Source organism: Carettochelys insculpta, chromosome 9 (assembly GCF_033958435.1).
Source record: "Carettochelys insculpta isolate YL-2023 chromosome 9, ASM3395843v1, whole genome shotgun sequence".
In the NCBI taxonomy this organism is placed as follows: domain Eukaryota; kingdom Metazoa; phylum Chordata; order Testudines; family Carettochelyidae; genus Carettochelys; species Carettochelys insculpta.
Window position 1 is genome coordinate 25,334,007 of NC_134145.1, and position 144,179 is coordinate 25,478,185.

At 43.0% G+C, this 144,179-nt stretch overlaps 1 protein-coding gene and 1 long non-coding RNA gene across 6 annotated transcripts in view; both read left to right on the forward strand.

Moving 5' to 3' along the window:
• The first annotated feature begins 376 nt into the window (after positions 1-376).
• Positions 377-62,088, forward strand: LOC142017985 (uncharacterized). The gene is made up of 3 exons (XR_012646641.1): positions 377-424; positions 4,634-4,677; positions 61,462-62,088. It is a non-coding gene; the product is annotated as an uncharacterized LOC142017985 (long non-coding RNA).
• Positions 62,089-109,916: 47,828 nt separating this feature from the next.
• PTGFR (prostaglandin F receptor) overlaps positions 109,917-144,179 on the forward strand; it is a 42,677-nt gene continuing 8,414 nt past the window's right edge. Inside the window, exons 1-3 of one of the 5 annotated variants that reach the window (XM_075003332.1) lie at positions 109,917-110,038; positions 112,427-113,274; positions 129,549-129,569. In XM_075003332.1, the coding sequence (XP_074859433.1) occupies positions 112,486-113,274; positions 129,549-129,563 (804 nt within the window). In that variant the 5' untranslated portion in view covers positions 109,917-110,038; positions 112,427-112,485 and the 3' untranslated portion in view covers positions 129,564-129,569. Of the gene's footprint in view, positions 110,039-110,309; positions 110,369-111,561; positions 111,663-112,426; positions 113,275-129,548; positions 129,570-144,179 lie in introns of those variants that run through there. The other 4 variants (XM_075003328.1, XM_075003333.1, XM_075003329.1 and 1 more) reach the window with 4 other exon arrangements.

Consider the following 144,179-nt stretch of genomic DNA (forward strand, 5'->3'; position numbering starts at 1 on the left):
GTAAACTTTTATTTGCAGGAGCACAGGTTCTTTTATTGTTTTAATATTTCTCTGTCATGATTTCACCCTAGGAATAAAAAATCTTGTATAGGGAAACCTGGGTGGTAAGTGTGGGGAATTGTGCTGTTTGTAGCCTCTGAGGAGAAAAGCAAAGCAGGCCTGTGTAGAGTCTGGCATGCTGGAAGTTCCACAATGTAGGCAGGGAACAATGCTGTCAGATCAGGAGGGAGAGCAATGTGTGTCTCTACTCCAGCCAAGAGAGGTGACAGTTTTGGAAGCCTGAGAGTCTGTGCCCTTGCTTGCATCATGAAGGAGAAATACAGATGCAGTTGTGCTGAACTGTGACAGCAACTTAAAGGGGCATTAGTCCACTGGACTTTCTCACCACAAGGTGGGAAACTTAGGCAGAGAGTTACTGGTCAAGGTACTGTGGGGCAAGGGTTTACTTGTGGTTTTGCAAACGTCTTAATCATTGCTGTGTTTTTTTTTTCGAATTAATGCTCTTTTTCCTTTTCCTTTTCCTTTTAATGAACTTCTTTTATTATGGAATAGTAACAGATAGGTAGCCGTGTTAGTCTGTACTCCAACAAAACAAAGCAGCAGAAATGTAGCACTTTAAAGATGAAAAAAATGATTTATTTGGTGATGAGCTTTCATGGAACAGACCCACTTCATCAGATCAATCTCATTTCCAATACAGACTGATATTTACAAGTACAGAGTACCAAAATAAGAAAAAATTGCAATAAAAACTGACAAATCAAATAGGATTGAAGGAGGGGGGTGAGAGGTGTGGGGATGTTAATTGTTCTGTCTGAGACAATTACAAGCATCTAAGGAAGGGAAGCAGTCCCTGTAATGCATGAGGTAATTGATGTCTCTGATCATACCACGTGTTAATATGTTGAATTTGAATATGAACTCTAACTCACAAATTTCTCGCTTTAATGTGTTTTTAAATTCTTTATGCTCTAGGACATAAATTCTCAGGACTTTAACAGAATGGCCCACTCCACTGAAGTGTTCACTGACCGGCTCATGAGTATGGAGTTTTTTGATGTCTGCTCTTTGCCCATTTGTTCTTTGACAAAGGTTTTGCCCAGTCTGTCCAATGTACATAGTATCAGGGCATTGCTGGCACATAATGACATATATAATTTTCCTGGAAGTGCATGAGAATGTGCCTTTGATCTTGTAACTAATATTATTAGGTCCAGTGATGGTATCCCCAGAATAAATATGTGGACAAAGTTGGCAGCGGGGTTTGTTGCAAGGAAAAGTTCCAGGACTAGTATTACTGTGGTGTAGCCTGTGATTGCTGGTGAGAATCTTTCTCAGGTTAGGAGGTTGCCTATAGGAAAGGATAGGCCTGTCATCTAGAGCCTTCTGGAGTGTAGCATCCTGATCCAGAATAGGTTGTAGGTTTTTAATGATGCATTGCAGGGGTTTGAGTTGGAGTTCATATTCAAATTTGACACATTAACATATGTTATGAGCAGAGGCATCAATTACCTCATGCATTACAAGGACTGCTTCCCTTCCTTTGATGCTCATAATTGTTTCAGATAGGACAATTAACATCCCTCAGTCTCACCTCTCTCCTTCAATCCTATTTGCTTTGTCAATTTTTATTGCAATTTTTTTCTTATTTTGATCTGATGAAGTGGGTCTGTCCCACGAAAGCTCATCACTGAGTAAATCATTTTGTTCATCTTCAAAGTGCTACATTTCTGCTGCTTTCTTTTATTATTATACTGATGCCCAGTACTTGTGAGTTGTAGATATTTGCTGCTTTAACTACTGCTGATAGGTACACTAATCAGCTTTCATAGCGTTTGCCACTTGTTTGCCTTCATGTGGAAATACAACACGGCTACGTCTACACGTGCCCCAAACTTCGAAATGGCCATGCAAATGGCCATTTCGAAGTTTACTAATGAAGCGCTGAAATGCATATTCAGCGCTTCATTAGCATGCGGGCGGCAGCGGCGCTTCGAAATTGACGAGCCTTGCCGCCGCGCGGCGCGTCCAGACGGGGCTCCTTTTCGAAAGGACGCCACCTTCTTCGAAGTCCCCTTATTGGGACTTATTGGGAATAAGGGGACTTCGAAGAAGGTGGCGTCCTTTCGAAAAGGAGCCCCGTCTGGACGCGCCGCGCGGCGGCAAGGCTCGTCAATTTCGAAGCGCCGCTGCCGCCCGCATGCTAATGAAGCGCTGAATATGCATTTCAGCGCTTCATTAGTAAACTTCGAAATGGCCATTTGCATGGCCATTTCGAAGTTTGGGGCACGTGTAGACACAGTATGGTTGTTTTCCTATACTGTGCATTTGTGAAAGCTGAAAAAACTGGCCCTGTTTCTACTTTTGGTGTTACATGCTATTAAAAGGTCACGTTATATAACACAACCACATCAAAGATGCCAAAAATGTGGATTTGCTGCATGCAGCTGTTAAGACTAATGGAATGATAAATAATCCAAAGTGACAGTAAAAGAACACGAAGGGAATTTCTTTTCCAAACTCTGAAAACAGGATATAGGAGTTATTAAAAGCTCAGGATATTTTAATATAAGCAGAAAGTGCCTCCGGTAATACATTTCATGATTTGTGGTGTCTGTAATGAAAGATTTCATTAGCTTGAACTTGAAACTGAACGGAAAATAGCTCTTCAAATGTTGGGCCAGAGCCTCAGTTGGTAGTTGGAGATAAAAGGCTGCTCATGAGTGAGTGGGGCAGAGGGATTCACTCAGCATGCAGTAGGGAGGGATAGATCAGTGGGTTGAGCATTAGCTTGCTTAAACTCAGGGTTCTGAGACCAATCCTTAAGGCGGCCATTTAGGGATGGGGAAAATACCTCAAAACAAAAAATCCATTAGGGATAGATCCTGATGTGAGTGCAGGGGACTGTACTCAATAACTTCTGAAGGTCCCTTCCAGTTCTATAAGTTAGGTATATCATTGTTATCAGATGAGAGTTTGGGTTGTTATCATGAGGGATGTACAAATGGGATAGTTGTGTTATATAGAGCTAGTACTTAATTATTTTAAATAAGAGCAATTGTACATAAGTGATTTTTCACAGACTTTATAAAAGTTTTTCCTCTACCCCAATGTAGTATAAAAAAATCTGAAGTGTAAATAAGAGAAGAAAAATAGATTTTCATTGCTAGAAAGAATAAACAGGGAGTGCGAAGCCCTACCCCTGTTGAAATTAATAGGAATTTTGCTACTGCCTTCAATGGGAACCAGGATTTTACTAGAGATATTTACATGTCAAGAGACCAGAATGGGGTAAGTATAACGCACACCTAGGCATGGTTCACATTCCCATGTAGTGGAACCTAGACCACTTATACAGAGAAAAAAAAGGCACCTGAGCTCAAACTGTAGCAGCTTATGCCATAAGCTTAAGAGGTCCCAGGTTCAACTCTGCCTGTGGACAGTTAGATAAGCTCTGTGGCCTAAAGCAACAGAGCTGAAAGAGCTCTCTGCTCCTGCTATTGATGAAAGGTGCTGGCATAGGTAGTTTCATTTGCATAGCCTGTCTACCCACCATTCCTCTAGTACAGATAGGGAGTCACCAGAACTATAGATGAACTTGGATTTGGGGGTTAATAGAAACACAGAGAGGTTTCAGAAGAAGAAGAAAGCTGGCTTATTTGTGGCATAACAAAAGAAAAAAAAGATTTCTCTTCAAGGACTAAGGTTTCTTCTGTTCAAGAATCATAAGTGTGCTTGGTTCCCCTTTTGTGGCAGGAGTTAATGAATGCAACAGCCGCTAAGCTAAATGGACTCAGGTGACACTCTGCATACCTTACACTTCAATATCTTTATGCGCTTTATCTGAATCATTAAGTTAGGGTAAAGTGGCAGCATTTCCACACTTTTGGGATGGAGACAGAGCTGCTCAGTGCAACTTGCGGATCCTAACTGTGAGTGGGGTTTGGTGAGGGTGGGTGAGAGAGTGTAGCGCAGGGGCTGTTGTCTGTGGGACATGGTGAGTGGGAGGGGAGTTAGATGGACTAGTGTTAAAGTTGATGGGGGGGTGGCATTTGACTGTTTATTTGTATTATATTTTTGTTACTATGTTTCTTAAGTTTTTGACTGTGTCTCCTTTCCAATAATAAGGATTTCATTATTCATGCACAATCTTGGAGTGAGTGCAAGGGGGGAAAGTTTCTCCCTGTGACAGGCACCTAATGAGGCTGTGTTTAGTTTCTCCAAGTTTCTAGACAGGGCTTAAGCTAGTTTAGTTATTTGCCAAGGAGTCCAGATACAGTAAACACTTTCAAATCTGGCATTCTATTATCCAGAACTCTCAATCAAGTGACATTTTAATCATAAGCGCATTTTAGTTACGTTTTGCAGAAGTACAGTAGAGTGAACGTAATTACAAATAAATAGAGCAAATGCAGTATGTTTACAGTGCACAATAAAGTTGTTCTTAAATAAAGTACTCTGCATACATTTGTTTGTTTGTTAATATCTGTTCTTTTAGTGTTATGCATTGCTAGGCATACCTCTCTATTATGCAGAATATTTGAATATCCAGCAACCTCCCAGTCTCAGGGCTGCTGGATATGAAAGCATTTACTGCATATTGAGCCAGGCTTTTTTTTTTTTCTGTCCTTAGCCATCTGCATTGACTACTGTGATATCGGGGAATGTCTTTAAGGAGTGAGTATCCCAGCCAGAGAGTCTGAGCAGAACAATGTGTGCTGTGCAGGGCTCTGCTGGGGATTTTAAAATGTCCGGGGTACCTGCCCTTTTTGTCCCTATTGGTGACCCTGAAGGTACGTCTGCAGCTAATAAACTGGATGTGTGTAGCCAGCATTTCTGGAAATTAAACCCAAGTTGCTTCAAGTTGAGCACCCAAAAACTGAGGCACCTAGAATTTGTAGTAGTGTTGTGTCTCTGGCTAGACTGGAAGCAAGAAGTACCAAAATTACTGATATTTCTATTGATTCAACTAAATTTTGCAGGTTCGTGTTACAAAGGTTTAAAAAACATCCCTACTCTTGCATCCTTAATTGACCTGAATCTCTCTCTATTCTGAAGATTGTGAAGTTGAAACACACAAACCAGCAAAACCAATAACTCCAGAGAGAGGGCCGAAGGTGCCTATTTGGGAAACTTCTGGAACTAGATTCTTTCTTTATTACGCTTTTTGCAAATGAATACAATGTTTTCAAAGTGGTTTTCTTTGTCATTTGAGCAGAGAAGAACTGGCAAAGGAAATTCAGAAGGATTAATTTAGAGCAGAATCAAAAGCAGTTATCTAACTGCTCCAAATACTATCACATGAAAGGGTAAAAGGAAAAAGAAAGTGGGCTTTCTGGCTTACAGCCATAAACTGCCAATCAAAGCCCCAAATTATGCATTAAGTATTAAAATGGAGAGATGGCAACTGAGTTTATAAAAATGGCAGCTGACATAGAATTCTGGCCCCCCTCTGATCACTTGACAGTAGTGAATGTCTTATTATCAGTACAACCGCTTGCCACTTGGGCATAAGACTTGGTTTCAGGTTGTCTCCAAGGCTGGTATTATAGCCAATTGCTCCAACCAATTTTTTTATATTTAAAGTCATCAGAGATAAACTTCAGCAGCTGTGCCAACAGCCACAAAATGGTCATCCTTGTAGATAGTCCGTTGTGTCCGACGATGACGTCTTGAGCTTGCACAGGCTCACTGGTTGTGGACTTGCATGTGGCTGAGGAATCCATGCTTTGAATGGCATGGGTGTTCACAGTGGGGGCAAGGGAATTGTCCTGGCTCTGTTGGTGGGGCTGCTGCTGTTGGTGATGAGAATGTGCAAAGAACCTGTGCGGGAGAATGTTTAAAGTGGAAAAGCCATTGCACAGGGGCAGTTCCACTTTCTCGACCTCAGAAGCCTGGTTCCAGTGGTACGAAAAGTTGCCACGGCTGGGACTGCCTCAGCTGAAGTGGATGGCCATGCCATCTTAAGTGCTTTGTCATGCCCTTCGCTCTCCACAGAGTGTTGCAGAACCACCTTCCTGGTCATTGGATCTTGCTGTTGATCTCATCCACCCAGTCTGCCGGGGCCGACTTTGCATGCTGAGATAGGCAATTCCCTATCTCACCACAGGTTTAAGACCTGCTGGCTACCCTCATCTGGTTTAGCCCGCCCGTTGAAGAGGTTTATTGGGGTGTAGCCACTGCATGCTACAGCTTCTTGGAGCCACAGGTGAGAGCTGGGTGCCAGATGGGGACAAAAGGTGTGCGAACTGCCCTGAAAAGACATGACAAGTCTCCACACCAGAGGTGCTACCCCTCCCTGGAGACCACACACACCCCAGGTAGTCCTTACAATTATGCTAAACTATCCAACACGGTCTATAGACTGCAGTGTGATGTTCTGCTTCTCAGTATGTAGCCTCCTTTATACTGAATTTTAAACTCTGTATGGCTAACAGATGCAACAGTGATTTACAGTAAATAAATTATAGTTTTGTTCACAATGACGATGACTCAAGATTCTAGTTAGGTGATTCATAGCCAGACCTTTAGAACCCCATGAGTTGTAAACTATTTTGCTTGTCCTCAGGAATTTAGGGGTGGGATAAAATAATAAAGCTTTTTGCTGTTTTTGTTTTAGTTAAATTTCTAGTGCAATCTAGCTGACTATTGCTTTAGTGGTGTAAATCGTTCCTTATTGCTACCCATGCAACCTGAAGCAATAAACCCCTGATATTTTGGCAGGTACTTAGCTTTCCTTTGGGTGATTTTGTAATTAATTTTTGCTTTGACAGACAGTGCAGGTGGCGGTACTAACAAGTGCATTAGTTCTTTTTATTGGGAGAGCTTTAAAAGAGTGATGGCACAATGCAGTCTGCCATTACCATTTGTTTAAAAAACTATATTATTTTTATTGTGCATGTATTGTGTAGCTATTATATAAGGATGAAGAAGCAAAGAATGATTACATAATGTGCAGTTTACTGCTGCACATTGCACTTTAGTGCTCGCTTGTACTGCATAGTTGTCTGATACGTGCCTCTTCTACAGTGCACGGGCTTGATCCTGTCAATGCTAGCCCATGTGAGTATTCCCATTGAAGTTAACTGTGCTAGTCAGAAGACCATCTGTCTATCTAGATTTTATGTTGTCATCATAGCTAAGCACTTGTACCTTAAAGAGACAGAGAAGTAAAAGTCGTTTGCCTCAGGTCACACAGTCAGTTTATTGCCAGAGAGTTTACTGGATTAGGTTCTATGTAATAAAATACAGTTTTAAAGTAATTGTACTTTATCATTTGATACCTTTTTGTTTCTCTCCACTTATTGCAGGCTGACAGCAGTAAATAGAAGCAAATGTCATTACAGGGCAGATTCAGAAATCAAATCACTTTGGGTTCTGTGATGTGCCATGGAAATTCAACTTCAGTCTTGCATGACATGGGACCCAAATGGGTATTTTTGCTGAATCTGGGCTTTTGCTTATAAATGTTATCATTTACTAGAAATGAAACCAATGAACTTGCTCACATGCAGTTAGTTATAAGGGAATTACTTCACTAGAGCAAGGGTCCTTCAACATCATACTTTGCAGAATGACTTAATGGTGTGATTCTTAGCTTTTCTATGGAAGTATAAGGCCATTTTTTCTTCCGCTTTCAATAGTCCTTTGAAATATGGATTTTGCCTTTGCAGCCTGAATTAATTTTTGTCCTTGGTGGGAAAAAAAATCCTTATCCTCCCTGATGTTTTTGTCTAACTCATTTTATACTGAAACAGTGCAAAATGATTACATTTGTTAAACAAAATGACAATGTAACAAAACTGCAGAGATTGTTTCAGAGCACCAACAGTTCCTCTGCATATCAATGACAACAAATTTGCAGCCAAAGTGCCTTTAGAATTTTACTAACTTTCTTCTGGGTATTGGATATTGTAACAATAATATTTTGAACTTCTGTAATGCCTTCCATTCCAAGTGCTTTACGAACATCAAAGAATTCATCCCCAAAACTATCCTGTGTGGTGGTTACAAATACTGATATGCTGAATTTACAGACAGGGAAATCAAAACTCTCTATATCCTAAATGTTCATATTTAAGTGGATGGCGAAATTCTCATTGATCTTAGTGGGTGGGGGATTGAATTCGGAAGCATCAAATAGAATCACTCATCCACTGAGATAATAAGGATCTTTCATTTCCTTATGGGATTGAGCGAGTGCCCACTGAAGTCAATGGCAGTACTGCTGCTGACACCCGTGGGCATTTGGTCAGTCCTCAGGTGACTTTCTTAATGACACATAGGAAGACTCTGGGCCCTGGAATGGTTTTCACACTGCCATTGTGTTGGTGGGGCAGTGTGGGGGATTGTCCAACATGCCTGAGGTGAGCTTGCTCACTTAACCTGGTAACATAAAACATGCCTTTGATTAAAATTTAGAGGTGAGCAATGGTTGCCTTGAGATTGCCGCTTAAGAAGAAGGAGTCACCTAGTTCCTGGCTAATATCGGTGTTTTCTTATGGAGAAAAAATTATCTCTAACGGTGGATATAGAATTTTTGCCAGTGAATTCTCTCTTACCAGGTAGCCCCATAAGTTTCCTTCAGAGTTTTACTCTTTGAAAGCATGCTTGGTTTGGAATGTTACTTAAAAGACTGAATCCATGGGCTGCTGCCAGGGATGCCAGCAGAAGAAGAGTTAATCTTGAAGTATAAAGTTCTTATTAGCTTGTGCAAACTATTATAATCAATCTACTTTTCATTGAGGTGTTTCAAAAAAACAAGATAAAACTACTGTTGTAGGATATTAGCTCATTGCAGCTAGCAGATATATTGTTACTTAAATGCACTCGTGCCATCATAAAGGCACAGTGGACATACTATTATTATAGGTTCTTCCCTCATGTGTGACACATTACCACTGCAGTCACTCTGTTATATTTGAGTACTTTGGCAAGACAGGAGAACCCTGTTTTCTCTTTCTGAATTCACTCCCCAATGCTACTACTGAGATGGCTTAGGTTCTTTCCACAGCAGTTCTATTCTCATTCACTATTTGAAGTTTTTAAGACACAAACTAGGTCTGTTCTCCTTTCTTGCTGTTCTTATTACTGTATGATTTACTCTTTATTTGGTTTAAAAAAATAGGTGGATGCATTGAGGAAAAAATGTTCCTGTTGAGAGAATGTATAGCAGACAATGTCTGCAAGGTGATTTGTAAGTATTTGCATCTCTTTGATTAGCTTCTAGCTCCTCCCAGTTTTTTAACTCAGGAAGACAGTGTGGCAATTTTTTTATTCTTCATTTTAACTTTCAGGCCATGGACCAGCACTTTCAGTGTGTTTGAAAGTCCCTAACCACACTGTGGGCAGCACTGCAATCTAAATAATAAATTATAAGAGCTTCTCAGCTGAAACTTAAGCCTAATAGGAGTGGAAATGAATAGTGGTTATCATAAAAATGCTCTTATGTACTCAGAATTGCTTCCCTCCCTCAAAATAATTTCTCTTCTCTGGGCTCAATCCTGTATCCCTCACATACTCAAAACTCTCAGTGAAGTTTGTGGGAATGCTGTGACAGAAGAGGCCTTCTGACAAAACTAGAGAGTGCCCACACTACAAATGTGTTCTGTCTAGGATCTGTTGACAGAACACAACCTTTTTCCCGGCAGAGTTCTGTCTTGAAAGTTTGAGGCATAGCGCCTCTGTAGACAGAAAAATAGTATTAAAATAGAAGAGAAGATTGGTAGCTCAGCAGATTCAATTTGATGTTTGAATGTCCACTGAGCTTGGCAATTTGATTGCATTTAAAAAAAACCAAAATGTTTCATTACCAATCGAGGTAACATCATGAGTGCACAATAGGTTTTTAATAAAAGTCCTCCCAGACTGGTCTTTATATAGTCTTTTGAATGACCCTAACCAATAGTTAATTTTAATTTGTTGCTTATGGCTGAACAATCATCGTTAACCGTGTTTTCATTAGGTGTTCTTTTTCTGTTATCCCTTAGACTCATAGGTTCAAACACCTTTGCAATTTTCAATTAAATTCCCGAGCTTGGTGAACATTCGAACATCAGAAAGAAAAATAGTATAGACATTCGGGGGTGGGGGGACCCACTGTCGACAGTTCACCTGGCAGCGCTGTTTGTAGAGCTTTCGGTTGGCTGTTCTGTCGACAGAAGGCTGGGCGGTCTGACTGCTCTCTGCCAACAGAGGGTGTTGACAGGGGGAGTCCCGTTAGGTGTGGATGTGTTCTGTAGATAGAGGTTCTGTTGGCAAAACTCTGTTGACAGTGACTTCTGTAGACAGAACTTTGTAGTGTAGACCCAGCTTGAGTGTGCAAAGAATATAAAGATTGGGCCCTATGTGTAGTCCCCATGAGGGTAGGGAGGACGGACACACACACACACACACATTCATGTTTCAGTGAGATCTGAGGAACATGTACTCTGAACAGTAATTGCCTTTCTTTGAAAAACTCAGTTTAGAGGTTTGCTTGTAACCCAAATTGTAAAATATTGGAATCCACTACAGAACAGAAATTCAGTTTTTCATTTAGCTCTACTTACAACAAAGTGGTATGTGAACCATGAAGTTTGGGGAATTCAAATATACACCACATGTTTTAAATGGTGGGCTTTTTGTTGTTGTTGGGGTTTTTTTTGTGGTGAACCTTATTTGAACGATCCACAAATTTGGAAACTGGAGTGGGAATGTTGTAGTAACAGATTTTCCTAGTGACCGTACTGTCCCTTACTGACATCTGGTAGCCAGCAATGCCATGCAAATGACCTTTCTTGTGGGATTTTGGTATGTAGGTCTGGGCTGGAACCAGGAATTTTGGGCAGTCATTGGGATTGCTTCTTACTTTATTTAACTCCATACTTACCTGCATTCAGAGAGTAAGTGTTGTCTTCACAGTCCTTTAGATAGACCCCAAAGGATCTGTCGACATTTACTACCATGTTTTGAAACATCACTTTGCTAAAGAGAATGGTCATAAATCCTGTTACCTCAGAGTGTGAGAATATCTCCCAGCACCTACAGCAGATTTTTTTTAAACAAACCTAGAGCAAAACAAAATTCTATAACAAAATGGCAAAACTCACCTGGCTTGTAGTTTTGTTGCGCACACTATCTGATCTTAATCAGAGGTTTCCCAGAAAGCTATCTGGACACATGATTATTTCCAACTGGTACATTGCACTAATAGTTAAAAATACATTAAAGGACAGTTGGAGAGGTGGAGGAAGAAGGGGAGGACAAACACAAACGGAGAAGAGAGAGATACACGCATTGTGGGGGTAAAGATCAGAGGACTTATGAGCTACTGGAGGGCAACTATAATGGCTGGTCAGGGAGACTTAAAGGTTGAACGAAACATGAGTGGAGTGTTACTCATGAGATAGGATGAGACTGTGACAACCTCACAATGTAGGTGCCTAAATAACTTTGAGGATTTTGGCCTTCATATTTTCAGTTGTGAACCTTAGATGTAGCTGGCACAAGGAAGTTAAGAGATTCTGTACGGAAGGGGAGGTGTCCACAAGGCAATCTCTTTTAATTCCGAGTGCTACATAACTTGACAAAGGTAGATTAGGTTCAGGAATCTTCAGACTTTGTGTGAGCCTGGATCACCCTCTTGCTGTGTGCAGATCTCTGTTTTGAGCAACCCATAGTGTTTTGTGGTTTCGGGTAGAATCAATCTGTGAGTGAGTGGGCAGGTCCATATGATGTTGATAGAAAACCAACTCAATTGCTTCAGTTGAGTTTTGCTTTGAGTTTTAAGTTTGGTGTGACCTAAAATTCAATCTGAAATTTCTGGGGAGTAAGACAGTGCAAACTGCAATAAGATATGCACAGATATCAGTGGTGGAAATGTGCTTAGTTGTGCATGGCTTTGTTTTTAACTTACTCAGAAAAATACCCACATGATGGTAGCTGTAATTTTTTCTTGGTCAGTTGACCATTTAAAAATACAATCAGTATCTTTAAAAGGGATGCTTTTTAAGTACCTTTGCTTTTACTGTGGGTCGAAAGGAAGCATGTTTTACCCTGATCAACCAATTCAGGTTGTATTAGTTCAGGTATCCTCAACATTTTTCCATGGTGTGGCTGCAGATGGATTGTCTCATGGCCCAGCCTTCCCATTTATGATTGCAGGGATCACTTTTTTACCCTTCAGAATCACAGTATATACGCATAGATCTGTAAAATCAGTGCATGAGCCCTAAAATCTGCCTGTTAATTAAACTAGAATTGTTTTGTTAATAATAAAAATCACTGACAGTGCATGATGAATTTACACACCATTACAAACTTGAAGTTTGATCCTCACTTTGTGTAAATCTGACTTCAGTGGAATTACATGGATTGACACCAGCTGAGGATTTAGCCTGAGTACAAGGTACATTTAGTTTCTGTAGAGCATTCAGTCTTAATGTCTGATCACACAAGAGCCGCATCTACATGAGCCGGCTACTTCGAAGTAGCCGTGCCAACTTCGAAATAGCGCCCGCCACGTCTACATGTGGCGAGCTCTATTTCGAAGTTGAAATCGACATAAGGTGGCGAGACGTCGAAGTCGCTATCCCCAACAGGAGATGGGAATAGCGCCCTACTTCGACATTGAACGTCAAAGTAGGGCACGTGTAGATGATCCGCGTCCCGCAACATCGAAATAGCGGGGTCCGCCATGGCTGCCATCAGCTGAGGGGTTGAGAGACGCTCTCTCTCCAGCCCCTGCAGGGCTCTGTGGTCACCGTGTGCAGCAGCCCTTAGCCCAGGGCTTCTGGCTGCTGCTGCTGCAGCTGGGGATCCATGCTGCATGCACAGAGTCTGCAACCAGTTGTCAGCTCTGTGGATCTTGTGCTGTTTAGTGCAAGTGTGTCTGGGAGAGGCCCTTTAAGGGAGCGGCTTGCTGTTGAGTCCACCCTGTGACCCTGTCTGCAGCTGTTCCTGGCACCCTTATTTCGATGTGGGCCGCTTTGGTGTGTAGATGCTCCCCTGCAGCGCCTACTTCGATGTAGTGCTGCCCAGTGTCGACGTTGAACGTCGACGGCACCAGCCCTGGAGGACGTGTAGATGGTATTCATCGAAATAGCTTATTTCGATTTCGCTACATCGAAATAAGCTATTTCGACGTAGCATCCTCGTGTAGATGTAGCTAAGGTGTTGCAAATGCTCATTTCCCTTTTATGACAATGGGAGTTGAGACCACTCATGAAGTGCTCAGCATCTTGCAGGATGTGACCCTAATATAGACAAACTGTATATAGGGCAAAACTATTCCTGGGAGAATTCTCCTTAAAAAAACTTAAAATTCTGGACCAAAAAAAAAGCTTAAATCCTGCTCACAATATTTTAAAATTCTGCCAAATGTTGCATATTTTACTTATCAAAGCAATGCGATATAATCACACCAATTTCAATCATTTTGGTAATTTATTTCAAAATACCTGTCAGCAACTCTGTAACAATACATACAACAACAACAAAAAAATTCAGGAAATGTTTTTTGACAAATAGATTTCTTACTGGGCATAGTAACATAGAACTCTGAGTTATAATTAAACTACAATACAGAACTGCATTTCCCACGCCCCTATGAAGCAGGGGAAATTTGGATAATGGAGTAGCTGAGGGAGAGATAAGTGATTGCAGAGAAGGAGCCTGATTGTGAACCTGGACAATTGTTGGGTGTATGGAACAGTTTTTCTTTTTGGTGTGGACGGATTGTTAGGGAGCTTTCCCCCTGCAGGCACTAGCTGCTTCCTAGCATCCACCATTGAGCCAGGGTCCCCCATCCTTGCACTCCTTCTCAGCCAGCCCATCTCCATTCTTTCCCCATATGGCCCTGCATCTCTGTCCCATTCCTGTGTGTCCCTGCACTCCCTGTGCCCTCACTCAGCCACATCCTTTTCCACCATGTGGCCATGCACCCTGCTGCCCGAGGTGGCCTTTTGCTCCACTCAGCCACCCCCTTCCCCCATGTGGGCCTACACCCCTCCACCTATTCCTGTCTGTCACTGCATCCCCTATTCAGCCAGTCCCTTCCCCCATTCCTATGTGTCCCTGCACCTTACTCACTGTTCCTATGTGAACAGCAAGATATATCTGTTAGTCTATAAGGTGCCACAGGACTTCTTGTTCTCGAAGATACAGACTAATATGGCTACCTCTCTCATACTGTTCCTATGTGTATTCCGGAAACCCCCACTCCCATTCAGCCCTCTCTTACATGTGCTTCTGCCACTAGTCCTTGTTAAGCCCAGTCTGTGACATCCCCACCATAGGCCCACGTGCCTCAGCTCAGTCCCCACATATCCTGTGCTTCCTGACTGGGTCCCAAAGGGTGCTGTGAGGAGCATAGCCTTTTCTCTTCCCTATCTGCAGCTAATGGGGCAGGGAGAGGCATACTGCAGCACTTTTCCGGCAGATATATTTACTGTGGGGAAAGCATTCTGCATGGCACGTGAACTCTGCATGGGTGTAGTGGTGCAGAATTCCCCCAGGAGTAGGTAAGCGACAGGATGACAGTGTGGAAAGCAAGTCAAAGGAGGCATTACTGATGTATGTGGGGAGATTTGGATGAGAAGAGAAAGGAAGGGGGGCTTGGGGGAAGAAAGCGGGATGCTGTTCCATGCAAAAGGCATGGTACGAGGGGAGAAGAAGAAGAGAAACATAAATCTCTTTAGAACACTGAGCCAGATGCACCTCATGTGGTTCTTTCTCTGGGCAGATGACCATGCTAAACTCTTAGGTTAACAGCGGTGAATGGATAGTACATGGTATTGGGGTAGAGGGACATTTATTTTCATTATCTTTCTGAATGGGTACCAAGTGATGAACTGACCATCTGTGTGTGCTAAACTGCTGCTCAACTTGTATCATGCTGTCTTCCAGAAAAAAGCCTTAGGGCAGTATGTGCTTGGAGATACCCCAAATGGGATTTGTTTTGACTAAACATGGAAGGTTTCAGGCCTAGAGTGCAAGTTCATATATGAAATAAATAGTTTGTCTAATGTAATTCTTATGTTGAAATTTTGTTACTGGACATATGGGACAAACTGTTCCTCATGTAAAGTTGAGTCTGGATGAGGTCTGTTTTACTTGATGGTTATGATTATCAGACTTACCACGTCACACTCATTTCCAAGAATGGACACTCACATTGCTTTTAATTTTCAAATTGCATTTGTGATGAAGGATTTTGCATTTATTTTCATTATCTTTCTGAATGGGTACCAAGTGATGAACTGACCATCTGTGTGTGCTAAACTGCTGCTCAACTTGTATCATGCTGTCTTCCAGAAAAAAGCCTTAGGGCAGTATGTGCTTGGAGATACCCCAAATGGGATTTGTTTTGACTAAACATGGAAGGTTTCAGGCCTAGAGTGCAAGTTCATATATGAAATAAATAGTTTGTCTAATGTAATTCTTATGTTGAAATTTTGTTACTGGACATATGGGACAAACTGTTCCTCATGTAAAGTTGAGTCTGGATGAGGTCTGTTTTACTTGATGGTTATGATTATCAGACTTACCACGTCACACTCATTTCCAAGAATGGACACTCACATTGCTTTTAATTTTCAAATTGCATTTGTGATGAAGGATTTTGCATGTGTCCATAGCCAATGTCACTTATTTTCATCATCAACTTACAAGAACAAGTTATTCTTCGTAACTGGTTTTCAGCTATAACTGAGGACTGGCTGTCCATGCAAATGCAATAACCACAACTGTGCACAACAGAGGTTAGCTGTGTAGTACATATGCACTACTACTGGAATGTACTGAGTGCATACTGAGTGTATGAGAGAAACTGCTTCCACCTTGCAAATGTGCAAATCTATTTTTAAACATTTGAAGTTGAATGCCCTTCATGGCACTGGAAGATTTGTGCAAAATGTTTCACTTGAGCCATGTGTATGTGTTCAAAATCAGCCTTTAGAATTTGAATATATTTGTTGAAAAATTTTATGAGACATGTTTTTCCTCAAGATATATTTAACCTTTTAAATTGTCTATTTGCCGTGTACTTAGAAGTCCACGTAAGCAAGTCTCCAGCTGAAAGTACCGGGGTACTCTGGGTGTGTGTGTGTGTGTGTGTGTGTGTGTGTGTGTGTGTGTGTGTGTGTGTGTGAGAGAGAGAGAGAGAGAGACAGAGAGAGAGAGAGAGAGAGAGAGAATTAGCATAAACAAAGGCAAGTACAAGAAAACCAAACCTTGATTATTAATTTACAATGAAATTTTAAAGAAAATCTGTTTGTGTAAATCCAGTCTGTACACATCAGGGTTTATAGACCCATGAAAGCTGTTTATGATGAGTTAAAAATATGAAACTTTTGTAAACTGACTTGAAGTTTTCATATCGCTCTGCCTAACAAGATACTCAGAAGTGTCTTCTAAACTGGTAGTTACTTGGACTGATTCTCCATTCATCAGTCCTGTTAGGCTACGTCTACAAGTGCACGCTACATCGAAATAGTCTATTTCGATGAATAACGTCTACACGTGCTCCAGGACTGGCAACGTCGACGTTCAACTTCGACGTTGGGCAGCACCACATCGAAATAGGCGCTGCGAGGGAACGTCTACACGCCAAAGTAGCACACATCGAAATAAGGGTGCCAGGAACAGCTGCAGACAGGGTCACAGGGCGGACTCAACAGCAAGCCGCTCCCTTAAAGGGCCCCTCCCAGACACAGTTGCACTAAACAACACAAGATCCACAGAGCCGACAACTGGTTGCACACCCTGTGCATGCATCATGGATCCCCAGCTGCCGCAGCAGCAGCCAGAAGCCCTGGGCTAAGGGCTGCTGCACACGATGACCATAGAGCCCCGCAGGGGCTGGAGAGAGAGCGTCTCTCAACCCCTCAGCTGCTGGCTGCCATGGCGGACCCCGCTATTTCGATGTTGCGGGACGCAGATCGTCTACATGTGCCCTACTTCGACATTCAACTTCCAAGTAGGGCGCTATTCCCAACCCCTCATGGGGTTAGCGACTTCGACGTCTTGCCACCTAACGTCGATGTTAACATCGAAATAGCGCCCAACACATGTAGCCGTGACGGGCACTATTTCGAAGTTGGTGCCGCTACTTCGAAGTAGCGTGCACATGTAGACGCAGCCTTAGAGAGTCAGTGACAACAGTGCATAACAGGGGCCAAGAGGGTATAGAATGCTACTCCATCATGCTGTTCATCTTTGCACTCCATTTGCACTAGTGTACCTGACAGCACATTGTGCAGAGCAGAGGGCTTTTATCTGGTCAAATGCGATTCTGCTACCATAAGATGAGGGCCTTGGTAGTGGATCTGAGTCCTGAAATTGAGTTAATATGTGAAAAATTATGACCCCTTTTCATTTCTTACCTTCAAGCAAGTTACGTAAAGCTGGTTAGAAATCACATGCACGGCCACAGAAGTTGCTGAGAGGATGGTTGAAAAGGGCCAGATTCTGCCATCCCTACTTATGTTGAATAGTTTGTGGCTACTGAAAATGTGTAAAAGTGTCAGAATATATCTTTTAAGCAACAGCAGTAGCTTCATTATCTGAGCACCATACTCTTTATAAAACTTCAGTAAAATAAACATAATTATTTTAGCCAATTCTGTCTGACTTACTGTTCTCTAGGAATTACAGTATTATCCAAACCCCGTGCTTAAAATATAAAATTGGCATTTTGTCAATACCACATAAGTGGAATGTTGTTTTGGAAATGCTTATGTCAGAAACATTTTCCCTTCCAGAGCAGAAGTGGTAAAATGAGTCCTCTTAAAAATACTGTGACAAAGGCTCACTGCACTAGTACCAAAAATGTCCTTCAAAGATATGGAGCCACATTCTGAGCTGTGACCCCCATGAGAGAGACTTTATGCTCCCTTTCATCTCCTAGACTGTGGGTTGCTTGAGAAACTGTTGCAGTCTTTACCCTAAATCCAAAGAGTTCAGAGGCTACGCTAATTTAATGCAGCATTACCTAGACACTGGTGGATTGCTTTCCAGCCCAGAATTACCAAAACTCACAGCACTGTAGCTACTCCCCTGTCTATCTATTTCCATTACCCTTCTACGTAAGTCCTGCAATTGGCCCCACCCCAACAGTCTCCCATGGCAGTGACTGGAAGAGCATAAAAAAGCCACAGCAATAGACCATCAGACATTAAGAAAACTAGATTTCTGTAAGTCTATGCCTACACTACAGAGTTTTGTTGACAAAACTGGGGTTTTGTCACCAAAACCTAGGGAGTGTGTAGGTTCCACAGGAGACTGTGGAGACCGAGCCCAGAATCACCTGTCTGACTTAGAGGGAAAGCCATATCGGAACCAACAGCACAATTGTACAAAATGAATTATTTTCCTCCATATTTCTTTGTTACATGGGATCTGAAGTACAGTTTTCTTCCTTTCAGTTTTTGTCAGAGTTTTTTGACAGCATCTTTCAGTTGCCGTGGAGATAACTGAGATCCCAGATTTGTCATTATGGCTTTGTTACAGAATTTGTTTTAGGGGAAAATAACAAGAAAATCCCCAAACACAAAAAGTCCATCCAAAATGGACAGGATTCTGTACCCACAGATGTCATTCATCTCCTGATGGATATTTTTTGTCATAACTCGGGTGAGAGGCAATTAGGTTTCAAAAGTTTCAGGATCAAACAAATGACGTGAGAGGGGCTCTCTGCTGTGTAAATCAGCCCAGAATTCACTTCAGGATTGAAATCCTGCTGTTTATAGTACATAATTTCAGTTGGTGACCTCAGAAACTAAGCTGGGTCACAGCTGATGGATATTTGGATGGAGCAACCCCAGAAAGCATTCACCTGCTACACGACATGTGAATGATGATTCACGAGATGACACACCTACCTCTCAATGAGCACAGAAACCAAGCCCCAGCGTGATATTTGGGGTACTGCAACTGGACAGATTCTATTTCAGGGAGATGTAAAGCAAAGCTGTTGTCCCACTGTATTGAATTCCAATATGCATAATTGTGTTCTGCAAATTACTTTGTTCAGTATTTTCAGATAGATCTTGTCTACACTACTGTGGGCCATCGACCTAAGATAAGCAAATTCAGCTATGTGAATAATGTATCTGAAGTCTAAGTACTAAGTCTACTTACCGCGGTATGTTCACCATTATAAGTCAACAGCTAATGCTCTTCTGTTGACTCCATTTACTCTCTTGTTTTGGTGGAGTATTAGAGTCAATGGGAGAGCACTCAGTGGTCAATTTTTCTGTTTATATTAGATAAACCTGCTGGGTTGATCTCTGCCTAGCAATTTAGCCTGTAGTGAAGACATAGGATCTTGGATATGGGGGATTATCTTCTCTTTCCTAGGTCCACTACTTGTAGAATAAAGCAATTTTTTACACATTTGTACAATCTTGGTTTAGTTGAAGCTAAAGCTGTCAAGATTTAAAAATAATCAGGGTTAATCATGTGTTTAAAATTGTGGCTAATCATGCGGTTTAATAATAAATTCCATTTATTTAAAGATTTTAGGATTTTTTTACGCTTTCAAATATATCGATTTCAATTAAAATACATTACAAACCAAAAGAACAAGTATTTTCCATTCACCTAATATAAGTACTGTAAAGAATCTCTTTTTCATGAAAGTTGAAATTACTAATATAGAATTTTGTACAAAATACCTGCATTTAAAGGTAAAACAGGGTAAAACTTCAGAGCTTGCAAGTCCATTCAGTCCTATTTCTTTGTCAGCCAATTGCTCAGACAAACAAGTTCAGTTACAATTTTGCAGGAGCTAGTGCTGCCTGCTTCTTGCTTACAGTGTGACCTGAAAGTGAGAACAAGTGTTTTTGTGGCACTGTTGCAGCCAGTGATGCATGATATTTATGTGCCAGGTGTGCTGAAGATTCATGTGTCCTATTATGCCACAACCACCATTCTAGAGGCCATACAGCCATGCTGATGATAGGTTCTGCTTGATTATGATAAAAAGCAGAGCAGATGAACACATTCATTTTTGTCGTCTGAGTCAGATGCCACCAACAGAAGGTTGTTTTTCTTTTTTTGGTGGCTTGGTTCTGTAGTTTCTGTATCAGTGTGGTACTTCCTTATGACTGCTGAAAATCACACCTGATCCTTCTTAAACCTTGGGTTGAGTGCTGTAACTATTTTAGAAATCGCACAATGCTACCCTCTATGCATTTTGTCAAATATTCTGTGAAAATTTTTTTTTTAAAGAACATGTGCTGGATTATCACCTAAAACTGCTGTGACACGAAATATATGGCAGAATATGGGTTAAACAGGAGACATACAGTTCTTGCCCAAGGAGTCCAGTTAAAAGCGTAATGAAATTTTTTATAACAAGCATCATCATCACAGAAGCATGTCCTCTGGAATGGTAGCCAAACCAAGACGTGACATAAGAATGTTTAACATAGCTGGCATGCAAATAAACACCGGCAATGCCAGCTACAAAAATGCCATGCAAACACCTGTTCTCACTTCCAGGTGACACTGCAAATGAGAAATGAGAAGCATTATCTCCTGTAAATGTCGACCAACTATTTTGTCTTAGTGGTAGGTTGAACGAGAAGGTGGACCCACTGGACTTATAAGTGCTAAAGTTTTACATTGTTTTGTTTTGGAGAATGCTGATGTAACCAAAAGGGGAAAAAATCTACATTTATAAGTCACGTTTTCATGAAAAAGAGTTTGTACTACAGTACTTGTAAGAAGTGAGCTGAAAGATACTATTTTTTAAATCATTTTTACAGTGCAAAGATTTGCAATAAAAATATTGTGCTCACTGTACATTTGTTGTAATAGAAATCAGTATATTTGAAAACAGAGAGAAACGTCCACTAATATGTAATAAATTTCATTTTGGTATTCTGTTGTTTAACAGTATGATTAGATTAGAAGGATGAATGCACAGAATGAGCTCACGCTAGCTAGAGACATAAAGGGTAACAAGAAGTCATTCTCTAAATATATTAGAAACAAGAGAAACACCAAGGACAGGGTAGGCCCACTACTCAGTGAGGAGTGAGAAACAATATCAAGAAACTTGGAAATGGCAGAGGTGCTTAGTGACTTCTTTGTTTCACCAAGAAGGCTGATGCAGAAATGCCTAACATAATGCATGCTAGTGGGAAGGGGGGGTAGGTTTAGAGGATAAAATACAAAAAGGACAAGTTAAAAATTATTTAGAAAAAGCAAGTCACCAGGGCCTGATATAATGCATCCTAGAATACTTAAGGAGCTGGTAGAGGAGGTTTCTGAGCCTTTAGCTATCATCTTGAAAAGTTCTGGAAGCTGGGAGAGATTACAGAAGACTGGAAAAGGGTAAATGTAGTGTCCATCTGTAAAAAGGGTAAATAGAACAACCCAGGAAACTACAGACCAGTCATATAGAATAGTAACAGAGAGGTAGCCATGTTAGTCTATACTCCAGCAAAACAACGTGCTATATTTCTGCTACAGACCAGTCAGTTAAATGTCTGTGCTGGGAAAGATGATGCAGCACATAGTTAAGGAATTCATCTGCAAACATCTGGAAGAAAATAAGGTGATAGGTAACAGCCAGCATGTATTTGTACAGAACTAATCATGCCAGATCAATCTGATAGCTTTTTTTACAGGATAACAAGCCTTTTGGATAAGAGAGAAGCAGTGGATGTGGTATACCTAGACTTTAGTAAGGCATTTGACACAGTGTCACATGACCTTCTTATCAATAAACTAAGTAAATACAAATTAGATGGGGCCACTATAAGGTGAGTGCATAACTGGCTGGATAATTGTTCTCCGAGAGTAGTTATTAATGGGTCGCGGTCATGCTGGAAGGGCATAACAAGTGGGGTTCTGCAGGGATCTCTTTTGGGACTGGTTTTATTTGATATTTTTATCAATGATTTAGATATTGGCATAGAGAGTACACTTATTAAGTTTGCAGATGATACCAAGCTGGGAGGGGTTGCAACTGCTTTGAAGGATAGGCTCATAATTCAAAATGATCTGGACAAATTGGAGAAATGGTCTGAGGTAAACAGGGTGAAGTTTAATAAGGGCAAATGCAAAGTACTACACTTAGGAAGAAACAATCATCTTCATACATATAAAACGGGAAGTGACTGTCTAGGAAGGAGTACTGCAGAAAGGGATTTAGGGGTCATAGTGGACCACAAGCTAAATATGAATCAACAGGATGATGCCGTTGCAAAAAAAATCAAACATGATTCTGGGATGCATTAACAGGAGTGCTGTGAGCAAGACACAAGAAGTCATTCTTTCACTCTACTCAGTGCTCATTTAGGCCTCAGTTGGAGTATTGTGTCCAGTTCTGGGCACCACATTTCAAGAAAGAGTGGAGAAATTGGAGAAGGTCCAGAGAAGAGCAACAAGAATGATTAAAGGTCTAGAGAACATGAGCTATGAGGGAAGACTGAAAAAACTGAGCTTGTTTAGTTTAGAAAAGAGAAGCCTGAGAGGGTACATGATAGTGGTTTTCAAGTACCTCAAAGAGGGTTACAAAGAGGAAGGAAAAAAATTGTTCTCCTTGATCTTTGAGGGTAGGACAAGGAGCAATGGGCTTAAGCTGCAGCAAGGGAGGTTTAGATTAGACATTTGGAAAAATCTTCCTAACTATCAGGGTGGTTAAACACTGGAAGAGGTTACCTAGGGAGGTTGTGGAATCTCCATCACTGGAGATATTTAAGAGCAGGTTAGACAGACACCTATTGGGGATGGTCTACATGGTGTTTGGTCCTACCAAGAGGGCAGGAAACTAGACTTGATGACCTCTTGAGGTCCCTTCCAGTTCTAGTGTTCTATGATTCTTGATTTAATTGCGATTAATTATTCGAGTTAATTGTGTGAGCTAACTGCAATTCATCTACAGCCCTAGTGGAAACCCATTAGGATATGTCTGTAGGTTTGTTTTAGTTTACCTAATTCCACTGACACATACAAGATAAAAAAAGTACTTCTCATATCATGTGTTGCAATAGTAACTTTTATCTTAATTTCTTCTCTCTGGCTACAATTACACTACTGTGATCTTTCAACAGAAATCCATGTTGGAAAAGTTTTCCCCACAAAAGTTTTGTCAACAGAGTGTGGCCTCACACAAAATCCAATCAGCAGAATGCTCTGCTCTGTTGACATTGCGGCCGGACTGTTTGACTGCTTTCTCAACAAAAAAGGCATAGGGAAGCAAAGCAGACAGGGCTGCCCATTGCTCTTGATGACCCGTGTGTTGAGCGAAGGGCGCCCCTCCCCAGGGTGTCCACACAGCTGTTTTGTTGACAGAATCTCTCGACAGCTGCGTTATGCCTCATGGTTGAGAGGCAGAATGCTGCCAGTGAAAGTGCTGAATTTGTTGACAAACTGTCAACAAAAAGCATTTTGTGTGTGGATGTTCCATCAGTTTTGTTGACAAAGGGCTATTTGTTCAGAACATAAGCATTTTAGAGAAAACACAGTAACAAAATAAAAAAGTTTATATGTATGCTTGGCTTATCCATTTTCCACAGAGACCCTCGCAGGGCTAAAGCACTTCAGTCCTTCTCATAGGACCTGTCTCTTTTGATCACAGTCTTAAAACGGTATGTCTACACTTATGGGAAGATCGACGTGCTGGTGGTTGATCTACTGTGGTTCGATTTAGTGGGGATGCGCTAAATCAGACTGTTATGGTGCTGCTGTCAACCTGGGAGCTCCTGGCATTTATGAGGTGGAAGGGAAGTCAACAGGAGAGTTTATCCTATTGACCTCCCAGTGTGTGGACAGTGGCAAATATTGATTTCAGATAAATTGACTCCAGCTATGCATTTCTCATAGCTGGATTTGCATCTCTAAAACTGATTTTACTTCCTAATGTAGACTTGGCCTTAGTCAATTTCTGAGCTAGGGTGTGAGAATCTTCATAATTTATATTGTTTTAAGTTGTTTGACTGCCAGGCCCCAGTGTATGCTATTTCTCCTGGGCTACGTCTACACGTGAAGCCAACATCGCAATAGGCTATTTCGATGAGTAACGTCTACACGTCCTCCAGGGCTGGCAACGTCGATGTTCAACTTCGACGTTGCGCGGCACCACATCGAAATAGGCGCTGCGAGGGAACGTCTACACGTCAAAGTAGCACACATCGAAATAAGGGTGCCAGGCACAGCTGCAGACAGGGTCACAGGGCGGACTCAACAGCAAGCCGCTCCCTTAAAGGGCCCCTCTCAGACACAGTTGCACTAAACAACACAAGATACACAGAGCTGACAACTGGTTGCAGACCCTGTGCCTGCAGCATGGATCCCCAGCTGCCGCAGCAGCAGCCAGAAGCCCTGGGCTAAGGGCTGCTGCCCACGGTGACCATAGAGCCCCGCAGGGGCTGGAGAGAGAGCATCTCTCAACCCCCCAGCTGATGGCCGCCATGGAGGACCCAGCAATTTTGACGTTGCGGGACGCGGATCGTCTACACGGTCCCTACTTCGACGTTGAACGTCGAAGTAGGGCACTATTCCGATCCCCTCATGAGGTTAGCGACTTCGACATCTCGCCGCCTAACGTCGAAGTTAACTTCGAAATAGCGCCCGACGCGTGTAGCCGCGACGGGCGCTATTTCGAAGTTAGTGCCGCTACTTCGAAGTAGCGTGCACGTGTAGACACAGCTCTGGGGACTAAAATTTGACAGGTTTATTACCTGTATTGTGTCAGCATTTGGGATTCACACTAATTAAACTCTCTCTCTCTTAGTAATCTCCCATCCTCCAGTGGCTTTAAGTCATGCAGAAATCTAATCTAATCTAATCTATTTTATTTATCTATTTACACCATTTATAAAGTCTGTCTATTCCATGAGTCCATTACACCTGTTACGTCTCAATGGCTACGTCTACACGTGCCCCAAACTTCGAAATGGCCATGCAAATGGCCATTTCGAAGTTTACTAATGAAGCGCTGAAATGCATATTCAGCGCTTCATTAGCATGCGGGCGGCAGCCGCGCTTCGAAATTGACGCTCCTTGCCGCCGCGCGGTGCGTCCAGACGGGGCTCCTTTTCGAAAGGATGCTGCCTACTTCGAAGTCCCCTTATTCTCATGAGCTCATGGGAATAAGGGGACTTCGAAGTAGGCAGCATCCTTTCGAAAAGGAGCCCCGTCTGGACGCGCCGCGCGGCGGCAAGGAGCGTGAATTTCGAAGCGCGGCTGCCGCCCGCATGCTAATGAAGCGCTGAATATGCATTTCAGCGCTTCATTAGTAAACTTCGAAATGGCCATTTGCATGGCCATTTCGAAGTTTGGGGCACGTGTAGACACAGCCAATATAACATATTGGCTATGTCTACACGTGCAGCCAACATCGAAATAGCTTATTTCGATGTTGCGACATCGAAATAGTCTATTTCGATGAATAACGTCTACACGTCCTCCAGGGCTGGCAACGTCGATGTTCAACTTCAACGTTGCTCAGCCCAACATCGAAATAGGCGCAGCGAGGGAACGTCTACACGTCAAAGTAGCACACATCAAAATAGGGATGCCAGGCATAGCTGCAGACAGGGTCACAGGGCGGACTCAACAGCAAGCCGCTCCCTTAAAGGGCCCCTCCCAGACACAGTTGCACTAAACAACACAAGATACACAGAGCTGACAACTGGTTGCAGACCCTGTGCCTGCAGCATAGATCCCCAGCTGCCGCAGCAGCAGCCAGAAGCCCTGGGCTAAGGGCTGCTGCCCACGGTGACCATAGAGCCCCGCAGGGGCTGGAGAGAGAGCATCTCTCAACCCCCCAGCTGATGGCTGCCATGGAGGACCCAGCAATTTCGACGTTGCGGGACGCGGATCGTCTACATGGTCCCTACTTCGACGTTGAACGTCGAAGTAGGGCGCTATTCCTATCTCCTCATGAGGTTAGCGACTTCGACGTCTCGCCGCCTAACGTCGAAGTTAACTTCGAAATAGCGCCCGACGCGTGTAGACACGACGGGCGCTATTTCGAAGTTGGTGCCGCTACTTCGAAGTAGCGTGCATGTGTAGACGCAGCTATTGTGATTATTTCATGTTTCTGAAGTATCGGAAGAAGAAGCTTTCACCTACTGATAATGCAAGTTAGTTGGGATCAATTGTATTTAGCAGTGACAAAATGTTACAAATGGCCTAACGTCTAGCATTAAAAATAGTGCTGTTCAGTACCACACTATTGGTCTGATCCACTGCTCAAGGGGCTCCTCTTGAATCAGTGAGATCTGCAAAGTAACAAAATGGATCTATCATAACTAATTTCTATATGTAGTCATAGTAAAAGAAATTCTATTTGTCATATTGTAGTGAAACAGTATTTTATACAAAGAGCAGATTTTTAAAAGTAGTTAGACCCTAAAGATGTAGAAAAACACATAATGGATTCATCCTTTTTTGAAAACCCCAGTAGTCACCTATCTACATCTTTAGCTGCCTACAATCCATATCTTTAGCTGTTTGTTGATTTTAATGGGAGTTCATCACCTAAATACTTTGGAGGACCTGGGCCTGAATACTTGAAAAATTGAGCCATGGTGTTTATTATTTGAAGGCTACTTGAAACTGATAATTTTAACATTAAAGGATTAATTCCATATGAAGAAAAATTCCTTTTGCTCTACAGTGGAATTAAAATTAATAGGTAGTCTGGTTTCTATTCTTTAAATATGACACACTATAATAACATAGCACAGCTTGACAGCAAGTACAGAGTGTTTATTCTTTTATGGAGATACAAGCCACTCTATCAAACTTTCTTTTCACTTCTCCGAGTGTAGGAACTTAAACTTATTAAATCGTTTAAAACATGGTTGTGGACCACACAGTGATACTATAAAAATGTCATTGTAGGGCTTCTTGTTTATTGTATCTCAGTGACTCCATGTAACAGACAAGGCTCCACATAAATGTCATGGATCTCAATTATAATAGACCCATTTTGTCACACTGAAGGGCATGCAATGTCTTCCTGCTTCAGAATGTTCAGAGTCCTCATGGATAACATGGCCACAATGTTCTATATCAATAGGGAGGGAGGAGATTGATTTCCAAAGCTTTGCCAGGGAGTGTTTGTGTCTGGGACTTCTGTATCCTCCAGGACATTCCCCTGGAAATGCATCATCTCCCAGAAGTCAGGAACTCATTGGTTGACTAGCAGAAGAGAGATTTTTCTTCTCACCATGGCTATGTCTACACTAGCCCCACCCTTCGAAAGGGGGATGCGAATGAGACACTTTGAGATACGTTAATGAGGTGCTGCAATGAATAGGCAGTGCCTCGTTAGCATAATGGCAGCCGTGGCACTTTGAAAGTACCGCTTTTGATCACATGTGGCTTGTCTACATGGGGTCCTTTTTGAAAGGACCCTGCGCACTTCGAAATCCCCTTATTCCTATAACCAAATAGGAATTCCCAGCTCAGTCATTCATTAAAGTTCTTGGCTTGGGTCCAGCTACCCGTGTAGGGCTTTGTAAGTCAGGGCACAAGGAGGTAGGTGGTGTCCCCCACAATGTACAGTGGCATGTGAACATCCCTGACTGCCAGCTCTGGATGGTGGATGAAGGTGACCACCTCCTTCCTCTGGCACAAGTCAGAGCTGTGGAACACCTGCATGTTGTGTGCCTAGCCTGACAACCTGATGTACGTGTTGAGGAATTGTCCACGGTGCTTGACCAGGGCCCCCAGCATGAGGCAGAAATATCCCTTCTGGTTGATATACTTGGCTGCACTGTGGTCTGGGGCACAGATGGGGATGTGTGTCCCATCAGTAGTTCTGAAGCAGTTGGGGATCCCCAGGGTGGTGAATCCAGCCATGACTGCGTCCATATCTGCCAGACAGAACACCCTCTGCAGCAGGAGTGTATTGATGGCTGTCATGACCTGCAAGGTGAGGGGACGAAACACACACATCAGGGACTGAGGGAGGGAGCCCCTGGACCCTGGGGGATCCAATGCCCCCTCCCATCCTCTCCCACCAAACTTTCTGAGATCTCCCTATGTGAGGCTACCTTACTGGCAGCAGAGATGTGTGAGGGACTTGCTTCTCTACAGGGGTGGGGGCTGCAGCCAGGTGTAGTGTCTCTGGAGGGCAGGGACGAGCCAGGCACATCGCTCCAGAAATGTGCCTTTCTACATGCAGAAGTACTGGAGCCACTGCTGGTCATCCCAGTGCCCCATGATGAGCTGGTACCACTAGTTGGAACTGGTGTTGTGCCTCCAGACTTTCCTGTGCACCCAGCGTGTGGGGGAGCAAGCTCAGGTGGGCCCATGCAGTAGCAAGGCTGTGCTCCTTAAAGGTGGCATCTGGGTCATCCTCCCTTGGGAAGAGGAGAAGGAGGACGGCCATAAGGAGGTTCAGCAGAAGCTGAAGCACCTTTGATGGGGGGCCAGCGCAAGCCTGGGGGCTGCTCTGACACCATGACTATCTGGAAAGCACTGTGTCTCTCTCAGAAAGCATGTGAGCCCTGCAGAAACAGCTGTGTTGTCCTGCATATAGGTAGGCAACTCTCAGTGTGGGCAAGGAATTGGTGCCCAGGAGGGACCCTGTAAGGACTCATCTTGCCAGGGTTCCCAGAACGGATTGCTGGCCATGCAACCCTGTCTGTTGGATTCCAGGGGCCATTCTGTTGAGAGAGTGGCTGGGCTGTCTGGCTGCTCTGGTGACAGAGCAGATCAAAATAGTGATCCGCTTTTGTGTCTGGCCACAATGTGTCGACATAAGTTTTGTCAGAAGGTATCTTCTGACAGTAACTTCTGTCAAGAGATCACTCGAGTGTATCCCAAAGGGCGCTATTCAGATACATTAGCAGAATAAGAGATTGGCTAGTTCGTGCCATGTCGTAGCTTTGTGAATGAAATAAAAACACAGACCATGAGCCTGGGAGGGCAGGTATTATCTCCCTTCTGTATATGTGCAGCCCCCGCCCAATGAGTCTCCACTCCTGTTTGTGGCTTTTGAGTGCTACCATAGTACCAACATTTAATGCTATTAATAAACTACCATCCTCCCACCACCTGAGAAAAGATTTAAATGCCTTGGACAGCCCTAAGTTCTTACACTGAACCCAGATGATGTTAGAAATGTTATTTACTATTTGATGTTCACTTGCCAGTCCCTTGCTGGCATTTCCTTCTTTCAGCTTTTTAGTACAAGAAAAAAATATGTGAAATGAATATGGGTTGTTTTCCAATGTGCCACTGCCCTTGCCGGGATGAATCAGAACTGCTTAGCTGTGTGTCATAGGTTCTATTCTGCTAATAGTGGAATGGGATCCTCCTTTCAGCTCAAGTGGTAAGGAGGCTTTTCCTTCTCAGGCAGGAGAATGTGAATTCTGTTCCTGTTGCCATCTGACATTCCAAGTGTAGAAGGGCAGTAAAATAACAACCATAGAATCTTAAGTGACCACAGACTTGTTACAATATTTGTTTAATTCTGGTCTTCTCTTCTGTTGCCTAATGAAGAGCTTCACAGAAGTAACTGGCTTTCACCATTTTTCTCCCATTGATTTTTTTCCCCAATATTTCAGTAAGAATCAATGTGTCTTGCACCAGAGGAAGAAAAGGAGTGATCATATGTTGATTTTACCTGCATTACATCCTTCATGAAACAATGCAACTGGGAGGGTAATTTGGGAGCCACATTATACAGCTGCTAAATTGATTATAAGCTGTATGCTTTGTACAGCTTATGCTCTGTTCTAAATGAAACAGCTTGTGGCTCTTACAGTCACAGTACAAGACGTCTGGATGTCTCTTGAAGCAATGGTAGAAGTTTGCAGTTTTACTTATAATCTGAGAGTAATGCAAAAACAAAGCAAGTTTGTGTCTGTACTCTCTCTTTAGTCTCTGATTTGTGAACATTGTGCCATCTAGCTTAGATGGGACACAGAACTCAGCATTCAATGTTACGATATTTCAGATTTGCAGAGATTTCAAGTGTATAGATTCTAAAACAGTTCCAAGACAGATATGTAGGATTTTCAGGAATCTCTTTTCCTTCTGTAAAACTCAGATAGAAATATGTTCACAACAGGCTTTTATATTTAGCAGTTCACAAATACTACTGCCTATTATACCAGCATGAGGGATAAATGAATATTTTTAACAAAAAGTGTTTGGGAGTACAGTAAACCTCCAAGTTACATGAGGGTTGTATTTCTGCAACCACTGCATACTTGGAATTTTCATGCAAGTTGAGGGGAGATGGAAACCAGGCTGCAGTCTGGTCCCTGGCTCCCCTGGGCTTGCAGGAGCCAGGAAACTGTCCAGCCCCATTTTGTTTCAGAAAGAAGAGCTCTTTCAAAAATGTAATTTGTTTTTGAAGGAACCCCATGTACATGGCTGTTTTTGTTTCAAAAGCAGTCTTTCAGAAGCGAGATTGTGCGAGAATATGCAAATGTGTCATGAGATATGTAAATCTGCACCTCCTTTGCATTTCCGATCTCACTCATTTGCATTCCCCTTTTGAAAGGGGAAAGTATTGTAGATGCAACCAGTACGAGAAGACTGGGTCTCTTTTGAAGCAGTGATAGAAGTTTGCTGTTTTAGTTTTATATATATTCCCTATCCTGGTCTTTGGAAACAAATCCTAATTAATAACCATTGTGACAGAAAATAACCAAAAGATGGCAGCACTCTAATAAATTATGTAGTACATGGACAATAGATTGGGCAGAGTTACTATATTATCAACACATGGGTATTTGTTTTAAGTATCTTCGTGGGTGCGGGTGGGGAGAGATGAATAAAACAGAAAGCGCTTAGAAACCTTCTTACTTGACAAAAATACAAACTATATTTTTCATTATAAAAATGGAATGCTCAGAACAAACTCTCTGAATGTAGGCAGTAAAGAACAAAAACTACTCCAACTGACAGTGGGCTGGAACAATTTTTATAGTAGGGGTGCTGAGTGCTATTGAATCAAACTGTAAACCCCGTTTACAATGGAAATTGCTTCAAGCCAGGGGGTGTTGCAGCATCCCCCAGCCCTAATCCCAGAATCTATGCTTGTTGCAGTGGCTGGCCTCTCCAAATAAGAAAAGTTTGTTTCTTGTTAAGGAAACAAATTATAAAAAGCTGTAGACTGAACTTTCCCTAAAATAACTCAATGCCAAAGTGCAATTAGCTCTCTGCAACCAGGTGGCGAAATCTTACTTGCGTCTAACTCTCTGCGACTGAGTGAAGCAGCCAGGAAAGACACACAGAAAGAACAATATTCTCTTACTTCATAATCCGAAACAGTTAGCTGGTCTACCTTGGAGATGTCAATCCTCCTGAAGCCAAATAAACTATTTTCATGCCTACTCACTCCAATCTTCCTGCTGCCTTGCATCCAGTAGATGTATTGTATGTGGGGATTGGAGACAAGTCAACATAGTGATCTCAATGACCTCATCAAAAGCCTGCTAAAGTCAGTGAAAGATTCCCATTGACTTCAGTGGATGTTGTCTCAATCCCAATAAATGTCACCAGGGTGGATGAAGTTTGGAAATGAGCAAAAATACAATTTAGACTATTGTGCAGCAAATCAGGATTAGTTTAGGGTGAGGAGGTTTTCAGGACCTCACTGTGGCTGGGAAGCTAACGAGAGAAGGGAGGGCCTATTTCCCTTTGGGGGAACCTGGTTTGTGTCATTCTGGGTTTAGAAAAAGAACTTTCTCTCAGCTTTAAAGGAAACACATGCACAGACACACACCTACATCCAAAGCACCGGGACTTTGAAACACCGCCCCGGTCAGATGATGTAACATCTTTCAAAACAGAAAATCCCCGAGGAAAAGGTTTCTCATAATCAGGAGTTTCCTTACAGGAGGTTGCTCAATAATTCTTAAGCAACATTTTCATTATTCTCCTGTATGCATTCACTTGCTCTCTGTCACTCTGTAACCATCTGTTGTTGGTCTGCTTTGCTATCACATGTTTGTTGTAAGGTAAATTCTAACGAGGGTCTTGATCCTGTAGATCCCAACTCACACACGTAGTTCATTCTCACTCTTGTCCATAGCCTCCTTTACTTTGTTTAGTGGAACTACAAATATCCTATCTAGCTAACTAATACAGTTAGGCCCCAACTTGTTCATTGCTTTTGTATATTGCTTTTTACTTTTTGTTTTTGTTGGCTCGGAGCTACATGCTGAAGCTAGACGGTGTGGGTAAAAAGAGAAATAAAGCCGATGTGTGATTCATATGCTTTTGGCCGCTGTATCATAGTGATCGATCCAAAACGGGCAGAGTGAGCAGCACCTGCCCGTTTTTAGAGCACTCTTCACAAATCTCAGAGGGACGAAGGAAAGCAAAAGGAGAAAAGAAGGGACTGGACTGGAAGAAAATTGTGGTGTTGCTTTGTCCAGGGGTCTGCAACCTTCAGTCCCAGAACCACGTTCAGGGCTTTAAGGATTTATTTGTGGCTCCTAATGCTCTAATTGGAAAATTAAAAACCAAACAAAACCCCTCCTGATTATTTGATAAACAGTGAATGTCTAAAAGCCCAACAATGAACAGCTCATATCTAAATGGCAAACGATGGCAAACAATATGTGATTTCAAAATGTTGGATAACTCCCCATTTAATACTGCATCTGTGTTTTGAACATGTTGCTAATAGTCTTGATTTTGAAAAGGAAAAGGAAGCTTGCACTATTCCCGCTGTGAAGGGCAGCCTGCATTTTAAGAAAGAAAACTGAAATGAAACGTGAACTAAAACTGGCATAACTAAAATGAGTTTGTGAATAAAAGTCAGGAAGATATCGGTCCAAACACACACCCATGTAAGTGTGAGGAACCAGAGTATGTAAAAAGATTCTGAATGTCTTGCAGCAAGCATGACTCCCATTACAAATTATTAAAACAAAAAGCAGTCAAGTAGCACTTTAAAGACTAGCAAAATGGTTTATTAGGTGAGCTTTCATGGGACAGACCCACTTCTTCAGACCATAGCCAGAGCTGTTCTGGTCTGGCTATGGTCTGAAGAAGTGGGTCTGTCCCACAAAAGCTCACCTAATAAACTATTTTGCTAGTCTTTAAAGTGCTACTTGACTGCTTTTTGTTTTGATAGTGTATAGACTAGCATGGCTTCCTCTCTGTTACTATTAGAAATTAATGTGTGCGCATTGTTCTTAAAATAGAGGATACAAAAAGTATGGTTTAACAGAATTTATTAAGGACTGTGTCATATTCACATGCATCGAGGCTCTTGAATTATTGAATTTTTTTACCAAATTTGAAAAAAGTGGCTGCTCTTGCTATTTTGGTTGCTAAGCCTCAGCTTAGCCATTTTTCAGATGTCACCAGCTTCCCCTACACTTAAGCCTCTGGCCTTCTACTTGTGCTAATTACATGGCTCTGTTAGTCACTAAGGTATTTCTGGAAGAAAACAGAACGAAGCATTATGTGTGCTAGTGAAGGCTGGTCTTCCACTCTGGAAATTCCAGACACTTTTTTGGCCTTCATTGTTATTTTCCAGGCTGGTACCATTAATGAAAATTAAACCATATCTTACTGTAATGTGCTTTGTTATAACCCCTGCCCCACCCCCAGCACCTGGCACAGTTCTCGTCATCAGTGAAGCATGAGTAACTTTGGAACCAAAACCTGCACACCCTCCCCAGGCAATGGGAGTTTGACTTCCGTGGGAGATATGCCTGAGGAAGGACTACCCTACTTGGCACAACAATATTAGGCACACAAATTCCTTAACCTCCCTATTAAATAAACAAAATATTGAAGCTCGTGGTGGACAAAATATATGAGTATCACATTATGAACTTTTTCTGAACTTTTCACTCTCTGGTTTCTCCCAGTTTTATTAAATTTTATAGTTGTCCATCAGAAATACTTTATAGAGAAGTGACGAATAGCAAACTGAATGTTTGTATCAAAATTTTATAGTTGTCCATCAGAAATACTTTATAGAGAAGTGACGAATAGCAAACTGAATGTTTGTATCAAAAGAATGGCTGTCACAATATTTTGTATTTTTGTGGGTTAATCATTATTGTTGCATATTCACACACACTTCCTGGATATTAATGGCTCTCTTATACTAGTGTTACAATCATTCATAAAGAATATATGTATTTGTATTTTTTTCTACATTCTTGTCACTTCATTTGTTAAGATCTACATTGTTTTTCTTTCTAATGAAAGATTTTATAACGGGGGAAAATATTGGATTAATCCTTAGAGTTTATTGTTACTTGAAGGGTGCATCTACACTAGAAACTAACATTGAAGTTAGGCACTACATCAAAGTAGCCAGCAGAGAGTCTACACACATTTTTCACTTCGAAGTTTCCTAACTTCGAAGTCCTTACACCATTCCTCGGAACGGAATAGAGCCCTACTTCAAAGTTTAACATCAATGTAGGGTGTGTGTAGATGTTCTACTTCAAAGTAAGCAACTTCAAAGTTATTTTTGTAGTGTAGACAGAGCCAAAGATCATTCTCTTTGTTGTTGTTTCAACAGGGACTATGCAATCTTTGCAAAGAAATGCCAAATCACCTAAAACTTGCTAGCTACTCAAAACTCAGACTGTGCTAATCAAAAAGCTGAAAAAAATTTCAAATAAACCTATGTTGCTTGGCAGAAAAATGATGCAGAATTTGTGGTTTTGACATCACACTGGGTGAAACTTTATGGGAAACTTTACTTTGAGATTTTGACTCTTTTTTTAACCTGAAATTAAAATGAATCTTGGGTATGCAAACCTAACATTGATCAAAACTAATACAAATGTTCATATAAGACCCAGGAGGAGTGAAACTATAGGGTTTTCCACATCTCTAATTATGAACAGACATATTTCTGAGCCACATAATTTGGATCTGGATTTGAACTGGAATGATTTCTTTTGTCTGGATTTGGCATTTCAGTTTAAACTATATAAAGACAAATTAGAACTATGAGATTCTGATCTTGATTTTGATCCCAATTTCCAAAATGTGTCTATAGCTATATCTATACTTCTGGTCAGGGCTGATCTTCCAGAGTTTGATTTCACACATCTGATGGAGATGCACAAAATAGATCTTTCTGGGGTAGACAGTTGACCCCTGTACATATTGCTATTTTGAGGAGTAAGGGAGCTTGACGGGAGAAGTGCTCCCACTGACCTCCCTCAGTGAGGACAGCCAGGTAAGTCAATTTCAGATATATCAATTCTAGCTACACAATTGCTGTGGCAAGAATTGCATATTTTAAATTGATTTACCAGCAGAGTTCAGTTAGTTAAAGCTTGTTACATTCGCTGGTGTGTAGGGCAGCAACACAGGTTGTCCACTTCTGTCTGTCTTTGGCCATTTTTATCTGTGTGTCCCAGTTGTAGTTCATTCTCTTCATGGCTGCCTCAACAGTATGCCGCCATATCGTCTTGGGCCTCCCACGTTTCTGTCATCCTTCAGGTGTCCAGTGAAGAGCTATCATTACAATGGCATCTGCTTCCCTTCTCATCATGTGCCCTATTCATCTCCAGCATCTTCTCATGGTGATAGTGGTCAAATCCTCCTGGTGGCATCACAGGAGCAGGTTGTGGTTGGCGATTGTCTTTGCCCAAAAGATGCAAAGCCTAGTTTAGATTACGACAATATTCACCAGGGGTGTTCCAGTTCAGGATCATCTCTACAAGTTCAAAATGTCCTTAAATGTTGAGTATGGGATTCCAGATGAAGTGAGAATTAGAATCCAAACTTTAATCCAGCATCAGGTGGGGTGTATGCGCTGGGGAGGGGTTCAGATTTGCTTAAGTGTTTAGGCTCATCTCTAGAAACAGGTAAAAGTATTTATAATACCGCACAGGGGATGGACCAAAGTAAGGGGAGGTCATTCTTTCCAATATTTTTCACAATAGTGCACAAAAGACGGGAAGGCAGCACTGTTGCCTCATCCAAGGCAAACACAGCCTAGGATCCAGATCAGTGATGGGAACAAGGACACACCTCTGCAGAGGCTGGATTCTCGCTCACCTTTCAATGAAATCATTTCTGAAGTGTTTTGAATTAAAGATGAAAAGGAGTAACACCCCTTCCCACACACATTCCTTTGTGTCTAAGTGCAACTTAACTAATCAAAATCCACTTCAAACTGGCAGCCAGTGCTTCAGTGGAGAGGGTTGCTCAGGTGCCAACTATGGGCTCACCACAAAACAAAGCTTTTAATTGCATTAGATTTATTACTGCCAATGGAGTGAAATAAACGTCATCCCCATCATTGTTTAGTACCACCGGCTCAAGAATAATGTTAATAAACTTGAACTTCTTAAACTATTTTATCACACTGGTCCATATTTGCCAAAAAGTCTGTGCCCATTGTATTAATACTATCCCACATGGATGCAGAATGGGAAATGTGCTTGGTAGGTGGAGTCTTTGTTGGTTTGGATGTATGGGGCAGCCATATTCTTTATCAGCAAGTCTTAAGTATGTCAGATCATGTGTGATTGAGGATGGGGACTAAGTGGGTGTCTTTGTTGAATGATTTCAGCGTTAGTCCCTATTACATCTCAATAGGGTTCAATGTACGTCTCTCTAAGATATGTTAGTTTCCATCCTTAGGAAGACAGCACAACTTTAGATCATGTTCCAGGGGTTTTCTTAACAACTGGAAGGGATTGGAGCTTCATTACAAAGAAAACAGAATTCAAGCTTCTGGTTTTGTGGAAACTGATGTGTGAGTCAGTGGCTATGTTTTCTGGGAAATGTCAGAAAAAAAGAAGCCAGCTGGCAGAAAGGAGTTCTCTTATTTAGGCAATTTCTAAACTGCGGGCTCCTCTCAGGAGACTGCGTGTGTTTCAGCAGAAGTCTGCCACGTTGGTAGAGTTCTGCTCACATCCCTGCCTTCCTTGTTCCACAAGGAAGCAGGGCTGTTTCAGTAGAGGGGGTTTTCCCGACATTTGGCTCTGTGTGGATAGGCCAAATGTCAGGAAAGCCTCTCCCAACACATCTGTTGGCAAGAGATATGCAAATGCAGTGCGCAATTTGTGTATCTATTGCCAACAGTTCTCAGCAGTCTAGACAGCCTAGGGAAGTTTTATTTGTTATCCCATGTCTCTGTGGTGTTGACTGTGATGATCATGTTGAAACATTCAGATGCTTCTCTCGTGGTAGGTATTGGCCCTTGGTGTTGGACTGTGCCCCATCAGTCTCATAATTGTGACACTGCTGCTTTTGTTATGCTAAGTAGAGAAATTAAGATGGGCGTGGCTGCTGCAGTAGTTCCTTTTTTGTCACGGACTCTCTTCTTGTATGTGTCACTGGGTCCCATTGATTATGATGACATGAGGTGGGGTGAAACCATATGCACATCTGCCTTCCCACCCATCATCTTTTTTTGTACTCAGTGGACCTGCAGCCACTCTAGCAGAGTCCCGTGAAGAGGAAACTACAACAGCGTTTCCCACCCTGAGATGTGCTCTGTGTCCTCACTCAGACTTCAGATTGCAGACTCATTTGTTACAAAGGGCAGTTTGAGTTAGTAGTTTAGTTTGTACTTTTCTTCCCTCTCCAAATCTTTCTCACCTCTTTTCTGGCTGTCGGAGAGAATGTTAGTTGCAGTTCAGTCTGCATCTAACCATGGGCCATAAGTCTTGGGAAATCGGAGACTTTACACTTACAGTCATCATTCATCCAATTCCTGGTAGACAAGTGGGCCCACTTTATACAGATCATTACCCTCAGTGAAATAATAAAGAAATTACAGGGGGAACTGGTTGTCTCAGGGTATTTGTAAGTAGTTGGGAGTATTTCCCTTCTGTCACTGGCTCAAACTGGTTTTGGTTGATGTTGATTTAAAGCTGTTACGAGCTGAAAGCAATGTCTGTTGATCCCATTCCTGTTTCCACCTATTAATAATCATCTCAAATAGTAACGAACAAAGTTGTTAGCAATCTCAGCAGCAATGTAAACGATGGAAGCGGCTGCAAAGAGTGAACTCCTCATGTCCTCCTTGGGGTCGGACTTCAGCCATATTGGCAGGAAAATATGGTGATGCCAATCCAACGCTTTTCTCAAATGTTGTATTTGCTCTATCAGACTTTGCCCAATCTTCCCTCTAATCTTTTCCATACAAGTGTGGATTCTTTCTTTCCACGAATGGAATAAATTTTAGGTGCATCAACGGCTATGAGAATGTGCACCACTAGTAGAAACAAAAAGCCCTAGCTGTGAGCACTCTGTTAATTAGCTGGGTGGCATGTGACTCATTCCTGAGTGGCTGGCAAGGGAAGAGTCTCAGGTAATGAAAACTGACATACTATCTTGGAGCTCAATTAACAGCAGAAGATGATCTGTCCTCAAAGCCTTAAATTCAGAAGGAGAATGTTTCTTGAAGATTGGGAAAGCTTTGCAAAATGCAAATGAAAAATGAAATATTTCTGAGGAGTTTGTGAAATCCCTATACCCCTGAGTTTTCCTCTCCACTGCTAAAGGCCACACTTTATAGTAAAGTTATATTTTTAATAGTTTACATGTGAATAGCTTTAATAAACAGCTAATCCATTATTATAGAGTGCAGCAGGTCAGTCTGTTGCTTATTACCACGTCTGATGACTATTGATGTTATCTTCTGCTGACGTGCTTTTAACTGTCCATAACACATAGTACTCATGTCTTGTAATGTTTGTAATATCTGTCAATCATTTATTATCCCTTTATAAACTATATTTAAATATATTCTTAATATGACATAGGACACTTTTAAGCTTCTTACACCTTTTGTTCTAAGTCATCCGGCTGGAATCTTTATTTTTAAAGTACAGTTGTACTTACTGAAATAATCTTGAAAACACTTGAGTTTAGTAGAAGAGATTACCTTGGCTACGTGTATATGGTGTGTGTGAACAGACAGAGATGCAAACATGCACTCAAGCTGTGAATATATCCTTATTATTGCAACACTCCTTCACTTCCTGATTGCAAGTGAACTCACCAGCTCCAGATGCCCTAGTGGAAATGATTTCTGAAGAGTGAATATAGACGTAACCTGTGTTGTAAATCTCTAAGCTCTGTGTTCTAGTGGGGATGGATTAACTCTCCTGTGGGCCCAGGGCTGTTAGATTTTGTGGGGCTCCTGCATTCAAGTCTTTTTCCTAATTAAAACAAAATTTATCACAATTATGACATTGAGGCTATTAATGCTATACTAAACTTGACTGTTAATTAACATAAAGCTGTTCTGTGGTTATATTTCAGTCTGAAAAGATGTAAAATATAGTTAATTCTAAACAGCCTATTGCTTACATTAGAACAGCTGTTATGTTAGTTTCTTTGGGGGAGGGAGTTTGAGTGAAGGAGGAGGCTCCAGGCTGGGGCACAGTGTTAGGGCATAGGAGAGGGTGAGAGGTGCGGGCTCTGGTAGGTGCAGAAGGGGACTGTGACCTGTGGTCGGCTGTTGGGACACAGAAGGGTGAGTGAGATGCGGGCTCCAGCCAGGAGGCACACACCACAGAAGGCTGCCAGCCACCTGCACAGCAGGGCTCCAGCAGGCGGTCTGCATTCCATGGCTCCACACCACTCCCAGAAGTGGCTGGCTGCTGGGATGTCTCTGCATGCCTCTAGGAGGGTGGGGCCGAGTACCTCTGTGTGCTGCCTGTGCCTGAATGCACTGCCTGAGCCCTGCTGGGCTGTGGGATTTTTAATGACTCGGAGATTTATTTTTGTGGGACTCCCTTAGACCAGGACCTGGCGTGCAGCCCCTGAAGCCCTTGTGTTAAGTCGGCCCTATGTCCTAGGGCTTGTCTTTGAAAGGATGCTATGGTTAAAGCCCCACATTTGAAATGTTCATTTGATGATGTGACATTTACCACACTGGTTTAAATGCATGTTATAGGGTTTGCTGACATGCATGAAAGAGGGAGAGTAATACATACATTATAGTCAGCTATATATGCACTGGCTCTTCTATATGTACTAACTGTACTGTACTGGGAAACTTTGAGTGGTACAACAGCCCCCTGCCCTCCCCCTCACACACGGCTGATGTAGTTATACCTGCATAAAGGTGCATACACAAGTACAGCTTAGAAACAAAGAGGAATAAGCTCTACAAATATAAGCACTTTTGTACTGATATAGCAACTGTGGCTTGTTTTGATATAACTACAGCTTGAAACTCTCTAGTCCTGAACTGTCTGGTTCAGCAACATCTGTGTTGTGGCATCCTCAGGGACCATGCTGGTACTATAGGATGGAAGTATTTCAGAGGAAAACTATGGCAGTGGGAACACAGATGTTGCCAGCCAAAGAACCCTGGTGACTGGGAGCCGGGAGTCTGGCAGCAGGGAGTACAGTGGTCAGGTGCAAAGCCTGGCAGAGGGGCCCACAGCCAGGAGTGGGGGCTTGTCGGGATCCTGGTAACAGTGGATCTGGCTGGGAATGGAGCTGAGCTGGGGGCGGGGTGTGGGTGGGTGGGGGGTACAGCTGGCAGCCAGGCAGGGAGTGGCATCTCACAGCCAGGATCCTGGTGGCAGGGAGCAGAGCCAGGCTGGGACCAGCAGTCTAGCCTGGTGGCCCAGGCTGGTAGCTGGTAGCAGAGGCTGGTGACCAGGATCACAGCCCCGAGATGAGAAGCAGAGGAGGCCTTCACTGACTTGCTCTGGGCTGGCAAATGCCCTGGTTCAGGACCAGTTATGCTCTGTGGATGCAGGGAGGTCCAACCTGCATTTCAGCAGAGAATTGTCTTGTTTAATCTCCTGCACTGCTGCATTCATTTCAATGGGACCACTTGCAGAGTAGAGTAGTGCTGAAGGTGAGTAAGGGTGGATGATAAAGGGCTAGATTGACTCTACTCCTTAAAGTGGAATTTAAGGTCTTTCTGTGTTTTAAAACTAGGTGTGTAACTGCATATACATTTATTTAAATTTTGTTCAAAGCTATTTCTTTATCCACAGAATGGCTCTGGTGGCTTAATAGTACAAGGAGAAAATATCATTGTCAGATAATATGTCAAAAGGCAAGGAATAAGAATGGTTGGGCCAGATTCTCCACTGGTGCAAATTGACATTGCTTCATTGATTTCAATGGGCTATCTAGGGTTTTTGTGTAGTCCTCATCACCATAGTAACCAAGCCCTGCACAATATTTATCCTCACAACTACCCTGTGAGTTAGGAATGTACGACTATGCCATTTTACAGGTGGGTAACTAAAGCACAGAGACTCTCTAAATGCCTTACTCTCAGTTAGATGGGAAATCAATAGCACAACAGGGAACTGAAGCTGGTTTTTGAATGTTCCAGGCTAATAACCTAACCACTGAACCATCCTTCTACAACTGTGTGCCCGTTTGCCGTGCCAATTTACAGCAGCTGAGCTTCTGTCCCTTATTTACTCTGTTTCAAAGTAAAGGAATATTGATACTGAATTCTATACATTCTAAACACATTAACAAGAATAAAATGCAAATAATTAATACTTCTCTACAGCTTTAGTAAAGCTGTGTTTGGGGTATGTCACGCAGAGCTGGATCCCAGTATTTAAATCAACTTAGGAAAACAGATTCCAGAAAACTCTAAAAAGCATTTTTGAATTTGGAATGTCTTTTTGTGTGAATCTAATCTGCCAAAATCATTTCCCAGCTCATTTGCTAGGCCAAACCCTGCTTTGCTTACATGCTTAGTAGCTCCATTATGAGACAAGTAGTCTTTGACTGAAAGAGACATTTTGCCCAGTTTCCCACATTTTCTTTTTCTTTCTGGAAAAACAAGTTTTTGTTTCATTCAAAAAGTGCACAGTGCCCTTTACTTCCTGAGCACTTGCCTCTTAAATTCAACACTCTGACCTGGGTGGCTACTCTAGTCACTTGAAAGAAACAGTTGTTACTTAAAAAAGGACAAGATATTGATTTTCTGGGTTCTAAGATGCTTGTTGGACCAAAATTAAAAGGCAAATTAAAAGAGCGTGAGTAAGTCTCTTTCCTTGTTAAGATTGGTTCCTTGGAACCAATGTTACTGGTATATACAGCTAATTATTTGAGTACTAACATGTTGGTTTTGTTTGGACATTAATTAGGTATGGGACATAAGACTTGTTTTACAAATTACGAATGAAAGAAGTACTTGAGAAATAATGGCTCCAGACCAAGAACAGGTATTAAAACTGAAATACTGTAACTGGACTTTAACATTTTAAAGGACAGGCAGTTTCTTATTCATGAAGATAAAGTCCTTATCTTTGATATAGGTGCGACCATATGCAAATTCCAATGATGCTATATTTTATATGTAGCACATTTCAAACAAACTGTAAAAATTGTTGTACAGAGTTAAGTAAGATGCTTGGAGAGATCACTAAGGGTAGAGTCATAGAAGGTATAGGTAAGGGAGAAAAGATCTGTTACCAGATGAGATTTAAAAATAGATGGTAAGGATGAGTAAGATGGAAAGGTTGTTGTGAAGGCCAAGAACAGTGCTATTGTGTTAAAGAGGCAAGGAGACTGGTGCTATATAAATGGATGGAAGTAGGGAGCACAAAAGATAGAAGTGTCAAAGATGTTGTGTTATTTGTGAGTATTGCTCTCTCGCAGGCCATCTAGTCCAATTACCAACTGGCTAATTATCTCTGCTATAATATTGAAACAGAGATTATACAGCTTTATATACAGTACATACAGAAGAGAACTCCTGTTTTCTTTAAACCCATATGCAAATTCTAACCTGCCAGATATTGGAACTTAGCACAAATACATATTTACACTACCCTTGGCTCCAGATTTCTTAACGTTCCAGACGAAAGGTATCTATCTTTCCTCTCAGGGATATTACAGGCTATACCACAATAATACTAAGCCTAGAACCTTCTCTTGCAACTAACCCCGTTGCCAACTTTTGTTCATATATTTACTCTGGGGATACCATCACTGGACCTAGCCACGTTAATTACAAGATCAGGGGTCATTCTCATGTACTCTGACCAATATTACATATCTCATTATGTGCCAGCAATGCCCCTCTACAATGTAAATTGGACAAACTGGGCAAACTTTTCCCCAAAGAATGACTGGACACAGAGCAGACATCAGGAATCTCAATGCACATAAGCCGGTCCCTGAGCATTTCAAAAGAGTGGGCCATTCTGTTAAAGACCTGAGAATATGCATTCCACAACAAAGAGACTTCAAAACCAGATTACACAGGGAGATTTGTGAACTGGGGTTCATATTCAAATTCAACACATTAACACGTGGTATGAACAAAGCATTAGAAGGATTGCTTCCCTTCCTTTGATGTTGATAATGATCTCAGGCAAGACACTTAACAGCCCCCACCCTTCACCCCCCTCCTTCAGTTCATGTTTGATTTGTCAGTTTTTGTTGCAATTTTTTTGGGATCTCTGTACTATATATCTGGGTCTGGACTGGAAATTTTATAGATCTGAGGAAGTGGATCTGTACCATGAACGCTCATCACCTAATAAATCATTTTGTTAGTTTTTAAAGTGATCCAGGACTGCTGTTTTGTTTTGTTAGAATACAGACTAACATGGCTGCTGCTCTGTTACCATCAGGGACATTGATTGTTTGTAGCTATTAGTGTTACAGACTGTGGTCATCCACATCTGTGCTCTGCAGACTTAGTTCACTTCTTAAGAAAACATTTCAAATAGAGAGGATATAAATCTCTATTAAACCCACATGAAAATGTATTTATCTCACAGAAATTTCCAGCTGTGGCATAAATGCTGAACAGATCATGGGGCAGAATTGATGATCGTGACAGTCCCTTTTGACTTTCAAGTCTATGAATCTATCAGTTACAATAGAATGTTGATACTATCATTATTCTTAAACAACACAATACTATCAATGCATTTCCCATGTTTTATTGAAGTTATATGTTCTTCTGCAGGCTGCTAGGTGTAGCCCAATACATTTTTGATGTGATAGCAGTTCTCCTTCTCATTTGAAAGACTCTTTGGCAGTGTCTGTACTGGTAGCTGATTCAGCATACTGCCAATAGGAAACTGATAGGACTAGCTGGAATGAGTACCCCATTCCAGGTCAGTGTCAGATAAACATCTGTCAGGGTTGGTCTAGATCAGCGGTTCCCAACCTTTTCCACACGGGGACCCCATTGTGACAATTCAGGAAGACTTGGTCACCTAAGGCAATTCAAAAAACAGGTGGCGGGTGGAAGAGAGGCACAACATTTGCTAGTTATGGCACTGGCTGACGCAAGAATATAAAATTTCACCCCCTCATGTTTATATATTCATAGCAGTTTCACAGTAGTTATTTCATAGAAAAGGGGAAATACATTAATAAAATAACAGCACTACATTTACTGTAAAAACAAAAAGCAGTCAAGTAGCACTTTAAAGACTAGCAAAATGGTTTATTAGGTGAGCTTTCGTGGGACAGACCCACTTTTTCAGACCATAGCCAGACCAGAACAGACTCAATATTTAAGACACAGAGAACCAAAAACAGTAAGCAAGGAGGAGAAATCAGAAAAAGATTATCAAGGTGAGCAAATCAGAGAATAGACTGGAATACCAGTCCTGGAACCTTTCCCTGCAACAAAGCCCGCTGCCAGCTTTGTCCACATATCTTCTCTGGAAATACCATCACTGGACCTACCCAGGTTACTCACAGAATCATAGGCACTTTCTCATGCTCCTCTACTAACATCATATATGCCATCATGTGCCAACAATGCCCAGGTGCTTTGTATATTGGACAGACTTTGAACTCTCTTAGACAAAGGGTCAGTGGGCACAAAACAGACATCAAAACACTCCAGAGCCACAAACCAGTTAGTCAACATTTTAATGGAACGGGGCATTCTGTCAATGACCTCAAGGTATGTGTGTTACAGAAAAGGAATTATCGCTCCGTTTTGGAAAGAGAAACATCTCAGCTGGCTTTTATATTCAAATTCGGCACATTAACACGTGGTTTAAATCGTGATGGGAACTTTCTGAGTCACTATAGGGGCTTGTCTGCATACTTGGCTCAATCTAATTCTTGACCTTCCCCCCCACCCCTCCACTCTCTGATTTGCTCACCTTGATTATCTTTTTCTGATTTGTCCTCCTTGCTCACTGTTTTTGGTTCTCTGTGCCTTAAATATTGAGTCTGTTCTGGTCTGGCTATGGTCTGAAGAAGTGGGTCTGTCCCACAAAAGCTCACCTAATAAACCATTTTGCTAGTCTTTAAAGTGCTACTTGACTGCTTTTTGTTTTGATAGTGTGTAGACTAGCACGGCTTCCTCTTTGTTACTATTCTACATTTACTGTAGTTAGAATTCAGTGTCTTTCCCCCACCACATCCCCAAACTGCTTCCCCCTGCTTAAATCCCACAATCAGGGGCTGGATGAGGCTAGGAGAGTCACACTCGGGCTGAAATTAAATACAACTATGTAATGTATTCTAAAAAGTTTATTCACAGGTGGTACAAAAATATATGCACAAGTAAAATTTAGTATTTTACAAATTGAAGTTGCACCTGAACTTAAATTAATAAGATGGTTGAGCTTGCATTTGCTTTGCTAATTATTGTATCCTTGGAATTGTTATAGTGAGTGCTTATATAAGATCATCTTCCAGGTTTAATTTATTTCAATATTTGTTTTTAATTGTAAGCAGATGTGAGAAGCCTGATTCGCACAAGATCATAGCTGGAAATGGAAGTCAAATTCTCAAAACAACTTCTGACAAAAGTGGGTAGTCCACTCTGCGTCTGATACACAAATTATTATTTGGCATTGTTGAAAACTCTTCTTTTATCTTATTGCTGTTGATCATATCGATACATTGCCTTTGGGTGACTTCAGGTACATCACAAGTAGCCACACTGAAAGGATTTGTTGCAAGAACAAATAACTTTTCATCTGTATCTGGAAAATAGCCGAGTAGCTCATAACTTAAATGTCTCAAATGCTCCTGTATCAACAATCACAAATCATCATTAATATTAATGTCATTTGTACTTTTGTAGTGAAAGGTTGCAAGGGTTGGAAACGTTATATTTTGTTTATATCAGTTTTTGAAATCCATAATTAGAGTTTCATTCTGAAAGATTTTATTTTCTCAGATAATCTGATAATTGTAGAATTTGGTCCTTGAAGTGACACATTTAAATAATTTAATAGTCCAAAGCATCTGCTAGGTATGCTATTTTATACAAACTCTTGTTTTCTGTAAACAAATATTCACACTCCCTTTTGTTTTGTGATATGAATGTTTTAAGTTCATTTCATAACTCAAACACCTGGTTTAGAACTTTTCCTTTGACAGCCACCTTACTTCAGTGTGAAACAATAATACTTCATCCAAAGAACCTAGTTCTGAACAAAGGTTTTGAAATATGCGAGTTGTGAGTGCACTGGACTTAATAAAATTTACAGCTTTAATAATGTCACTAAGTACCTGGTTCAAAGAAATAGGTAAATTTTTAGTTGCTATTACTTGCCAGTGGATGAAACAGTGAGCTCTGATTCCTTTTGGAGAAACATTTTTAAACAGGGCTTGGAATCCAGACTTGCGACAAAGCATAGCAGAAGCCCCATCTGTTCAAATGCCACAAAAGTATTTTCCATTCTATGGAGTGTTCTTCAAAGAAAATATTTGAGATATTGAATACATCTTGTGCAGTGGTCATTGTTTCCAATGGCTTGCAGAATAAAAATTCTTCTTTTACATATTCATTTTTAATATACCATACATATACCATCAGTTGTGCAAGATTACATACATCAGTTGTCTCATTGAGCTGCATACTAAATAATCCTCCAAGAGAATTTTTAATTTCTTCAAGGACTTGAGATTTGATGTCACTAGGCTTGTCCGAAATTCTAAGCTTAATTGTATTATTGGACATAGATAAAGGTTGCAGCTTTTTCAAAGCATCTGCATCTACCAAAAGGTGGACTGTCTCCTTGGCACAGGGAAATATTAGATCCTTGGCTATGGTATGCACTTTCTTAGCTTTTGCAATTTTCAATGCTACAATGTATGAGGCTTCTATGGCAGCTAAGTTTTTTGTTGCTGAAAAGACCCACCAACATCAAGCTGGCATTTCTTGACACCTTCTGCTTTTTGTTTAAAAAAATTCACATCTCTGTACTTAAATTGATGACGTTTAGTATTTAAATGACATTGCAATTTATTTGGTTTCAGCGATTCATTGGAAAGAACTTCCATGCATATGATGCATTGCGGCCTTTCTGCTCCTGCTATCATTATGGAAGTAAATCTACACTGGATGTATTCGTCAACATACTTTATTTTTGTTCGTCAGCTTTTCAAATAAGGGTGAAATGAAATTTACAATCCCTTGCTGTATTGATAACAAAAACACACGCCACATTAAGATTGCACCAAGCAAACACCAGATCGCTGCTTTACTCAAATGCTTTACTCAAATGCACACATTGTGATTATGCCAGACTTATGGCATCACACATAATGGTTGTTATTTACACAGTGGCAAATGGTGCAGTTTAGTGATATTTTATTAAGTATTCCCGTGCTGTAACTAGCTAATTTTGCACCTGAGGTAAGAATATAAAATTGCACCCCCTCATGTATATATTCATAGTAGTTATTTCGTAGAAAAAGGGAAAATACATCAACAACACACTGCTTACCCTGGCTGGGAGTGGGGGACTGTGTCTGCTTCTCCCCAGCTCACTGGGAGAAGGGGTCTATGCCAGGGCCATGCAGGAAGCTGGGGAGGGCTGTGCTGACAGCAGGGCTGTAACAAGGGTAAGGCGACTGAGGCACTTGCCTCGGGCACACAGCTGAGGGGGTGCAGGAGAGGACAGGCAGAGAGCTCCTCCCACTCTTGATGGAGCTTGCTTGTGAACAGCTGCCAGGCCTTCCCTGCCCAGCCTAGGAAGGTGAAGGGAGATGGGCTGCAGGTGGTGCTGCTCCTTCTCCCCTCATGAGCCAATGGGCCTCTCCGAGCTGTGTGGGCTGCTCATTTCAGGGCAGGGAGGGAGGAGCATCTGCCGTGAGGAGCCAGTGGCTGGAAGCAGGTGGGGCACAGAGCCTTGACTTGCGATCACCAGCAGCGGGAACCCTGGTCGGGGGTGGGAAGGAACCCCGACCCCCTGTGGCTTGAAGCTGGCCAGGACACAAGCCAGCCTGTAAGGGCGAGGCCAAGCCACCCACTGGTATGGGGGACACTAAGGAGTCTGAGGATGGTCAGGGGCTGGGGACAGTAACCTGGGATGGGAGCTGGGCTTGACTTCATGGGGGTGGGGAGGTTGTGAAAGGGCCAGGGCTCTGGGGGAAGGGGCAGGGCTAGCACATACCTTTCCTAGCTGGGCCTTCACCCACCACCCGTGGAAAGGACTATATCTTACTATGTATTTATACAGTGCCTAACCATGGGATCTTGATCTCTGTTGAACTGTCCAGGTGTTACCATAATATTAAATTTACAAGCTAGGGCTTTGATACCATTGGGCTATTCGTGTAAAGCTATTCATGCCTGTGACATTACAGGACTGGGTCATATTTAAAATATACAAGAAATGGAGGTGACAATGACATCTGCCAAAATGTGCGCACAAAAAAAACCCTGTAGGTTTTAATTTGCACCTGTACTCAGACATTTGCAGCTGTGGGAAGAGCCCTGGCCAGCAGAGCCAGCGGTGGGAGCCCCAGCTGGGGTGGTCGGGGACTCCTGACCCCCTGCTGCGGATGGAAGCCTGCTGGGGCAGAGTCTGGGCTGGCTGAGCCAGCTGTGGGAACCCCAGCCAGGGCCGTGAGGGACTCCCACCCCTGCTCCCCTACGTCTGGGAGCCGGCTGGGGCAGAGTCTGGGCTGGCTGAGCCAGCTGTGGGAACCCTGCTGGCAGGAGGGAGCTGAGCCCTCCCTCCTAATTTCTGACCCCGGTCCCCACCTTACCTGAGCTGGGCGCTACTCCTCAGGTATGCAGTTCTCTGCCCTCCAGCTGAAATGGTTCTCAATTGATTGGCTTAGCTGCCTGAGGGTTGTTAATCCAGTTAAGAAGCTGAGAACCACTTCAGGAGTGTGAATAGCTCTTAAGAAGCACCTGTCGAGCTGCCCAGACCGCGACCCTTTTCAAATGTAATGGCCACTCATGTTTGGGTCGCAACCCATAGGTTGGGAAACCCTGTTCTAGATGGTGATTTTCTACTGTGAGTGCAGGAGACTGGACTTGATGACATCTTCAGGTCCCTTCCAGCTCTGCATTTTAAGATTCTATGCAAGCAGCTAGTGGGATTTGATCTTGGCTTCAAGGTGCAAAATTTACTCCGTAATTAAGCAATCCATCAGATACAGTCATCAGAACCTGCCCTGCTTGTCTACTTCTGCCATGCTATCTATCTGTACCTTTGGCCAATTAGCATCTTCGGCATGGAACTCATTGCCTGAATAAGCCAAGGATGCTGTCACACTTTAAATCAAATCAAACCTAACTTTAATCGTTTGCTTGACACTGCACTTTAGGTTATTAAATTATTATACTTCATTTGTAAAGTGCTTGAAGTGAAATGGCTGGGTATAACATGCCACTGCCCTACATCTACTAAGTTTATTGTTAAGTGGATAAGGCCAAGGACATCAATATCTGTTACTGACTGGAAACTGACAAGGTTATTATTTTGTTTCATCTTGGCTGTCAAAGTAGCCACAAGTTGCCAAACATAATTATCACTATCTTCGATTTCAGCAACATAAAACATTGTACATCATGAAAGCAAATGATATTGCATTTCTAAATATATACAAAGGCATTTCTCTATCAACAGTTGCTTCTTAACATTGTTAAATCTGAACATGTCAGGCAAACGCTGTTGCTTGGTGAATAAAATCTGATGAGGCTATATAAGGAAACATAATTAGAAGTGGAGGACCTTCACTGCTGCCCTACACGCCAGTGGGCATAACAGGCTTTAACTAATGAACTAAACTTTTCGAGTTTTCCCTATCAGCTCTCCATGCCACCAAAGATCTCAAGAAGTAGGAAATAATTCAAGAAAAAAGATAGCACAGCTGCATCTCTGGGTACTAAATTCTTGTCTGCTGTCTTGCAGCCTTCACAGCAAGAAATTTTTAAAAAATAGTGACGTTTCTTTGTCATGGACTGACACTTTCAATCCAAAAGAACATTGAACACACACTGTAATGTCTTGTAGGCAGGTTTGGGAACTCAGGCTACTTTTATCAGGGAGTGTTCGTTTAGGGTAGACACTGCTAAATTCTCCCACTTCCCTGTGCCACAACTTCCAAATGTCCCTATTTGCAACATGCCTCGTGGTGTGATATAACCTGTTATTTCCCATAAAACATTACTTTTCCTGTCCCTCCAACCCATGCCCCACTTGCTTCCAACCAGTTTGTCATTGCAGTGCTCCTTTCTATTATTTATTTCTCTTTAATTTGTCCCTGAATGTGGGGGTGTGTAGGTGTGTATTTCCTTATTATTGATATCATTTTTTTTTTTTTTGCTTTGCCTCTACCCTCGTAGCTCTTCCACACTTTATTATCTGTTTTCTGGTTGTTTTCCCCCTTGTCTTTCCTTCTTTACTGATGCTTTTTGTTCTGTCAGTGATTTCCCCCCTCCACCTTGAATTCTCTCTTCTCTCTATTTGGTTGGCTGTGCTTCTCTGTTGCCTGATAGACTCTCTTGCTACATCTACGCTACAGAGATCTTTTGAAAGAAGGCCTTCTGGAAGATCACTTCTGAAAGAAAACCTTTTGAAAGAGTGCATCTGCACAGAACAATGTGGATCAAAAGAGCAATCTGCTCTTTCAATTGAGAGCATCCACACAGCCCTTGATCTTTCGAAAGAACAGGCTAGGGATCAAAACATCAGGTGCCATGAGCACTGCTCTTTCAAAAGGAGGCCCTGAGGCATATCTACATATGTTGTCAGATTTCGAAAGAAGGTGTTCTTCCTGAAATGAGAGTGGAAGAGCTCTTTTGAAAGGAGCGCCGCATTATTTCAATCTACTTTTGAAAGGATGCTTTTTGGGATCTTTCGAAAGAGCCCCCTTCTTTCAAAAAAAATCTTTTGAAAGAACTTGCAGCCTCTGTGTCCCTGTCATCCCAGGCTTCAGGGTCACAGTGTTTTGTTTTTCTTTCGTAGCCAGGCTTGATAAGAGACTTTGCAGACCTGGGGGCAGGGGCTGGGGGAGGGCCGGCTCTTGGCCCTTGCCCCGGAAGGGGCAGGGCTTCAGGTGCAAGAGGCAAGGCTGGGAGCTATTTAAAAGACCCAGGGCTCTGTCTGCAGCTGCTGCTGTTGCCGCTAGCAAGGAAGCAGCCAGGAGCTCCAGGCCCTGGAGCAGCTGCCCCCTTTAAGCCACCCAATCCCTTCCTCTTATCAGTCTTGCATGTACCCCTCTCTTCTTACCAGGCAGACAGCACTGCCAGGGCAAAGCCTTCTGCTGCATAGTCTGAGGGAAAAGAACTGGAGATAGGGGGAGAACGCACACAGCCTGATGTTACCTCTAACACCTTAAACACCTGCCCTTTCCTCACAGGAACAGCTTAGTGCTTCTGCTCCTTCTGAGCTTGACGATTCTGCATTAAATATAGCAAGATTCTGTCCTCACTACATTTCATCTATATTTTTATCTGTGCGCAGATTCTTACATACTTTGAAAGAACCCAAATTCCTTTTAATTCACCTAATGGCAGTGTATATGCAATTGGTATTCTCAGCAGTCAATGCAGGCAGCATATTATGATACAACAAGAAATGATGGCCTAAAATTAAGAGGAGAAATTTCGTTACAGAGGGTAGCTGTGTTAGTCTGTATCTTTACAAAACAAAACAGCAGTTCTGTAGCACTTTAAAGACTAACAAAATAACTTATTAGGTGATGAGCTTTCATGAGGCATATCTACTTCTTCAGATTTGGAAATAAGAGAAATTTAGTGTTACTAATACAAACCACCATATAAAAAAGGGAAAGAAATAAAGATGGGAAATCTGCCAGTGGAGGTATTGTAATCACCGTCGATATTATTCAAGGCAAGATTATAAAGGGAAATACAGTATATTATGTATAATACAGCGGTAGTAAAAATCAATGTATTCTATCCTGCAGTGATAAAGGGATATAGATTAAATGACCACAAAGCTGTTTTCTGATCTCACATATATAAATGTATTCACACAAGGGGGAATATACATATCAGGGCAAGGAATATGCAGTTTAGCCTTGGTGCAGGTAAATGGTGATTACTTTGCACCAATCATTTCCCCTGCTTCTGTACCTAACTTTCGACATTCACATAATTCCTTTTCTCTCATCTTATCTGTCAATAAGGATTCTAGGCTTTGCATCAAAGTAAAAAATGGCTCATTACTCTCCAAGATTAAAATGGATTCCAGTACTTTATTTCTGTGTTTTGCCCATCCCTCTGTTTTATATCTTCTTGGATATGTGCTGGTAATGAATAGGTGTCAACACTATGGGACTGGTTCTGTGTTTAAGCAGATGCTTCAGTGCTTTGCTGAACAAGGGTAATAATCTTACTACTTGTATGACAAGCAGTCAATTTGTCCATAGCCCATACCAAATCCGTTTGTAATCAATGGTCTAGTATCAGACCTACCTGTAGTGCAAATCCCACACTAGCGGTAACAGTCTAACTCCCATTGAAAGATGACGAATCTATACGGATGTTGGTGCAATCAAACACTATCAGCCTTTACCATCACAACTGTGGGAAACTAGACCAATTCATGTAGGGGCTTTGTTGGACACCCACTAGCTGCAAAATGGATATACTCTGTTCAGTCTGGCACAGAAATCAGAGCCCTCCTGTGCTCTAGGTCAGTTGACCAAAGTCCATCCAAGATAACTTCATCAACAGTCCCGTCATTGGTTCGTATGGAAATGGTTACTCAACTGAAATTAGCGGTGCTGATTGCATCCACAGGCCCCCAGGCAAGGTGTGTGTGTGGGGCCTGGTTCCACACTCCCAGAGGGGCAGGGCCTCAGGAAGAAAAGGCAGGACCCAGAGCAGCCAGCCCTAAGGGCCACCTGGTGTGCAGCGTTGGGGCCCTTTCTCCAGCTCTCAAAGCTGTGCAAAGCAGGGCTGTGGTGGCAGTTTAAAGGCTTGGGGTGCCATTTGCTGCTACTGCCATAGGAGGAGCCTCAGTCCCTATTATATTGCTGGCTCTTAGGGCAATTGCCCCATTTATCTCCTCCTCCCAGTCTTTCCCTCTGTGGGCCTGACTGAAATGACAGTGTGATGTTCACTGCTCAGCTTCTGAATGTCACACGAGAAGGACTGCAACAGGGCGGTCACCCCACACGGGTATTGGAAGGGTTGAAAACAGCCCTGGGAGAGGGCTGCCCTGTGAGCCAGTCAAGGGTAAGGCTTATGGCAGACAGTCGGAGCCCAGGAGGGGTGTATAAAAGAGATGTCTGGCCAGGGTGAACACACTTTTGCTCCAGCTCCTGAAAGAGAGGGAGCTACTTGCTAGAGTAGAGTGGGAGTGGGGCGGGGGGCAGGGGGAGGGGATACTATGGACAAAGCCGTGCTACGGGAAGGCAGGGTGAGCCAGGGGATCTCTGGCCTCAGTAAGATCAGGCTCAGGCCTCGCAACAGGGGCCTGCGGGGTTCTAGGGCTGCAGGGAGGCATCCAGGGCAGGTGAAGGCAGCAAGTCCGAAACCCTGTGCCAATGATGACTGACCATTTCTGACTGTAGTTTGCCCCAAAGTAAGGGGCAATTGTATTGCAATTGTCAGTGGGTACTTAGCAAGTGAGTATAAGAGGCTTGGGGTGCCATAGGAGGGGAGGACCCCAGAGTATGGGGCACTGCATCAGGCAGGAGCCTAAGGGAGGGCACCGCTGCTGTTATAAGTGGTGCAGAACATAAGAAAGGTAAACAAGCACATGAGACACTGGCGCGGGGAGAGCGCTCCAGAGGTTGAAGAGGTAATTCTTTGAGCAGCCAGCAGAGGGCACTGTGGTGGTGAGTCCATGCCCAGTTACAAGGATATAGAGCAGGCGTGTCCAGCCCGCGGGCTGCATGCGGCCCTGGACAGCTAGTAATGCGGCCCCACAAGATCGTAAACTTTTAACATTATTATGTGATTTATATACATTAACTATATTATAGATTTTATGTGTGGCCCAAGACAATTCCTCTTCACTCGATGCGGCCCAGGCAAGCCAAAATGTTGGACATCCATGATATAGAGTAAACCGTTGATTTTACAGACCCCCAATTTAGCAGGCTTGGGGAACAACGGATGTCTACCAGTTCCCCCCATTGTTCTAGCAGTCTGCTTAATCGGTGCCCATAAAATCCTAAATCCTGCCACCCCCCCCACACCACAAGTAAGGCGATTTACTGGAGCCGCTGCTTCCAGCTGCCGAACCCTCCACTGCAGCCTGGACTGCCACCACTGGAGTTGCCATGCACTCCTCTCACCAGAGGTGGGATGCATATGCAGGCAGATAGCACTCTCATCTGTGCCTCCCCTTTGGTGGGAGATGCACAGTGGTGGCAGTGGCTCCACTCTGGGCAGCTCCAGCCATGCAGCAGCTCCAGCGGTGGTGGCTCTGGTGAGTCATGGGCATTTTTTGGGTGGGGGGGGCAGAACTGGGGCTGGGGAGCTTGGTGCGGGGGGGGCAGTAAACTCTTCTATTCAATAGACTTCTGGGTTTAAGGGTTTACTGTATTTAATTTTGAATGGCTGAGAGCCCCTGCATTAACTGCCAGTGCAGTCCCGATTGCCCATCATGGGATTGATTTTTTTTCCCTCACAGGCATAATTGAGTACTTGGGAGTGGTTGTCTTTGCATCGTCTGCTTACTGAACATTGGGTCAGAATGGAGAATAGGGCCCAGTTTAGCTTGAAGCAGTCAGAGGGGGCTTGGGAGGAAGGATGCAGGAGGAGAAGAAGGGCACAAATGAACGAGTGGCTGAGCAAAGTTCACATTGTGTTACCCACAAGAAATTCAGTGATGGACGAGCACGGAAATAGTTGCTCTGATTGATTAATGCATTTCAGATTATGTTTGTATGTGGAGCTGGGGGAGGGGTGATGACTCCCAGCTTGCAGGGACACGGACTAGGGCTTAGCCAGCCAGCACACTAGAAATAGCAGTGTTGCGGTATTAGCATTAGCAATGGCAACTGGCAGCACAGGCTAGCCATGCTGAGTACAAACTCTCCTGAACCCATGAACACATTCGTGGCATCACTAGTCAGTGCCACCTCTCACTGCTGCCTGCGCTGCCCCAGCTATACTACTATTTTAGCAGGCTCTCTTGTTGAGAGTCCGTGCCAGGATGTATATCCAAGGTGCGAACTACCCTAAGTAATCGCCAAATTAGCAGCAAATCACTCCTTTATTTTCCTTACTGTTGTCTTGTCTTTCAGAGTGGTTAGTGGACTTTGGAGGTTTGTTATCTTTTCTGGTTCGTAATGACAATTGTGATTGGGATTTTCATGAAAAATTAATGAAGCCTAAACAATCACAGATTTCCTCCTTTCTTCATCTCTCCCTCCCTCCATCCCAGGAAGCGTGAAGGGAAGAGATCAGATAGGTTTAAACCTCCTTTTAACTTTGCTCCATATCCAATCAACATTCCTTCTAATCTTTTCCATCCACGTGTGGATTTTTTTCATCCACATGTGGAATAACTTTTATGTGCACCATGGCATGTGTACTACCAACTGGAACACAAAACCTAGCTGTGGGTGCTTTGCTAATCAGCTGGGTGGCATTTGAATATCTCACAAGCAGCTGCATAAGTGCACAGCTTGCAAGTAACACTGGACTCAATCCAAAAGGAGCAGAGAGGAGGCAGGACCTCAAGACTGAGCCTTGCTAGGCCAGTCTGCAAGTTGGTGTCTTTGGGGGTGCTGTGCTCCTGGAAAAATTCTCTCCCTTGGTGGAATTCCTACCAAAGCATTGTAACCTGAGCTTAGTGAGTGTGTAATATCCCCAGATAAGGGCCAGATTTTCCAAGGCATTTGGGCACCTGGATGAGGGCGGCAGCTGTTACTAATTTCAATGGGATAAAGGTCCCTTAGCTAGCTTAGGTTAGGCACTTTGGAAAGTCTCACTAGATATGTGTATATGCATTTTTAGATGCCTAAATAACTTTCCAAATCTGGACAATTGTTTTTGTTTTTTTTCTCAGTATAATGGTGAGGGAGAAGTGGCTCTGTTATTTGGAAGGAAATGAGCCAGGAGAGTCTGTTCCCCTGGGTGGCAGAGATGGTCAGGCTGAGCTCACAGATAGTCTGGTCCTTCAGGCTGTTTTGGGGCACTCTTTGGAGCAAGTAGTATTGAACAGCCTACTTGAGATTGCCTCTATCTGTGACAGCCAAACTCATGAGTCCACACCCCAGCAACGACAGGTGAGGAAATGTTTTAAAAATGTTACCTCCACTGGAGGCAGAGTTGAAGGCAATATTTCAGTAGTAAAGGCATCCTGTTTTAGACCTGACAGTGAGAAGCAGATGCTGGAAAAGAAGGATCCATAGAAAAAGATGAATCAAGGTTTCCAAGTCTGATAGAATTTATTCTGGGAGATATTTTTCCCCAATGTGATGTAATGTCAATTTCTTGAAATATCGTATTAAAATGTCCAAGATTGCTTTCAGTGCTCACCAGGAAACTGATGATATTTCCAGGAGACTACAGTCCAGTCATGGAGGCTTGGCTACCAAAAGTTGTATTAACAGGTTTTGTTACTTTTCCTTTTTAAAAGAAAAAAAGTGTATTTCCCCCCTCAGTAATAATTTTACAGTTAACTTTTTGATAAACTCTGGACAGATTTAGCATATCAGCTTTAGACAGATAAAAGCTAAATGTACCATAAATCAAACTGTAGAAAAAGCTCCACAGTGAGTATTAACATAGCAAGGTTTCACCTTGTTCACCAAAAACAAACACAAAAAACAAAACAAAAAACCAAAAACCAACCAAACAAAAATGACATAGGTTTGTGTTAAAAGGAAGAAAAGATGCCACATAGTGATGTTTGTCAAGGAAATTAAATAAGCTCTACCCATTATTTCAATGGGTAATTTATTTGCATAAGAGTCAACCAGCTGTGTTCTGATAATGTGGTAATAGTGACCTTATTGGTACCAAGAACAATAATCAGGACTAAAACTTCACAGCCTTAAAATATTTATTGAGATAGAATCAGGCATTCTTTGATGGCTCAAGATGTGATTGGTAATGGCACCCAGGGAAAGGAAGTTACAGGAAAAAAACTGAAATATATTAGTTAAGGATGTACAAAGTACCATAATGTGATAGAATGATGAAAAAGTTAAAGGAAATGGGTGTAGAGACAAGTTAAGCATAGTATTTATAAAAGAGTACCAAAGATACTACAGTAAACTCTTTCATATCTGTTAGACCTGGGACCAGGAAATTGCTGGATATTCAAAGTTCTGGTATACCTAGCAATGCATAACACTAAAGAAAAATAAGATTAGATGTTAACAAATAAACAAAAATGTATGCAGAGTACTTTTTTACCACTAAGAGTAGTACTGTACACTGTAAACTTATACTGTATGAATTTGTATTTACTTTCACTCTACTTAGGGAAAATGTAACTAAAATTTACTTTTGGTGAAAATGCTGGTTATTTGAGAGTTCTGGATGATAGAATGCCAGACATGAACGAATTTGCTCCACTTGAAGTGGTTAAGAAGAGAGCAAAAGTAATGTGAGATGAGAATGAAAACCCATTGATATAAATAAAGTCAAGCAGAAACACTAGAAATTCCTTTGATGTAACTAGGGCTGTGTCTATGCTACGAGAGAAATTCGAATTTAAGGCAGTTAGCTCGATATTATCATGTAACTGTCTTCACTTTAAATACCATTAGTTCGATATAGGGAGCGCTGATATTGAAATTACAATATTACAGTTACCTGACAGGTGTAGCATCAAGCTTGAATTCTGAAGTTCGATTAAAGGCCAGTATGGAAGCGCCACATCAAATTTACTAGCCTCCAAAGGCATCCCATATTGTAACCCACAATGCCCCTCACTGCTCCGCTCTGGCTGCTGCTCTCCAATAACAGGAAGACAGTGAATTTGAAAGCAGGAGCAGCAAGCCTTTGGCTATGGGCTCATGTTTGTATGAGAGCCTGAGAAATGTCTTTCTTTGCTATTTATGCTGTGAGCGCATCTACCCATTACAAATAGCCCTGCAGGGAGTTTGTGGCTCTCTCTACATTTGTTATTTTCTGCACTGCCTGACACCAGCCATTGCCCTGCCACAGCACGTGGCAACAAGATGGTTGCAGAGGTTGTATTTGCATAAAAGGCCTCAGAAACTCAGAGGTTTACATTTATGCATGAACCCTGCCTCCATCTCCCACAGGCACCAAGCAGTCTGAGTCTTTCCTGCGCTCTGCCACATCACCTGGGTAGCCCCCAACCCAATAAAAGGATGTGCCTTCATGTCCTATGATTCCATGAAACACTTCTGGAGCCTAAAGCCAGCATCTGCTAATATTTGGGTGCCTGGTACACAAATCCCAGTGTTGAGGAGTGGAGCAATATTTTCCAAGTGCATAAACTTTATGGAATTTAATTTACATTCAATTAAATAATATGGGATTTGAAATTAAAAAACAGTGCATATAAAACTGACTCAATCAATGAAAATCTTTTTGGGGCTAATCCACAGCATGCTGAATTCAATGCAAAGACTCCCTTTGCACAGTTATAAAAATGCATGTAAAGCCAGGTGTGTGCAGCATAAATCAGCCAGCTTTGTGGTTGGTGGTTTGTAAAATCTCTTTTTAACTTTATTAGAATCCCAGTGGCTTACAATGGATCAATGAATAACTAATTCACATTCAAATCCATCAGAAGAAAGCAATGCTATATCAGTAGCTGAATTAATCTTTTTCCAGTAGTTTTGACACTGTGTAGTAGTAGGCATCCTTCAGTCTGCATAGACTAAGGATCGCGCCCTTTATAGTTTCAACTGAGGACTTCATTTACAGCGTCTATTGTGACTGTGAAGACCCACACGAGGGTGACAGTCCTTGCTGCATCTCTTGCAGATGTGGTGGGTGTCTGGCAAGTCCTTAGTGTGCTTTCTGTGCGCTCGCTTGTCCTCTGCTAGCTGTCTGATCCTCATCTTGCCCTTCTGAAAGAGCTTGTGTAACCCCTGCCTCCATCTGCTGCGGGTGACACTGTGTACCTCTGAGAAATTTGGTAACAAATATTCAGGATCCAGTTGGTTTTATGTCAGCCTGCTAAACATTTGACAAGTTATTAAAGAAACATAAAAATAGTTTCTAAAGGGACTCTGACAACTTTTTAGAATCATGGAAGAGTGTGTGTGTGTGTGTGTAAATATTCAGGTAACACATTGCTCCAAAGTTGGCCTGGTTTGGAAAAAAGAATTCCTTGATCAAATTTGCCACTTTTTGTTTTTGGGTTTTTTTTTGTAGATTTTTGGAATTATGGGCCAGAGAGCAAGTAATTTTCATGTAATTTCATGTCTTCAAGGATATAAACCATCATCATCAACAACAATCATGAGCTCAGCACCCGTTGTGTCCGATGCCTCCCTCACTATTTCCTTCCTCCTTTCTCCATCCAGAGTGGAGTGGCTTAGTTGATATACATGTGATTATTTTAAATGTTGGAGGAAGTGCAGTGTTTTGCAGCATGTGAACTGGCTGCCCTGAGAATGTTGATGGTTTTGTTATCTGCGGGGATAGGGTCAAATGGAGAGGTGATGGGCATCCAAAACAAAGAGAAGCAACAGTGAGAATTCTGTGAACCTAGTGTCCTTAGGCCAGCCTCAAGATTCTTTGCACAAAGTCATTGAGATGGTCCCTGGACACCACCCCCTTGCTAACAGACTATCTTTACATAAAAAGATTTCAGCTCACACACCTTCAGACTGTATTATGTTTTCCCTCACCTCACAGCCAAAAGGTACTGAGCCTAGACTTTGCTCTGAGCCAGCTTTGCTGCCATGTCCTGACTTGCTTCATGTTGGGCTGTATAATCTGGTGGCCTGTCTTCCCTGCCACCATCACTCGAAAGGACTTACTTTGTGAAGCATCTCCTTTGTGACCACAGGTTACTCTGGCTACAGCCACACTGCAAAGTTATTCTGCGATAACAGCTGTTACTCTGAAATAACTTTGTGAGCATCCACACGATGTACATGCTATTTTGAAATAAATTTGAAATAGTGGGCACATTATTTTGAATTTTGTAAACCTTGTTGCAGGAGCAAAACCTCCTGTTTTGAAATAGCTGTTTCAAAATAGGTGCTGGTAAGACTGGAGTAGCACTATTTTGAAATAAACCTTAGTGGCGTTCAATGGTACTGTTTTAAAATAGGCACTCTGTGTGTGGACATGCTATTTCAAAATGCATTCTTTGTAGCTACATCTCCACTACAGAGGTCTTTCAAAAGAAGTCCTTCTGGAAGATCTCTGCTGAAAGAACTTTTTTTGAAAGAGTGCTCCACGCACAAGAGGATCAAAAGAATGATCTTTTTTTCAAAAGACAGCATCCACACAGCCCTGCTCTTTCGAAAGAACAGGCTGGGGTTTGAAAAATCAGGCCTCATGAGGACTGCTCTTTTGGGAAAAAAAAAAAATGCCTGCGCTGTGTCCACACGTTTGCTTTTGAAAGCAGCTTTCGAAAGGGGGCACGCTTCCTGAGAGAGGAAAGGCAGAGCGATTTCGAAAGGAGTGCTGCATTCTTTTGATTTACTTTCGAAAGACCACTTTTTGGATGTGTCCACATTTGCATTCGTCTTTTGAAATGAGGGAAGATGAAAATGCAAATGAGGAGCAGATTTATGTATCTGGCACCTCATTTGCATATTCTTTCGAAAGAGCTTTCTTTTAATGGGAAGAAGGGTTCTTTCGAAGATGGGGTTTACTTTCGAAAGAGCAGCATGTATGCTGCTTTTCTTCTGTTGGAAGAAGCCTTTGGGTGTGGATGCTCTGCTGGATCTTTCAAAGGAGCCCCCTTCTTTTGAAAAATCTTTCGAAAGAACTTGCTAATGTAGATGCAGCCTGGCTGTGTCTACACAAACATTACGCTTTCAAAACAGGCATGCAAATGAAGAAATTGAAAATGCAAATGAGGCGAATATTTATGTATCTGGCACCTCATTTGCATATTCTTTTGAAAGAGCTTGTTTCAAAAGAAAAAAAGCATTTTTGATGTGGCTCTTTCTAAAGCAATTTTTGGAGGAATAAGGTTCTTTGGAAAATGGGGTTTACTTTCGAAAGAGCCAGATCTACACTGGTTTTTTTTTTTTTTTTTGGAAATAAACTCTTTCAACAGGAGACTATATAAATGAGGTGCGAGATATGTAAATCTGCACCTCATTTGCATTTTTGCTTTCCTTCATTTGTATGCCTCTTTCAAAAGAGGAATGCTAGTGTAGACGCAGCCCCTGTATAGCTGTGCTATTTCGGAATAGCTATTCTAGAATGGCTGACTTTGAAATAATGTTTTTGTTCCAGTTTTGAGAATTATATCATCTGTTCATTTCTTTTTTTCCTAGAATGAAGAAGGAAAAATTCAAGGGGAGTTGTGGGAGGAAGACATAAAAGGAAGTTCAGGTGTAGGGTTTCCTTGCACATCAGAAGCTCTTGTGGAAAGCAGCAGTATTCAAGGCATGCAGATTTCGTTCTTTGCTCCTGCAAGTCTGCAGACCTGCCATATACGGCACTCCAGGTGAAATCTGTGGATGTTTAACATTAGGAAGGCCTGTTCTTTTAGTTCAAGGAGTCTGTTTCTGCTTGGATGAGAAATTGGTGTTTGGAATCAGATATTCTTGGTCTGAACTGGTTTATTCACACAACTATAAACAAAGTCCTCTTTCTCTGAACAAAGAAACAAATAACAGCAGGAAGTTTCTTAGCTGAGAAATCCTCTGGTCATGCATTCTAGCAAGCTCTGTGCCCAGGATGATGTGTCTTGCTTCTTTCTCTCAGGGTTATTCTGAGAACTCTTTCTAGTGGCTCCTGTCAACACACACTAACTGCAATCAATGTCTTACTCCACTGTTTCTTAAAATGTGTTCTGCGAACAACGTACAGGTGTGCCATGAGTATTTGAAAAAATAAATTGATGGTGTATATTTTCTTTTATTAAAACCAGATACATTGTTATTTATTCATTGCTACAATACCTAATTAAATTACTTCATTTTATTTTGCTGTATACGTTCCTTTTGTTATGGAGTTTTTTTTTTTGATCTGACAATTTTTTGAAGAAAATTTTCATAGGTGTTCCATATAAAAATATTATTGTTTGGTGTTCCATGGTCTCAAGGGCTACGTCTACACGTGCACCCAACTTCGAAATAGCTTATTTCGATGTTGCGACATCGAAATAGGCTATTTCGATGAATAACGTCTACACGTCCTCCAGGGCTGGCAACGTCGATGTTCAACTTCGACGTTGCTCAGCCCAACATCGAAATAGGCACAGCGAGGGAACGTCTACACGCCAAAGTAGCACACATCGAAATAAGGGAGCCAGGCACAGCTGCAGACAGGGTCACGGGGCGGACTCAACAGCAAGTCGCTCCCTTAAAGGGCCCCTCCCAGACACACTTTCATTAAACAGTGCAAGATACACAGAGCCAACAACTAGTTGCAGACCCTGTATATGCAGCACGGACCCCCAGCTGCAGCAGCAGCAGCCAGAAGCCCTGGGCTAAGGGCTGCTGCCCACGGTGACCACAGAGCCCCGCAAGGGCTGGAGAGAGAGTATCTCTCAACCCCCCAGCTGATGGCTGCCATGGAGGACCCCGCTATTTCGATGTTGCGGGACGCGGATCGTCTACACGTCCCTACTTCGATGTTGAACGTCGAAGTAGGGCGCTATTCCCATCCGCTCATGGGGTTAGCGACTTCGACGTCTCGCCGCCTAACGTCGATTTCAACTTCGAAATAGCGCCCAACACGTGTAGACGTGACGGGCGCTATTTCGAAGTTGGTGCCGCTACTTCGAAGTAGCGTGCACGTGTAGACGCAGCCAAGAAGTTTAAGAAACACTGTCCTAGTCCACATATCTGCAGCCAAGGAAACCACCTTGTTCAGGCTCTGCTATATCCCAGCAGCCTAGTACTTGGGCCCTAGTCCCCATTGTCTGAAGCTGCTTTTACTATAGGGAGGGACTTGATAGTTCCTTCTGTTAAGATGACAAGAGAGAACTGGAATAACCCAGAATTTTAATGAATGAGGGCTGTATTTTGTCTTTAAATCCAACTAGTGGCCATAAAATCTGGATAAGCCTTCTTGACATTGAAGGAAGCATTTACTGGGACAGGGGTAGGCTAGCAAATGGTCTTTGGAACTGTGTTGTCATGGATGCCAGTGATTCTGTTCTGGAATATCAGCCACAGAAGAGCTGGGCTATACACTTATTGCCTTTATGGATTTGGAATGAATTGCTTTGCTCCAAGCCCCGTCAATTTATTTGCATGGGTCACCCATTCCAGCAAGCTTGGTGCCAAGGGTGATCTGTCCTGCTTCTTCCTTGCAGGATCATGCTCACAACTCTTTCTGCTTGCTCCTATTTGGGTGGGGGGTGAATGGGTGGGGGATGTGTGTCAGTTTCGCTCTGAAGTAAGTAAAAATATTTCAGTGGAAAACAAATCTGAAAAAAATTTGTAACCAAATCTTTATGAGAGTAGGGATGCCATTAGTACAGGACATTCTTGAGGGTATCTGATTAAATGCCTCTTGAAACTTTAATGAAAACATACCAAGCAAAAGTTCTCATTTATAAGAAAGTGAAATGGATTTTTTAAATGAGATGTTATGAGCAACATGGGGAATATTAAGTAACCTCATAAACTTTAAAACAAATATTAAACCCTGATTTACTGCCCAGTCTATAAGATCTGAAGATATAAAACTATTATGATGTCCTGTTATTGTATCATGGGACCAAATTAGTGGTGTAAACAAAGTTTGGCTATCTGTAGCTGCATCAGAAATTGTGTAGTGTGGTTCACTTCCTCTCTGTGCTCTAAATCAATCAAATTCCAACTACAGTTTCTCTTAAATCTTCTATACCAGTTTATGCACCAGGGTACAGTATTTCTTTGCCAGCAGATGGAGACAACACGGTAGGACTTTTCATGATGATCTCTCTCTGTATTTGAATGAGGATTGGGAGATGATTAGGATAAACAGTGTTTTTGTTTTTTAATTTTTTTGGTGCTGGTACAAAGTACTGGCACCTCAGCAACCCCAGCCCTGGGACTGGCCAGAGCTGGCTGAGTACCAGCACTTTTTTGTTTTTTTAAAAAAAGGCACTAAGGATAAATAACTTAATTAGTTAACAACCAACAAGATATAACTTGTAACACTGTGACGTACTCCCAGTTATGTTTATGCATGTGCTGCCAGCCAGCCATGCCTGGGATCTTACTATACTTCATGGTGACCCCAATTTGCTTCCAGACTTAGATTCCTTTCCCTCCACCCTTTGAAATCTACGTCCTTTAATGCCCAGCCTTCTTTTGGACAACACAAGTTTATATAAAGTCTGCCATTTCTTTAATAGGAATGACATGCATATTACTTGCTGCCTCAAAAGGAGTTTCCCAAACACTATATTTTACACATACTGGATTAGATAAAACTATGAAACAAATTTATTAACAACAAAGAGATTTTAAGTGAGTCGAAGTAATGAGGCATGAAAGTTAGAAATGGTTAAAAGAAAAATAAAGATAAAATGCAACTGGTGCCTAACTTCAACTATGTTAAATTCAAAGCACATTTTCTCTTGACATGTTCTCAGTGGTCTTACTGTCCAGACTTCTTAGGTCAGGACCCTTTCTCCTAGAGGTCAGCAAATGCTTCATTGCTTCTGATGCCATGAATGTGAAGAATGAAGGGTGCCCTGTGGTGTTTGTCCCTCCTTTTTATAGTCTCTTTCTCTCTCTCTCTTGAAAAACATTTCCAACTGAGATTGAGGAGAAAGAGTCTATATGGAAAAATGTTTCCCATAGCACTTTGCTCAGCTGTTTGAGTGTTGTTTGCTTCCCTTCCTTCCTCCTTGATGACTGTCTGTTTACTGCTTAATTGCAAATTAAGCAAAGGACACATTCCTTTATCTGAGACAGACTTGTTTGCCAGCCTCACTTGGTAAGATGTGGCAATAGCACCATATACTGTAATCTTATAATGTCACATACTATGTTTCTACACAAGTTTTATTAGGACAATAATGACCAGCAAATTTCAAGTGACACCCCACAAGGAATAATTTGTACACGGTCAATTGTAACATTATGTGGGGGGCAGACATAAGGATACATTCTGTCACAAATATGGCATTGCTGGTGCTGCACATGTGTTTGGTTGCATTCTTTGTTCCAGCCTCTGCAACCAATTCTTTCCTCAGACCAAGAGTGCCGCTGTGAGACACCGATCTCACTATCATGACCATCTTTCTAATTTTACCTCCTAAATTCCTTTATGGAGCAAATGTTAACCAACACTATAATCTAACATGACAATGTCTGCTTTGTTCTCACAGTATCAGCAAATCTCAGTTTATTTATAATTTTTAAGTTTTCTGGGTCTACTGTACAAAGTACCTTTAAGCTTCTAAGTTTCTTCCACACAACCCAAGCATGAACAAAGATATGACCAAGAAAAAATGTCTGATGAGGTGGGCTGAGATCTAGATAACCATCTTAACTGTCATTTGCATGACTGTGGGCTAGGTAGGCTGATCCTGAGTATTCTTGGAAGAGCACAACATCAGCAGAGATCTTTAGTTGAATTTGCTGCTCTTGGAGGGGACAGCAAGTACACGTGATAACCATGAAATCCTGCAGATATACCAGCAGGGTCAGGGATATAACTTCCAGGACTACAGATGCTCTACCAATTAATGAGATTTCACATAATCATATACATTTTGGACACTGCAAAAAATAGCCAGAAACTTGGGGCTCTTCATTCACCGTCATTATTTGCAGCCAGAACTCTTAAGATGTCAACAGAAAATCTGATACCATGTACTTGGGACCTCCCAGACTAATGTTTGCCATTCAGCATGGAGAGATTACCACCTTGCAAGTGCCTTTACCACCCTTGTGCCAATCATATGTCCAGCCAATGGCTGACTACTTTTATTTATGTAACTAAATGTACATTTGAAGATTATAAGCAGTTGTTTCCAGTTATATTGCTTTGCTGCCCACATATTTCAGCCAGAATATCCACAGAAAACCTCAACCTCAACTTCTTACCTTATTTACTTAGTCTGTGTCTACACTAGCCCCCTTCTTTGAAGGCTGATTAACATGCTCCCTTAGTGGGGAATAATAATGAAGTGATGTGATGAATATGCAGCACCTCATTAGGCTAATTCTCCCCACGGCAACTTTGAAGTCCCATTGCAAATCCTGGGGTGTGAGGGGGGCACCCACCCCTGCCATGGCTGGAAGCCAGCCAACCACACAGCTGCTGACCCCCTTCCTGACACACCCTGGGAGTCTGCAGCTCACAGACATGCCCGCAGGTTACAGTCAGCATCCAGTTCCACAGACAGCTCTGCTGCATGCGCAGGGAGGGAGTTGCAGGGGAGGCCTGGACTGAGCTCAGTGTGTGCTCCACCCATGCAGGGACAGTCGCATTTGAAGCCAGCTTCAGCCATCCACCTCAGGAGGAAGACCTCCTCCTTTCCCTCCATGATGTTGTGGAGGGCTCAGCACGCCCCCACAACCTGAGGGACATTGTGCACCCTGACATCCAGGAGAATGAGGAGACATTTGAACCTTCCATTCCATGGGGTAGTGAGGTGGCCATTGAATGAGTCCCAGGTGGGATACATGTGGCTGGTGTATGGCCATATGAGCTATGGCTGCAGAGGGTAGGCTGTATCTCCCACCTGCACAAGGGCATGGTGATGTCCCTGACCGCAAGCTTCCACTGGAGGATGTAGGTTCCTGCCTCCATCTTCTGGAAGAGGCTCTAGTAGTGAAAGATCTGTGCATCATGGGCCTGGCCCAACCAGCCCACTTAAATGTCCATGAAGGGTCACCTTTGGTCCATTAGGGCCTGAAGTACCACCAAGTGGTAGCTCTTGCGGTTGATATACTGGACCGCACTGTGGTCCGAGGCACAGATGGTGATGTGGGTGCCATCAATGGCACCAAAGCAGTGAGGGAATCTGAGGGCGGCAAATCTGGTGCTGGCCATTCTCTTGTCTGGGAGTTTCCTCCCGCCTCCCCATACCGGGTCTGTGACCTGAGCATGTCTTACCTCCACAAGGACAGCTTCCTGTTCTATGCTTTAATTTTTTTAAAAAAGCATTTACTATTCATTTTATATATTTGCAGAAGTATAAACATAGCCAGGCCCTGGTGCATCAATCAGCAGATACTCTATATAGTATAGAAACAGCCTCATCTATATTTTTTCTTACAACATTGGTCACAAATATACTTATGCCTAATATAGTACAGGTTGAATCTCTCTAATTCAGCACCCTTGGGACCTGACCGGTGCCAAATCAGAGAATTTGCCAGGCCACAGGAGGTCAATATTGTCTAGCAGCATTACCAATGCTTCCACTGTTACTGGTCTCTTAGAAGACATTTATGGGTAAATTCATCATCATCATCATCATCCATGTGCTCAGTGCCCATTGGTGTCTGATGACTCTCTCACTATTTCCTTCCATCTTTCCCTGTCCAGTGTGGAGTGGCTTAGTTTCTGTAGATTAGCTCAGCACCAATCTACTATATCATCAACCCATTCTCTCTGGGGTCTGCCTCTCCTATTCAAACCATCCCTTATGCCAAATACCAGGGTCTTGATTTTTCATTCCTCATTCATTCTGCAAATATGCCCAAATAGCTATAACTTCTGTTGCATAACCTTCTGCAGCAGGTTCTCTTTCGGCTGTATCTTCCTGTATAATTCCTCCTTGGTGACCTTCTGCATCCATCCTATTCTCAGAATCTTTCAATAACAACTCCTCTTGAATGTCAATATCCTTCTCTTCGAATCTTTCGTTATCACCCAGGTCTCACATCTGTACAACATGCTGCTGAATACACACATTTTCAATATGCTCAGCTTTGTTCCTAAGCTAATCACTTTGCTTTTCCATATGTTATCCATTGTCTTCAAATTCGCTCTTGCTTTCGCTATTCTAATCGTTATTTCCTTCTTACAGTCTAGATCATATGTTATGTTGCTCCCTAGATATGTGAACTTCTCTACATTCTCTAATTTAATCCTATCTACACTGATTGTCCTTCTGTTTCCTTATCTCCAAATACCATTGTTTTTGTTTTATTGATGTTCATAATCAGTCTGTGCCACCTCCCTTCCTTGTTTAGCACCTGCACCATTTTCGCTAGCTTCTCCTCATCTTCCTCAGTGATAACTCTATCATCCTTGAACCTCAAGCTGTTAATTCTTTTCCCGTGCACAGATGTCCGTTCTGCCTCTTCCTTGATCTTGTCCATCTCTCTCTCTCTAGTTGTGTGATGAAGATAATGAGCGAGATCGGATCTCCTTGTCTTGTACCTCTACTCGTTCTAAACCAACTTCCCAGCTCTGTGCACTTTCTCACCACTGCCTCCACATTGTCACTGATATCCTTCAACAACCATATCAGTCTGCTATCCACTCTGTATGACTCCAACACTGCCCAAGTTACTTTCTGATCTATACTGTCAAATGCCTTCTGAAAATTGGCGAAGCAAGTGTAGATGTTCTTGTTCTTTCATCAGCCTTTCTCTGCTATCAATCTTAGTGCCAATATCTGCTGCTTGGTACGTCTGTCTTTCCTCAACCCTGCTTGCTCACCTGCTAGATCTTCTTCTATCTGCGATCTTAGTCTCTCCGTCAGTATCATCATCAGCAAATGAATCGTTAGGGCAATCGTTCTGTAGTTCTTGCACTCCAATGTATTTCCTTTCTTGTGTATTGTCACTAGCACAGATGTTGTCCATTCTGTAGGTGCCTTCCCTTCTTTCCATGCTATATTACATAGTTGGTGCATTTCCCGAATCATACTTTCTCCACAGTATTTGATGATCTCTCCTGTGATCTTATCATTTCCAGGGCTCTTGTTATTTTTTAGTTGTTTCACTGCTCTTTCTACTTCCTCCTTTGAAATGGGTAAATTACAGCTAAACAACAGCACAGAACACTGAGAGCCAGGACTAGTGGCTGTAAAGAAACTTTATGGGATCGGGGAAACTTGGCTTCAACCAAGATAAGTGGCTGGCTAACTAAAATCATGCTGGATTACGGATGTTGCTGAACCAGAGTTCCAGATTAGAGAGGTTCAACCTATATTAGAAAAAGAAAATGTTTGGGTCCATAACAGGCATCTCTTGAGGTTGGTGTATCAGAATTAGTTGAAAATTCATGGCCCTGCTTCTGTGTGGACACTGTTGAAGTCCGTGGAACAGCACTGATGGACTGTTAGTGAGATCAAAGTCAGCTGTCGCAGACCTTGGCTGTCATGAAGTTACGAGCAGATATTTCAGGGGCAAAGAGTATGTCGGTAGCAATTTTCATGTCCTTGGATTAGACACTACTGACTTCATTTAAGAGTGTTGTCTAAATCTGCAGTCAAAGACTGGGCCTCACTCCATGAATTGCACTGATACTAAAAGAATGACTAGATTTTCACTTTGCTACTAAAAAACAAATTCGTCTGTATACTATACCTATTCATTAAACCCCAGTATTATTATTAGAGCTGGTTGGAAATTTGTCAGAATGATTATGAAGTCCATGAGACTCTATGCGTTCAAGAAGGTACATGGTTGCTGGTTCCTTTGCAGGATCTGGGCCTTGATAAGCCCTAGCACTAATCTTTCTCCATGAACATGAAATAATACATTTTATTAAAGACTTATGTTCAACTTCTCTGGTGGTATAAACTGATCTCAACAGAGGTATTCAAATTTATACCAGCTGAGGTTTTAACCCTTAATAGACATGAGAATGACACAGCCATCTAAAAAACCCCTAAAACAAACACTGTTGGAACTTTGTACTACAAATCAGATATTTAGCCTGCCATAAAGGAAACTTTAACCATCCTGTTCAGGATTCCATCACTTCCCTAGAAAGAATATTTCACAATCCAACACCTCTCACAGCAGTACATTTTTTCTGATATTCAACCTAAATTTTCCATTACTCAGTTTAGTTCATTGCACATTGAATAGCAACAGAGAGGTAGCTGTGTTTAGTCTGTACTCCAACAAAACAAGCAGCAGAAATGTACCACTTTAAAGACTAACAAAACACCAAATAAATAATTTTGTTAGTCTTTAAAGTGCTACATTTCTGCTGCTCAATTTAGTTCAGTAATCCTGTGTAGATCTTGGCTCCACTCTAAACAATTTCTCTCACGCCTCAGTGTTTATACACCAAAAATACTTGTAGAAGGTAATCACATCCCCTAGTTATTTGCTACTTAGCAAATGTAAACAATCTAGTTCTTTTAATATTTTCTCAAACTTTATATCAAATTATCCCAGTGTATTGGTCATTTTTGTTGCTCCTCTCTTCATTTCTCCCAGTTTGTAGGTCATCTTTCTGGTTGTGAAGTGCCCAAAACCCTAAACAGTTTTGTAGGTATGGTGTCACTCGTGCAGAACAGAGAATGACTTTTGTTTTTCTAAAATATGACATGAGTTCTCTTTCAACCAGCTCCCAAATTCTTAAAGGAACCCCTGAAGAGCCTGAATAATTGGCAACAAGTGAACTAATGTAAACAAATGTTAGGGGAAGATGTATTCCCTTGAACAACAAATCAAACTGGAAACAGGGAAATTCACTGATTGTTTTTATTCCTTAAGTACAGCACACGTACAATAAGACCCTATGTGACAGAGCCAGATATTTGGCCTTCCTCCTAAAGACTAAGTACTTCTCAGAAAGCAATAAATCTGACATGTTGGACAGTTACCAAAAAGTGGAAAGGAATAAGAGCATGAAAGCCATTACACCGGGTGAGACAAAATATCTCTTAATAAAAGTCTTGACATTTGATCTGAATTAGTCAAGTCTCACCAGAATATTACTCCTCCCAAGTGCTTAAGGAGTCATTAAAATTCAAAACCATCTTTCACTCTCACTGTCTCTTATCTTGTTAGTTATAGCAATATGCCTACATGAAAGAGCCATATGATAAATTGTATTATTGTGACCCTTACCTCATGTGCATTCTTCTCATTAATCTAGTTCTGTTAGGACTACTTCTAATGAGTGAAGCAGCTTGGGGGAAATGCTTAGGGCAGAGACCTAGAAAGCATGAGACTTGGATAATATACCTGGATTTGCCATTGCCTTGCTATGGAGCCATGGGCAAGTCATTTGACCTCTGTGCCTGAGTTTTTCCACCTATGAAATGGGAATATTAATGTTAATCACTTTTTATGAAGTGCTTTGAGATCAACAGATTAAAAGAACAGTATAAATGCCAATTATAATTTATTATTATTTCATCTGTGTACGTTCCAAACTGCTCAGCAGCGTAAACATTCTTTTTAGAATTTTCTTCAAAATTACATGGATCTAAGTAAGATAAGTAGAAATCTGGTGGCCTGCACCAGTGAAAAGTTTATGGTGAATTATCTCACAACTCATAGTTATGGAGTTGGGTGAGGTATACAGTTGAAGAAAGGAGGTTTTCAGCTCTTCAGTGGAAATTTAGCAATTACTTGTAGCTCTGGAAGATCTCAAGGTGTCAGAATTTAAAACTACAGAAGAATTGTATTGGGAGAAGTCACTTTAGGCAATTAGTAGGGGCTTCAAAATATATTAGTTATAATTTTCCTTCTTTTCTAGAACTTGTGCAACTGACATTACAGTATTTAATACACATTTGTTGTATGTAGTATTTACAAACAGAAAGATATGAAGATTAACACTATTCCAATGTTTTAACAATTCCAATATTTGTATCTATAAAACACATAGGCCGTGCCCACACTATCCCAAAACTTCGAAATGGCCACGCAAATGGCCATTTTGAAGTTTACTAATGAAGCGCTGAAATACATATTCAGCGCCTCATTAGCATGTGGACGGCCACGGCACTTTGCAATTGCCGCAGCTCGCCGCCGCACGGCTTGTCCAGACAGGGGTCCTTTTCAAAAGGCCCCCGGGAACTTCAAAATCTCTTTATTCGTATCTGCTGAAGTGCTGCAGCCGCCCACATGCTAATGAGGTGCTGATAGGAATAGGGGGATTTCGAAGTTCCTGGGGTCCTTTTGAAAAGGACCTTGTGTGGATGAGCCACATGGTGGCGAGCCATGGCAATGCTGAAGTGCTGCGGCCGCCTGCATGCTAACAAGGCGCTGAATATGTGTTTCAGCGCTTCATTAGTAAACTTCGATATGGCCATTTGCATGGCCATTTTGAAGTTTTGGGCTAGTGTAGACGTAGCCTCACAGTGAATGCAGGCATTCCATAGTGAGGCTGGGATAACCTTTATAGTATATGGTCAGGCATTCTATTTCTTCCCAGCTGTATAATGCATGTAGAATTTGGCCTGAAAACAAAGATCCCTAGTGTAGCAAAGTAGAGAAGCAGAATGCTAATAGAGAAGAACAAAACCAATCAACCAACCAACCAAACCATACCAAAGCAAACCAAAACAAAACAAACCAACCCCCTGCCACAACTGAGATTTAAAGCAAAGCACCATGGCAATAATTATTACAGAGAGAATGTTAAACTTGTTTAGCTGGGGTGTCCGAGTGTGTCCTGAAATTCTATTAAAATCAAAATATTACAAGTTGCAGTTGTAGTACAACCCTTATCACTCTTATAGTTTATAGTACTAAAGCCCCAGTATACTAAATGCATATATAGCAGAGAATTAAGCTGTACAGGAAAATTAGGAATTTTCTATAGCTGTACTGAATGCCAGCCTGCATTAATAGGTTCAATTTGTGAGACAAAATGGAGGCCATATGAGCACTACCAAAGAGATGGCAAACCCTTCCAACAGAAGAACTGAATTGAGAGAAGCCACTTTAGGCAATTTGTAGAGGTTTCAAAAATGTATTTCTTATAATTTTCCTTCTTTCTAGAACATGTGCAACTGATTTCACAGTATTAAGGCACTTCCTAGAGTGTCCTCTCTAACTCTGCCCACGCATTTTTGGAACAAAATTTGGATCACTATTATTAATGTTGGCTTTGAACCTGCATGCAATGGAATTAATAAAATTGCAGACACAAAGATTAATTCATGTATCGTGTGTTTGCAAGATGTCACTTTATGTGGATGATACTTTGATTTTCTTCTGTGTTTTTTTTCTAGAAAAAAGGTGATGGAACTCAAGCCCAAACCACCCTTCCCCACCCCTGCTAGAATTCAAGCCCCAAACTGCTCCTCCTGGTCCCCAGACTTAAACCCTGCTGCAGTTCCAAACTGCCCCCCCGACCCCCAGGCTTAAACCCTGCTGCAGTCCCAAACTGCCTCCAGGCTTCACCCCCTGCCCTCCCCCCCGCAGCTCTAAATGAATGTCCTCCCTCTCCCCCAGAGCCAGGCACCTCCAGCCCCAGTCCCAGCTCTAAATCAATACCCTCCTCTCTCTTCCCTGGAACCAGGCACCCTCAGACCCAGGCAACCCCAGCTCACCCCACCCCTGTAATTCACTGTGACTCACCAGAGTCACCAATGGAGCCATGGATGAAGGTATTGCACTGGGCCTCTGGGGCAGTGCCAGGCCTCCCAGGTCAGCTGAGCCACAGGTGCCGCTTCACACCTCGAGGCTTGCCCTTTAAGTTGAGGGTTGTGTCCAAACATCGTCAATCATATCTCATTTAATTATAGGCTCTAGGTTGCTTAAAGTGACCAGTAAATTTTTTACGTGTAAAGGGACTTTGAAGTGTCCATGGCTACACGTATGCTGGCACTTTGAAGTTTGACACTTCGCATTTGCCACATTGGAGAATTAGCTAATGAAGTGCTGCGTATTCACTGCAGCACTTCATTAGTAATCTCCCATCACCCTGATTAACATGCCCTGTTTGAAGTTGGGAGCAAGTGTAGACAAGCCCTTTGGGAGTAAGGGCACTTCGAAGTTGTATGGGTACGTCAAAGTGCCCATGACTGCACAGCTTGCTGGCGCTTCGAAGTTTGCACGGCAAGAATTAGGCAAATGAAGTGCTGCATATGCAGCACAGCACCTCATTGCTGTTCACCACTTGGGCTTGTTTACATGCCCCCTTCGAAACAGGGGACTAGTGTAGACAAGCCCTGTGGGTTATACTACATGGAATCCCCTGTTCTGGCTTTCTCAACCCTGTGCTCTAGCGTTATACAACCTATTCCATTCCAAATACTGCAAAACAACAAAGCATACAAGCCCCATGAAGAAACCAAACCAGCATAATCCCGCCCAAACAGGCTACAGTAAGCATATTATTTGGAACGCTAGTTATCCTTTGAACAGTATTGTAGATCATAATTCAATATTATAATGACTTTTCTGGGGTAAATTAGCTACTTGGTATACAGATATAACTGTACAGATCCCACTTACATTAATGGGAGTTGCACAATTATATTGCTGCATGCCTCATTGAAAACAAAGTCTCTTCTAATCACGAGAGCAGATTTGCCTACCGTTTTCTTCATTCTCAAGTCTACTTTGTATTTGTCAAAATTATGACACTGACCTTAAACCGTAGATCAGATAATGTTAAATGAAGCACACTGGAACGTGTGAGGGCATTTTCTCTGATGTACAAAGAAAACAAAGCTGTCTGTCTTCTTTTATGGTGCTTTAGCCAAGATATTATTAATGAATGTTAGAATGACAGGATGTATAATTGCGAGAGAAAAAAAACCTAATACATCAAAGTTCTGTCACCGTACTCACCGTATACACCATGGCTATATAATACAACATTGACTCTGTAGTAACTAAGACCTGAGACTTGTGAGTTCTCACAATTTAAAAATTGTCCAGATATCAAAATCTTTTAGGAAAGATAGAACAAAGAGATGAGAGAATAAAAGTCCAAGGGCTAACGGCTAGAATCTTCAGAGAGTCTGAGGGAAATTCAGAATTGCTGCAACCATTTGCAAGAGTGTAGAGTTGCTGCACCGAAACGGAGTTTCCCCTTTCTCCATTTATTAATAAAGTAAAAGTAATACTAAATTAATATCAAACACTGGTGGTATGTGGTATGCCAGAGACAGTAGTAAAATGGGGGATCTTGATAAAACCTGATATAATAATTAAAATATGTATAAAAGGTTGGTTATAAGTGATACCACTTTGGGAAAAATCTTGTTACCTTTTAATGCCTGGGTTTACCTCAGGAGCAATCTTGTTAGGGAAATAAACGTGTTACATTCATACTGATTTCTTTTAGCATAGTGACAAAGTAAAGAAATAAGGTTAATATTTACAATCAAGCATGCCTATGCTACCATGTTAGTGACATGCACATGGGGAGAAAGAGGCACCAGATAAAATGAACCTTTTGCTATTTGGGAAACTAAATAGTGTGTTTATAAGGACACTTGCTCGAAGAGTGGAAAATAGAAATGCAGCTCTTTAATTAATAATACACTCACTCAAAGCAGCCATACATCCCAAAGGTTCTGTCACAGTTAAAAAAAAAAGTTGAATGGGAACGGAAGATTTATAAATCTGTTCCAGCCTGCTGGAGAAGAGTAGTTCTTGAAATGACTTTGCATTGTTTAATGGACTGTTAAAACAAGCTTTAAAAGTATCAAAGAATATAAGGGAGGGAATGTTGTGTGAATTATATAAACTTTAAAGTCAACATTTCAGCAGCTAGGAGAGCATTAGTGGAGAAACTGAACTTCCACAAGCATGACTGCAAAATTGGCCAAGGTTTGCACCACAAAGGAGCACACAAAGTGATTTCTGAAGGTAAGTTGGTGACCCACTGATGTTCGAGGTGTGCCTCAGATAACTGTACCCTCAGTAATGGCCTAACTTGCCTTATAGCATCTTTGGTGACAAAAATGTGTTACACAAGGAATCTGGAACATTCCAGTTCCAGTTGAAAGAATTCATAAGCTGATGTCTCATTCCATGATTGGATGAGAGAGGAGAATAGTCATTTTGGCTGGACATAAAATTTTTGGAAGAAGTTTGGTTCACCATCTGATTGGTCCACACCAGCGCTTCCAGGAGGAGAAACCAAGTGGGCCCAACCAGCAGAATTAGAATAAAATGGTCTGTCTCCTTCAGCATGTTGCTTCCTGAAGCTGCAGACCTGGTGACATCAAATATCTGTGTTGGGTAGGCATATCCTATGGTCTCTATTTCCCAGCAATTTGGATAGCTCACTAATGATTTCAATAATTAATTTATTTCCAAAATTGTATGTATGGGACTAAATCCTGGTGACATCTTACCTCTCTTTATTAACATGTGGTAGCAATTATTCAAGTAAAAAGATGTTCTCCAAATATATTTGTATTTGATGCAGGCTACATCTTTTAAATCAAACAAACCCTAACATAATTTTCCTTTTTTCACCTAGCTCTTTCAAAACAGACGTAACTCTTGTGCATGCCTTTAAAGAAATACATTTATTTTGAATTTGTAGAGTGAAAAATACAGGATAAGGATTTGTTCTGGTCCATTCTGGAGGGCAGTATACTCTTGCGAAGCCATGCATAGATAATATTGGTGATACTTTGATAATACTATTTCCTTTTTTTTTTCTAAGCCAACCACCTTTTAAGGCTATCAGTCCTTGAGTGGGTATAATGCTGTGTTCTTGAAGAAGATTGCTATTATTCGTGCTTGTACAATAGCCTGCAGCCTCTTCCATGACATGTCAATACAGAACAGAATGCGGGTAAACCGCAGGTCGTGACACTAGAGCAAAATGCTTGTTTAATCATTATGGATCCATTCCAAAACTCACTGACTTTAATGGGCTTTGAGTTACAAAGCTGAAAAAGATTATAGTGGCTTGTCTGTGTCCCACAGCCTGAATAATCACCTTCATGTTTACTGAAGCCATCTCTCTTCTACTACAAAGGACACTACACCGTCCCGCTGGTGAAGATTGGCAGAATGAAGTGAGATTGGAGACCACAATACGCCTTTCTCAGTGTGCCTCATGTTAGCCTGTGTGGACAGAATTAGACTTCTAACTAAAACTGCTGGGCCTCCTCTCTAAGCTGGTCTTAAATGATGCTTTAAAGTTGTGCCATAAAGTCCAGTTCATCATAGGGAAGGAAGTATTATCAGAAACATTAATGCCAACCCTGATCTTAAGCATTAGAGCTTGAGCCACAGCCTGTGTTCAAACATTCACAGCTATTTTTAGTGCAGTAGTGTGAGCCCAAGTCAGCTGACCTGGGCTCTGCGAGTCCTTGCTGCTTACTAGGCAGATGTACCTTTTTCATTTGTTTCTCCTGGTTTTGTATAAGGGATATTGATTGTGAATTGTTCTTACCCACATACCTCAGAGGATTGTGTGATTTAATTAGTTAACACCTTTACAGTTCTTAAAAATATAATGCAACTCTGCGCATAACCAAAGTGCTTTGAAGTGAAGAGGCATTGTTGTACTGTTTTTCAGTGGGCTTTAAGGCCATGAAGTCTTTTGTACGTACACCTAAATTGTACCCTCAACTTGAACTCTCTGTTGAATTTCTGATGTTGAAATGGCAGAATACGTCTACTACCATGTTGATCCATAGGTAATGGCACAAATATTAGCCCTGATGTTATGGCCCAGCACATGTAAGAAAGAGGAAATCACCCCGTTTCAGATAATAGGTTTCTTAAAAATAAAATTAATGGTAAATTGTATAGATTATTCTTAATTTAAAACATCCTGTGAATTAAGCAATTAAGAATAATTGTATATATTATTCTTAATTCACAGCATCCCTGTGAACAGGGAGTTAGAGAGGGAGTTCTCCAGGTAAAGGAGAAGCAAATACAAGACGCTTAAGTAAGAGGCTGTCTGGGTGTGTGTTGTGTTTGGGGCTTTGTGGCTGTGGCTGTGGTGTTTTTCTGCTCTGTGGTGTGTGGTTTTGTTTGTTTGTTTTGTTTTCCTCCTGCCCCCACCTACCCCATGGAGGGTAAACTGGGACTGGAAGTTGGAAACTGTTGGCTTCTAAATAAGCTTCATATCTAGAAGCCTCTGCTGATTGGCTGAGCCTTAGTCGGGGGGCGGGGACTTTGAGGCAGTTCAGAACTTTATAAAGCAGTGTCCAGGCAGCTGAGCTTGTGAACAGGGAGTTAGAGAGAGAGTTCTCCAGGTAAAGAAGCAGCAAATACAGCATTCTTAAGTAAGAGGCTGTCTGGTGTGTGTTGTGTTTGGGGCTTTGTGGCTGTGGCTGTGCTGTTTTTCTGCTCTGTGTTGTGTGGTTTTTTTTGGTCTTTTCTTTTTTTTCCTCTTGCCCCCGCCCCCCATGGAGGGTGGACTGGGACTGGAAGTAGGAAACTGTTGGCATCTAAGTCAGCTTGATACCTAGAAGCCTCTGCTGATTGGCTGAGCCTCAGTAAGGCGAGGTACTTTGAGGCAGTTCAGGGCTTGAAAAGGCAGTGTCCAGGCAAGTGAGCTTGTGAACAGGAAGTTAGAGAGGGAGTTCTCCACGTAAAGGAGAAGCAAATACAGGACTCTTAAATACGAGGCTCTCTGGGTGTGTGTTGTGTTTGGGTTTTTCTGGCTGTGGCTCTGGTGTTTTTCTGCTGTGTGGTGTGTGGTTTATTTTTCTTTCCTGCTGCCCCCTGCCCACAGAGGGTGGACTGGGACTGGCAGTTGGAAACTGTAGGCTTCTCAATAAGCTTGATATCTAGAAGCCTCTGCTGATTGGGTGAGCGTCAGTAAGGGGATGGACTCTGAGACAGTTCAAGGCTTTATAAAGCAGCATCCAGGCAGGTAAGCTTGTGAACAGGAGGGAGTTAGAGAGGGAGATCTCCAGGTAAAGGGGAAGCAAATACAGGATTCTTAAGTAAGAGGCTGTCTGGGTGTATGTTGTGTTTGGGGCTTTCTGGCTGTGGTGTTTTTCTGCTCTGTGTTGTGTGGGGTTTTTTGGTGGGTTTTTTTTGATCCTGCCCCCTACCCCCACGCACACGGAGCGTGGACTGGGACTGGCAGTAGGAAACTTTTGGCTTCTAAATAAGCTTGATATCTGGAAGCCTCTGCTAATTGGGTGAGCCTCAGTAAGGGGAGGGACTTTGAGGCAGTTCAAGGCTTTATAAAGCAGCATCCAGGCAGGTAAGCTTGTGCAGAGGAGGGAGTTAGTGAGGGAGTTCTCCAGGTCAAGGAGAAGCAAATACAGGATTCTTAAGTAAGAGGCTGTCTGGGTTTATGTGTTGTGTGGGACTTTGTGGCTGTGGCTGTGGTGTTTTTCTGCTCTGTGTTGTGTGGTATTTTTGTGTTTTTTTTTTTCCTTCCTCCTGCCCCCTCCCCACCCATGGAGGGTGGACTGGGACTGGCAGTCAGAAACTGTTGGCTTCTAAATAAGCTTGATATCCCTAGGCCTCTGCTGATTGGGTGAGCCTCAGTAAGGGGATGGACTTTAAGGCAGTTCAGGGTTTTATAAAGCAGTGTCCAGGCAGGTGAGCTTGTGCAGAGGAGGGAGTTAGAGAGGGAGTTCTCCAGGTCAAGGAGAAGCAAATACAGGATTCTTAAGTAAGAGGCTGTCTGGGTTTATGTGTTGTGTTGGACTTTGTGGCTGTGGCTGTGGTGTTCTTCTGCTCTGTGGTGTGTGTGTTCTTTTTTTGTTTTGTTTTCCTCCTACCCGCCACCCCACGGAGAGTGGACTGGGACTGGCAGTTGGAAACTGTTGGCTTCTCAATAAGCTTGATATCTAGATGCCTCTGCTGATTGGCTGAGCCGCAGGAAGGGGAAGGACTTTGAGGCAGTTCAGGGCTTTATATAGCAGTGTCCAAGCGAACAGGTGAGCTTGCAAACAGGGGACTGCAAACAAGGAGTTTAGAGAGGGAGTGTGTAAGAGGCCAGGGACCCTTGCCTTTCTTTTAAATCCCTGTTCTAGGATGGCAGGCATGGATAGTGAGAAGTCTGCTGCTGTTAACTGTTCGGGGTGTGCCAAGTTTGTCTTCCTCCCTGAGGAAAGAAGGGATTTCGTCTCCACTAAGTGCAAACTGGTCTCCATTTTAGAAAAAGTTAGAGGACTGGAGGCTCAGGTGTTGACCCTATGCTAATTCGGGGAGGATGAAGATTTCCTTGACAGAAGGGAGCATTTAATCTTGTAATCATGGCAGGCAGAAGAACCAGGGAGGGCGGTAAGAGATGAAGCCGAGAACTGGCAGCATGTAACTTCTAGAAGAAAAAGAAGGCCGGTACACGAGTCCCCTATAGATATAGAGATAAGTAATCACTTTCAGGCTCTCTCCACTTGTTCTGCGGCAGTCAATGCTTTGGAAGGAGCCTCACGGGGAAAAATCGCAAAGGGAACTGCTTGTACTGCAGGACATGGGATATGTAGTCCTAGGGGTGCGGGTTCAGTGACCACCACCCCCATAAGAAAGACAGGTGGTGGTGGTAGGGGATTCCCTCCTTAGAGGGACTGAACCATCCATCTGCTGACTGGACCTGCAGTCTCATGAGGTGTGCTGTTTACTGGGAGCTCAAATTCAGGATGTGACTGAGAGCCTTACAAAACTGCTCAAGCCTTTGGAATGCTACCACTTCCTACTTCTGCATGTGGGAACTAATGATACGGCCAAGAATGACCTTGAGCGGGTTCCTGAGGATTATGTGGTGCTGGGAAGAAGGGTCAAAGAATTTGGAGCGCTAGTGGTGTTCTCGTCCATCCTTCCTGTCTAAGGGAAAGGGCTAGGTAGGGACTGTCGAATTGAGGAAGTAAATGCATGGTTATGCAGGTGGTGTTGGAGAGAGGGCTTTGGATTCTTCGATCATGGGACGCTGTTCCGGGCACAAGGATTATTGGGAAGAGATGGGGTTCACCTAACCAAGAGAGGAAGGAGCATTTTTGCAAGTAGGCTTGCAAACTCAGTGAGGAGAGCTTTAAACTAGGTTCACTGGGGGATGGTGACAAAAACCCTGTGGGGAGAAAGGAATTTGGAGTCTGGGAAGAAATGCAAAGAGGAATGTATAACAAAAGTGGACCCCTGGTTCGAGTCGTGAGGGCGGGGAGATCAACTGGTTGTCTAAGGTGTTTGCACACCAATGCCAGAAGCCTGGGTAACAAGCAGGAGGAATTAGAAGCCCTGGCCCAGTCCAAGAACTATGACTTGATTGGGATAACAGAGACTTTGTGGGATGACTCGCATGATTGGAGCGCTGTCATGAAAGGGTATAAACTGTTCAGGAAGAACAGGTAAGGGAGAAAAGGAGGAGGAGTTGCGCTGTATGTAAGAGAGCACGATGATTGCTTGGAACTCAGTACATAGAGGGAGAAAAGCCTGTTGAGAATCTATGGGTCAAGCTTAGTGGTATAGGCAGCACTGGAGATGTGATGGTTGGCGTCTGCTACAAGCTGCCAAATCAGGCTGATGAGGTAGATTAGGCTTTTTTGGACAACTGAGAGAAGTTTCCGGACTGCGGGCTCTCGTTATCGTGGGGGACTTTAATTACCCTGACGTCTGTTGGGAGATTAATACAGCAGTACACAGGCAGTGCAGGAAATTTCTGGAGAATGTTGGGGATAACTTCTTGGTACAAGTGCTGAAGTACCTGACCAGAGGTTGTGCGCGGCTTGACCTGCTGCTTACAAACAGAGAGGAGGTAATAGGAAAGGTAGAGGTGGGTGACAACCTGGGACGCAGTGATCATGAGATGGTAGACTTCAGGATCCTGACCAAAGGAAGGAAAGAGAGCAGCAAATTACACCTTGGACTTCAGAAAAGCAGACCCTGACTCCTTCAGGAACCTGATGGGCAGAATCCCTTGGTGTGCTACCATGAAGGGAAAAGGAGTCCAGGAAAACTGGCAGTATTTTAAGGAAACCCTATTGAAGGCGCAGAAAGAAACCATCCTGATGCGCAGCAAGAGAAGTAAATATGGTAGGAGACCAGACTGGCTTACTGGGGAAATCCTTGGAAAACTTAGGCACAAAAAGGGAGCTTACAAAAAGTGGAAACTTGGACAGATGTCTAAGGAGGAATATAAAGGTATGGCTCAAATGTAGAGCAGTTATCAGGAAGGTGAAAGTGCAACTGGAATTGTGACTCACGAGGAATGTGAAGGATAACAAGAAAAGTTTCTACAGGCATGTTAGCAAGAAGGTGATCAGAGAGGGTGTGGGGCCCTTCCTAGATGAAGGAGGTAACCCAGTGACAGATGATGTAGGGAAAGCTGAAGTACTTAATCCTTTCTTTGCCACTGTCTTCACGGGCAAGGACAGCTCCCAGACTAACGCGATAAGTGATGGATTGTGGGATGAAGGTGGACAGCCTTTGGTGGGGAAAGAACAGGTTAGGAGCTATCTAAAAAAGCCAAACGTACATAAATCCATGGGCCTGACCTAATTCATCCGAGGGTTCTGAGGGAGTTGGCATATGTCGTTGACGAGCCCTTGGCCCTTATCTTTGAAAAGTTGTGGAGATGGGGAGAGATCCCGGATGATTGGAAAAAGGCAAATGTAATGCCCATCTTTAAAAAAGGGAAGAAGCATGATCCAGGGAATTATAGGCCAGTCAGTCTTACATCAGTCCCTGGAAAAATCATGGAGGTGCTCCTCAAGGACATCATTTTGAGGCACTTGGAGGAGGGGAAAGTGATAAGGCATAGTCAGCATGGATTTGTGAAGGGCAAGTCATGCGTGACCAATCTGATTAGTTTCTACGATGAGAACTGGCTCTGTGGATAGGGGAAAATCAATGGATGTGATTTATCTTGACTTTAGCAAAGCTTTTGATACGGGCTCCCACAATATTCTTGTCAGCAAGTTAAAGGAATGTGGATTGGATAAATGGATGGTAAGATGGAGCGAAAGCTGGCTAGAAGGTGAGGCCCAGCAGGTAGTGATCAACAGCTCGATGTCAGGATGGTGGTCGGTTTCTAGTGGAGTGCCCCAAGGTTCAGTTCTGGGTCCTGTTCTGTTCAACATATTTATCAATGACCTGGAGGAGGGGTTGGATTGCACCCTCAGCAAGTTTGCGGATGATACTAAGCTAGACGGAGAGCTAGATACACTGGAGGGTAGGGACAGGGTCCAGAGTGATTTAGACAAATTGAAAGACTGGGATGGAAGAAATCTGATGAGGTTCAATAAGGACAAGTGCAGAGTCCTGCACTTGGTCTGGAAGAATCCCAAGCATTGTTACAGACTGGGGTCCAACTGGCTCGGTAGTAGTTCTGCAGAAAAGGACCTGGGAGTTGTAGTGGATGAGAAGCTGGACATGAGTCAACAGTGTGCCATTGTAGCCAAGAAGGGTAATGGCATATTAGGTTGCATCAAGAGGAGTGTTGCCAGTAGATCCAAAGAAGTGATTGTTCCTCTTTATTCAGCTTTGGTGAGGACGGATCTGGAGTACTATGTCCAGTTCCAGGCCCCCAATTATAGGAAGGATGTGGATACACTGGAGAGGGTCCAGCAGAGGGACACCAAAATAATTAGGGGGCTGGAGCATATGAGTTATGAAGGAAGGTTGAGGGAATTGGAACTGTTTAGTCTGCAGAAGAGAAGACTGAGGTGGGACTTGATAACAGCCTTCAACTTACTGAAGGGAGGTTGCAAAGAGGCTGGAGAGAGTCTGTTCACAGTGGTCACAGATGGCAGAACACACAACAATGGTCTCAAGTTGCGTTTGGGAAGGTCCAGGTTGAACATTAGGAAAAACTTTTCACTCGGAGGGTGGTGAAGCATTGGAATGGTCTACCCAGGGAAGTAGTGGAGTCTCCATCCCTGGAGGTGTTTAAGTCTCGCCTTGACAAAGCCCTGGCTGACCTGATCTGATGGGTTTGGCCCTGCTTAGGGCAGGGGGCTGGACTCGATGGCTTTTTTAGGTCTCTTCCAGCTCTATTCTATGATTCCATGATCCTTAATATGTTAATATGAAATTCTGTGACCTTTTATGCCAAAAAGAAATGTTTGCCTTTTTTCCCCTCAAAAATGTAGCTGTGTTCTGTTTCCTGACTCTTTTGGTAACCAGAGCAGCTATTATGCAGCCAACTGCCTTTCTGTCACAGAACCAGAATCTGGAAAAGCATACTCTCATTTTTGCAAACACTAGCAACACTAATTACTGGTTATTAAACCACAAGGAAGAATTTCATTCAATCACAGCTCTAACAAACCTAATTATATTCTCTAAGCAATACCAAAATCTTTATAACACTGTATCCTATTTCACATTTTTCACACAGGCCATGGGCTTGAAGATTTAGTTTTAAACCCATTCCCATTCATCTAAATCACAATACAAGTTCCTGAATATAATGAATCATGTATAGAAAATGAAAGAAGTTGCCAACATCATACTTCTCAGTTTGTTTTAGAGTCTGAGGACCAGTGAGTATATGAGGCTCCGGACTAGGAGTCAAGAGACCTAGTTTCTTTTCGTGTGTTTGTGGATTTTATTTCCCATGATTTTTCTATTGAGAATGTAAAGTCTTTGGTAAAGTTCTTTTCCTACAATGTATCTACAGAATGGGACCTGATCTTGATTGGGACACCTGTGCATTGCTTTAATATAAATAAGACTATCATGTACACCTTCTTCTCTCTCCCTCAGCCTGTCTCTCAATAACACTTTTTTGTGTCAGGTGCTGTGTGAGTTGGAATGATTGGGATCCACCCAACCTTGAGACATTCTTTGGAAAATGGGGATCTAGGAAATGTTTTGAAAATGCCTTCTGTGTGGTTAAATCTTGTTTGTTTAAAAACAAGACTTGTTTTTGAGAGGAATTGTTGTGAGGCACCTCAGGAATAAGTGAACTCTGTCAGTGATCATCCAGAACCCAGAAAGGGATGAACTCCTGGAAGGGCAGAGAAATGAGACCAACTTTCTAGTTTGGGAGCAAAACTTTAGCAATGAGCATATGGGAAGCACCTGGAGGCTTCTGAGACCTATTCCAGTATGTCACTACAAAAAATTATTGGGCAATGAGATTAGCTACAATTAACTTCTTATAAAATCACAGTATTGTTTTAAATATAGTCGTCTTTCTTAATTACTAGAAGAGGCCCCTGCATTATTAGCCAGCCTCATTTACTAGCTGTCCCTTTATGAAGAGGCCAACAAAGCAAAGCAATTATATTTAACAGAAGCCCCCACTCCTTATGTTGTTTCCCTTCTTACTTTAAAGTTTTGTGGGGCTATACGGTAAACCCTTGATTTAATGGACCTTGATATAATGGACTTTGGAAATAATGAACGGTGTCTGCCAGTCCCCCAACACCCCCCCCAAATAAATAGCGGAGACCTATCAGAGCTGCCACCAGGGCTGGAGGAGCCACCACAGTGACTGGGGCCACTGGGCCACAGGAGCCAGGAGAGTGTCTGTGGCAGGGCGCTGAAGCTGTCCTCCCCCAGACCTGTATGGAGCACGTTGGCACCCAGCCACCACTGCCTCTCATGGCACTGAGCAGCAGCCATGATGGCGGAGGCTGCTGCCCGCTGGCAGACTGGGGGTGGCCACGCTCTACTTTTGCACAGATAGCTTGGAACTGGGGGCTGGTGGAGCTGCAGCACTGAGAGTTGCAGGAGTTGGAAGGAGCCTGGCTGGCATTCAGCTCCTTTCCTGGTAATTGGGAGAGGGAGATGGAGGTGTGAGGGGAAGAATGGGGCAAGAGGTGGGAAGGGAAGAGCGGGGGCAGAGGACAGGAGTGAGTGATGGTCCGGGAAGGTCAGTGCATCATCATACAGTATAACCATTTGGATATAATGGACTTTCAGCATTAATGGACACCCCTTCCCCCTCATTAGTCTGTTAAATTGAAGGTTTACTGTAATTAACTGTAACATATGGTGTATCCTCCAAAGCTATGTGGTATCACACAATTAAAAATAGGTAAGAACTCACAGAAATAACTATTCATAGTTAAATGTATTTGTATGTTAGTGTTTTCTTCTCAGGCGTATTATGGATCAGTAGAATTATGATATGGTTTATTGAAGTGTTCAGAAAATCTTAATTTGTTGTAAAATTACTTAAGAGACAAAATCCTATAGGCTATAGTTGTCAGTGTTCTGGATAAAGCTACAAATTAAATTGTGTCACAATACAGGATTTTAACTAGATCTGTAATGTATGGGCCATCAAGTTTTAAGGAGAACGTATCACTGAAATGACAGGGAAGTTCTCACTGAAAGTGACAGAAAATCAGAGCCCTGTGCATTTATTTTAAAATACCATTTTTTAATGTTGGAACCAAATATTAAACCTTTGAAAATGCTGCAGTAGCCAAGCAAGCAACAACACGCAAATTGATGAGGGCATACAGCAGACATGCCTTAATGTGATTTATTCACATAATGGACTTATTGTAGCAGTTATGTCACATGTCATAAATATAATATGTTAAGACAGTTTCAAGGAAATGATTTCTCTAATTTCATCGGAGAATGATTGAATGCTTCCCTCTGTTTTAACTTCTTAGAGAGCCAATTTCATATTTTTGTCCTTGTGTATCAAAATATTAATTCTGAAATATCTTAGAAGAGCTGTCTTCCTCTTCTCCTCCATTCACCAGCGTTTGTATGAGTTGGGAGCAAAATAACTAAATCTGGGATTTTCAAAGGTGCTCAACTCCCATAGCAATTTGACAATAGCTAGGTGCCCATCTCCCTTAGGCAGCTTTGAAAATCCTAGCCTAAAGAACTGCAAATAGGGTTTTGGCTTGTAGGTCTCTGAAGAGACATCAAGGTTCATAGAACAATAGAACACTAGAACTGGAAGGGACCTCAAGAGGTCATTGAGTCCAGCCCCCTGCCCTCATGGCGAGACCAAGCCCCATCTAGACCAGGGGTTGGCAATCTGTGGCTCTGGAGCCACATGCGGCTCTTTAGGGAGCTATTTGCGGCTCTGAGCACTGCCACTGCTGACTCCTATTGTGGCTCTAGAGGTGGCCACCACTTAAATCGAATTTATTTATATTAAAATAAATTCCATTTAGGCAGCAGCTGCTCCAGAGCTGCTGAGCAGTCAGGGGTGGCGGGGCGGGGAGCCTGGAAACGAAAGCTGGCTGGGCATGGAGCCGCCCCATGTGGGCGGAAGTCAGCTGGCAGGAGAGCTGGGTGGAGGAGCAGCTGAGCCTGCTCCTGCCAGAGCCGTGCAGCCTTGCAGCCTGCCGAGAAGGAGGGGGTGGTGGCAGCAGTGGCGGGGAGTAGCCGGGGGGGGGGGCCATGGCCATGGTGGAAATATGTGCTGAGGTTAGTTAGCCCTGGGGGCTGTGGAGAGGCTGGGGATCAGACGGGCTAAGCATAGGGGTGGGTGGGGGTTGTGGGAAGTGTGGGGGGCATAAAGCCTAGGGATTGAGGGCTGATTTGGGGGCTGAGGCAGGTAAAGCCTGGAGAGGGGGTAACTTAACTTTCTAACCGGCACAAATAATTGTGTGTGCGCCTGAGCTGTTATTGAAATAGGGGTGATAAAAAGTACTGTTTGACATTATTGATTAAGGACTGTCTCCTATTCATGTGCACTGCAGCTCTTAAAGGATGGATTTTGTTAACGAATTTGAAAAAATGGCTTTTCTCACAATGTCGATTGAAGACTCCTGGTCTAGATCATCCCTAATATCTCTATCTAACCTGCTCTTAAATATCTCCAGTTATGAGGATTCCACAGCCTCCCTAGGCAGTTTATTCCAGTGTTTAACCACCCTGACAGGAAGTTTTTTCTAATGCCCAACCTAAATCTCTGTTGCTGCAGTTTAAGACCATTGCTTCTTGTCCTATCCTCAGAGGCCAAGGAGAACAATTTTTCTCCCTCCTCCTTGTAACCCTCTTTGAGGTACTTGAAAACCACTGTCATGTCCCCTCTAAGTCTTCTCTTTTCTAAACTAAACAAGCCCAGTTCTTTCAGTTTTCCCTCATAGCTCATGTTCTCTAGACCTTTAAGCGTGCTTGTTACTCTTCTCTGGACCTTCTCCAATTTCTCCACATCTCTCTTGAAATGTGGTGCCTGGAACTGGACACAATACGCCAACTGAGGCCTCATAAGTGCTGAGCACAGTGGAAGAATGACTTCCTGTGTCTTGCTCTTAACACTCCTGTTATTGCATCCCAGAATCTTGTTTGTTTGCTTTTTTTGCAACAGCATCACACTGACTCATATTTAGCTTGTGGTCCATTATGACCCCTAAATCTGTTCCTAGCCTTCGCATTCTGTATGTATGAAGCTGATTGTTCCTTCCTAAGTGGAGTACTTTTCATTTGTCCTTATTAAACTTCATTCTTGTTGGTGCATCTACTTTTACTAGGTCTAGACTTAGGTAAAGACCTTCAATTTTAGTATAATTTCCTGCTTAATAATAAATGAAAGTATTCTAGCATGGATGCTCTGTGCTCTGGCCAAGAAAACCACACCATTCTTCTATGGTGACTCTCAAACTGGCAATTTGGATTATACACATTTTTTCTTAGCTAGATAAATGGCAGCAATTTTTGTTTGTTTGTCAGAAGACATGCGTCACCACCAGGATGGAAAGACTAAACTTCTGAGCTGACATACTTAGGGGTGGAGGGAAGGAGAGAGATGACAAAAACCCACCAACCCCTCCAAAATTTGCACATTTGTACTTCCAGTAAAAGCAAACAGCTTGTTCCTTTACAGTGGAGAGAGATGACATCAGAAAGCTGTATGCTTATTAAGACTATTTCTGAAGACATTTTTTTTAAATTCCACATTGATAGGAAATGTACACTGGTGTGTTTTTACTTCCTGAATTAGTTTTGGGCTTGTTGTTAGAACCTTCCAATTATTTAAATTTAATGGTCTAGAAATTTCCTTTCAAGGACAGCAAAAATATTCAGTCCAGGATTAGTGACCGGTTTAAGGTTCTGTAATTTAGACCCACCAGAGCCATTATGTATTTGGTATATACAGAACACCTTAATGTAGCATAAAAGTTTCATGGGGGGGGGAGCAGGGAGAGCCAGCCACATCACCTGAGTGGCAAATTATTCTGCTAATCTCAAATGAGTGGATTCTGCTGTGTCACATATTTTACAGAAGAAGTGTTTTAGAAATATTAGAACTTTAGAAATGTTTATTGGTAGTATTTTTTTTACTCTATTGCCTCTAAAGCCAAGTAACCCTTTTACCACGAGACCAGCAGTATAGACTGCTGAGGCAGAAATTACAGCTCATGCTACATAGTATTCAATGAAGTATTTCTGACATGAGTGCATACAAGAACTTACTTTGTTCTATTTACACAGCCCTACAGCTTTAATTTTCTATCTGAGGTAAAAGCTTATAACTGTAAAGCCAGCACTGAATTCACAAATGATAATTGACCTTAAAGAGGGCTATTATTAGTGGATAATTCTTTAAAGAATATATTGTTTTTTCTTTGTTTTTTGGTTTTGTTACAGCATTTTGCGCTTTAGAAGACTCACAGATGGGTGACATTTTATAGTAACTGGCAAAATACACTTAGAGCAGTATTATTATGCACTTTGCCACTCACCATATGGCTGGTCTCATTTCCTGACAACATATTCCAGACATGAGGTAAAATTAATTTTCGATGCAAAGTCAGCAGGCAGGTCTACAGTGACAATGCTGCATTGGCACTGCTGCACCACTGTAACTGCACTGCTATAGCACATTAATGAAGGTGCTCTATCCCAACAAGAGAGAGCTCTCCCACCTGCATAGTTAATCCACATCCATGAGCAACAGTAGCTACACTGGTGAGAGAATTTTTACCACTGACGTAGGACTTTCTACATTGGCTCTTAGGCTGGTATAATTATGTTGATCGGGGTGTGGATTATTCATACCCCTGAGCAATGTAGTTATACTGAAGTAATTCTGCTGCGTAGACCTGGGTTCAGTTGTTTGAGGAAATGATGTAGTGACTTATCCTTCAGTGGCAAATTATTTAAAAGAAATTTCCTCATTTAAAATAGGATGCAAAGCCCAGATAAATATGCTTCACAATACATGGGTATCTTATTTTGTCTTATTTTTGCATAATGTTAAACATTCTAAATGGATTAATTGTTGGGTTAACAATAAACCGATTCTGTTTAGTTGTCTATTAATGCAATTGCTTATCCCATCCATGCTTGTATATTTGCCTACTGCCACATCCAGAACATTGTGCAAGTTCAGTATCTTGATCTTGCCTCCACTTACATTTTAATCCATGTGTTAGTTATTACCTGTCTTGAATACTTCAGTTGTCTCTTTTAAGGGTTGTCCTTTTCCTGCTGGTGTACTTGCTCTCATGCAGACTCTCACTGGGCTATCCCTACCTTCAGTCCGAACCATTAAGAGTCAGATTTACAATGGTATTTAGTTGCAGATAGGCACAATATGGATAGGTTGCCAACTTTCTAATGACACAAAACCAAACACTTTTGTCCTGCTCCCCCATTTGGGCCCCTTCCCCAAGGCCCTGCCTCCACTCTGTCCCTTCCCTGAGTCCCTGCCCCACCTCACACCATTCCACCTCCTCCATCCCATCTCCTCCTCCCTCACTTTCAACAGGCTGAGGCAGGGGGTTGGTCGTAAGAAGGGATGAGGGCTCTGGGTGGGGGATGCAGGCCAGGGATGAGGGATTTATGGTGTGGGAGAAAGCTCAGAGCTGTGAGAATGAGGTTCAGGGGGTGTGAGGGCTCCAGGTGGGTGCAGGAGGAGATTCCAGGCTGGGATTTTGCAGTTTGGGATATGGGAGGGTTCTGGGGCTGAGGAGTTTGGAGGTGGGAAGAGGCTTGGAAATGGGACACAGGGATTGGGACAGGACATTGGTGTATGGGACAGAGTCCAGGATCTGGGGGGCACTTTCCCCATGCCCACAGGCAGTTTCCCCACAACTCATACTGGTTGTAGCATTGGGAACTGTGGAACTGTTACTTGGGGCTGGGGAAGCCCCCAGAACCTTCCTGCCTCCTTTCACCTATCGTAACCTTAGGAGCCACAGTGATCCGCGAGCCAATCCCCAGGAGCTTCACAGAGTCAGGGCAGGTATGGAGTCTGTCTTAGCCCTGCTGCACCACTGACTGAACTTTTAATAGCTCAGTTGGCAGTGCTGACCAAAGCCATGAGGATTCCTTTTTGGCCAGGCATCACAGTTGAAAACCAAATGCTTGGCCATCCTACATATGGAAATCAAGAGTGCCTATGATTAGTGGCAGTTGTATGTGATCAGACAGGTAAGATAGCTTCAGGTATTGGACAGGTGAAGCATATTGAGCAGGATGTTATTTTCAGTATCCTAACACATGAACCCAGTTGGTACTGGTAATATATGAGAGAAGATCCAATTTCTTCTTTCCTTTGGCTGCTGCCTTTCTGATTGTAGTCTGTAGTAAGACAGTGTTCTCCCTACAAGCCTGATAGGGAGGGATGGCCCCATGTCCCCTAGTTGACAGTGCCAGGCCAGTTCTGTCCTCTCTCCACTGAAAAAGAAGAGCAAGACAGGAAGTTTAAGAGGTGGGCCTTCCAGTGGAGTTTGGCTTGAGCCAGGGAAGGAGGCAGACATTTTTCCCCTTGCTGCAGAGCTCTGGATGAAGCACTGAACTGTATAGCAGACTACCTCCATAAAAGACCGACTGCAGTTAGGAGTTTCTGGAACTTGTGTCCATGTTTACCTCAAGGAGTCAGAGGCCGTTTCTGTGGCATGCCCCAGAGGGAAGGATGTGAGACCCATACTCTCTTGTTTGCTGTCTGAAGCAGCCAGGAGGCTTGGGCTATAGATGCTCCCTGCTCTACTGCATTTTGAAGAAAAGAGATATAGCCTGTGTTCCCCGTTCCCAATGGCTAGATTGAAGGTTATTTATTACCCTATCCTGCCTGAAGAGCCCAAGCAGTGGGCTGTTAATTGTTGCTGGTATAGCTAGGAATCTAGGCCAAAGACTGCTACTCCCCTGTAATTTGATGGAGTGAGGCAAAGTGGTCTTCCTCTGAGCCTGACTGGAAGTGATAGCCCTATATTACTACAGAGTCCAAAGCTTAGACCTGTGTTCAAGGTCACCTCAGGTTATACTGAGTTCCTTTCAATCATATGGCAATAACTTCTCCATCCAATGTTAGTTTCCAACTGTAGATGAAGAGCTTGTGATTAGCGGTAAAGTAGGTGGAATTTATTTTTGCTGGATTCAGTTGGAACTTACGTTCCTCTGCCCATCTAATTACAATTTCCAAGTCCTCATTCAATCATTTTCCAACACCTCTATTTCACAACCCATGATGAAGCACAATAACACCTGCATATTGTGGTGTCAGAACCTGGATATGGCGTGGCCCTGCTCGTGAGGCAGGCATTGCCACACACTCATGGCCCCAAACCGTTTTTTTTAGGGGCTGTTGGCACCAAAAGTCCAGGAAGTGAAACCAGACATTTGTCACGTAAATCTTAAAAATGGGAACTTAGCAGTGGCACCACAGCACGTCACCCAAATTATATTACCCTATTGGCTTGCTAAAATCACCCCTTTTTCACCAAGGGAGGGAGAGTTCCGCAGAGGAATAAAATACCCCGCGCAACCGGCTCTCAGCGAGGTAGAGCGCACGCATCTTCCCCGCGCTGGTTGACTACCTCCCCTGGAAACCCAGGCGTAACCAAGGCCTTCGTAACCACATCCACAACCACGTACTATGTCTTTGCTAGCATTTATTGGAATCGTAAGTATTATGTTGTAAGTGTAAGTCACAATTGTTGTATGAGTCATAATTGTAAAACTGGTCTGTCAGTTAAAATATTGGATTCAATAAATAAACAACCCTGTTCCAATTATCTCAGGTACCAAAATCAATTAACAATTCATCAAGGTAGAAGGGGTTGATGAATACCACTTGCCCTGATCCCTGGACTATCCCCTCTAATTACTGGGACTTAGAAACCCCCCACGGAGTATTGGTTTTTATAATAGGTGTAATTTTGTTTATCCTTTTAATAGTTTGTTGGAGGCCTCGTTTATAGCGGCCTCTGGGCCCACGTAAGTCATCACAGGGTGTCCTTCCCTGGAACCACTGGACCACTAGGGGGCATCATGGTGCCACGGACAGGATGTCCCTGGGAGGACTCCCGTCGTAAAGGGCCCGATGATCTGTTCTATCATGCCCAATACCACCAGATCCAGAGTCCCGTAGATAACCGAGTGGAAGGGCAGTTGTTTGATTCCACAGATGATAAGAAGTACCTGGTGAAGGTCTCACCAGTGGCTCTTGGTTGTATTTTGAGTGTCCACTCAACTGCCCGGTTTTGCCCTTCCTCAGAGGATCACCAGGTAAAATTGGATGGCGTTTGGAAGCCCCTTAAACCAGAGGAGGATCCCAAACATGCTTATAAGGCCCTCCTCAAATGTTTGGAGAAGGCAGGAGTCCAAAGGGACCCATTTCGGTTGTGTCCCGATTTAAGGACCGATGGCCAACCCCACCATTTATTGGTGGAGGCTGCCAACGAAGTATGTGAGGTTCGAACCTAGCACAAACTTAACTTGACACTTTTGACCCCACAAAGGTGTTGGGAGTTTTGGTTAAATTTGGTTAAAAAATTCTTTGTTGCCTTGACTTGTATCGAGACCTTAGAGTCCACCCTCACTTCTTGCGCCCTTTCGACCAAGGACGAGAGGGTTGGCCAGGAGGCTGATGATCTGGGCAGTTCAGACCCCCCCACCGCCCTATCCCTCGGCACCCCCGGAACCACCTGAATTATACCCCCCACTTCCTTCCCCATCGACCGAAACGCTGAAACTCAGAATCCATTGGGGTCCCCAAACGAGGTTGGAAGCCTAGCCCTTGAGGCTTTACCTATTGCCGTCACTCAGACGGAGATAGATACCCAGGGGAATACCTTGTCCAAAGTGGTTTATAGGATCCGGACTATGGGGGAGCGTAAGGAGCTATTAGATACCACCGTGTGGGCCCCTGGAGAGGCTTTAGCTATGTGGCTGGGCAGGATGGTATTACAACGCGGGTCAGAGTTGGTGGACAAAGAAGAGGCCTGCTATTTGGCCTGGAACATCAGGTGGCGGGGTGGTGTCGGAGCGCCCCAAGAGATTGAGACCAATAATCATTGGCCGATCACCCTACCCGCCTTGGTAGTAATGATCGCCAAAAATACAGTGCACATTTTTCACGTGCCACCAGGGTTGGTACGCTCTAACGAACAGTTGGTTCATACCATTGCCGGCCTGTCACTTGTGTTGTGGGATGCAAACCAACATCCATTAACTCTAACGCGGGCTGAGTGGACCCTCAGATTACCCCACCGATTCCTTAGCGATCCAGCACAGGTCCCCATAGATATGACGGCCATTGATGGGGTGGTAGAGGCAGCCCCAACTCTGAGAGTGGGGGATCTAATGTGGCTTAGGACCACGTCAGGTCGGCCCCTAGGTCATCTGTACTCAGTGACCGACAAAATTAACTTAAAAGATCCCGTCATGGTGGCTGTAGGTGATGTGGGACCTCCACATCAGATAAAGCCCTGCAGAACCTATCCCAAATGTACCCCCGAGGAGCGGACCATTTTTGGCTTCCTCATAAACCAAGGAGGGCTTACTAAGGAACAGGCTTGGAAATTAACTCCCGATGAAAAGTTAATATTTGCCAAAGCTAAGGGCTTCATTCCTTGGAGCCAGGAACACTCATCTCTCACCCCTGCCACTGGCCATCCAAAAAACGAATAGGGGTCTCCTTGTCCGAGCTGGCCCCTCCTTATCATGATAATCAGCCCTATGTGACCTTGGGAGTCGGCGGACGCCCTGTAAAATTTTTGCTAGATACAGGTGCACAAGTTTCAGTAATTAGGTCCTCACTTCCCCACAAAGGGTTAGGGAAAAAGATTTAGGTACAAGGTTTACATGAGGCCCGACAGATAGAGCTTGCTCAGGTAAAGGTTGTTGTAAACGGGCAAGAGCACTTAATTTGAGGTTTACTTGGCCTGCAGAAGCTTTTGGGGGGTCAATGAGATACGGAAACTGGGGTTAAAGATCCAACTATTGGAGGCTCTTCCCGTCAATACTGTCCTCGACCAGAGCAGGTCCTCAAAAACCCCCCATTTAATACCCCACTGTCCCGAGCTGTGAAACCCCTCTCCCTGGAAGTACCGGCCGATTCCAACTCCTGAGGCCGGGATTTTGGCAGTACAGCAGGTAGTTAACCAATTACAGGCAGAATGAAAAATTGAAGAAATCAGTGAGTCTAGGTATTTGTCACCAGGCTGGGGAGTCCCCAAGCCAAGTGGGAAAGGATACCGCCTGGTGGTGGATTACCACCAAGCCAACAACCAGGTGCAACCTGTCCAATTTTCAGCCCCCCCCCAACAGTGCCGGAATTGTGGGCACAGATTCGAAGCACAGAATACAGGTATGGGGCAAGCATAGACTTAAAAGATATGTTTTTCCAGGTGCCTGTGAACGACCTATGGGGTGTTTTAAATTTTTCTGTATTAGGGCGCTTATTTAAATGGAAAGTGTGTCCACAGGGATATTGTAATTCCCCGGCCATATGCGGAACAGCATAAACCCGTACTATTGACACTGTAAAACCCCCCACCGGAGTAAAAGTTGTAAGTTATGTAGACAACATTCTTGTTATGGGAAATGATACGGCAGCTTCTCAAACCACCCTGGATCGCCTTTTGAGGCAACTTAGACTCCATGGGTGGGTAATTAGCCCAGAAAAAACTCAAACTCAGCTTGGAGAGAAATTTTCCTTTTTGGGACTTTGGGTTTCCCCAGATCAAGTTATACCCACAAAAGATAAGACTCCCCGCTTAGGCGAATGGGTTGGGAAAACACCAAAGGGAACGCAAGAAGTACAGAAGATCCTGGGAGTAGTTAACTTTTACCGCCATTTCATTCCCCTGAAGCTTAATCCACATTTGTGTCAGATACAGTGCCTAATTCATAAAAAGGGTTCTTTTGTGTGGGGCCAGGCAGAATCTACCACCCTTTACAAGTTGCATACAGATTTAATTAACCCTAACCCACTGTATCGGGTAGACCCCTCGCAGTCGGTCTCCATTTTAGCTTTGTGGAGTGACCGCCATTTTATGTTTGAGGTTAGCCAAGACGGAAGAGTCGCTCATCAGGAGCAGTGGTGCATTCACGGTCCTGAACACAGGTATGGATCCCTCGGGCTCTTATTAATGGCTTTAAAACATGCTGAAAGTTGGGTGAAGGGATATAGGTGACAGTTGAGAGCTCCCCACGTTACGAGTCTTTTCTGGATTACCCTGGAAATACCCCCCCCCCCGGATTTCGGGGGGCAGAGTATTACCTGGCAACAATTAGTGACCCGAGCACAGTACCACTGGCAACAGTGGGAATTAATAGATGTTCCTTGTATTGGGGAATCCAAAAATCCCCGTCCTGCCTTTTCTGGGCTCATTGCAGAACCGTGGATAGTCACCAATGGCAGCACCAAAGGAGGGGAGGACCAAGCAGCTATGTATTGTATAAGATGCGAAAAAGTGGACGTTAAGTCCTTAGCCCCGGGGACGGGGGGCACAGAAAGCAGAGACCCAGGCCTTTAAGTTAGGGGTATCGCATACATTGGAAGCACACCCACCTTCAGACTCCCCCTGTTATTGGGGTAGACTCGAGATATGTCTATTCTGTAGCCACAGGGGAAGGGGAACCGAAGGCCAGTCCTGATCTGTGGATTGACTTGTTACATCAGGTTCGCAGTAAGTACCAGAGGGCGTTCGTAGTTCATTGTCCCTCGCATAAACCCAATACCCACTGGGCCCATCACTTTGTGGATGAACAAGTCCAACAGCCTGTGAGCCAACCAGAAGGGGCCCAGACATTGGTAAACACGGTGGCAGAGATTTCTAAGGATGTCACCTCCTTTGCCAAATGGCTACATGATGAGTGGGGACATTTTGGTCCGCGTAAAAACCACCACCGGTTCCAACGCGGAGTACTGGGGAGGGGAGAAATTCCCCTTAGTATTTAGGAACAGGTGGGTTGACAATGTTTTGTATGTCAAGCAGAAAAAAATACAGATACTATTGCTCATAGTCGGGCAGCCTTTGACCCCATTCATTTTCAACCAGGTTTGGTTTGGCAGCTGGACCTTATGGGACCCCTACCTGGGGCAAAGTTATACCCTAAGGCAATGGTGGTCGTAGATCTGGGATCCTGACAGGTTTGGGCCCGACCCCTCCATAAAACCACTGCCTGCAAGGTGATCGGGGGCATTGAGGCCCTCCTGGCAGTTTGGGGGGTCCTGGAGGAAATCCAAACTGACAGTGGGCCACCGTTTGGGTCAAAGGCTCTGGAGCAATTGTTCAGGTTTCATTCAATCAAACATCACACACACCTACAGTATCATCCGGAAAGCAATGGGGTCATGGAAAGGAAAATTGGCACGCTAAAACTAACCCTAAAAACTTTATTAAAACCTCAAGGGTATAAAGGATGGCACTTATTGTTGGATAAGGCCCTTATTAATATTAATGAACATTGCTCACACTGGCCTAATATCCAGCCTCTCCCCGTTCCCCCGTGGAATGCTTGATTTGAGCCAGGCACTCTAGTTTGGGTCCAAGTACTCACCTCCCGTGGTGGGAAACCCGAACCTGGAAAAATAATCTCAGCAGGAAAATATCCCAATACCTACTGGGTCAACCCTAAAGGTCAAAACACTCATGTTTTAGTCCATCATAACTGGCTTAACCTCAGATCATAACCCCTAAGCCAGTCATCCAACTGAGCGGTGTTTTGTTCTTCATTCTTCCGCAAGTCGGTTTCATGGCCCCTCTTGGGCAGGAGACCAGAGCACAAATCACCAACAACACCATGGAGATATGGGCCACTGCCGTTGCAGTATTGGCCAATGTAACTGACTGCGTGGTTTACACAAAGAAGGTGGAGGCGGCAGCAGACCTGCCGTTTGACTTGTCTCCGGTATTTTTAACCATGCTGCTCAGCAAGGCAGGGAAGTGGCCCAGCCAATTTAAGGTTCCACACTACTGAACGGCCCGGGCACCCACCCTGTTACAACTGCATGTTACGACCCAGTCAGCGCCAGCGAACACCTTATGCTGGGAGTTTCCCCTAATCAATGTAACCTGCAATGTAAAGGAGGTGGACCCTTCCAGTTGGTGGAATTTGCTCAAGTACCAGCCCGTTCTGGTAGGGTGGGAGGACAATTGTGAGTGAACATTAACACTTTATGGATTGTTCAATTTTTCAGGACATAATGTCACTTCAGATTATTGGGGTTACTCTGTGTGACCCTGGTTTGCGTCTTTAAGTAGTACTGTTGTTAATAGGACATTGTATGCATTTGTATTGGGTTATTCTATTTTTACGCATATAGTTGAAGCTAATAGAAACTGTACCCTGAAGGGTGAAAGACCGTTCTTGGGCCCGCCTTCACCACTAACTTGTCGAGGTTTACGGTCAAGATACCGTTATATGGCCCCTACAAGCCTGCCCTCAGGCGCGTTTTGGATATGTGGGGATCAGGCACATTCTCGGTTGCCCAAATACCCTATAGGGCGCTGTACCTTGGGAATGGTAACAATTTCAGGTGGGGACCATTTATGTCCATCCTGACCACCAACCTAGATTCCTCTATCACCGGGAAAAATGAGCATGGACTCTTTGGGAAAGCACAAAGATCTGGTTAGGAAAAACGGTCCAGTCTATAATTTCCTTTAGTCCTATCGGGAATCTGATTATGCAAGAGCAAATTTTAGCTTTAGGGTTAAGCATAGAGCAATTAGGAAATAAAACAGCAGAAGCTTTGGGATTAACTAATGATAAAATAGAAGACATTCGTACTTATGTTATACAAAATCATTTAGCACTAGATTATTTGTTGGCTAAAGAAAACGGCTTTTGTGAATGGTTAGGTAATAGATATCCTCAGTGTAGTGGACTATGTTGTTTTGAAATTAAGTCTATTAAGCAAAATGTATCTGATAGTATATGGGATATAGAGCAAATTGCAGTGGATGCGTGTAAGGCTGCCACCTGGTGGGACCAGTGGTTCCGTAGCATTCCATCCTGGTTTGGCTTAAGGGGACTAAAACAACTATTTTGGTCTCTGTGCGTGCTGCTGGTGGCCGTACTTGTTCTCGTAAGCCTCGCTTGTGGCATTATGCGCCCTATCACCAACTTAGGAGTGCAAGTCAATGCCGTTAAACATGGGTCTCAGGGACAGTTTCTCCTCGCGAAGGAGCCGGAGAATGAGGAAGAGGTGTAGGCCCTGCTTGCACGACCATGGCCATGGGGGCATGTGGTGTCAGAACCTGGATATGGCCTGGCCCTGCTTGCGAGGCAGGCATTGCCACACACTCATGGCCCCAAACCGTTTTTTTTAAGGGCTATTGGCACCAAAAGTCCAGGAAGTGAAACCAGACATTTGTCACGTAAATCTTAAAAATGGGAACTTAGCAGTGGCACCACAGCACGTCACCCAAATTATATTACCCTATTGGCTTGCTAAAATCACCCCTTTTTCATCAAGGGAGGGGGAGTAACGCAGAGGAATAAAATATCCTGCCCAACCGGCTCTCGGCGAGGTAGAGTGCACGCATCTTCCCCGCGCCGGTTGACTACCTCCCCTGGAACCCCAGGCGTAACCGAGGCCTTCGTAACCGCATCCACAACCATGTACTATGTCTTTGCTAGCATTTATTGGAATCGTAAGTATTATGTTGTAAGTGTAAGTCACAATTGTTGTATGAGTCATAATTGTAAAACTGGTCTGTCAGTTAAAATATTGGATTCAATAAATAAACAACCCTGTTCCAATTATCTCAGGTACCAAAATCAATTAACAATTCATCAAGGTAGAAGGGGTTGATGAATACCACTTGCCCTGATCCCTGGACTATCCCCTCTAATTATTGGGACTTAGAAACCCCCCACGGAGTATTGGTTTTTATAATAGGTGTAATTTTGTTTATCCTTTTAATAGTTTGTTGGAGGCCTCGTCTATAGCGGCGTCTGGGCCCACATAAGTCATCACAGGGTGTCTTTCCCCAGAACCACTGGACAACTAGGGGGCATCACATATGTGTAATTAGTTTGTTTCAAGACACCTGCCAGCCCAGAGGAGTATAGCAGGAAAAGAGGAGAACTTAAAACTGAGTTAAAACACCATCCTGAGTGGCCTTGTCTCAGAAAAAGCACCATTTAACCTTAACTATTTTCCTATACCATAGGAAATCTCTTATCTAAACACATTTTTACCATAGGTTCCAACTGCACTGAGTTTCACTAAGAACTTACGTGAAATCTGTCAAATGTCATGCTGAGGTCCAAAAAGACTACTTTTGATAACTGGTGGCTTTTATTGGAATTCATCAATAATAGCCTTACAGAAGGCCAACAATTAGTTTGTAGTTGAGTGCAAGAGCCCAATGTGCCTTTGAGTGGGTTCTATTTTCCTTCCTTTTAAAGCCACCATAGAAGCCTTGCTTGAATCATTCTTTCCACTACCTTTCAAAGGTAATTTGAAGACACAGGCTGATGATACCAGCCTGGAGAAGTGGCAAGCTTGCCAATCTTAAGAAGAGGGATAATAATAACTAACTCCATTGATTAGGTATCTCGCCTTTTAACAATGTTTTGTTTATGGTGATGTGATAGACAGCAATCCTGTATTGACACCCTACACACTACTGTAATAATCTTTGTACAAGACATTCAAAAACTCATAGCTTGCTGATCAGTAAAATTATATGTAAAGTTATGAATGTAAGTTTAAAACATGATTGAAGTGTATTTCTGAGATAAGTCCAGGCAGTGGCTCAGTTTCTTGAAGAGAAAGAGTAAACTGAGGACCCAACAAGGCGTCAACAAAGCTTATGGGAAGAGACCTCACCCTGTTTCTTTGCTAAAGTTCAGATTTGTATTCCTGTCCCCCTTTATAACTGAGGAATGTCCACATAGTGAAGAAGCAGGATGAGGTCTCCTTCATCTGACAGAATACTCTGTTTCTTGTGTCTCAGCTGGAAATGTTTTTCAAAAGGGAATGGAAATTATAAAAAGGAGGGGCAAAACCTCAAGGAACCTCTCTTTATCTTCCTGGTCACCTCACTCTCCACACCTCTGAAGACAAAGGCACCAGCTGTTGGACATGGAAGGGAGGGGTTCTGATCTGCCAGCTTTGGTCAATAAAGTTGGAAGCATGCGGTGAGTAGCCGTCCTTTGACTCTAATATAATTTGTTAAGCAAGACACTAGCAAGTGTTTTTTATTTTCCTGTATACATTTCTGACTTATATGCTGTATTGCATGTACTCACTTAAAATTTAAGATTTTGTAATTAATAAATTTTTTTTATTGTTGTATCTAACCCAATGTGTTTAAAGTGTCTAGGTAACTCCATTTAAGGAGTTAAGATGATATATATTATTCTCTTAAAGGAATAAAGATTTAGTGTGGTTAATCTGTCCAGGAGAGGGTTGGGAAACAGAAAATATACATTTCTGGGGAAAAATCCAGGTCTGGGAGTGTGTTGGCATCACCCTGCAGTATGTGAGAGAGCCAGAGTGTAACCCAAGTATGACTAGCAGATCGCAGAAGGCTGTGAGTGGCCTGAGTGGTTACTACTTCCAGGAAGTAAGGTACCAAGGTTGCAGGGCAAGGGTGCCCAGCAGGGCTGATAGCTACCATGTGCCCAGGAGCCAAGTGTGAGAGAACCTGGCTGTGTGCCCCAGAAACGGTAGAGCCCTGGGCACAATGGGCAGGGATGAGGGCAGTCAGCCCTTAGCTCTACCCAGAGCATGGTGCTGAGCTCTCCCTCCTGCTCTCAGCGCCATGCAGAGTGGTGTTCCTACAGCATTTCAAAGGGGCCCATGGCTCTGGCTGGCAGTGAAGGTGGCTGGAAGCTCCAGGCCCTGTTGAATCACCACTCCCTATGTAATTTCCCCTTTTGACCCCCTCATTGGCAGGCCCGAGGGTGTCACAGTCCCTCAATGGTATGGACTGAACCCCGCTATTTCATAAATGGCCAAATATCTTCTTCCCAAAGAGGAACTATAGGCCTAAACTGAAAGTTATTCTCACTGAATAATAAATAAACAGATCAGAAATGGAGGCAGATGTCAGCTTTTTTCACTTGTCAGTTCCTTTAGAGGAAACCAGAATGCTATCAACAATGCATTTCACAAGGTTTTTGAGAATTGGAAAGTGAGGCAATACATTGGTTTTTCAATTGATTACATCACACAATAGTATGTACTGAATAGCTGATTATTTCACTGAAACTGGAAGAACAGACATTTAAGTTAGGATGAGAATGGTTGAGGATATTGATGCCTTATGAAGGGAAATATTAGCTGAAACAAATGGCTCAGTGATGAAAGAGCCACTGATTTGATATCAAAACATCTCAGACAATAATATCCAGTGCCATGAAATTGCAGACAGCACACTGTAGGAATGAAAATCAGTAGAGAGATGACTAAGATGCAGCCATTCAGTAAGTGTTGAGAGTTGACTTTAACACCTGTCTGTGCTTCTGAATGCAGTGCAGTTGTACCTGCGTTGGTCCCAGGATATTACAGAGACAAGGTGAGTGAGGTAATATCTTTCATTGGAACCATTTCTGTAGGTCCACTAAGATATTCTCTCACCCACATTGTCACTCATGCTTTTGAATGTAATATAGTAAGGAAAGTGAAATGTTTTGGATCGGACACCTTGTAACAAGCTCTTAAAAAGAACCCTGCCAAATTCATTCTTCAACTGTATAATCTGATATGATTATGACAGAACAACCAACCACCACAAGGTTAGGCTCCTTACTCCAATTTTGTTCACTTTCCTTCCTTTTCCCACCCAAATTTCTTGCTTTTTCACTTGTTTGTGAGTCACACTGTAAAAGATGATCCTTTACAAAACATAAATGATTTGACGTGGGTAACGCTAGTTTTCAGGGGATGAGAGATTATAGAGAAAGTACTACTATAGAAAACATGAAACCAGGTACCGTGGACCCCTTTCATAGTCTAGAAGATTTCAAACCTTTTCTCTCTTTTTGACAGGCCAAATTATGTGGTTCTCAATCAAAGGCATTTCACTGAGAGTTTGATTTGATTAAGGACAAAAATATCTGACCATGTGGTATTAACACCACTACAATCATCTTGACCGTGTTGCATCATTCTCTTAGAAACAATGAGTTTCTAAGGGGTCCTGTGTTGTATGGACATTGCCCCTTCCCTGCTTCTTTATACTAGACAGGGCATATAACATACAAGATAATTTGCACCTTAGGCAAACTTCAATGTGCTGTCTACCTTCTATCCACTAGAACAGTGGGCTGGGGGGAAGATATCCTGTCTGGAGAAGGTACAGCAAGTCTTCTGATGACATGGTAATTGTAGTGCAAGTTGGTGGGGCATGCCAAATGCCACATCACAATGCCTGTTACTCAAATTTGGACCAACTACCCCTTTATCATGACTGCGGGAGGTGCCAGTTGGCCCACATTCGAATGAGTGATGTTGCAATTTGATATATGGAGTTGAAATGTCACTCAGCTTGGCCCAGCAACTCTTGGTCAAAGCCAAATCTGAGCGAGTTTGTGACTTAGCACACGTGGAGACAGCCAGTGTTCCCTGTAAGATGAGTGCTTGGGCTGCCCAGTTGATGAGCTGAGCAACTAAGCCATCCACTGTGGACTACATATGTTTCTGTTGGTGGTGCACATCCTTACATGCCTTGGTGCACATTACAAAATTTGTTCCGCCCATGGATTGAAAAAAAAAGAGGAAACACTGGAGGCAGCACCACTTTTTTGTTTGTTTTGTTTTTTCTGGTGGTCAAGGCTCCTCCTAATTATGTTTGAGAATCATGATATGCAAAGAGAAAAAGAGGTGCTTGGAATCTTGGAAAGAGTAAGGTTAAGCATGAAAGACATCAAAATACAATAATAAACAACCAGGCCACAGCAGAAATTCAACAGAAACACTGAAAGTAATTTATATGCAAGAAAAAATACATCTCAGTCCAAAAATGATTCCTTGCCCTGTCTTTTCACTATCTGGATTTTGGATCTTTTGCTTGGTATTTGTTTAGTTGGCTGAAATTATCTGGGTAAATGGAGACAGAGACTGTCATTTTATTATCACATATTTCTTATACCAACATTTCTCCTTTTTTTTGGTCTTTCCTCCAAATATTCAAAGATATTATACCATACGCAGAGCAGAGCACATTTAGCCAAGGTTTCCAGCCTGGACCAGAAACCATACAACTGCTGTGCACTTTCATCATTCTTGCACTCACAGCTTCAGGAGCTCAGGGATTTAAAATAAACAAATACAAAATAAACAACTAATAAATAAGAAGATCTTTTGGGACAAATTTTCTCTTCAGTTCTCACTGAAATGCTGAAGTCAATATGAATTCTGTGAATGCATCTAAATGTAGAATTTAGGGTTTCTTTTTCTTTTTTGTGGCTTTTATGCAATCCAGAGCAATAGTGAGACTCATTAAAACTTTCCACACAGCTTTTGCCCCTAAAGCTTTTCTTTCAGTCCTGTCTGACTCTCTTTCAAATACAGGTACATGATTAGTTTGTCAAACTGCTTACTGAGATAGTGGAGAGCCATCAGCTGCTCTTTGGTGAGTAAGTGCTTAATCTTGGCTTATTTCCCCTCTCTTCTTACACTGGTGATCATGGAAGCCTTGTTAGTTGATTGCTTAAGAGATTGCTCCTTGGAAGGCAGGGCTATGGGTTTACAGTTGAACTGAGTGTAGGAGGATTTGCTGTTGCATGTTTGGATTGCTGGTTATAAATATAAAATGCCGTATCCTCCCTCTGCTAGTGTAAATCATTATAGTTTTGTTGACATCAATGCCAATTGACACCAGCTGAGGATCTGGCAAACTACGTCAGTTTATATACTCCCTCAACCCCTGACAATTCCATTTATTCCCTGGGCTCTGTCACTCCAATTTTTCCCTAAGTTACCATGTCTAAGTCTATAGCAGGGAAATAAGTCAGTGTCAGATACCCAAGTCTAGCTAAGGTATTTGCATACCTAGAATCAAAATATCAGATTCGATTTATTTCCCTGGTGAAAACCCAGCTGCTATACTCTCCTGTTGACCTCCCTTTCTCCACAGAATGCAAGGGTCTACTGCTGACCCCAGAGAAGTTGATTTTATGTGTCTTTACCAGACGCACAAAATCGAACTCCTGAAGATCAGCCCTGACTGGGTTGATCTTCTTGGACATATAGACATACCCGAAGATACATCACTGGCAATAGCTTGCAGAGGAGAGCTGAGCTGTAAATACGTCTTCCCCACTTACCTATATGTGTCTTTAAAAAACATTGCCTGAATCATGCAAAGATCTGAATCATGCAAACTACAATGTTGTGGTTTCCATGGTTCAAGCCCTTGAGATTTTTGCAGCTTTTGTTTCTAGGGGATGCTTATAGTAGATGTTATTTTAAGAACATAAGAACGGCCATACTGGGTCAGACCAAAGGTCCATCTAGCCCAGTATCCTGTCTGCCAACAGTAGCCAATGTCAGGTGCCCCAGAGGAGGTAAACCGAAGACAATGATCAAGCGATTTGTCTCCTGCCATCCATCTCCTGCCTTCGACAAAAGGCTAGTCACCATACCTTACCCCTTGCTAATAGCCATCTATGGACCTAACCTCCAAATATTTATCGAGCTCTTTTTTAAACTCTGTTAGAGTCCTGGCCTTCACAGCGTCCTCTGGTAAGGAGTTCCACAGGTTGACTGTGCGCTGTGTGAAGAAAAACTTTCTTTTATTAGTTTTGAACCTGCTACCCATTAATTTCATTTGGTGTCCTCTAGTTCTTACATTATGGAAACAAGTAAATAACTTTTCTGTATTTACTTTCTCCACACCATTCACGATTTTATATACCTCTACCATATCGCCCCTCAGTCTCCTCTTTTCTAGACTGAAAAGTCCCAGTCCTTCTAGCCTCTCCTCATATGGGACCCGTTCCAAACCCTTAATCATTTTAGTTGCCCTTTTCTGAACCTTTTCTAATGCCAATATATCTTTTTTGAGGTGAGGAGACCACATCTGCACACAGTACTCAAGATGTGGGCGTACCATAGTTTTATATATGGGAAGTAAGATATTCTTCGTCTTATTTTCTATCTCTTTTTTAATTATTCCTAACATCCTATTTGCTGTGCTGACTGCTGCTGCACACTGCATAGATGTTTTCAGAGAACTATCCACTATAATTCCAAGATCCCATTCCTGATCTGTTGTAGATAAATTTGCCCCCATCATATTGTATGTATAACAGGGGTTATTTTTCCCAACATGCATTACCTTACACTTACCCACATGAAATTTCATTTGCCATTTTGCTGCCCAATCACTCAGTTTGCTGAGATCTTTTTGAAGTTCTTCACAGTCTGTTTTGGTTTTGACTATCCTGAACAGTTTGGTGTCATCTGCAAATTTTGCCACCTCACTGCTTACCCCTTTCTCTAGATCATTGACGAATAAGTTGAACGAGACTGGTCCCAGGACTGACCCTTGGGGAAAGCCACTAGTTACCCCCTTCCATTGTGAAAATTTACCATTTATTCCCACCCTTTGTTTCCTGTCTTTTAACCAGTTCCCAATCCATGAAAGGATCTTTCCTCCTATCCCATGACCACCTAATTTATATAAGAGCCTTTGGTGAGGGACCGTGTTTTGCTGGCACTGCTTCTTGTCTTCACTGTTCTCATTTCTGTAAGAACTGAAATTTCACTCTTTCTATAAGAATTAAAATTTCACTGCCTTCTGCCATTGCCCTCTTCTGGATGAACTCTGTAAGCCTGTACTTTTTTTCATCCATGACTGTATTTTTGCTAGGAGGACTAAAATGTCTCTATATTAGGTGTTTTCTTCTTTTCTCTAGAGGGGTATGAGGGTATGTCTATCCCACCAGCTGAGCATGCATATAATTCCTACCTCAAGGAGACATATTAGCACAGGTCTGATGGTACTGGCATGCTAAACGTAGAGTGTAGAGGCAGTGGAGAACTGCTCTGAATAATTCCTAAGATCTTGGATGGGAATGTCCTCTGGTTGGCTAGCATCTGGCACTGGCACAGCTATGTTCTATTTTTAGTGTGCTAGCTGGGAATCACATCCTTTTGTAGACATACCCTCAAGAGTTTAATCTCCTTCATGGAAACCAGATCCTGAGAAGTGTTAACTTCACTGGGAACTCTCAGTGCTCAGCACCTACATTTTGCAGTGCTTTAGGGATTCTACACTTTGGAACTATACTATATCCTGCAGTTTGTAGTGAATAAAAAGCATGTATCACTGACAGCAGTAAATCAGCAGTATATAAAGCCTGTTGTCTGCAATAGTACTTACTTGCAGCTACCTTTCTTTCAAATTATCTTTTCCTTCTCACTAGTCAGGTCCTGACTGTGCTGCATTAGAGAGGTTCAACCTGTATATGCAAACTCAAAAGCGAGCTAAGGCAGCAGTGTCTAGAGGTCTGAGCTTTTGACTAGAAGTAAAACTCTAGCTTCTCATTACTGCTGTTTTTTTTCCTGTGAGGAACAATGTTTCAGAAGATACAGGTGTTGGCAAAATTTGGGCCTGAACATGAGAATGCATTTTTTAAATTAAACAATTAAATTATACAGTGTCATCAACTTTTTTTCTTTTAAAGAGAATTTGACATGAGAACAAGTTGAGTTTTACTTAAAAACTAATGGCATAATACAGCTACCAGTTTGTAATTTCAAGTCTTCATCTCAGTTTATGACTTTGGTAAATGTTGCGTCAACACTTTTTTATAAGATTAATGGATAACATTTGATATTTTATTATACATTTTAAAATATTTTCCATGAATTTATTGGTCGCAGTCAGATCAGAATCAAAATGAAATTATTTCTGCTGTGATTACAGTTAAGGTCACTTTAGCTCACCATAGCTGATGCCAAAATCTGAAAGATATTTTCAGGATGAAGGAAAGCAGAGATGGTCCTTGTCACCCTCTCTGTAACTGAGCAGAGATATCATTGGAAGGGAAGAACCAGAGAACACATTGGCTGTAAATGATTGCCCTGCAGGACATGGCTGGTGGTGGATCAGACAACATGGTAAACTAAAAGCTTGATATTAGGGAAAAAATTGCAGTGGCTTTGTGAATGGTTTTAAAATAACTTTATTCCTCTGTCAGGAGCACATATTGAGGTTGTTCCTCAACATACAAAAAGTATAGTATTTCCAATTACCATAAATACTGTAAAATTTTAAATTGTGCTATTTTGGACAATTTCTGTAGAGAGGGACGATACATCTCAAAGGTACCTTTCATCTTGGCTACATCTACACTACAGTAACATGTCAACAGAAATTTATGTTGGAAGATATCTTTTGACAAAACTTCTGTTGACAGATTGCAGCCAAACGTGAAAACGACGTGCTCTGTTGATCCATTCTGTCAACACAGAGCGTCCCAACTGCCCAGCTGCTCCCTTGCCAGAATGGCCAACCGGAAGCACAGTTCTGCCTCATGAGGGACAGTATGTTGACAGAACACATTTTTAGTGTGAACACTCCACAAGTTTTGTTGACGAAACCAGGGTTTTGTTGACAAAATTCGCTGGTGTAGAGATAGCTCCTGTGTTTATACAGTAGGGTCTTAACATTCACAAGGGTTTTGTGCTGAGAATCCTCATGAATGTTGACTTTCATGACTATGGCAGCTGCTCCATCTGGAGCCTGGCTACCAGGGCTCCTGCCCAGAGCCCCAGGGAAATGGTGGCTGCGGCGCTCCTGGCTGGGGTCCCAGGGTAGGAAGCAGCTTGCAGCCACTCGCAAATAATTGAATTTGCAAACTGTAAGTTTGTGAATGTTTAGACCCTACTGTACTCCCCTACTATAGTACAGGTTGAACTGCTGTCTAATCTGCCATTCTCTCACCTAGCAACACCTGTAATTGCTGCCAGGTTCACATTAACCTAAAGGCTTGTGTCCAGGTCAACATGCACATGAGCACCTATGATATCATTGGAAGCTGCTCCCACCTCTGCGAGAAGTGGGGACTGCTGTACATGACCACTACTTCCTCTAGGTATCTTAGAAAGGGGAAAGGGTCAATCTTACACTGCCACCTGTCTTTTGGGATACCAGGGGATGGGGGACCTCCATCACCATCTGTTGCAGTTGAAGTTCCTTTGGCCACCCTTCATCTTAACCTGGATCAAGCCACACTTATTAGGGGGCTGTGTGTGTCCTCCCTGGGCTTCTGGATGCACAGAGGGGCTCCTGCCAGCGTCACCCTGGCCAGTGGATGACTTTGTGTGGCCACCTAACCCATCTTAGCCTGTGCCGCACTGCACTTGTAAGAGTGCCTCCTCCATCGACAAGGTCCTCACATGAGGTGGCAGGAGGGTGGCTTCTGCCCTCAGATTCCTCTTTGGATGGAGAGGGCTGAGGCCTCCCCATTGCTGCACAGACCCCTCCAAAGACCAGCTGGGCTGAGCAAGAGACCCCAGCTCTCCGAGGAGGACAGTGGGGGTGGGCCCAGCCCTGCTGAAGGCTCTTGGCAGACTCGGCCCATGCAGCTGAGGGGGTCCTGCCCTGGTCTCTTCAGGAGGTTTGAGGCTGTCAAGTGCTCCCCATTTGTCTTTGAGCTCATTAAATCAGACGCCAGCAGAGCTAAACAAGGGACACCTTGTTCCCTATTAGAAGCACCTGGCCGATGTCTGCGGAAAAGGCAAACGCGGGGCCCAGGCGGGGTTCGGAGCTGGCTCGCACTACGCACACGCCATGCTGCGGCAGCTGCCCGCACAACGCCCCCTCCGGCCTGGAGGGCCGCTTGGGGCCTCGCCAGACAAGGGGTGGGGGCAGCAGCGTGACGCTGGCGCCTGCCCACAGGCCGGGATGGGGCGGCTCCATTGGAGGCCGCCGCGGGGCAGGAGTCTCGCCGCACCGGCCGGGCCATGCGGGAGAGCAGCGAGCGGGGCAGGCTCTGGAGTCCCGTCCCCGCCGGCAGGGAGCCTGGGGCCGCGCGGTCACCGTTACCGCTCGGCCCGGGAGACATCAAGGTAAAAGCGCCGCCGCTTCCCACTGCCCGGCCCGGGGAGCGAGCGGGCGCCTGTGCCGGGCTGGCGGCGAGCCGGGCCAGCAGCTGACAAGTTGGCTGCCTCGCTTCCCGCCCAGCGGCTGGACTCGGGGCTGCGGGAGACGCACGTGGGCCACTCTGGCTCCGACTCCGTCCCCTTTAAACGAACCAGTTTTGCAAGGAGGCTGGCGGCAGCGCCGGCCGCTCTGCCCCCGCGCGGCTCGGGCATGCCGAAGCCGCGCCTCGGGAAGTGGGAGGTCGGAGCTCCGTGTGGCAAGAGCCGCGGGGGAAGCGCGGAGCACGTGGGTTGAGCGTGAGTAGGGGCTGCCTGGGCCTTAAGTCTTTCACGTGGGGACGCTCGCGTTCTGCTGGGGAAGTGGCCGGCACGGCAAAGGCTGATCCTTCCCGCCGCGCGAGGGGGGCTGTGCCGTGGGCATCCCGGGCACTGTCGCGTATCCCGCAGGACCGTAACAGTCCCTTGCGATGTAGGCGCTCGAGCTGGCGGCGTGTTCCCAACCTGTGCCGGCTGCCGCCGCCAGCCCTGCTCGCGGGGCGGTGACTGCGCACTACAAACTGGACCAGCTCGAGCAAACTTGGGCCGGGCGGCTTAACTGGCAAAGGGCGGGGGTTTGCAGTGACTCTGTCTTTAAGGTCTTTCACACACACTGGGCCGCTTGGCTGGGCGTCCTTCCAGGGGTAGCGGTGTTACAGCCTGGGAGGCGCCCCGGGCCCCCTTAAAGACACGTCCTTGTGCGGCTTAAAACCAAAACCCGCGTGGTCAGATGCCTGAGTAAAACACTTCCCGGTACTAAACCTAAACGCAGGCAAACCGGTTAGGCTGTAAGGTGCCCCTGGACCGCTCTTGTTTGAGATGATTCCTGCTCCCCGCGCCCCGTAGCGCAGCAGGTTCCTCCTCCCAGTGGTTTTTGCTGCCTGGTTTTGCTAATCCAGCCCGTTTGTCGCTCTGGTTGCATGAGACTGGGGAGTTCACAGGTGCATTGTGTTGTGTCTGGCTGCCGGCTACAGGGTCACCGCCTGGCGCGGGGCGCTCCTGTGTAGCTGTCTCGGGTGTGTGCCCGCGGGAGGTGGGGAGGGAGGTCCAGTGTATCAGGGTTGACGGGGCTGGCCCGACTGCCTAGGAAGCAGTGCTGGGAGGCTGGCGTGCGGCAGGAGGGAGCCACGCTCCCGCGCAGTGATGGGCAGAGGCAGGAGCTAGGACTTGCGGGTGGCTTGTGCGTAACTCTCCGCCCGCCCTGAGCGGCGGGAGGGGACGGCCTCGGGGGGAGGAAGAGGCGGATACACGGTAGGTTTTGCTGTCGCCGCGATCAGAGTTGGGGCTGGGCTCGCCCCCGCGCCAGGCTGTGAATCGGTCCCTGACACCCGCGCGGATCCACGGGGAGGCAGGGTGCTGGGGCGGGCGGGGAGTGGGATTTGGACGAGCTCTCGGCAGAGCCGACTGCAGGGAGCGCGTGGAAACTTTCCGCCTTTTGCAAACTTGCGGCGTGCGCCCTGCCCGAGCGGCCGCTCGCGGGAGCGGCGGAGGGAGGCGCAGCCTGGCGTTCCCACGGTCCGACCCCTGGTGTCATGTTCGGGCCCGATCCTGTAATGTAAGAAAAAAAGCCCCTCGCCGCTTCAAATGCAGCTCGCTGGCCCGTCTGCGTCGCTTCGTTTGGAGTGTGTGTGCAGATCTGCTGGTAGAGAGATGGACGCAGGTCCCCCCCTCGCAGCACTCCGTCTGCTGCTAGGGTGCTGTGCGCCGCGTTTGATCTCAGTCGGAGGCTGGAGCTAGTTAAGCGGCTGATTGATCGTGCCTAGGCCGGTCGCGGAGCAACCCGGCTGCCGCTGGTAGCAAGCGAGGAAGAGAGTGTGAATTTGCAGGGCCATTGCTGTGCTGCGGTTTGCACGGGACTGTGGGTGCGGCTTCCTCTAGAGGTGCCAGTTAGCTGCTGACCCAGCTGGAGTGAGGGACTCCCTCAGCCCCTCTTTTTTGGGTGCTGCTGGCATCGTGGACTCTGTCCATTACCAGCAGTAGCAAAGAGTAAGCAACAGAGGATGCTGCTGCCGCCGGTTGTGAGATAAACTTAACTGGTGAAATGTGAAATGCCAGTTTTTTATGGTGGACTCCCACCTCTGATAGATATGGGGGAGTGTCGGTTTCCATTTGAAATAATTTCTGCAGGGCTCCAGCACTACTGTGGTTCTAAGTTAATCACTTATATCTGATATCACTGCTCAAAAATGTTATGCCACATCATGGCCCTGAGAGGTTGGGGAGGTCGGATTAACAGCAGGCATTACCCTGAGTTTCTGTTTTAAATATCCATTGAGTGATCATGTGTTTTTTATTATGTTTTTCTCTTAAATATTACAGATGCCTGTTGATTCCACGATTGCTGAAATGTGTTGAGTGCCGCAGCTACTTTTCCAACAATGAACAGTTCAAAATCACCAGTGCTGGCTGGATTAGGAATCTTTACAAACACAACCTGCCACACGCACAAGAAGATTTCAGTATTTTTTTCAATAATCTTCATGACGGTGGGGATTTTATCCAATAGTCTTGCAATCGCAATTCTCATGAAGGCATATCAGCGATTTAGACAGAAATCAAAAGCATCTTTTTTGCTTTTTGCTAGTGGTCTGGTTGTCACGGATCTCTTTGGCCATCTCATCAACGGAACTATTGCCGTGTTTGTGTATGCGTCTCACAAAGATTGGATTCGATTTAATCAATCAAACATTCTCTGTAGTGTTTTTGGCATATGTATGGTATTCTTTGGCCTCTGCCCTCTCTTTCTGGGCAGCGTAATGGCTGTTGAGCGTTGCATTGGAGTCACTAAACCAATATTTCATTCTACAAAAATGACTTCTAAACATGTGAAAATGATGTTGACCACGGTATGTCTCTTTGCTGTTTTTATAGCTTTGCTGCCTATCCTTAGCTTTAGAGCGTATCAAATTCAAGCATCGAGGACCTGGTGCTTCTATAAAACAGAACATATTGAGGACTGGGAAGACAGATTTTACCTGTTACTTTTTTCTTGCCTTGGGCTACTGGCTCTTGGTGTTTCGTTCTTGTGCAATGCTGTTACAGGAATTACTCTCTTAAGAGTCAAATTTAAAAGTCAACAAAGACAAGGCAGATCTCATCATTTTGAAATGATCATTCAGCTCTTGGCTATAATGTGTGTGTCTTGCATTTGCTGGAGTCCATTCCTGGTAAGAGCCTAACATGTTTGCCAATTTTTAATGCACATCTGTGTCTGAAGCTTGTCTTTTTTATCTGCAGGTTTTTGAAAATGGCTAGCGATGGTGAACATCACATCTAACATATTACTCTTACATGCATCTTATTATTTCAACTGCATATTGTGTGTGACGTCTGTAACAAAGATGGTATTTTTATCATTTTGACTAGAACTGAAATAGATATAGAAGTACATGGACTATGATGATCATAAAAGCTGGTTTACAGCATTGTGATGCAGTGCTAACGCACTGGCCTCCTGTCTCAACTGAGGTTAACATTGGTGTTAGTGCAACAATAGGAGATTCCCAATTATTGTCCATGTAGACCTCTCTGAAAATACTGTCGTAACATGGTTAAGCCCCAGCTGTGTTTTACAAATCTGAGTAAGTGTATTTGTAGTGAGGACGTTATGACTCTTGCATGGGGTACCTGGAATTGTGAGACCGTGTGGTTGATCTCAGCTTCAGGAAGTATGAGTTTGCTGCTGTCAATATGTGTCACCTCCCTGCCACAGCAGCTTATTTGCCTTGCTAGCAAACTTGAGGACTCTGCCAGTCCAGCTTTGTCTTGCAGACAATTAATGAACCTGAGTTCTCCAGAGTTATCTCTCCGCAGTGTCTAGTTCCTGCCTCCATGTACTTACAGAAGTACAGACAGTGTACACATCAGCTTGTTTGGCTATCTGCCGACTCATGCTCTACTTTAATGCATAACACTGAGGTGGTTTTATAATACAACAAAAATAAGTTTATTAACAAAGAACAGAGATTTAAGTGATACTAAGCAAGAACAAAAAACAGGTCAGGTTAAAAGCAAAACAAAACACTCTGCAATGTGCTGAAATCGAGTTTTAGTCACTAGGCAATCTTTCTTTAGGCAGGTTTCCCACTTAGGCTATGTCTACACAGCAGCGTTGTTTTGGAATAAGCTATTCCGGAAGAACTCAAGGCCTCTTATTTTGAAATAGGGTGCCTCCATATTTTGAAATAGCCCCTATTCCCTGTCTACACAGCCCCGATTCTGAAATATCTATTCCTTGTACAACGGGGTTTACCGAGTTTGCAATAAGGCATCTGCCATTTCAAAATGGTGATTGTGTTGTGTAGCTGCTAGCAAAGTTATTTCAGAATAGCGGCCATTATTTCTGAAATAACTGTGCTTTGCTGCTTACAGTCTCAGGAACTCCTCCCTTCCAGTCCAAGAGGATCTAGCTTTCCTCGACTCAAAGGCAACCATATGCTGTCACCCCCCAAGTGGAAGGATGCTTTAAAATGTCCCCTGTCCCTCCACAACAGACAGGACATTTTTTTGGATAAGGATCCTGTCGTATTTCCCTCTCCCAGTGTGATAATGTGTCTTTTCCCATGTTTATTTAGTTTGATGGCTTTATTTACATTTTATGTGTATATATTTACAGCTTTATATGAGGCAAGCATTGTAAGTCCGAGGACAAACTGGTGAATCCATAGTCTTTTTTTTTTTTTTTTTTTTTTTTTTTTCCCCCAAGCCAAACTTGTTGATTAAGTCTGCCTCCAAAATATATTTTAGGAACATATTTCCAGTACACATTCACAATTTCTTTATGCCCCATCTGTGAGTATGTCATGGAGTGGTACTCATGACCAACATGTCATTATTTCACATAAAATACCATACACAATACCTTTTGAGTGATCCATTAAGGCTGTTTCTACACTACAAAAATAACTTAGAAGTTGCTTAAGTGCCTGAACTTTAAAGTAGGGCACTACCTCATTCCTGGAAATGGAGTAAGGACTTTGAAGTTGGGGAAATGTGTGTAGACTCTGCTGGTTACTTTGATGTAGTGCCTAACTTTGAAGTTACTTCCTAGTATAGATGTACCCTAAGATAACAATGAGTTTGTCAAGCTTGATTTCAATTATAGTGGGGGTAAAGGGGCTCTGCCGTTTGTTTCTGATGGGCTCCATGGCCACAAATGGGGCATATAAAGCCCATGCCATACTACACATTGTAAACTATACATTAAGGAAGGTAAAGTTTAGAAATGGTTAGTTACACCCTCTCACTTTTATAGAGCAACTTTCCTCATTAGATCTCTGAGCACTTTACAAATGATAGTCATTTCATTATCCCCATTTTACAGATGGGAAAAGAGGCACAGAGGTGAAATGACTTGTCCAAGGTCTTTCCCAAGGTCAGTGGCGGCAACAGGAACAGAGTTCAAGTCAGTGCTTTGCTTACTTGGCCACACTGCCTGATATGTTGGTGCAACCCATAGCTTTGAAGATTCCTTTCAGAATTGTATTAAAAATAATGGTAGAGCTGTAAATTTAAAAATAAGTAACCTGATTTAGATGTAGTGTGGAGAGAATGTTAGCAAGGTTTGTTGCTGCGGAGCACTGGGAGTAAGCACTTCAATGCAATCTCTCAAATGCAGTACAGAACCCAGTGCCTGCATGCAGTGGTTCTTCCAAGCTGCTCAGTGCAGGTCAGTCAGTGTACACTGTGTTAGAAATCAGAACTGGAACACCTATGATTATTATATAGTAAAGCATCCTACAATTACTTTGTCCTAAGATGGCATTATAAAGCATATCTGAACTGGGGGTATGCACGTTCAAACATCTGAAAGTAATTTAACATAACCATGTAAACTGTTTTGAAAGAGTTTAATTTTGTGCTAGTGTGAGGGAGGTTGAGAGATGAGCAACCCTGAATCTTAATTCCTCTTTTAGAATGAGGCCCCTGTGCTACTCTTACAGTTGTGGAAAATAGGAATGTGATGAGACCTAGAGTATTTGCTGTTGTAGAAACTAGTGAAGACATGGGGTGAAATCCTGACCCCACAGTAACGAGTTAGGAGTTTTGACCCTTTTGAAGTAAATGGCAAAATAATTGCACCTCTATTGATCTTTGTAGACTTGAACTACAATACCATTTAAACTAATTGTAACTTCAGGTAGCCGTGTTAGTCACATGTCTCTCATCCATAGTTTGTGGATGAAGTCTTCAGGATAATCCCCTAGGATTTCATAGTGAATAATTACTTTCAGTCATCTCCTGAAATATATTTGGGGCAAGCATGGAATGAGTACCCAGAAAAGTAATTGAAGTGATCAATTTACTAGTCAAAAAAACTCAATGTATTACGCAGTTCCAATATTTATTTTCAGATAAAATATTTGTTGGTGAAGATTGCAGTTGATTCAGTTCCAGAAGAGTTTTGAATGTCAAAAGAACTATTAATCTGGCTTTTCATTCAAATGAGATGTTCTGTGATGCAATATATGAGGAAATACTGAATTACAACCACTCTAATTATTTTTCATTATCACTTGTTCTTTTTCTTACTGAGCCCTTTTAGTCTTTCTTTGTAGAGGTTAAAAGTGCTGACCATTCAGTTTCCTAAGTTTGCACATATATCTAAGCTTGTAGATGGATGAATGCTTCTCTAAGTATTTTAAAATAATTACACACTAGATACAGTATTTTGCATCATATAGGCTATAGTTAAAAGTAATTATTGTTATCTTGAAAAGCTTTACTCTGAATCCTGCTGTTTGACTCACTAACAGAAGAGAGCTCTATGCTGACATATGGTTTAATGCTTATTTTTTGTAATTGAAATAGTATGTAAATATGTTCCTTAGTGAGGTGACAATTAGCTCTGATTAGAGTTAGGTAATACCTGCAGGTACTGTCCAAATCTTTCTTGCAGCTCTGCCAGTGTACTGCATTTTGCACGTTCAGCACTCCTGAAATTCTCCTCTGGATGTATCTTGAGTTCAGGCTTGCCAGATTGTCATCAAATATTGCCCTGGCTTTTGCAGGATGGACAAATGATCTATGGGCATGAGACTAAAATCACAAACTCTCTTTCATGTTTGATTTAGTCCTTGAAACTCAAGTGCTGAGGTGAAACACTACTGATTTAACCCACAGATTGTTGCAGTTACCTGATTACTAGCAAAATGAATACTTGGGCTGCATGAATTGTCATTTGTGGTTACACTTCAGCATAAGCATTTGCTTAAAATAACCTGTCCTCTTCTATTGTGGGATTAAGCCATGTTTGTGAAAAATGGACTTGATGGTCTAGGCCTAACCCAGTAGTGATTTCTGTGAGGCTACTTCTAAAGATAAACACATTTGCAAGTTTTTGAAGGATCAAGGATTTACTGTCTTTAACTATTAGGAGTCTACTGAGACTATAAAAGTTAATGCCCTGAATTGTCAGTGCTTAGGTATTTTTGTTTTATTTCAAAATATATTCACTTCAGCGAAGATAAACACATCATTGTAAGGTAACAATGGTACTACTGCGTTTTTATTAGAGGATAATGGAGCAGACATAGGCAATGGAAATAAAATATTGTCAGTGTGTTATTAGAAACTGGAGACGTATGCAGCATGAGACTGGATCATATCTAGAGTTCAGTGGTAAGTATTTCTCATGGTATTATGGAATTGAAGGAGCATTTTAGGGACAATTCCAAGGAATATTCAGTTAGGCAAAGAAAATTGTTGGGGTAGATGAGAATATGAATAGGAAAGGCACTTTCAAAATTGAACTGAATATTAAAGTACTGAGTGAATGTGCTCTTAGCTTATTTAAGCATAGAGAAATTAATTTTGAATGAAATATATAGTTTTTTCTGGTCAAAACAGGCATAATTTTAGTTAGCAACTTTAGCAGGAGTTGAGTGCACTCAGCAATTGGTAGGACTGAGTTCTTAATTCTGTGAATTATTTTTTCCCATCTCCATTCAAATTTGGCTTCAGTTATGTGCTTGCATATGTGTTGGGCTAGCGTCAGCTGTTCTGCTAGCCATCCATTGTTTAAATGGAATTGAATAACTTCGATGGAACACCTATTTTATTAATCCATTGGCGGAATTTTGCTTTCATAAATGAGAATACATGCATAGCCTCCTATCATCCCTATATTTGTATACAGTAGATAATATCCATTTACCGAGAATCCACCCCTTCGAAATATGAGTGGTTCCATGCGTATCACTCTGTTCCTTGTCCTGTCTTTGAAAGCCAAATAGCTGAATATTTTTGACAAATGATGTTTGTAAATGGATCAGACGGATTTTCCCCATCTGCAAACTCTTTTATTCCAAATCTTTTGGGCTTGTCAAATGGATTTGTTTTACAGTAGACTATTTGTATCATGCTAATCTCCTAGTATAGGGCATGCTTACTAATATTTCAAGTAAAAATATTATTTTTAAATGCACAAGTGTCTAAAGTAAGCATGGTCCTAGCTTTCCAAATGTGCTTTTCATACATTTATCATTCATTATTATTTGCTGTTCATTCACTGAGTAAACAAAGTGTGCTAGGTTTCATATTATATAAAAAGTAATGGGTGTCTTTCCATTGCCTTCAGTGAAACCAGGGTTTTACTTATGCTCTCTGTCTTGAAGAGCCAGCACACTAGAGAGCTTGATGTGAATAGGAGTCGTGCTGACATGAGGTATACCTGAGGAGAGGTGTGACAGTGTGAGACGATGAAGAAGGTGGTGGAGTGTAAGGATTATGAATACAAGGGCATAGGTTACCTCAGTGCAACTGCATATGTTATTTTGTGTTCCTAATCAAGTTTGTCACTGTGAACACTACTATGTGTAACTTTGTCCTTTGGTTCAGTAACACCAATAATACTGAATGTCAGGGTTTGTTAAACTTTTTGAGACCACGGAATACCAAATAATTTCATGTGGAACATCTATGAACATTTTCTTCAAAAATATTGTTGTAAGAATGAAAAACAAAACAAACCAGGAAACCAAACAGCAACATGTACAGCAAAACCAAAGTGAAATAATATAGTCAGATGTCATGGCAATGAAGTAGTAACATTGCATCTGGTTTTAATAATGGACAATATATACCACCAGTGTGTGTTTTCCAAACGCTTGCAGCATACCTGCGCGTTGTTGATGGAACACCAGTGTTCCACAGAACGTAGTTTAAGAAACACTGCTGAATGGCACCTACTTTCTAAATGAAGACTGTTCCCAAATATTGTACATCTGTCCATTGATTTATACCCACTGTCCTATTACACTACAATATTTAACTTTTGTCTTTTTAGTTAATACTTTTACAAACATGGTATAATTATTAAAGCCATTCTTCACTGCCAAAACATCCTGCTTATTTGCCAAGCTCTTTGGGCAGGAAATGTCTGTTTCTAAGTATAAGTACAATGTCTGTGACAGCGGAGCTCAGTGGTGGGCAACCTACAGGTGGCTTGTGGCCTGTCAGGATAATCAGATTGCAGGTCTTGAGACGTTTTGCTGATGTTGACCATCTGCAGGCATTGTCTCCCCTCAGGTTGCTGTGGTTCACTATTCCTGGCCTATGGTAGCTGCGGTGGTAGGCGAAGGAGCTTCCTGCAGCTCCCCTGGGCCAGAAATGTCAAACTGCAGCCACTGCAGGGGGCAGTGCCTGTGGACCTACCAGTATCGCTATAGTGATACTTCATGCACCTTTTTTTTTAAAAGTGAGGTGCATGTTGCTTGCACACCACATTGACTGTCAGAGCCATGTGCTCCCTCTACATCCAGTCAAAACACTGCTACGGTTCAGTCAGCTCACTACACAAACTTTAGGTATGCAAGCGCCATTAGCAAAACTGCCCTATCTTGGGAGACTGTCTTGGTTAGCACAATCCTGCAGTCTGCTGAGATGAAGAGGGGCCAGTCATGCAGCCTGTTGCTGCTCTAGTTGCTTGTGCAGCACAAATAATAATATACAATAATAAAAGTATCCATGTTTCTTACCTAGCATACGTTGGTATGATGACTTTCTTATGTTTCCCTGTGAGAAATGAGCAGGTCATTAATGAGCAGGACTGCATGAAGATGTGCTTTCTGCCCTAACACAGGAGCCTTGCTGCAAGAGAACAGGGGAGAGCGCAGAGATAGCATTAAGTGCAGCCTCTGTGGTCTCACTTAGGTAATGTAGCTCTTGGGGGCATTGAATACTGCTTATTTCATTTAGAGACGATTCCCTTCCTTTCACTATGATGGGAGAATTCATAGGAAACTCTACAGGAAAAACTCATATTTTACATTGTTGGTGTGACCCACGTGGGGTCCCAATGAATGTACACTTGTTGTGGATTACCAGCCACAGCTGTTTAATCTAAAGACTGTTTCATGACACTGTTTCCCAAAAATGTTAACATGCAACTTCTGTGCTGAGCCAGATTGTGTCAAGTCATTTTTCTGGTGCTAAAGCAAACTTCTGTGCTGAGCCAGATTGTGTCAAGTCATTTTTCTGGTGCTAAAGGTCAATGCTTGCTCACCTTTACTCATCAGACCAAATGGGAATTTTTTATGCGTAAGATCAGCATGACTGGGCCCCAAGAGGTTGGATTCTAAAAGAAAGCAGAAGGGATTGCAGCATTTTGTGGCATGCATGTCTGTATATGCGATTACACAGAGCTGCTGTTTTGATGGTGACATGCTGCCTAGCTTGTGCCTTTAAAATTGCTTGTTTAAGGAGCTATGTTCATCTAAACAGATTCTGAATTTAGCTCATAAATTCTGTGTGGCTGAAGGAATAATTGCATTTCTCAATATTTTGTTGTTTGGAGGAGAAAAATGTACTTCTTGTCATTCCACATGGGAGAGGACTGAAAGTAAATGTTTGTTTAGGATCACATTTTGGTTATGGAGAAACATCTTTTCCATTGTTTTTTTTTCTTTTTCTTTTCTTTTCTATTATTATTGCTCTTCTCTGAATTTAGTCTAAGGCTATGGTTACACTACAGTGCTTTGTTGACAGAAGTCACTATCAGAAGAGATTTCCTGACAAATCTTCAGTTGGCAGAGTTTGGCCACATGCAAAAGCCAACCAGAAGTGTGCTTCACTCTGTTGACAGAGCAGCTGGACTGCCCATCTGCTCTCTTGACAAAACGCCGGGAAGCACAGCAGACAGGGCTGCCTGTTGTTCTGGATACTCTGTCTGTCGAGAGAAGGCCCCCCAGAGCATCCATATTTTTTTTTTTTTTGTTGCCTGACTCTGTCAACAGCAGCATTATGCCTCATGGCTGAGAGGCAGAACACTGCCAGCAAAAGTGCTGAGTTTTGTCGATGCTGTTGACAAAACGTATCTTGTGTGAATGTTCACCAGTTCTGTCGACAAAACCTTTTTGTTGGCAAAACTCGATAGCGTAACTGTAGCCTAACTCTTTTTATTTTCCTTTCATTGTCTTTATTGAGATGCAGGAGTGGTGCAGTGGCTTCAGGACCCTGGGGTCCCAGTTCTGGTTAGCTCTGTCTCCCACTTTGTCTTGTTTAAAGGGACCTCTGCTGCTTGGAAGTGGCCACCTTGGGCATAGCACTAACTAAGGGGAACTGGGGTGGAGTAGAGCTGGCAACATATCTCATTTGCCTGCCCCTTGGCATGAGGTGAGGCAGCAGGGGCATGTTAGTGAAGGAGGCTGTGTGGTTGGAGTGCATTTGCTGCTTCCGTTCTGGGCTGCTGCAGGTAGAATTCCATCACTAGGGCCAGATTGTCAGCTGATATAAATTGGGAAAGGTTTTGGTCATTGGTGCTGATCTAGCTCTTAGTTGTTATGTGCATAGTAGAAAAAATTTTACTGCCTTTATTTCACAAGAATGTTTTCTATATATGTCATCTTAGTACAGTAGTGCCTTAATTTACGTGAGGGTTCTGTTCCCATGTACCCTCACATAACTGGAATTTCATGTAAGTCATGGGGCAGCTGTTGCCCCAGCGGAACACGCGTTCTGCAGCTGGGAAGCAGCAGGAGCACCTGGATCTCCTTTTGAAAGGTAAGTCCTGGGGTTGTGGGGCAGTTGGGGAGGGTTGAGCCTGGTGGTGGATTGGGGCTGTGGGAGAGGGGCAGGGGGCTTAAGCTGGGGTGCATTAGGGCTGAAGGCGGGGCAGGGTTGAGCTGGAGCCACATGCAGTTGGGGGTGGTTGAACCAGGGAAGGCGGGGGGGTTGAGCTAGAGCCATGTGTGGGGGTGGTGAGCTGGGCTGTGGTGGTGGGGTTGAGCTGCAGCCACAAGTGGGTGGTGGGCGGGGGGTGGGATTTGACCAGAGCTGCGCAGGAGGGGCGGGAGTCGGAACTGGGGATGGGAGTTGGGGGTGAGCTGGAGTTGTGCACGGGTAGTGAGCAGGGCTGGGTGGGAGGATGTACTGGGGCCGGGGGAAGGTGGGGGTTGAACCAGGGCTAGGGGAAGTAGGATTTTGAGTTGCACTTAACTTGCATTAATGCATGTTAATGTTAATCTCAAAATTGCACACTTCCAGGGTTTACTGTACGTGTGTGTCCATACATGTTTTAATGCTGTGGTATGACACTGCAAGTTTGTATCCAGTATACAGCTAATGCTGACCCTGAGGTCTGTCCTCACATTACTGCTTTCTGTATCACATTTTTATATCTTGGCAGATTAAATCTTTCTCATATTACCTTATGTTGATGTGTACAAAAATCTCATCTCATTTATGTTTGCTTATTGCTTTGTTCCTGCAGTTTATCTCACTCCAGAAAATACTGAATTTCCTTTAATTTCCTGACAGATAAAATGGCTTTAAAATATGGTGGATTCTGTCTCCTGGTCTCTGGCAGGTGACCTTAAGAAGCTGAGTCATGCATTTGAGAGGGGAAGTATTTCTGAATGTCACATTTCATGAAAAAAGGATATCCGTGCTTATTTTATTAGCTTCATGTTAACCTTATGGAGGATGCTGCATCCCGATGAAAAAGAATTAACTTTTTATGTGAACAAGGATAAATTAGTCTTTGAATCAGTACAAATGTGTTTCTGAAGATTTCATTTATCTGATCAAGCAGCTCTTTAAAAGTTGCTACTACAGAAAAACAAACAATAGCTCGCTTCGTATTTCTCTTCTCCAAACTACAGAGTTCAAAACAGAATGGGTACAAACTAGCCCACTCTTTGTTTTTGTTTTTAAATCTTGAAGAAGGGTGAGTGGATTTAAATCAAGTTACCAAAAAAGATAAGACTGTGCTTAGGGTGCTTTTAATTTTGGAGTAAGTTCCATGGAACTTTCTGGCACTTCTGTTTTTTGAGAAGCATGCCTTTGTCCATGAAAGGTTATGCTCCAAAATATCTGTTAGTCTAGAACGTGTCAAAGGACTTCTTGTTGTTTTTGCAGATACAGACAAACACGGCTATCTCTCTGATAAGTATAGAATGGGGTTCCCTTGGGCAAAACCTGAGTTTTATACTGAAGTAAAATAGGGAATAAACATATGGCATCACAGTTATGGTCAAGGGACATGTATTGCGTAATATAAAAGAAAATGACACTCTGACAACTCTAGATTTCTCTTGCTGCGGCTTTCTGTATTGGTATACTTGTATGATAGCTCTAAGCCTATTTAACTAATTAAAGAGGTGTTAAGAATTAACTAAACTAAGCTAAACTTCTTCTTCCAGAAACATCCAACACAGGAAATAGCTTGGGAATTTACTTATCAAATCACATTTTCGTTAAAAGGCATAGAGAGAGTCTTGAGGAACAATGCATTATAAAGTGAATGATTTAAGTAACTAACAGTTGTTAGCCATAGTCACATCTTCAGCCACATAATTTTCTCCCAATATGCAGTTTTCCGTATGATTCATTCTTGAAGCCGGGCCGTGCATCATTATCTTACACTGCTTGCACTTGACACATTTTCCTTTTTACCTAGGGAGCAAATTTCTTCAAAATATTCCCCGATGGGGTCTCTCTTATGCCCAGAAGCCATGACAGCTTTTCTGTGTCAAAGGTGGGGGGACTGTAAGAAGCTCTGCATGTGCAGAATGACTTCCCTTTCTTTCTAGTTCACTCCACTGTTCCTTTCTATGCTATCTCCCTCCTTTTGTGTCTAGTCTCTGTCTTTAAGAGATCTTAACTAAGTTCTCTGCTCAGTCACGTTTAATAGCCACATAAGCACAGAACAAAAATTTTCTTATCCAGCTTGTGTTTGTTTGCACGTTACTTTTTAGTCTGCTGAGAAACAGAAATTAAAAGCCCAGAGATTTTAAGAGGCAAGAGCTAGTAGTTAGACTGGACAGACTAGAGCCATTAATTCATTTATAGGAGGCTATAAGTCAGGGGTGGTCAGTCCGAGGCTGTTGAGCCGCATGCAGATCTTTGAGCAATTAAATGCAACTCCTCCTCAGAGCCATATGGTGGGAGTGCCATCCACAGCTCTGTGCACGTGCCCTAGTGCTTGGTGGGAGAAGTGCATGGCAGAGGCTCCAGTGGCAGCTCTGGTGAGTTGCCAGCATCCAAGTAGAGTGTGGGCAGGAGAGGACTGGAGGTGCCTGACTCTGGTGGAGGGGAAGAGTATTCATTAGAGTGGGGGGGGGGAGACTGGGGAGTGGCTGCTCTGGGGGAGGGGGAGGGCATTGGGTTAGAGCAGGGAGGCTAGGGGTTCTTGGCTTGGGGGGAAGGGAGGGGGATTGGGTTAGGGTGGAGGGCTGGGGGTGCCTAGCTTTGGGGGAGTAGAGGGGTTTGGGGTAGAGTGGGTTGGGGCTCTAGGGCCTTGGCTCTGGTGGGGGGAGGGCATTGAGCCATGTATTACATATTTATTTCTCTCTCTCTCTCTCTAAGTATCTAGTATGTGGCTCTTTGCACAATGTCCAATGCTATTTTGGCTCTTTGTCTAACTGGTTGGCCACCACTGCTCTAAGTGTACGTGTTACATGTTTGTGATGAGATTTAATTGTAACTGTTATTTTTAATTAATAAATGTAGTAATTTATTGAGGATTTAAAATAAATCCAATTTTTATTTTTTTAAATTGATTTTTATCCACACTGTCTGGACTTTTCCTAACCTTTTAGTTTGAGATATTTGGAAACAATTATACGTTGGTATGCACCGCTTTTTTTTTTTTTTTTTTTTTCCCGCTGCAAAGGGCAAGAAAGGAGGAAATGTCTCAATAGGCAAATGATTATAAATTTAATCCCAGACCTTGCTAGTACTGCAACCTGCCTCTGCAGCAGGCTGACGCCTCCAAGGAAAATGCTGATCTGGGGCAGAAGCCTAAAGAGAAGTAGCCATTGTTCTCATGTTCAGCACAAGAGCCAACTCCAGCTGTTTCGAAATGCTTATTTCTTTCACATAATTTAAAATAAGTGAATTCATGTTATAGGGGAAGAAAAAAGAAAGGGTGTTGCCTGCAAAAAGTCTGTAGGATGTGGCTGTTTATCTTTACTCCATATTATAAAGATTATTATTTACTAGAAATTATTTCTTCATAGCTGCTACAAAGCTCAAGTAGGAGGATCTGTGAAACTGAAAACGTTTTTGAGTTTTTATGGAAAAATAAACTGTCTGTTTACAAGATGATTAGGCTTGCAAGCTTCGTTGGCAGAAGGGGAGATATTCTTCCTGATCTGGTAGGCCCAGCTTTTATAGTCTGTCTTTAAACAGAGAGTAATTCGGTTATCATTCCTGTTTGATTTCCTCTGAATGAACAGCTGATGTATAAAATGGTTTTATCATTGGAACATCACTATGCAGCTTTTTATAAGCCTGTGTTTTAGGTGTTCATAAATTTCTTGAAAAGAAATTGGCTATTTTGGTTGGAATTTTGGCTGCTTATTGTCAGTGAGAGGAATTGTTTGTATGGAAAGAATTTTTGTTTTGTGTTTAGAGGAGTGTCTCTGCTAAATTTACAGAAAGTAAACAAGCAACTTGAAACGAGCAAACATCAGGAAATTCAGAGCACTGATTGCCACAGTAGCCACAAGTATTTAACTGTGATAATAGATATACAAGCATGTAAATATCATATGGTTCCATATATATAAATAATTATGATTGCTGTGGGAATCAGATCTTTGGGTTTCCTGATGCTTGTGTGTACGTACACACACACACAGAGAGGCTACGGGTTACACTAGTGCTTTTTGCCAACAAAACCCTAGTTTTGTTGACAAAAACTAGTGGAACATCCACACCTCAAATGTGTTTTGTCGACAGTTTGCCGACAAAACTCAGCACTTTCACCGGCAGCATTCTGCATTAAAGCCATGAGGCATAATGCTGATGTCGGTAGGTTCTGTGGACAAAAAAAGCTGTGTGGATGCTCCGGAAAGTGGGCTTCTCTCAACAAATGGGGCATCCAGAAAAATGGGCAGCCCTGCCTGCTGTGCCTGCAGGTGCCTGTTTTGTCAAGAGAGCAGGCCAGCCACTCTGTTGACAGAGCGGAACGCTCTCCCAATTGGCTTTTGTGTGTGGCTGCATTCTGTCGACAGAAGTTTTATTGGGAAATCTCTTGCAACAGTGATTTCTGTCCACAGAGTGCTGTAGTGTAACCCTAGACACACGTATAAACAAAATCTATTTAGAGAGGTTAGGTGGATCTTCAGCTCATGTAAATCTGCGTAGCTTTATTGTTGTAAGTGGAATTACAGTAAACCCACCATTTAATGGACTAATGCGGGGAGGGCGTCCGTTATTCCAAAAGTCCATTAAATGTGGGGGTTTACTGTGCCTCCAGCCTTTCCCAGCCCCAGTCCCCGCCTCCAGAGGAAACAAAACAAAAAAAACCTCTGCTTTCACCAGAATCACCTTCCACCGCAGGGCTGGGGGAGCCACCTCACGGACTGGAGGAGCCGCTGCTGGAGTCCCAACTTGCTCCTCCCACTAGGGGTGGGGCACATATGTGAGTGCCATCTACCTGCATACACACACCACCCTGGGTGGGAGAAGCGCCTGGTGGAGGAGGCTGCAGCTCCTGCAGGCTGTGGCAGCGGTAAGTCCCCCTTTCTTTTTTTTTTTTTTTTTGGGGGGGGGGGGGTGGACTTCAGGATTTTACAGACCCAGCAGACTTTGGGAACAATGTGGGGGTGGGGGTGGAGGGAGGGAGTCTTTTGTTTCCAAAGTCTGCTAAATTGGGATGTGCAAAATTGAGGGTTTAGTGTACAATTAGCTTATGCTGTTACAGCCTTTCGTGTAAGGATTTCCCACCCATATCTGTGGTGGACCCATGAGTATGCAAAATATTTCACAGTTATAGTGTTGAATTGTAGAGAATTGACCGTGAATACTGCTATATATTTTTGGACTGTATAGGATTAAGTCATAAGGCTTATGCTCTATTACATAATCCTAGGGCAATGCTGGATTTTCATTAATGTTGTTTTAGTGTTCAAAAGCGGTAAAATTCCAGTTGGCCTCGGCCTTTCAGAGTTAATTTACTGTATGGGACAGAGCTGGGTTGCAGGGATTAGACTAGCCATGGTATAGAGAGGAGAAATATTTTCAACTTATTTCTGTGAGTTTATGTTGAGGTCGTGTTAGTTTTCAAATAGGGTGTCTTTGAAAGCTTTCTAAATTAGTCCTGATATAGTTTACTCAGACTATTTAGAACTTGTTCTTCTCTGGATTCAGCAGTACAGTTCATAGGAGATTGGGAGGGGAAGAAAGCCAGGTGAAGACCGTCCTCATTGTGGTAAGAAGACACGGGCAAAGGAGTAGAATGGTAGAGAACCTCTTCTTTTTGTTGCAGCTAAGTGGAGAGGAGCTTTGATTTTAGCAGACTGAGGGTTGTCTACACAGCAAAGTTATTTCGAAATAACCCTTATTTTGAAATAACTTTGCTTGCATCTACATAGAATAATCTCTGTTTTGAAATAATGCTAAAATAGCAGTTGGCTTATTTTCGAAATAGGCAAACCTCGTTCCTTGAGGAATAGTGCCTATTTCAAAATAGGGGCTGTGTAGAGTGAATAGAGCCTATTTTGAAATAAGCCATAGAGCTATTGGGCACACTATTTTGAAACAGGCTCTGTTGTGGGTAGATGCTGCACTTCGAAATAGCTGAGGGCTATTTTGAAAAGCATTTTGTGTGTAGCAGCATTATTTCAAAATAAGCTGTTAGATAATAGTTCTTCCAGAATAGCTTATTTCAAAATAAGGCTACTGCGTAGACACACTCTGAGGCTATATTTAAGACAGAGCCTGAAAGCAGTGACTGATTCATCTTCAATTACCTTTGTTAGCTGGGGGATGGATTTTACCTGAGCATAACTTCTGCTTTTCACCCTCTTTGTTCATATTACTAGACCTGGTTGAAAAAAACTTCAGTGCAACAGATTTCATCTAGAAAATGCTGTTCCATTAACATGGAAATACTTTGCAAAATAAAGATGATTTTGGGAAATGTAGGGTCAAAGGAAGGAAAGAATTCCTAAATGTTGAAACAGCCCATTTTTGCCAATATATATATTTTTTTTTTGAAAAATGTTTTAATATTTTTCTTTTCAAAATGATGATTTCATTTGGTATTCTGTTATAAAATAAAAAATATCTGAAATGGAAATGTCTCAATTTTCTTAAAACAAAATGTTTTAAAAACTTTTTTTTTTTTCTGAAATTGTATCTTGAAGAATTTGGGATATAATTTCTGAACCAGAATGAACGCAAACTACAAAATCTTGAAATCCTTGAGAGAATATTTGTGGTCTCCACCCAGATCTAATATATCTATGACTTGCATGCCCACATTTAGTAAGCTTTTAAAATCTGCTCAATTCATTTAAGACTATTTTAATTTGCTGCTTGATCCAAAATAGGAAACATTCCAATTGGGGTGTAGTTACTGTACAACTAATAATGTTCTTTGGCTAAGATAGCTATGCACTCAGATCTCTTTTGCTTGAAAAATCATACACTGAATAATCAGTTTTGGGTAACTACCTAGGCCGAGACTGGATCTTTGTTCTGTGGCTTGATAAATTCTTTCAATGGCAAATGTGTGACCCAAACCTCCTTTTGCCAAAATAATTTCACTTGAAACATTTCCAGCAATTTTCCACATTGGCTAGTTTTAATCTGATAAATTCATGTCTTATACTGTTCTGTAGTAACCATAGTCAAAGCTACAAAGTATCATTATGGATATTTAATTCTGGTATTAATGTGAAATCTTTTTTTTTTTTTTTTTTTTTTTTTTCCCCCTCCCACTCACGATTGTAGTTATTTCCTGGCTGGTGCCCCTTATTTACACATCCATTAATTCTGTGTCAAACAGTACTGTGGGATCAGCTCATACTTCAGAGAGTTCATTATTTAAATCTTCATCTTGGTTTCTCACTTTGTGTTCACTAATTTCTCTCATCAACCTCTGTGTTTTTGTTTGTTGAATATTATAGGCATCAGAGGCCAAGCCCTAACTATGAAACTCTTTTTATTGCAGCTTCTTCTCCAAGTTTAATACTGTTTAACTTTAATACAGGTTGAGCCTCTCTAATCTGGCACCCTCAGGACCTGACCTGTGCAGACAAGTGAATTTGCAGAACCCCGGGTGATCAATATTGTCTAGCACATTACCAACACGTTCACTGCTTCCTGGGCTCTTAGAAGACATTTAGGGGTAAATTAGAGCAAAATAACAGCACAGAACACTGAAAACCAGGACGGTGGCTGTAAACAAACTTTATTGGGCCATGGATGTTGCCGGACAAGAGAGTGCTGGACAAAACAGGTTCAACCAGTAATGATATTTTGTATTTATCTGATGATAGTAACCCACTGTTGAAGTACAGACTATCTGGTAAACTCTAGGGGCCAGAAGTTTGCTTGCTGGCTATGTCTCCACTATGCAAAGATGCTGCGCGTCCTAGCAAGCGTTAACAGATTCAGGCTAGAGGGGCTCACACTAATACTCAACAAATAGGTGTACTGATAACTCTTTGAAGTTATGACGTGGGGTGAAGCTCAAGCTCTGAAGCCCAGGGATGGGGGACAGAGGAAAAAAAATCTGTAAATGAAGATTAGATTTTGTTTTCCCCCTCTTCTCTTTTCAGTACTAAAAGGTAAAAGTTTTGTTTCATATTAGGATTTATAGGCTACGTCTACATTACCCCCAAACTTCGAAATGGCCATGCAAATGGCCATTTTGAAGTTTACTAACGAAGCGCTGAAATACATATTCAGCACTTCATTAGCATGCAGGCGGCCACGGCGCTTCGAAATTGACGCGTCTCGTCCAGACGGGGCTCCTTTTCGAAAGGACCCTGCCTACTTCGAAGTCCCCTTATTCCTGTGAGCGGATGGGAATAAGGGGACTTCGAAGTAGGCAGGGTCCTTTCTAAAAGAAGCCCCGTTGGGACGAGCCGCGCGGCGGCGAGCTGCGTCAATTTCGAAGCGCCGTGGCTGCCCTCATGCTAATGAGGCGCTGAATATGTATTTCAGTGCTTCATTAGTAAACTTCGAAATGGCCATTTACATTTACGTGGCCATTTCGAAGTTTGGGGCTAGTGTAGACACGGCCATAGTGTGATTAAACTCTCAGTGATTAAAAATAAAATGTTTTTAGTTGTAATTTATTTATTCCAACTGAATAAATATACAGTAAACCCTTGATTTAACGGACTGATGGGGGGGTGGGGTGTCTGTTAAACCCAAAAGTCCGTTAAAGCCGAGAGTTTATTGCCCACCTACCTCTGCCAGGCTCCCCAGCCTCAGTCCTCCCCTCCCCACAAAAAATGCTGGCAACTCACTGCCATTGCTGCTGCTGCTGGAGCCTCGCTGCTGCTGCTGGAGCCTCACTGCAGCTGAAAACTCCACTGTGGCAGATGGAGCCTCTGCACCTGCTGTGGCTGGAGACTCCACTGCGGCAGCAGGAGCCTCTGTGGCTGGAGACTCTGCCATGGCTGGATCCCGGCTGTGGCTGGAGCCTCCGTCGCAGACTGGAGGAGCTACTGCCAGAGCTGCCATGCACTCCTCCCACCAGGGATGGGGTGCGTATGAGAGTGCGTCACACCCCTGGTGAGAGGAGAGCATGGCAGCTCCAGTGGTGGCAGTCCTGGCTGCATGGCTGGCTCCTCCAGCTGTGGTGGCTGGAAGCGATGGTCCCTCTAGTCATGGCAGTGGCAGCTCTGGCATCATAGGTTTGTTTGTTTGTTTGTTTTTTTCCTGAGGGGGGGAGGGGAGGATTTAGGACTTTACAGGCCCTGATAAAGTGGACTTTGGGAACAAGGGGGGTAGGGGGCTGGCAGACATTGGTGGTTCCTGAATTCTGCTAAATCCGGGGCGGTAAAATTGAGGGTTTATTCTAATAGTGATTCACTTTCCGTGCTGTTTCAGTGCACAGCCTTTAACAAACACTTCTGTAAAGTTATTTGTATAAAAGTGAGCCAGTTTTTTAATAGCATTTTAGAATTTTTTTACAAAGCTAAGAAAACCCACATTTGCTTTTGCTCAGGGCCAGATTTGTAGATGTTATAAAACATGTATTGACCTAAATGAAATACTTGAGATTTTGGGCTCTGTTTCAAATATTATAGCTTTCTGATTTCTCAACCCTAGAAGACACGTGTACTATAAAAAAAAATTATGAATAAAGGTCAACTTCTGTGTCTTCCTAATATCACTACAATGCGTTACACCCAGAGATCAAACCTGTGATCATCAGAGCTAAGAGCAGCACATCTGCCTTTTGAGCTAAGGGAATAATTCTATCAAACAGCCAACTCACTATATCTGAGGACCTAGCTATTAGATGGGGATGTAGAACACATTTAATTGGGTTTCACTGGCTCACAAATCAGTAGACTGCTTGAACTCATTGGGAGGCTTGTTCATCAAGGGCTTGCAAGATTGGGCTGCATGTCAATATTTTTGTACTCTAAAGGATGGGAAGAAAAGGCCTTGATTATGTAATTATGGTCTTTTTTCCCCCCGGTTTGTTTCCCAGTCTCTGTCAGTGGGCACAAAGCACTTATGGAATTCATCCCTATATTGAATTCTTACATAATGTAGATACAAATAGAAGGAAATGGCAGATCCTGCATTCTTTCACGTTCAAGCTTTCCACTGCAGTCAAATTTTAACTTTTGTTGTTCCTGCTGAAAGATTGGGAGGCTATCCACCAATTTTGATGGTCTCAGCATCAGGAACTTAATATATTTTGGTAAACCCCTTAAAGCTTCCATAAATAGAGTAGTATTCAGTGTTAGAACTGGTCAAACAGTGTATTGCTTGAAACAGTTCTCTGATACGATACTGATATTTTGTAGATGTGCATGCTTAATCTTTTATGAAAGTTAAACATACTGTTTTTTCTTCCTCTTTCAATATGATCTGGTTTTGGTCATTGATTTTGGAGATGGGGGAATATTTGCTTCAATAACAAAATTCCATTTGTTATTTCTAAGCTGAGGAAACCCACTCATTAAATAGTAGAAATATGACCAATTGCAACAGAAATGTGAGAGAGTGAAAAATCAAAACAAAAACTGCCAACTTCCTGTGGACTGTGATAGTGGTTGATTAGTGAACCAAACCATCCTCTTCAAAATAAGGCATTTGTTCTTTCACCCCAAGGTACATAGCATGCAAAGGGATAAAATGACAGATTCCGTATTTCCTTGCAATTATTTTTAATTTCCCCTCAGCCAAGCTAACCTCTGACCGCTGGCTGGAAGAAGCAGACTCTCCTATGCTCCCTGTCTGTGTGTCACAGCCTAGTTAGCTGAATACCATAGAATCATAGAGTCATAGAAGAGCAGGACTGGAAGGGACCTTGAGAGGCCATCGAGTCCAGCCCCCTGCCCTCATGGCAGGACCAAGCACTTTCTAGACCATCCCTGAAAGCCATCTATCTAACCTCTTCTTAAATAGCTCCAGTGATGGAGATTCTACCACCTCCCTTGGCAATTCGTTCCAGTGTTTGATCACCCTGACAGTTAAGAACTTTTTCCTAATGTCCAACCTGAACCTCCCCTGCTGCAATTTCAGTCCATTGCCTCTTGTTCTATCCTCAGAGGCAAGGAAGAACAAGTTCCTTCCCTCTGCCTTATGACACCCTTTTAGATACCTGAAAACTGCTATCATGCCCCCCTCAATCTTCTCTTTTCCAAACTGAACAAGCCCAATTCTTTCAGCCTTTCTTCATAGGTCATGTTCTCTAGACCTTTGATCATTCTCGTTGCTCTCCTCTGGACCCTCTCCAATTTCTCCACATCCTTCCTGAACTGCGGTGCCCAGAACTGGACACAATACTCCAGCTGAGGCCTAACCAGTGCAGAGTAGAGCGGGAGAATGACTTCTCATGTCTTGTTCACAACAGACCTGTTAATGCATCCTAGAATCATGATTGCCTTTTTCGCAACAGCATCACACTGTTGACTCATATTTAGCTTGTGGTCCACTATAACCCCTAGATCCCTTTCTGCTGTACTCATTCCTAGGCAGTCCTTTCCCATTCTGTATGTGTGACACTGATTGTTCCTTCCTAAGTGGAGCACTTTGCATTTGTCCTTATTAAACTTCATCCTGTTTACCTCAGCCCATTTCTCCAGTTTATCCAGATCCTTTTGAATTATGACCCTATCCTCCAAAGAAGTTGCAACCCCTCCCAGCTTGGTGTCATCTGCAAACTTAATAAGTGTACTTTCTATGTCAATATCTAAATTGTTAATGAAGATATTGAACAGAACCGGTCCTAAAACAGACCCCTGCGGAACCCCACTAGTTATACTTTTCCAGCAGGATTGAAAACCGTTAATAACTACTCTCTGGGTACGGTTATCCAGCCAGTTGTTCACCCACCTTATAGTAGCCCTATCTAAGTTGTATTTGCGTAGTTTATTGATAAGTATATTATGTGAGACCGTGTCAAATGCTTTACTGAAGTCTAGGTATACCACATCCACCGCTTCTCCCTTATCCACAAGGCTCGTTATTCTATCAAAGAAAGCTATTAGATTGGTTTGACATGATCTGTTTTTAACAAAACCATGCTGGCTGTTCCCTAGCACCTTACCACCTTCCAATTGCTTGCAGATGATGTCTTTAATTACCTGCTCCATTATCTTTCCTGGCACGGAAGTAAAGCTGACTGGCCTGTAGTTTCCCAGGTTATTCTTGTTCCCCTTTTTATAAATGGGAACTATATTTGCCCTTTTTGAGTCTTCTGGAATCTCTCCCGTCTCCCACGATTTACCAAAAATGATTGCTAAAGGCTCAGATACCTCTACTATCAGCTCCTTGAGGATTCTAGGATGCATTTCATCAGGCCCTGGTGATTTGCAGACATCTAATTTCTCTAAGTAAATTTTAATTTGTTCTTTTCTTATTTCAACTTCTAAACCTACCCCTTTTTCACTAGCATTCTCTATGTCAGGCATTCCTTCAGATTTCTCAGTGAAGACCGAAACAAAGAAATCATTAAACATCTCTGCCATTTCCAAATTCCCTGTCGCTGCTCCTCCCTCCTCACTGACCAATGGCCCTACCCTCTCCTTGGTCTTCCTCTTGTTACCAATGTATTTGTAAAAAGCCTTCTTGTTTCCCTTTATGCTTGTAGCTTGTTTGAGCTCAGTTTGTGCCTTAGCCTTTCTAATCTTGCTCCTGCATGCTCGTGTTGTTTGCCTATATTCATCCTTTGTAATTTGTCCTAGTTTCCATTTCTTATACGATTCCTGTCTTATTTTGAGATCATGCAAGATCTCCTGGTTAAGCCAAGGCAGTCTTTTGCCATGTTTTCTATCTTTCCTACGCAGTGGGATAGCTTGCTTTTGGGCCCTTAATAATATCCCTTTGAAAAACTGCCAACTCTCCTCAGCCGTTTTTCCCCTCAGTTTAGTTTCCCATGGGACCTTACCTACCAGCTGTCTGAGTTTACCAAAATCTGCCTTCCTGAAATCCATGATCTCTATTGTACTGTTTTCCCTTCTACCCTTCCTTAGAATGGTGAACACTATGATTTCATGATCACTTTCACCCAAGCATACTTCCACTTTCAAATTCTCAATAATTTCCTCCCTATTTGTTAAAATTAAATCTAGAACAGCTTCCCCTCTGGTAGCTTTTTCAACCTTTTGGAATAAAAAGTTGTCTGCAATGCAATCCAAGAATTTATTGGACAGTCTGTCCCCTGCTGTATTAGTTTCCCAACATATACCTGGATAGTTGAAGTCCCCCATCACCACCAAATTCTGGGCCCTGGATGATTTTGTTAGCCTCATCCACCTCTTCCACCTGGCTAGGGGGCCTGTAGTAGACTCCTAGTAGGACCTCCTCCTTGTTTTTTACTCCTCTGAGTCTAACCCAGAGACTTTCAACCTGTCCATCTCCACCTCTGTCCAAGTGTGTACATTTTTAATACACAAGGCAACACCTCCTCCCTTCTTTCACTGTCTGTCCTTCCTAAGCAGGCTGTAACCTTCAATACTGACATTCCAATCATGAGTATTATCCCACCAAGTTTCTGTGATGCCAACGATATCATAGTTGTATTCATTTATTAGTATTTCCAATTCTTCTTGTTTATTTCCCATACTTCTTGCATTTGTATATAGGCATCTCAGACATTGATTTGGTCTTGCCCTCCCAGTTTTGCCCTGGCCCTCTTTTTACTCTCCCAGTGTAGCCCATACTCCCTCCCATTTCAAATTCATCTCCCATGTATTCATGCTGTCCACTTACCTGCGGGCTTTGCTCCCCTGCCCCTGTCAAACCTAGTTTAAAGCCCTCCTCACTAGGTTAGCCAGCCTGTGTCCGAATATGGTCTTCCCCATCCTCGAAAGGTGAATGCCATCTCTGCCTAGCAGTCTTTCCCAGAAAAGGATCCCGTGGTCAAAGAAACCAAAGCCTTCCTGGTGACACCATCTACGCAACCAAGCATTCACCTCTAGGATACACCTGTCTCTGCCTGGGCCTCTACCTCTGACAGGCAGGATTGAAGAGGATACCACCTGTGCCCCAAACCCCCTGACCTGTGCCCCCAGAGCCCTGAAGTCACTCTTGACCTGCTCAGCGTCACACCTCACAGTATCATTAGTGCCCACATGGATGAGAAGCATGGGATAGTGGTCAGAAGGCCGGATAATCTTCGACAATGTCTCAGATACAGGCCCCCAGCAGGCAGCAGACCTCCCAAGAGGAAATGTCAGGGCGACAGATGGGCGCCTCCGTCCCCCTCAGAAGAGAGTCTCCAACCACCACTACTCTACGTTTTTCCTTTTTGCAGGGGTGGCAGTAGACTTCCCAGCCTTGGGGGTACAAGGCTTCTCTTCTGTACGGGGTAATTCTTGGTCTCCTGTATCAAGTACAGCATACCGGTTTTCCAGTACCACAGTGGGAGGGTTCTGAGCAGGGGTGGGACACAGCCTGCTGCGAGAAGTAACCAGCTGCCACTGTCCACCCTGGTCCACCTCCTCCAGTGGTTTATCAGCCGTCCTGTGCACTGAGATGGTTACCTCCGCAGTCTCCACCTGAATACTGTCCAGGAACTGCTCATGGACTCGGATACTCCTCAACCTGGCCACCTCCCCCTGTAGCTCCCCCACCTGCCGCCTGAGAGATTCCACCAGCAGGCACCTTTCACACTGAATATTCCCCTCAGCCTGGGTATCAGTAAGTGGGAACGGCAAGCCACGGTCCTTGCAGAACCACACCAGGATCTGGGTAGAAACATCCATGGTCAGGCAGTCTGTCTGGCTACAGGCACAAGTGGAGGAGACAGCAGTAGTGCTGGCACAGGTGTTGCGGGTCTTCCTAACCATTATAGTCCTCTCTGTCACACTCCCGCTGTCAAACTCCCTCTTAAACTCCCCTGTCTGCAGCTCCCTGTCCGCTTCACTCCCCTGGTCGCTTCTGCCTCTGGCTTTTAAGCCTGCTGGCCTCTCTCAGGCCCTCCCCATATGAGTCACACAGGGGAAGGCTGATCAAGGAAGCAAAAGGTCAGGCAGGCAGTCCCAACTGAAACTCCCTCCACCTGGAATCATGCTCTCCCCATTTTTAAGCCACCTTTAAAGTTTCAGTATTCCTTATCCTGTGGTTTTGGTTGGGGAAGATGACCCATTGCAGAATCATCTGGAGTCAAGCGGAGGGTGTTCTCCCACATAATGGCTTTGTCATGGCTTCCTGAAGGACTTTTGGTATTTCTCATCCTTAGCCCCTCCTCTTTGCCATTGTTTTGTTTGCTGTTGGTTTCTCTTTCTGCAGCCTTCATTGATGATTTAATTCTGTGGATTCAGGCAGGATAGTCTCATACAGGTAACCTAAGGAGTGTATGATATTTACAAAAAAAACACACCTAACTCTTTCCTTTTTCACATGTTACAAACAACCTTACAATGGCATTTTTATTAGCTGTGTCTACTCTAGAGGTTTTGTTGACAGGATGGTGTTGATGGCTGTCACTACCTGCATGGGGAGGAGATCGAGCACACAAGTAAGGGGATGGGCGGGGTGTCCTTGGCACAGGTGGGCTCCCGTCCTTCATCTCCCCACCCCACTGGCTCTCTAGGTACCCTCCGTGGGTGGCTGTCCCCCACCTCCGGCAGTGGGTCTGTGTGTGGGGTGGGATGGGATGGGATGAGGATTCCCCCTGACCCTGCTCCCCAAGGATCCCCCTTTTGAGGAGTAAAGGGACTTTGAAGTAGCATGGGCACGTTGAAGTGCCCACGGCTGCATGCATTCCGCCACTTCGACGTTTGAAGCTGTGAAGTTGCCATGGGGGAAATTTAGCCTAATGAAGTGCTGCATATTCACTGCAGCACTTCATTAGTAATCTCCCATGGCCCTGGTTACCATGCCCCCTTTGAAGTTGGAGGCAAGTATAGACACATCCATAAAGAATAGGAAGTGAGTGTAGCAAGGAGTACTGCAGAAAGGGATCAAGGGGTGATAGTGGACCACAAGCTAAATATGAGTCCAAAAAAAAAAAAAAAGCAAACATGATTCTGGGATGCATTAACAGGAGTCTTGTGAGCAGACGACACAAGAAGTCATTCTTCCGCTCTACTATGCGCTGATTAGGCCTTAATTGGGTTATTGTGTCCAGTTCTGGGCACTACATTTCAAGAGGGATGTGGAGAAATTGGAGAAGGTCCAGAGAAGAGCAGCAAGACTGATTAAAGGTCTAGAGAACATGAGCTGAACATGACTGAAAGAAGTGGGCTTGTTTAGTTTAGAAAAGAGAAGACCGAGAGGGCACATGATAGCAGTTTAAGAAAATAAGAATGCTCATTACTGGGTCAAGCCAAAAGTCCATCTAGCCCAACATTCCATCTGCCGACAGTGGCCAGTGCCAGGTGCCCCGGAGGGGGTGGACCAAAGATAATCATCAAGCAACTTATCTCCTTCCATCCATCTCTAGCCTCTGACAAACAGAGGCTTGGAACAGCATTCCTACCCACTGGTTAACAGCCGTTTATGGACCTAACCTCCATGAATTTAGCTAGCTCTCTGAGCTATTTTGGGCTGTTTCTACACAGGCCACTTTCTTTGAAAGTGGCATGCTACTATGCAGCCCAAAATATGCTAATGAGGTGAAGATGCAAATTTCCCCACACCTCATTAGCATAAAGTCACATGATTTGGAGTCCAGAAGACCATTTTTTGGGAATTTTTGGGAAGAAGGGGCCTCCAGAAGAAGGACTTCCTTCCGGAAGACCCCCCCCCCCCCCGGGGGCCGTGCTTCTAAAAGGTGTTTTGGAGTCCGGAAGAACGATCTTCTGGACTCCAAACATGTGACCTTATGCTAATGACGTGTGGGGAATTTGCATCTGCACCTCATTAGCATATTTTGGGCCACGTATTAGCATGCCACTTAAGTTGCCTTATAGTCCTCGCCTTCACAACCTCCTTTGGCAAGGAGTTCCACAGGTTGTGACTGTATGCTTTGTGAAAAAGAACTTTCTTTTATTAGTTTTAAACCTGCTACCCACTAATTTCGTTTGGTGTTCTCTAGTTTTTATATTGGGGGAAAAAGTAAATAATTTTCTTTCTTAACCCTCTCCACACAGCTCATGATTTTACATACCTCTATCATATCCCCACTCAGTCTCCTCTTTTCTAAACTGAAAAGTCTCAGTCTCTTTAACCTCTCCTCACATGGGACCTGCTCCAAACCCCTTATCACTTTAGTTGCTCTTTTACAAGTACCTAAAAGATTGTTACAAGGAGGAGGGAGGAAAAAAATTTCTTCATAGCTGCTGAGGATAGGACAAGAAGCAATGAGCTCAACCTGCAGAAAGGGAGGTTTAGGTTGGACATTACGAAAAAATTTCCTAACTCTCAGAGTAGTTAAACATTGGAATACATTTCCTAGGGAGGTTGTGGAATCTCCGTTCCTGGAGATATTTAATAATGGGCTAGACAGACATCTATTAGGGATGGTCTACATCAGGGTCTTCAACCTGTGGCTCTTTAACGACTTCTTTGTGGCTGCTGGCATTATAATTGCAAAGTTAAAAAAACAACAACAACAAAAAATCAAACCCCTCCGGATTATTTTTGATAAACGGTCAAAGTCTATAAATCCCAAAATGAAAGACTTATCTCTAATTAGCAAACAATATGTGATCTTGAAATGTTGGATAACTCCCCCCAGCATCCACCAGAGAGAATTAGGGTTCGGCAGTGGAAGTCAGGGAGATAGTGGTACAAACACACACATAAAGTGTGAGAAAATAAACTATGTAAAAAGTTTGTGAGCATACTGCAGTAAACCTGTATTGCATCATTGTGTGCTGTTTTTAAAATGGGAGTTACAAAACGTATGACTTGATGTTGTTTGTTAAGGACTGTCTTGTATTCACATTCTTTGCAGCTCTAGAATTGAGTTTTTTACCGAATTGGAAAAAATGGTGGTTCTTGCTATTTTGGGTGCCAATCATTGTCTTGATGGTACTTGGTCCTGCTTTCAGGACAGGAGACTGGACTCAAGGACCTCTCAAGGTCCTTTACAGTTCTAGTGTTCTATGATTCTATGTCTAGGAGTTAAATACAGGCATCAAGCTGTGCCCAGTAATGGACCACGAGAAGGAAACTGTCCAGCTCAGTCTTCACGCTTCTGAAAACCATGGTCCACCAACTGAGCATTCTGTAGTGGGAACACACGGTTTAAAGCTCTATAGACCATTTTTTTTGTAGTTAAAATGTTTGATCGTGTGTATTCAAAATAATTTCCCCTTCATAAACTTTACTTTTATATTGTATTCATGTCTGAAAATACAGCATCATAATGGTAATACATTCTAAGTAACAAAAGAGACACTGATAATATTGGTAAAGATGCTTGGAACTTTGTTTTATTTATCTAGTGGTTTAGATAAATTCTTGTGGAATCTGTGTCGTTTACACGTATGTCAGATGGCTATACCCATAAAGAGCTCATAGTAAATTATTTATAAATAACTGTGCAGACAGTGTATTTCTGTCTCTGTTTGTTTGCATAAAAGCTGTCAAAATGCGGATGGTGAAAATATCCCAGAAACTTTTAATGAAGCATAACAAAATAAACCGTAATTGCACTGCAGATTCTCTTACCAGGAAGTCATGAAAAGAGCAGACTCTTATACCACCTCAGCAACTGCACCAAGAACTGCTGATGCCTGCAGGTCAGAAGTTGCTGGATTGCCAAATAGTAAATTATCACAGATACTTATTTTGCTTAGAATTATGCTGATGTAAACTTGGAATAATTTCTTGGACCTTACAACAGTATAAAATGGGTGTGAGATCAGAATCTGCTCCATGAGCTTTATAAGATGATCAATGTTCATTGATCTAAGTTAAGAGATTGTATACTAATGTCAGGTAGATCAGTATTCTGTGTCCTAAGACTTTTGAAAATGTTAACTTTATTCACTAATCAAAACAAATATAATAAATGTGACCTTTGATTATCTGACTGGAAATATATGAATATAGTTGTAGGCTTTTCCTTTGGCATTCCTCATCACATTGCTGTACCTGAGCACACCACAAACATTAACAAGTTTTAGCTTCACCATACACTTGTGAGTTATGTTGAACTCCATTTTAGAGATGGGAAAACTGAGGCACAGATTAAGTGAATTACCCAAAGTGACACAGAATCCATTTTGGGGCACTTCGAAGAGGGGAATGTGATCAAAAGTAGTTGGCATGGATTCACCAAGGGCAGGTCGTTCCTGACCCATCTGATTAGCTTCTATGATGAGGTAACTGGCTCTGTGGACATGGGGAAATCAATGGATGTGATATACCTTGACTTCAGTAAAGCTTTTGATACAGTCTCCCACAACATTCTTGCCCGTAAGTTAAGGAAATATGAATTGGATACATGGTCTGTAAGATGGATAGAAAGCTGGCTTGATGCATGGGCCCAACAGGCTCAATGTCTGGTTGGCAGTTGATTTCAAGTGGAGCGTCCCAAGGATCGGTTCTAGGGCCCTTATTGTTCAACATCTCTATTAATGAGCTGGATGAGGGGATGGATTGCACCCTCAGCAGATTTGCAGATGACACTAAGCTAGGGGATCAGGTAGATACATTGGAGGGTAGGGATAGGGTGCAGAGTGACCTGGACAAATTGGAGGATTAGGCCAAGAGAAATGTGATGAGGGTCAACAAGGAGAAATGCAGAGTTCTGCACTTGTGATGGAAGAATTCCAAGTACTGTTCTAGAATGGGGACTGATTGACTAAGTAGAAGAGCAGAAAAGGATCTGGGGATTACAGTGAATGAGAGGCTGGATATGAGTCAACAGTGTGCCTTTGTAGCCAAGAGAGCTAACAGCAAATGGAGGTGCTTTAGGAGAAGCATTTCTAGCAGATCTAGAAGTTGTTATTCTCCTCTGCTTGGCACTGGTGAGGCTACATCTGGGGTATTGTGTCCAGTTCTGCCCCTAAGGATGTGGATGCATTGGAGAGGGTTCAGCAGAGGGCACCAAAAATGATTAAGGGTCTGGAGCACATGACCTGTGAGGAGAGGCTGAGAGATTTGGGCTTATTTAGTTTGCAGAAGAGAAGACTGAGGGGCAATTTGTTAGCATCCTTCAACTTCCTGAAAGAGGGCTGTAATGAGGATGGAGAGAGACTGTTTCCAACGGTGACAGATGGCAGAACTAGGAACAATGGCCTGAAGTTATGGAAGGAGAGGAGTAGGTTGGATATTAGGAAAAACCAGGAGGGTGGTGAGTCACTGGAATGCATTACTGAGAGAAGTGGTGGAATCTCCATCTCTAGAGGTTTTTAAGTCCCAAATTGATGTAGTCATGGCTGGGATGACTTAGTTGGAGTTGATCCTGCTTTAGGCAGGGGGCTGGTCTAGATGACCTCCTGAGGTTCCTTCGAGCCCTAGAATTCTATGATTCTAAGTGCATGGCAGAACCAGGAAGGGTGCCTAGATCTCCAGCCAAGTTGCCTTATCCTTTAGGCCACTGCAATCTGGGTATTCTCAGGCAAACCTAGGCATCAGAATCTTTCCTGCATCAGATACCCAGGGCTCTGCATTTTCCTTCACCATACATTTTCCCAGGATAGCATTCATCACACCTATCCAGAGTGTGACTGCTCTTTTTCAATGTAACTGTGGTCAGCAGGATAGTCAGTGAAATGATTTGTGTAGCTTGAGTACCCATTAGCAGCAAACAGACATAAGCTTGAATGTGCATATATTGGGGAGACTCCTAGCTGGTCTAGATCTGGTGTATCTTCAGGGATTCAAGTACGTCTATGCCAGTTTATACCAATGGAGAATCTTTCCCCTTGTATTTCATTTGACTGTAATGCAAGTATTAACCTGTTAACTTTGTCATTATTTCTGGTTTATGTGGAAAAGAGAGGATAATCAGGCCAATTATTTTGCACTTAATTGTCAAGTTTTCATCTTGCAGTCCTTATTCATGTGAGTAATCTTTACTCAAACAGTTTTACTGATTTTATTTTTTTTAAAGATAAACAGGTGCCATGTTTTCTTTTCTCTTGATAGCTTTCTTTACTGTTTAAAATCTGCATACTTAGTGTAAATTTAACTACAAAGACCACATTTTCTGTTAGTGTAAGTGAGCACATGTCATTTACACTGGCTGAGGATGTGGCCCATAGTTTTTAAAATAGGGAGGAAGAGATCGTTAGGGAAAAATACAAGTGGAAGACCAAACAATGTTGCAAATACTGCAGTGTAAAACGTGCGTGTGTGTATGTAGAAATATATGCATCGTGTGATGTTATTCTGGGAACTCTTTGCTTTTTAATTGAATAATATAAAATAAGAAATCAAATCAAAACGTAATTATTGTGTGGACTCCACTTTGCTTCAACAGTAACTTAAATTTTCCATTTATAAGCTGTGATGCTTTTATCTACAGTTTTATATTCCGTGAAACTTGGGAGCTATCAAAGAAGTGCTGACGCCAATTTACATATTGCACTGGTATAAAAGACGTATATAACTTCTTAAAAGTTCCATTGCTGATAAAATACTACAATATAGCATTCTCTAGGCAGCTTGTACTGATGGTTACAGCTTTAAGTACAGTACATGGCTTCTTATAAATGCCAATTATAGAGATTTCTGGGAGTGCCAAATATTTAAGTAACTTCTTCAGACCTGGAATAAAAAGTAGACGGATTATTTTACCACAAGTTTCGGGGAGCTATGCAGCACTACATTGTCACCCCTCTGTATGGTTAATGATAAATATAATTTGGCCACAACTATCAGATCAATATTCAAAAAGTATCTTAGCTGTATAAAAGCTGCTCAGACCATGCACTTGCACAGAAAATACGTTATTATACTGGTTTGTTGTGAAACCTGTGGGAGATGGAATGAGAACTTTGTAAACCATCCATGGTATAGTAAGGCTATAGGGGACTGAGAGGCACCGACAAAACCTGTCGAGCCTAATAATCTTGGGGTGGGGTGGGGGAAAGATTGCCCCAAATCCATGAATTCTTATATTTCTATATAGAAAGTGGGACCCTAAGCTATTGCTGGTGCTAGCACATTTTTGCCCCAGCATATATTAATAATGAATAGGAGAGGCCTCCTTAAGCTACATGGGGCCCTACGCAATTACTTAATCTCCTTATGCCTAGTACCACCTCTGCTTTCCAGATCTGTTCTCTTGGTGGCCTGCTTT